This window comes from Microplitis mediator, chromosome 11 (genome assembly GCF_029852145.1).
Source record: "Microplitis mediator isolate UGA2020A chromosome 11, iyMicMedi2.1, whole genome shotgun sequence".
NCBI classification, from domain to species: Eukaryota; Metazoa; Arthropoda; class Insecta; order Hymenoptera; family Braconidae; genus Microplitis; species Microplitis mediator.
In genome coordinates this window covers 9,445,260-9,586,821 of record NC_079979.1, presented here as the reverse complement: position 1 = coordinate 9,586,821, position 141,562 = coordinate 9,445,260, and the positions used below count along the sequence as shown (strand labels likewise).

At 31.2% G+C, this 141,562-nt stretch overlaps 2 protein-coding genes across 2 annotated transcripts; one reads left to right on the top strand and one right to left on the bottom strand.

Annotated features, from left to right (window-relative positions):
• Positions 1-13,591: 13,591 nt before the first annotated feature.
• On the bottom strand, positions 13,592-14,206 carry LOC130676955 (uncharacterized). The gene has a single exon (XM_057483466.1). The coding sequence runs from the start codon at positions 14,204-14,206 to the stop codon at positions 13,592-13,594; it is 615 nt and encodes a 204-aa protein (XP_057339449.1).
• Positions 14,207-20,920: 6,714 nt separating this feature from the next.
• Positions 20,921-111,568, top strand: LOC130677077 (GATA zinc finger domain-containing protein 4-like). The gene is made up of 2 exons (XM_057483663.1): positions 20,921-21,095; positions 110,317-111,568. The coding sequence occupies exons 1-2, from the start codon at positions 21,024-21,026 to the stop codon at positions 111,412-111,414; spliced, it is 1,170 nt and encodes a 389-aa protein (XP_057339646.1). The 5' UTR covers positions 20,921-21,023; the 3' UTR covers positions 111,415-111,568.
• Positions 111,569-141,562: the final 29,994 nt, after the last annotated feature.

The following is a 141,562-nucleotide window of genomic DNA, read 5'->3' as shown; positions in this document are numbered from 1 at the left end:
CTAGAAGCTCAAAACGTCAAGATCTCTTAGAAATTCGATTTTCGTAAATTGGACCGAAACCAATAACTTCCCGAATTTTTGAAAATTTTCAATTTTCTTAGCGGTAAGTCAAAAAAGAAAAGTTTGGTATTTAGCAAATATTTTCAACAGTATTTGAGATATCCAAAATTAGAAAAAAGCTCCTTAAAGAGATGGAAATAATCCTAAAATTAATCCTTTTCCTTTCCTCGAACTGTACCGAAATTATTTCTAATTTCAATACAGAGGTGACAATATTGCTAAAAATGGGTCGTGGTCCTGCATGGACGTCGGTGGAATCAGAAGCATTATTAGAATAAATAATTTTTAATGATTAAATATGATTATTCAAAAACAAAAAAATTTCAGAACTATAGAAATACATGAATAAAGAATAATCTGTTAACAAAAAATTTTCATCCCAATTATCTAATTAACTATGCTTCTTGTTACGTGTGAGCTTACACCTTAATGTTCTTACTGCGTAACCGATCTTACCGTGCCTAGCTCAGCTTCTCTAGAAATTTAATAGGATGTTATAAAGGGTGTGGGTGGCTCAGTGAAGGAATGACTATATGTGAATTTAATGGATATTTGTTTATTGGGCGTCCCCAAAATATGGGAGTACCCAGAAAAGGCCCTGAGAGTCTCCTTTACAAATCTAAAATAGCATAAATTAATCGGATACTAATACAATATTTTCATTCAACAATAGTGGCATTAAACGTATTCTTATAGTGATCTGTAATAAAAGCGGTAAAATAAGAGAGATATAATATTTATGCGCGAGCAGACGACTATTCGAATCAGCTTAACTATGGTAACTAACTCTTCTTCTGCAATTGCATCCTCTGCTTCCAAAATATTACTCCGCCGTTTCCCATGAGAACTCTTTTCGTGCTGCATAAGAAAATATCCCTTCGCAGTCTCCAATGGAACTCTTTTCTCCCCACAGTCAAAACTGCTGACCACGCGAAACGTCTGCTCATCGCATTGTCTTTATAAAATTAAGACTTAATACAACTAATGTAATGCGATATTTATGTGCAGCTGTATAGCGCCTAATGAAACTACAATAAAATGTATTGCTTTCTGAACTAATATATATCTATCTATTATTTGTTCATTAGTAATAGACGGATGGGCGTCAGCTCACCCGTCACACGCTCCCCCGGCTCGAAAAAGAAAACAATTCTCCCGAATGGTAAAAGGGACAATCCTATTCACAGGGTAAGCCGCATGTGAACTATTAAGGGTCCGTACTACCCTATCCGTATGAATTACGACTTTGCGAGAATGGTCACTTTTGTAGAGCATTTGATTCTGAGAAAATCCCGTTTTTGGACAAGATGATACCATAAAATTTCGCTGAGTTATAAAAATAAAAAATAAAAAAATCAAAGTTCCCGTGTCTTTTAAATGGGGAATTTGACTCGCTGTGGTGGAGTACTTAATATTAATATTAAGGGCTCAAACTCTCAGGGAATTTTTTTGGGGGTATTTTCAACAAAATTTCGGGATGGGAGCGACAACAAAAAAAATAGTCACAAAAAAAAGCACACTTATGACTACAGTAAAGAAACTCCGTAGCTTGCGCATATCATAATGTTTCAAAGTGTACTTGGCGCGAGACAATACCGCGTTTTTTCATTTACTTATGAAAAACAGGGTTCTAAGACTTTCGATCCTTCGGCAAAATATCCTCAACACAATATCCTCGAGACAAAATATCCTTGACAAGATATCCTCAGGACAAAATATCTTTAAACAAAACATCCTGAGAAGAATATGAACAAAAAATAAAATATCATAGAAGAAAAGACATCATTATAAATTAATAACTACATAGAAAAAAACAGGCACTGTAGCAGAACAACATCCTGTTGCAGCAACATGATTTTCATGTTACAGCAAAAGACACATCGTATGGGAGCAACAGGATAAAATCGAGTTACAGCAAAAGGATTTTCATGCTACAGTAACGGGACACATACTGTTACAGTAACAGGTCACATCCTGTGGAAGCAACAGGACAAAATCCTGTTTTAGCGACGGGGCTTATCCTGTTATAACAACAGGATTTATCCTGGTGTGGTCCCTATTTTTTCCGTGTAAAACAGTCACAGAATTGCATAAATTAAGTTCTTTATATCCCAAAATATCTAACTTCACAGTGTTTTTTTTTTCAGAAATTTATATATCAAATACCCTGTTTCATGCAGAGATTTGTGTTCTTTTTTACAGGTTATGTGTGTGTAATTATCGAATATAGAAACCCATGCACTTGAAATAGTACAGTATCATCTTTTCAAAGTAAAGTTGACTAATACTTTTTTGAAGGTTTTTGTAATTTAAATAACTGGTATAAGTTAAGAAATGATAAAAAATAAAGGAACTTTTTAAAAAAAGTGCAATAATATTTATCGACAAGGATATTTAGTCCCAGGGATATTGTGTAACGGGGATGTTTTGTATGAGGATATTTTATTTGGGATATATTGTCCGTGGATGAAAACGCCGAGTACCGAAAAACAGTTATATGTTACAGTACTGTTATATGACATTCTGATGCAGTCGGAGCCAGAAAGATCGGCAAAGAAAACTCTCAGGGAACTAGCAACTCAACGAACGCGATCTATATTGCACAAAATTTGAACTTTCTGAGCCGACATGACGAAACAATTATTAAAAACAAATATGTTGCTAATATTTAAAAAGTTTTGGCTATGAACTTGTTGTTAAGATTATCTTACTTGGCAGAAATGAAAATGACAGTTCCTAATAATCACTGTAGGAAATATTTTTCGAAGAGCATTACGGGTCGCTAATTCAAAGTCCGTGTGTATGATTGGGGTGATTTTATTTAATAATGGAAAACATGTGTCCTTTGTCTCACGGAAGAGTGCTTCATATGGCTCAGTGGTTTTCTTTTCCATCAATACATATAATAACGGAATTGTCTACAATTGTAAATGAAAAGAAACTTCAATGTCAAACAGAGATAAACTTTATATCATAATTTTTACTTATAAAGATTCATTTTCAAATCGTATAGACAATAAAGTATTTAATTAAAGCAGATATTTCACGTATATATGAGATAAAAAATTAAGGTAACAAAAATTGACTTCGATGAGAACTCTCTAAATAATCAACATTTCAACTCAAAAATTGATATGAAGCATTTTATATCTCGATGGCGTCTAATACACATGAAAAATTTCAGTTAAATGTTTTGCTCTCTCCTACACGTAAAATTACATATATAACTTGATGTAAAATACTATCTTTAATTTCACGTCAAGTTTACACATTATGTTATGTACGTGAGAACTCAAAAGTTGAACAGACGTCTTTTTTAGACATAATGTACGTCATTGAGATGTCAAAAAGCTTCATTTCGATTTCTGAGCTGAAACTCTGATTTCCTGAAGAAAACGAGATTGAAGGCAAAATATTCTTGAAGGAAGACAATTAATTCTTTCAAATAATTCTCTTGGATCAAGAATATTTCTTTAGAATCAAGTTATTTTTTTTATCAGTGTAGTGATGTTATTATAATTGAAAATCATTAGCCCAAGTTCGATAGACGTTAGTGTCATTTTCTACCTATGTGTTTTGCTGCAGATACTTGTGGCTAGATTCCAATAGCAATTCTAGTGCAAGCCTTACACTAGAAATTCGTAATAAATTAGAACTCAATTCTGAAAGAAGAATATAGTTAAAAATAGTTATGCATGGCTTGCTCAAGATCTGCTCAAGACTCAAAATTGACCTTAAGTTTTGGGCAGATCTTGAACAAGACATGCGTAAGTACCTGCCGTAAGCTACTGGTGCAAGAAATGCACCAGAAACTTTTCAACTACACCGTATCTAAGATATCTTCAATATTCTTGTACAAGGCCTTGAGTAAGTCTTGCACTAGTCTTGATGACGATTTCGTGCTACATGATCTTGTGCAAGACTCATACGTAGAAAAAGCCACTAGTGACTAGGGGTTTTGAGTAATACACTGGCACGAGAATCTTGCCAAAGCATGTATTACTGAGGAGGATACTTACGTAATTGGATTTGAAAGCCTGATAAACCATCAGTTGACGTAGCTTCAAAAATTTAGGAAGAATGTCAAACGTCGAGTCTAAACAAAACTCTTCAGTCTTGCTGTGTAATGAAAACATTTTTTTAATAAAACTTGGGTCATATAAAATGACGGATATTGAACCATCTGTGGAGGTGTCAACAACTCGAACGTCAAATTTTCCTCCCGTGTACTACAGAATATGCACCCAATTTTGGTCTTGTAGGTAGGTACCGAATTCCAGTAGTGTTTTGGGCACTGTCGAAACTCGTTACATCGAATTTGCCTCATCGTGCACCATTTTTGGTCGTAACTTATATCAAGGTCAGGGTATCTGTGGCAAAAGTTTACGGGTGCTGAAAATAGCGACATGGGATTAGGGTTGAAAAATATAAATTTATAAAGCAGCTGGGGCAGCCGTTCGGCACACGCGTGGCTCGGGCGATTACCGAAGTTAAGTAGCATCGAGCATGATCACTACTCAGCTGGGTGACCGTTTAGCCACACGTAGGGTTCGAACAAAGGTCTCTGATCCTTAGGCGTGGAATAAAGATCCAGTGATCGGTAAAATGGGAATTTTATCGATCACTGAAGCTTTGTTACCCAAACCGAAACTGTACTGGCTAGGTTTTCTCTGTGGTTTTCCTAGCCACTGCATCTCCATTGCACAAGGGAGGTTGTAGGGCATCAACGTAATGATGCAGTACAGTATAAGCACAAGTGGGGCCACAGCCGCGAAATGAAGGCAGAGGGAGAAGGAAAGCAGTTTGCGATATAAAAAGGCAAAAAGTGTAAAAAGCCAAAGAGGCTATACACTGCAACAATTAATGAATTTAAAAAAAAAAGTACTACTTATACAGAAAAATGTATTGAACCTTGACTTGACGGAGTCAAAATTATTCCTCAAATTCAAAAGGGCGCGGTTTTTTGCCACTCCCACTAATTCAGCGTGAAAGCTCCTCTGCCGCTCCAAAGAATGATCAGGTGGATGGTTGTGCTCTACTGAGTTGGTGGTAATGTTGCCATCCAGGTCAAACAAACCCTTCACCTTACAAGCATCGAAGTCATTTAATGGTCCACGCTGACGAAGACACTCAATTTCCCTAGTAAAAGAAAAGTAATTTATTGAATGGTAAAGATTCATCGTTCATCATCTGATAATTTTATCCTTCATAATTTTATCATAAATAATATACTTGCTTCTTCATGTGAGGTGATATAATAACCCCTATACCCGCTCAGTACAATCAGTCGCTTACTTTAACTGTTTAATGCATTTTTTATAATTTTTATAAAAAAAAATTTTTTAAAAAAATTATTATTGATGAATAATTATTAGTGAATCCAAATTTTTAGATACAAATTAAACAAAGTACAAAATAATATAGATTTATTGAAAGATCACATCGATCATTGAATCAAGAATTTTTTATCCCTTCATCAATTATTCTAAGAAAAGATATTTCAACTTTAAAAAGATAAAAACAAAGAATACTCACAAAACTGGATTTTTATTTTCCTCTTTATAAATCCCTCGTGAACTGAACGGATAGCCACCAAAAACTTTAGATGATGCCGAAAATTTTTCTTTGAGGGCAATTTTGTCCTCATCAGAAATTTTCCGTGTCATATTAAAAAAAAAAAGGAAATCACCACCAACAGAATTTGGAAAAATATGGCGTAATGAGAAAATAAATAAACAATAAATTAAATCAATAATTATGGTTAAAAAAAATAAAAACTGTAATTGAAACGAAGTGTACTTAGTAGAGATCTCGTAAATGATTAAAGTAAGTTGTTTATAAATAACTATGGAAACGTCTACACAATAAGAAAAAAAAAAAAAACGTTTGAAAGAACTTAATTATAAGCATTAATTATTTAAACGATGTCGATACATCGATGACAGCTCACGGTTGATAAAATAGAAATCGCAAAATATAATGCGTTGTTCTTACCATCAGACAAGAATTAGTCCTTACAAGTAAAGCCTCAGTCGACTTTAACGGAATACTGGATAAAGATTTTTCTCATGCAGTTAATTAAGTATACAAAATAAAATAATTCAATCTTTTCTGAATCATTTGGTCACAAACTTTATACGAAAATGTTAATAATTAGTTATGAAAATATTGATTCAATTTTATCAACATAAAAAAATACTAGCCTAACAACTGCTTTATGTACCGACGTGGTCTGCGCATATCGATAGTGAGGAGAAGTTGCGCGCGTCGCCATGAGTTATTTAAAATTTCAAGCGCGTGAATAATTTTATTTCAAGTAATTATTTCTTTTAATATTATAAATTCAATTAATTAATGAAAAACTTTTATGACAAATGATAAAATTATTAAAATATACTGTAGTAATATTAAAAAAAAAAAACTTAATTTCACAAAAATGATTAATTTCCTAATTATTTAAAATTGAAATTTTAAATAACTCATGGCAACGCGCGCAACTTCTTTAGACTATGTATTATTTTGTGTTCATAAAATTGAATAATTATTTTCATCATAAATAATTAACATTTTCGTATAAAGTTTGTGACTAAACGATTCAGAAAAGATTGAATTATTTTATTTTGTACATTTCATTAACTGCATGAGGAAAATTTTTATCCAGTATTCCGTTAAAGTCGACTGAGGCTTTACTTGCAAAACGTTTTTGTTAATAACAAAAAAAATTACGACATTTTTTGTTAGATTTTTGGACCTTGAGATTCGCCAGATTTTTCTCGATTTTATACAATTGTAAGCTACTCGTTCCTGAATATCGAGCCTTTTGCTCGATAGGTATCTTGAGGCCTGTAGCCTCTGACGTCAGGAGCTACCCCCAGCCTGTGACAAGGCTCACCCCCACTAGAGAAGGGTGAGATGGACATTGAGGCTGACGAAGAAGAGGCATTCCGACGGGGCCCTCCGAGAGGACCCAACGTGACGTCATCTAGCTACTCTGTCCCTTATTATATTACTTATTATTAACTGTCCATATTATACGATTAGTTGTCGGGTTCAATAATGTTTAACTGTTAAATAAATATCTGGTTCTATCTACTAGCAAGTGAAATATATTAAAGTGTCCTTCTTACATATCAGAAGTGGGATTGGAAATCCGTGTGCCAGTATAAAGTGCAGTGTGGTTACAATAAGTTAATAATAAAGTAGTTATTTTACAGAAAATATCATTAGATCACATCCAGGGAAAGTTCAATTCGTTATGGTGAGTGCCATTCCGTGGCACAATGGATCCTGTGTACTACGATGGAAAGCAGCGATTAGTCAACAAATAAGTTCAAATTTCATCTGAATTCATCCTCGCAATATGTGCAACTCCTGCAAGTACAGGAGTTATGACGGGAATAGCCATGATTATTATTGACAAGTACATCATCTGAATCTTCACATCATCACGAAAGCAGCAGCAGGGATTGATGAAAATTGTTGAACTCATCGCTCAAGTAAACTGTCTACAGACAGTACAATGACTACATAAATGTAGTGTGTCATTGAGCAGAAGTTCAGTGTCAAGAGCTGGTGAAACTATTATTGCTCAGGCTGCAATGGGACACCGAGTGTCATTGGGTTTGTTAACTTCACGAGTTTGGTAATGTAGAAAAATATATCTTATTAATGACTTGCATGTTGAGTTAGTGTACTGGGACAGATTATCAAAAACGCAGTAATGTAATACTTGCTAGATATCTAAGTAACGCGTATTACAAAATCGGGAGAATAGTTATGCAATTTGTATTATTGTTAAAATAAATAAATGTCAACGAAAATAAATGAAGTACTACGTTGAAACCGAAGAAAATAATAAACGAATAGAAAAATACATAACCGACCTTCATAAGACATGCCCAGGTATCTAAACGGCCAGGAAGTAAGCCGGGACGTACTGTAACTACAATCGGTGTTGCCGCATTAACATAATTAGATCGGTAGAAATCACCAACATAAGTTTATTAAATATAAATCATCAGTAAGCTTTAACGCGTTGACTCTTCAATATTTAAAAATGAGATGATAAATCATTTTTGAAAATACGAATTCAGTAATATAATCAAATATATTCAGTCAGAATTTATGTATGCGTTATCAATATGAATTTTACAGTAATAAACCTAAGTTACAAACACATTGGTTATTAAAGAATTTCTGAAAATAGTAGGCTTGAGGTAAGCAAAATATGTTGAGAACAATATACAGAAGTTGAAGGTTGAGATCGGGTTTAGTAGTAATATAACAACCCAAAAATGTTAAACTGCACATGTTTAGTATTTGAATTCTTATTGACGCTAGTTGTTTTAAGATTCTGGTAAAAGTTTGTCCTTAAATTCTGCGTTGAAAATAAATGTCACTATTAAAGTAACGAGTAAAACTTATGTTCATAGAGAATTCACATAACGCGGGTTATAGTAAAATATAAAAACTTAGGTACACATAACAGATGGCTTCAAGGCCATAGTACAAAGATTTTTACTAAATTAAGAATTCTCTAATACAATCGTTCGTTCAGTCCGCATCTTACAAGGACCCTTATTTTTATTGCTTTATGACGGTATGAGAGAAAGTTGACTAGAGACCAGATGTTGAAAAAACTGAGGATTATGAAAAACCTAAAACTACAAGTTCTAGTCAGAAATGCATTTGTCCTTTCCAAAGATTTTATGTTATTCATGTAAATATGCCAATATTTTCAATGTTTGACCGTATTAATGGAAGGAAAAATAAATTGAGTATCAATTCTAAGTCTTTTACTAATTGAGTGTTTATACAAATAATCTTCGTGATAAATAAATTATTCTTGAACTGGCTCGAATATTTAACAAACAAACTAGTAATTAAACAATACTTTCGACACAAAATATTAAATTCAACCTTAAACATTGATCGGTACAATCACACCAATCATTAGTTATTAAAATTATAATTTAAATACATTGTTATACTTGTAAGTCAGAAGAATAGATAGTTTGCGAAAACTAACGGAATTAATAACGAGTGGATTGAAATGACTGGGTTAATTGTATCAATCAAATTAGTTTATCGTATTGACCGAAAAATTCGGAAGGAAGATAACTGGTTAATTATAAAGCGCTACAATTCTTCTAGATACTTATAAATTGAAATTAGCCGTAAAGTAAGTATATTTCTGAAGAAAGACGTTAACATTCGGTATCAGTAATAAATGCATAAGTTAAAAATTAAAATTGTCATTAACTTGAAGATACTGCTTTAGAAATTATTATTACAAGTTGTACTGTACAATCTGTTTTATAACAATAGATTGATAAATGGATAAAAATGGAATGGTTGATCGCACATGATAGAATATGTGATGAAACTCCATGTATTGAATATTAATAATTAAGGATTTCATGATCGTTGCGTAAAAATAGTTGTAATTCTTCTGGAATAAATAGTTACTGTAGGCTAGAATTTTATCGAGATTGTACTGCTGTTGGAGTCAGTTAGTAAGGGCTCACTGGGTTAGTCTCTGGAAGGTTGCGTACAATACTTATGGGTTTAGTTATATACCAGTCACATGATGTGTATCATTTTACTGCATAGTTAACTTAGTTCAGCGTTGAATGCATTAAGTACCTTAACAATTGCTTATTGAAAAAAGTTATGTTTGACTTACTATTTTTCTGAGTAAATTGAGAGTATCGTGAATTTAAAGAGTTGAAATTAATTCGGCAGTATTCAACTATTATTGAAGGTGAAGTTGCAATTGTCATACGGACATGCAACAGGCACCAAAGTAAAAGATTTAATCGTTGACTCTTATTCCTACAGAAAACTAAAAATTGATAGTTACTGTACTAACTATAACGTTAAATCTAAATAAAATAAATGTTTAGCGATAACGATGGTTACGATTAACAAAACATTCCCAAAAAATTCCCAGTACGCTGGCTCGTATCAAGTCATTAGAATTCTCGACGATGAGATTCATACGTTGTCGAGGACATTGTTGTTTCAGGTGGAACGTTGATTCGAATTGTCAGTCTCAGTCAAGTTCGAAAACAATTTGGAAGGATTGTCGCAGTCACAATCTTACTTGGTGTGCAATGGCGTAAGATACAGCAAAGGATTATTACTTTGCTTAGAACTACTTCTATGACCAGCCTCAGGGATTGTAAGAGGATCTTACTTCAATTGACAGTAGTTCTAGAAGGTTCGCCTACGCACGGATTTGCGGGTTCATGGGTGATCACCAAGTGCTGATAGCACAGTGATCAGCAACCCAGAAAGAAATTCTGATAATGAGATACTTAAGTCGTTAAGAGCTTTAAGTTGTTTCAGGTAGAATATTCATTCACATCGTGGAAGTTGACAGCTCGACTTTAAGGATGCGCAGATAGGATTGTCACAACAATAATCCTATCTGGTGTGAAATTGCGTGGAATATTGCAAAACAAAGCTAACTTGCGTGAGACTACTGTATTAAACAAAATAGAAGACTGCAGATGGTTTTGGCGCAGTAAACGGCAGTATTCGGAGGCACGCGACGAATGAATTCGTGGGATTATATAGAAGCACCGAGTGGTCAGTAATCTAGAAGATCGATAATCTCAAGGGAGATTGTACCCCAGATAAGGACCAACTACACTAAGGCGGGTACCTTGGCGTGGAAATATCGGACCATACTTGCTCTGATATCAGAATGACTTCGAGAATTGCGAAACATCGCGAGGACGATTTGCGCCGGTTGGCGGTGATTATCGAAGGCTTAAGGCCTACCTAGAACTGCGAAAAGTCGTAAGATACGACCTGCACCGGTTGGTGGTGGTTCTAGAGAGGCTAGGTTGCACTAGAATTGCGAAAAGTCGTGGAGTACGACCCGCACCGGTTGGTGGTGATTCTAGATGCAGAATAAGACGTTGACAGAACTGCGAAGGGTCGTCCATACGATCACACCGGTTGGTGGTGGTTCTGGAAACGGAAAGGGGTCTCTAGGACTGCGTCTCTAGAGGCTGAAGTATCGGAAGAACTGCGAAAAGTCACACTTTGTGTGACCTGCACCGGTTGGTGGTGGTTCTGACGAGAGTAACAAGGCACTCGAACTGCGAAAAGTCGTAAAGTACGACCTGCACCGGTTGGTGGTGGTTCGAGTTGCGAGGCCCGAGGCTGACAGAACTGCGAAGGGTCATGGATCCGACCACACCAATTGATGGTGGTTCTGGAGGCTGGCAGAACTGCGAAGGATCGTGAATACGATCACACCGGTTGGTAGTGGTTCTGAGGGCGGACAGTCATCTCGAGTTGCGAAACGTCGTGAGATACGACCTGCACCGGTTGGTGGTGGCTCGGGTGACTGTAGTTCTGATGATCTGGCAACATGACAACGTTGCCAAGGTCAGCAAGACGAACGCATGGTGCTACTCGGAAAACGTCGAGTAGCCACTTATGACTTAAGCATGTTACATTAAATTAAGACAGTTGGGCTGCACCCACAGCTGTCTATCCGCATGTTATGTTTACTAGGAGCACAAATTATTAATAATTTCTATTGACATAGAGTTTTATTTATATGTTATGAATGCAGATAATGTTTTATCCGGTTTTTACGGAAGAAGTGGCAGCATGATATTGCATGATAAATTACACTGAAATAATACTAATAAGGTATGAATTGATTTTCTAGATTAAAGGTAAAAACGGAGTTGAGGCGCAGTGATGAAAACACTTGGAGCTTCAACTGACTATTTGCCGCGAGGACGCGACCATCATCAGGACGGCCGACTGTAAGCTACTCGTTCCTGAATATCGAGCCTTTTGCTCGATAGGTATCTTGAGGCCTGTAGCCTCTGACGTCAGGAGCTACCCCCAGCCTGTGACAAGGCTCACCCCCACTAGAGAAGGGTGAGATGGACATTGAGGCTGACGAAGAAGAGGCATTCCGACGGGGCCCTCCGAGAGGACCCAACGTGACGTCATCTAGCTACTCTGTCCCTTTCCCTTATTATATTACTTATTATTAACTGTCCATATTATACGATTAGTTGTCGGGTTCAATAATGTTTAACTGTTAAATAAATATCTGGTTCTATCTACTAGCAAGTGAAATATATTAAAGTGTCCTTCTTACACAATTTTTTATTCTTGCATGGCAATTTTGCAACACAAAGCTTCGTAGTAGAGAAGGTAGACTGTTAGGATCAATGTTAATAACTAGAATTATTTTATAATATAAAAATTATAAAACTGCTCCAATTTAATCTTGTTTAAACACAGCGGTATTCATATAGTATGGGCATTTTACTTAATTAATTTTATAATACGGGTCATCAATTTTCTAAAAATCAGTTACTATTTTAAAAGTTCAAACAGTGATTTTTCTTGCATAGACAATGAATGTTCATACTTATTTTGTAATTATTCACGTTTTAATCATAAACGAGAAAATTACTATTTAGAATGATAGTTTTTACTGATTACTTTATCATTATATCACTTGTCGTTTTCAATTCATATAGTTTATTTTTGAATAAACTAATAAGCCGTGCACCAAATAAATAGTTATCTTTGAATTTTTATCTTGAATTAAAATTTTCTTACTCAAGTCAACTTATTTATATGATTTACATGTACCCAGGTAATCAGCCTGGAAAACCTTTAAGACTGTAGGATGTTATTTTTATTCGCAGAGCTCCAAAATCATTATCTCGATGGATTAAAAGTGTGAAATAAACCGAAATTCGTTCATAAGTAAGAAAAAAAAAATTGTATTGCTCCCAAGTGTACGAGGTTTGAATTTCCTCGTCGGCTACAATTTGGTGCACTTTTTTACGAGATAAGTATTTGATAATTATAAAAATTTCCTGGAGAATATCCGGGGATCAGCCTGTTAGACATCCAGGATGTCACGTGTTTTTTTCGGTGGCATTAACTGGATTTGTAGCTACGAGACCATTATAATTAGGGAAACTCGAAAGTTCCTGAAGAATGTCAAAGTACGAATTGGTAAGGTCCTTAGGAGGTCGAGCATTAAAAAACAAACCGCGGTTAACTATCTGAACCCCGACAATTTGAGAATTATTTTTTTTATCACCGCTCACCATCTTATATTTTAGATGAAATGGCATTTTCAGTACACCCACGCAGTGTTCCGACTGTTTGTAATTGGCTTCGGTTATGAATTTTTAATATTTTTATCTCCTACTCTCCATCTGCATATTAATTAGTTAACTTTATTATTTTTATTTTTTATTTCTATTAATCGATTGCGCTTCTTTTTTTTTCTATTAGGGACATTAGCCGTTTTGGGACATTTGCAGGCAGTCGCATTAGGACCGATCCATGTCACTTCGAAGTATTTAATAATTTCTTTTAAATCATCTTGATTATCCGTAAAATATTCAGAATTGATCAATTCTTCATACACGTCATGTACGTCATCTTCAGGAACAAAAGCCAAAGCAATGAGCATACGCATAGCAACAGAATATTCAATATCGTTGTCATATCGTGTCTGCATACCAGTTTACTGTACGTGACGATAAATACATTGGCCATAGTGAAAATGGCAACCTCGGATTTTGGTAGTTGGAAAGCACGCCTTTAATCCATTGATAAATGATTTCTCATAATCAACAATCATCGTTTTTGGTTTCAGATCAGGTTTTAATTCTATTAATTTCTTTAGAACTTCCGTATATAAGCGAGCTGTTTTATTTGGCGCCAAAATATATGCGAGAGGTAAAACTTTACCGTTACGCATCCCATGAATCGTATATAATTGCAAAAATGTAGCTGGTACGCATTTAAAGGTTCCATCAACCATCCATACTTTGCAATTAGATAGAAATCTCAAGTTCGCTTGAGTTGAAAACAGTAAATATCGATTCTTACCACCACTATCGTGGAGTAAAAATTTCTCACCGTTTTGTGTTGTAGAAAAATGATGTGGTATGACAAGATCAACGCGATCAACTGGATTAGTTAGCTGAGGATTATTTTTAGCTCTTTGACGCTGAACTGTACGATTCAAACAACTCTTGTTTGGCAGGTCAACAATCGCAACATCACTAACATTAGCAATACTATCAGAAACGATTACACCAGTAGCTTCATTAGATGATTTGGCCGTCTTTTTCATTTTGTTGACGGCTTTTCGTATTTTAATACTTGCACGATCTGGAGCGTGATTGTGATCATAGCTTTTAATTATTAATCCTACAATATGTATTAAAACAACGATTGATATCACCGGCACACAAAAAAAAATAAGTTCTCTGTACTTTTGACGGGACCGATTTATTCTCATGTATTTTGACCCGCTGAATCCGAATCCGAAGTCCGTTTAACCCGTACACCCTCAGATTTTTAGAAAACTTTAAAAAACCTCAAAAATACACAAAAATCGACCGTTTTTTAAATTTGTAAATTTTTTTAACCCTAACTAAGCATGATTTTTATGTATTTCGGTCCTCCACATACTAACCTGAAGTTTATTTAAAACATTAGCCATTTAAAGTCTGAGTAAATTCCAAAAAACCCCAAAAAATTGCAAAAAAGCAAAAAAATTCTTAGTATTGTGATGAAAAAAATTTTATAGGGCTAAATAAATAATTATTTTCATGTATGTTTATCTGTCACATATAATTCTCGTACATCCATGGCTCAGACATTGCTAAAATTTTAAATGAATGGCGAAAATTCCCAAAAAATCGAAAAAAATAAAATTTGGTATAACAAAAATCATTTTTTAAATCGAAAAAAATAAAAGAAATCATATTGTTCGATCTGTGATATATATATAAAAAATATTTTGGCCTAATACATAAAAAAATTTTAATATGCTTCAAAAAATTTTTTTCATTACAACACTAAGAATTTTTTTGCTTTTTTGCAATTTTTTGGGGTTTTTTGGAATTTACTCAAACTTTAAATGGCTAATGTTTTAAATAAACTTCAGGTTAGTATGTGGAGGACCGAAATACATCAAAATCATGCTTAGTTAGGGTTAAAAAAATTTATAAATTTAAAAAACGGTCGATTTTTGTGTATTTTTGAGGTTTTTTAAAGTTTTCTAAAAATCTGAGGGTGTACGGGTTAAATGGACCTCGGATTCGGATTCAGCGGGTCAAAATACATGGGATTAAATCGGTCCCGTCAAAAGTACAGAGAACTTATTTTTTTTTGTGTGCCGGTGTATTTATACAACAATGTATATATTTTTTTTTATGTGATTTTACTGAAACGACCAGGGTTTTTTTTACTTTTTGTTAAAGGAATCACGGCTTTACTGGTCTTGTTTATTGACTTGTTAGATTAGATTCATCGTATTAATAAATACATGTGGACTAATATTATTAGTACGCACTGTAATAAAATACATTTATCGAATAAAATCAAAGTCTTGAATTTAATATGTTTTAAAAAACGGTTTCGCCCCGAATATACTTGCTGGGCTCATCAGTAAAGTTGATGCAAGTATATTCTACTTTAGACCGTATAAATGTTGTTAATATGGAAAAAATGACAAATTAGAAAAATTTTTTGGAAAAAAATGGAATGAAAAATTGAAAAAAAATCATATTTTGTTTGACGAAGAATTTTTTATATGATGATGTTAAAGCAAGGATTCAAATTTCAGTAAAATCACATAAAATTAAATAATACTAGGCTATATAAATCATATAGAATTTTTCCGAAATATGACAGCAAATTTGGAATCCTTGCTTTAACATCATCATATAAAAAATTCTTCGTCAAACGAAATATGATTTTTTTTCAATTTTTCATTCCAGTTTTTTCCAAAAAATTTTTTTAATTTTTCATTTTTTCCAAATTAACAACATTTATACGGTCTAAAGTAGAATATACTTGCATCAACTTTACTGATGAGCCCAGCAAGTATATTCGGGGCGAAACCGGTTTTTAAAACATATTAAATTCAAGACTTTGATTTTATTCGATAAATGTATTTTATTACAGTGCGTACTAATAATATTAGCCCACATGTATTTATTAATACGATGAATCTAATCTAACAAGTCAATAAACAAGACCAGTAAAGCCGTGATTCCTTCAACAAAAAATGTATATATTGATGTATTTTTCGTAAATACACAGAAAAAAAGGAAATCTTGAACCAAGAAATAAAATGTCTTCGAAATTTTTTTCTTGAACCAAGCGAAATTTCTTACTTTATTGAAGTAAAAAAATTATTTGGATCAAGAAATTATTTTCTTCGCGGAAGACATAATTTTCTTAGTCTGAAACATAAATTCTTTAAACCAAGAAAAAAATTTCTTGGTTCCAAAAATTTTTTTTTTGGTTCGAGAAGATTTTTTTTTTCAATTCAACAAATTTTTTTTTTTGGCTGAAAATTGTTACGTTTTTAAGTAAAGAAAAAATTTGTTGAGCTGAAACGAAAAAGTTTTTGAACCATGAAAAATAATGTTTTAAACCAAGAACAAACTTTCTTGGCCCAAGAAAGTTTGTTCTTGGTTTGAAGCATTATTTTTCTCGGGCCAAGAACGTTTGTTCTTAACTCGAGAAATTTTTTCTTGTCTACAGACTGTTACCTTATCGAGTCAAGAAACAATATCTTGAGCTAAAAAAAAAAATTTTTGTACTAAGAAAAAAAATTTTTTAAACCAAGAAGAAACTTTCTTGGGCCAAGAAATTTTTTTTTTGTCGCAAACAAAAAAGAATTTTTCAGCCAAGAAATTAATTTCTTTAGTTAAGCAAATAAATTTATCGAGTTAAAAAGTTTTATTTAATTTTTTTCATGTTTTTATTGAACAATTTTTTTTCTGTTTAAATATTACAAACAATGCTTTGAAGCAAATAAATACTATATCAGAAGCAAATATAAGGAATAGGCAAGTTTCGCAATAAGTTAAATATTTAAAACGAATTGAGAAAAAACAAATATCGCTTAACATAGGAATCGAACCCAGATCGATTCGGCGTCACGCGAGGGCTTTACCAACTAAGCCATCCCCGCCTTTGCTAGGTTGTGTTTACTTTGCCCACATATACTGAGCCACACTGGCTTATAGTCAGTCACATTTTTAAATCCTAAACACAGAATTAATATCACAAATATTATCGCCAATAATTTAGAAAAATGTTAGTTCTGACATTTGACCAAAATACTGAACGGATCGTATGAATCGTTCATAAATGAATTTCGACATAAAAACAAAAAAGTTTAAAAAAAAAAAAAACAAATTTAATTACAAAAAAAATTGAGAAATTATTCAATATTATGTAATTACATTAATTAATTAATTTATTGTAATAATATAATTTAGTTATTAAATTTTTAATTTATTTAAAATAAAAAGATGGACTCAAAATCCATTTGCTGCGCTAGTGTGAGAAAAAGAGAGAGTGGGGAGTATTCATTCCTTAATGTGCGAAGGAGGGAACACCTATGAGTGAGAATCCAAGAGAAAACTTTCTTGGCTTGAGACTCTAGTAATCTTGGTTTGAGATTTTTCGTGTGATTGGTCAGAGAAAGTACACTATACTCAAACCAAGAGTTTAAATTTCTTAAATCAACTCCCTTTATTTTTAGTTCGAGTTCGTACCGTTTATTGTTTCAAAACATCATAGTTCTTTAGTTAAGTGTGTAACTTTCTCGAACTAAATATTTTTATTTCTTGGTTTAAGTAAGTCACATACTCAGGTTAAGAAAAATTATTATTAAACTAAAAACTGCAAGTTTTTAAAACAAGTAATTCTATTATTGGACCAAGTATGAAATGTGTATTGGCTTAAGAATTTTTTTTCTTAATTGAATTAATTTCATTCCACTCGCTGAAAAATTTCTTGGCTGAAGAAAAATTTTCTTGAGTCAAGATTTTTTTTTTCTGTGTAATATTATATGAACTTAATATGATATATTACCATTACGTTCTTTAGTAGTCGTTTGTATTTTCCCAGAACAATTACTATTTTTATATTTCACACAACGCCAAGTAACACCAACAGAACTTTCGAACACATAATTATATACATATCCTTCATGAACTAATAATTTTTTATTTTTCTGACTCATTACAAATTTAAGAGGCATTTTTTTATTTTTGATTATTAACTTATATAATTTATTTATTTTACTAAACTTAAATATAATTTGTTTTTCTACAATTATAATGGAGTACAACACCTTGCGTGAACACGTTCGGTCTTTGAATGAGTGATTTATCATATAATATATACTATATATTTTTACAATATACGCACTTAAGTCTATAATTACAATATAGGACATAAATCGATTTCCCGAAATTGCGTTCGTAGCTAATTAAAAATTCTTTGTTCATGAGTCATTACATTTTTATATACTAATATTTTTCACTATAGAACGATCGAATGACTAAATTTGTAACGAATGAGTCATTGTGCAGTTAAATATTTTATACGTTGATATTTCTGGTATAGATATTTTGGTACATAATATTTTATCATAAGATATTATGGTACAAGATATTTTTGGATTAGATCTAATTTCTTAGATATTTTGACGTTAGATATTTAGGGTCGAATATTTAGTCGTGACACCCCTTTTCATAGTTGAAACTCTTTTTAATTGCCAAGTATTCATCTGTATCATTCGAATGACATTTAAATTACGCGAGAAAACAGACGATCGTATTTATTTTCATTAAATAAATTAATACTTTAATTATTCTTTCACTAAATATGACTGAATGTCGCTGAATATATGGCTATATTATTTATATCGCGTTACTTATTCCAAAATGGTAGATTTTTGTACTCCCTTTTGGTTTTAGGGAGCTTCTCAAAGCCAAAAAAGTGTGCACAGAAATAAAAAAGATCCATTGACATAAAAAATCTCTACTCGCCTAAAGAAAATTTTGACTTACCCCAAGAAATTTTTTGCAGTGTGAATTGAAAACAAAAATTTCTTTAGAAATAGAAAAAATTACTTGGTGCAAGGAATTATTTCTTGATCCAAAAAATTTTTTCTTGCCTCAAGACAATTTTTGTATTTAATTCATAATGCATAAAATTTCTTGGTGCAAACTAAAATTTTTTTCAGGGAGTAATTATTTTTTTCTGCGTATTTTATAAATTTAGTAGTGGTATTTAGGCAGTCACGTAGTGACTGCAGGTTGCTCGTATATTTTAAATCTATAAAAAATATAATTATGAAAATATAAAAAAATCATATAAAGAATTTATTTTCAAGTTAATCAGCAACATAGAAAAAGAAATATAAAAAGTTAAGATAAAAATTATATTTTTAATGTAATTTTTTAATTTTTTTTTTCCATAGATTGTTGATTAACTTAAAAATGTACTTTTTATATAGTTTTTTTATATTTTCATAGTTATATTTTTTATAGATTTAAAACATATTAATAATATATTTGTTTTATATTACCATATCTATATTTCTTTTATATTTTTAAACAAAAAAAAAATATATTTTTTGTATATTTTTATACATGTATTTTTTATATATTTTTAATACACTTATGCCATAAATTTAAGGAACAGAAAAATTTTATAAATTTTTTATTGATATTTGCAAGGCTGTAACTTTGTGAAGAATAATCGTATCAAAAAAGAAAAAGAGGCATTTTGTAGCTTGAAAAATAATCAAAGAAAAAAAAAATTGCAACTTTTTTTTTTGTGATCAAAATTTTTTTTTGACATTTTTGTATTTTTTTGTCTTTTTCTTGCATTTTCCGAGTAACGAACGCAAAAATTTAAGAAAAGTCGAAAAAAAATCATTTTTTCATCTTGATTATGATTACATAATTAAAGGAACAAAACTTGTTCCTTCAATTGTTTTGCAAAATTTGATCGATCCACCCCGAAAAACGGCTCGATAGATAAATTTAAAAATTTGCAGAGTTATTGGGGCTACATTAAGCTAAAAAAGTCTCTGGCAACATTATTTTTTTTATCGATATTTACAGAGTTGCGGTTGATTTACTAAAAAACTAAAAAAAGTTATTTTTTTTGTACTTACTTCTAATGGATGTTAAAAATAAAAAAAAAAATTTTTTTTTTAAAATGATGAAAGGGTCGCGTAGGGAATTCATTCAAGTTTTTAACGCCGCCCTTTAATTTACTGTGTGATCATTAGTACCTGAAATATCGATGATCGAACCCAAAAGGATCATTTTTCGTTTGAAGGCTGATATCTCAGCGACAAGTTATCGTACGAATCTAAAAAAAATGCAAGTTAAAGCTGATTGAATTTGCTAACCGACCTGTGTATTGGTTTAGCTGAAAAATTTTTTTTGCAGCCGGTGGACTCTCTCAAAGAAAAGAAAAAATTTAGAAAATTTTTGTCTTGCTGTATTTCTCATGTTTGCACAATGGCTGAAGATCTAAAACAATTTTATGACAATGCGTCGAAACTATAGATTTCAAGCTACAAAATGCTTTTTTTTTCTTTTCGATACGATTATTTTTCACAAAGTTACATCCTTACAAAAATCACGAAAAATTTCTAAAATTTTTCTGTTCCTTCAATTTATGGCATGAGTGTATATTTAAATTATATAAAATATATACAAAAATCGGCGAAAAGTTAGCTATTTAAAATATTTTTTATTTTAACATACATTTTTTTTATAAATTTTTTTCATGGGGGATGTCTTAAAAGAAAAGTATAATAAAATAAAAACTATTGCATGTTCATCTTAAGTAGTACAGTATGACTATAACTATATAAGCATTGTAATTTAAATTATATATCTATTCTTGTGACGGTATGAATCTCAATAAACTAAAGAAAAGGAGGAAAAAGTTGTTGTGGAGATGGCAGAACAAAATACTGCGTCCTATAACAAACTCATTCTCGTCACTTTCACCCAGCGCATCGTGCTATTGGAATCATACGAAAGATCAGTACTCTTCTCTTATTTTGTAAACCAAGTTAATATTTTAAGTATATTATTCTCTATAACATTAAAATGATAATTTTAAGTGATATATATATATTCTTCAATATTTTTACTATTGTGATAGGGAGTAACAAATCGTTCGTAAGTATTAACAATTGTGTACATTAGGGTTAATAAGAGTGAATAGCACTTTCAAGGAGAGAAATGTTTTGTAATATTCTTATAACTTAACTATATTTTTGTTTTATTCAACTGATTATATTACCCTTTACAAATAGTTTGTCAAAAAACAATAAAATCTAAAATAAAATTAATCCTTTAGAGTAGCGCGAAAATACCTAGCTGTTTTCAAGCTTGCCAGCTTGAAACTATTGATACGATTACGATCTCAAAAATTTTTAGCTGCCCGGATTAATGAGCTTAAAAACACGATTACTTATATAATCAAAATCTCCAACCACAAAAATGTCAATATTTTTTAGCTCGAAAGATTAAAGAAATGTATCGTTTAATTTAATGCCATCGAAAAACGGTCGAAACTGCTAAATAAATGATAGATTTTTCGTTGTTTTCAAGCATTCAAAATCAGTATCATATCTGCCCGAATCAAAAATTCATTTTCGTTTTGGTCCGCAAAAAAAAGGCCATTCGGCAGCCGAAATGGAAGTAGATTTCTCATTATTTAATTTTTTTCACTGTTTAAATAAGAGTTGATGATGAAATAAATTTTTTTTTTACATTTTCTTCAAAATTCTCGAGATGATAAAACAAAAAAATAAAAAAAAAAATAAGTATAATGCCGAAAATTGAAGTTAACCAAATGAGTTTCAGAAGAATTTTTGATGATAATGCACTATATGTTTTGATTTGACGTTATTTAAAGATACGTATGCATAAATTCAAACTATCGGACCAATGGTATTCCGGACCCTATTCGAAAAATTATGATAGATTATGGTTTTAATGCTCGAGAATTCTACCATAAAGACAAAGGCAATAATTTGCTTTCAATAAAATCTACTAATAAAATATTCTAAGATTAAAAATTGATTGTGATACATCAAAGTGTCATACTCGAAATTAGTACTAATATTTGAAATAAAAAGTCTATTAGAATATCAAGCGACGAGTAGACATAGAGAATATTATCATCATAACTAATGTTAATCTTGCTATTGATATATCATATCATTTATACACTGTCGATAAAACAAAATTGTATATACCCATTGAATTGAGATGTTTGGATTTTATAAATGTTACACTGCGATAATATGAATTTAAGTAGCTCCATGAATGTACTAAGAAGTAGGAGAACTAATACAATAGCAAAATTTCATTAAATGAATGGTAAAATAAGTAATTTCAGTGGTCTAGGCGTATATATGTAGGCATGAAAATTGAAGCTTATTTGAAAAGCTTTCGGATGAATTTGACATAAAGTCGATAAGTTATCACATTCAAAAGGTATTGAACGAAGTGTTACGTTTTGAGAATTACCCCAAACTAATTAAAAATAAAAATAATTTTTAATTATTAAATGTTATTCAGGTTTGGCCTCATTGGAGTATCTATAGACCCCCGGTGGACCCTGGTCGTCGATTATTTTATTGTAATTATTTATTTATTTTAATTCTCGTGATTTAAAATGTATTTTCCGACCCGGTCTCCATTTTATTTATTATAGCAGCAGGTAAATGGATAGGTCATAGTGTAGGTGAAAATATTGGGGTGCCAATTGGCACCCCAAAATAAGGTTGAATTAATTTAGGATTAATTGTAGTTTATTAATTACTTATGAAGCAGAGGTTCGAGCTCCATGAGCTCCCTCCCAAGACTGACTATTTAGTCATTATAAAAATATAATAAAGTCAACAGAGTTGACAAAATGTTGACGCTGCATCTCAGGTTCTCTGTGAGAGAATCGTCGTGGCCCGGGTCTCAAGCATCGTCATCTGTTTTGACTGCCCGCGAGCCACGGCGACTCTCTTATCGTAACTGATTTCCATTACATCGAATTAAATTAATTTATGAAAAATAATTAATTTAATTTAATCAATAAAATATTACGGGAACGTAACACCTCCCGACATAAGCAAGTCGCAGCGTTTCAAACAAATAACGCTACGACTGAAAATGAAATTCATGACTCGATATAATCCAAATAGAATGTGTAATTGACTCTATATAAACTAAAATTCAATGTATGAATGAATATATCTAAAGTAAAGTTGAATGTTTAAATGACTCTATATAAACCAAAGTTCGATCATAAATTTTTTTATGAAGTTATTCGCTTGCAATTTTAACGTAAACCTGAGATGCGCTATTTTTGTGTATAATTATATAATGTTTAAGTAATTAAAATTATTACTATTTTTATGGCTTAAGTCATTTATGTAATCTAAATTCACTTTTTCCAAAGCCTCCCGCCGACATAAGTCGGTTACTATTTCTATTTTGAACACATCGTATGGAATTCAATTAATTTTAACACAATAGTAAAAATGTCATACTTTCATTTAACTGATTTAATTCGGCAGTTGAAGTAATAACTGTGATCGATTGGATAGGCTGACTGATTTCCTAATCTTCATTTTCCGAGATCGAAACCCTGATTCTTGGTTGACTCGGTGACGACCTTCAAAGCGTTGATGTGCGTAGTTGGAATCGACATTCCAGCTGTTTCTGGTAAACAGTGGAAATCTTCAGAATTAATAAAAATTAATAACCCGACGTGTATAAATTTGATATTTATACACGTGAGTAAATTAATTGTAGGTGACTTGACATCAGGCGTAGAACCGGAAGCAACGTTACCGATTACTTTTGAAAATCTATTTTTCACACCATCACGGTGTTCTTCCGTCAGGCTCCGATGGTGATGTTTGATATTCGCCTAATCAACTCTATTACACCACCGGATTGAATCAGTTTCACGAACTCGTATACAAAGACTTAATAGCGTTTCGATGAAAATAAAATTAATACAATACATTAACATTAAACAATCTTTTGATTTCTTTATATTTAATAAGATCAAAAATAAATCAGTAATTTCTAATCCCTTGCGGTCCGAGTTAGCGCCTATTTTCTAATATTCAATATTTGTATTGTCAAATTTAATTTCCGATAATTTACATTTATCTGGAGGTTTTTTCCACCTTACTTTACAGATACTCTTTTTATATATATTCATGATAAGACAAAATCTTAAACCATTTTCAATTGAAATTAACAGGTCAAATATACCTGTTATACAAAACAAAATGTAAAATATATTTCTTATAAAGTCTGAGCCTGAGAACGCAGAACCACCAAATTTATCGCTCACATTATTACAACAATGTTTATAAAACGTCTGTTGCCTATCACTTTGTGGATTGTTTCCTTTTGAAACGACCCACGATGGCGAATCAATTTTTGAGCCCAATGATTGACTGTCATTATTTTCTACTTTACTCTCAACTGAGCAGTGACGTAGTTCTGTATTTTTAATTGTTCTTAAATTCACGAAATCAACGCGGTCATTTTTACACGTATGCCCGATCTCAAAGACTCTACTGGCTTGGATCGGCATAATATTATTTTCCGTGGTTGCGGCAACAACAAGCTCGTCAACCCAGCTGTTTAAAATTTCGGCTCTCAATAAACTTTGAGCAGACCGAACTGAATGAACTCCTGACATAACAAGTACAGGCAGCTCCTTATTGACATGCGCGTGACTCAAATTATTACTTAAACAATTAAAATCAATCATTGGCTTCAAATTATATGACTTTTCATTTAAAATATTTATAAGTGGTACGTTTTCAGGCACAAATTTATTTGAATCTAGTACTGCCTTCTCATAGACAGTTTTGACTCTATTAGATCCTTTTAATCTATTAAAATTGTCGAGATTGATTTCCGACTTTTTTCGGAACTCGCGTATAGCGGCTTCATTCATAACATGAGCCTTCAACTTTAGGGACTCAGGTTCTACTTCAGGTAGAATCCTGCGCCCGCTTGATTCTTGCTTTCGAAATGCAAGTAATCGAGCCCGTAAATAATTTTGTTTTTCGCCCATAACAGTCTCCTTTAAAAGACGGGCTTATAATTTTGAAGATTCCGATTCTACTACCGGTAAATTTCGAGAACTGTTCGATTCTTGTTCTCGAAACGCAAGTAATCGATCCCATAAACGATTTTGTCTTACCATTTGGAGTTCCGTCTCCGAAATCGGAACTTTTAATTGATTATTCATTGCGAATATTTACAATCCCAGCAAACGAAGTCGGATTAAAGTCCAACACGAACTAACCCGATTCAGTGCGATTTTTGAAATCAGTGCTTCGTGTTAAAACGCATTGAATCGGATAGAATAAATTCGAGGCAGAGTTCAACTTACCGACCAAGTCGGTAGTCCAGTCGATGCGCACGAAGAAATGGTCAAAGATCATTTTTTTGGTGGGTAAAGATCGATTTTGAAAAATTTTTTCTTTGAAATACTAGAAAAAATATAAGGAAATAAGTTACCATAAATTTGGAGGTGGATCATTTTTTTTTTTATAAAAAAATTCGATGTAAAATGAAATATCTCTGAAAGTATTGAGACGTTATCGCGACAAACTAGTATCATTGTTTTTGGGATTTAATATCGAACAAAATTAATTTTGGACGAAGTCTCTACGACGAATAGTTGCTGAGATAAAAATTATTAAAGCGCGAAAAACGAAAAGGCGCGTCATTTCGTCCGCGCGCGGATAAACAAAAGAGTGTAACTCGGCAGCAAATCGATATTTTTACAATTTTTTTTTATTCTCTTAGTAAATCGTATATCAACCATAAAAAAATTTGGTAACTTCCAAAAAAATTTTTTCGAATTTTAAATTTAAAAAAAGTAAAAATCAATTTTTGTTAAATAAAAAATAGAAAAAATGAAAAATGAATAAAATGACCTAATGGAAAATTTTGTTTGAACCATTACCCATACAATTACGGGTAATGACAGTTAAAAAAATTTTTTTTTCATAAAAAAACCCGTTTTGAAAATTTTTGAAATTTATCAACAATTAAAAAAAAAATATATTTTTTTTGATACGACAGAAATTCATCTCGCGAAATTCTGAATCGAATGATATATACGAATTTTTAAAATTTTTCCTTTATAATTTTCAATATAAGGAGTTGAAAAAATTTCTTGCTACGGGACAAAAAAAAATTGGACTTCGGATATCTTAGGGAATAGCTAGAAAGAGAAAGTAGGCATAAGACGTAGTGTCTTTTTCTAAGGGATAACGATTACTTTCTCTCTCTAGCAATTCCCGAAGATTCAAGTCCTGATATTGAAAATTATAAAGGAAAAATTTCAAAAAATCGACGAAAATTCGTGTATACCATTTGATTCAGAATTTCGCGAAATTAATTTCTGTCGTATCAAAAACAATATTTTTTTAACTTCCCGCTAAGAAAATTGTAAATTTTCAAAAATTCGGGAAGTTATTGGTTTCGGTCCGATTTACGAAAATCGAATTTCCATCAGATGTCGACGTTTCGAGGTCCTAGGAAGCTATCCTGACTAATTTCACGATGATGTCCGAGTGTGAAAATTATTTACTGATTGAAAATTGAAGTGAAATAGCATTTGGTGGAATCTTTTGACAAATATTTTATTTACAAAATTACTAAAATCCCTATATCACGTGAACGAAGAACTTCAGCCACTTAACTAAGAGGACCTTTTCCGTAGCGAATAAAATTTTCTAAAAAATCGTTATTTGCAGTTTTTCTATAAAGGCCCTAGGGGTATAAGCATGGTGAATTTGCTCCCGAAAGGTATCGGCTTGATAATAAGATATTAAGATCCTGAGAGTTTCAGCTTTTGAAACCAATCGGTCTTTGAGAAAAAGCGAAATATGTAAAAATCAGATAAAATGAATATTCTCAGAGACTATTTTATCGATTGACTTATACTCGGGATATGTTTTGGGGGTCAATAGTAGCTCCTCGGAAAAAAATTGGGAGCTTGATCGGTCGACAACAACCTCGAAAAAAATGACTTTTCAGTTTTAATTTCGATTTTTCACGATGTTACAGTTCTGGTACAATTATGAAATAATTTTTTTTGGATTCCTCATCCAATTTCCTATAGACTTAAGTACTTTTAAAATTTTTAAAAAAGGTACGCCATATAGAAAAACAATAACAACCACTTTTTAATTAATTATGTAGTTTTTTTTGGCAGTAATATTAAAATTATTTTCAAATTGTCGCTTTTAGTCATTGAATATGGTATGTTATCGACTCAGTCTTCTTATGTGCAAAAAGATCCGCATGACCGACGCGCCCACTGGCGTATTTGGTCGTATATACAACAGCTGACAAATGTATGTATGTGTGGACGTACGTACGTATGTATGTATGTAAATATTCATAACTCTTGAACGGATGAACCGATTTTGATCGTTGAGGTGTCATTCGACGCGGCTTGTTAATGTCTTGGGGCCGTAGAAATTTGAACTTAATCGGTAGGGTGCGTTCAGAGATATTTCAAAAATAAAATTTTTTCGAAAATGTTTTATTTGGATAACTTTTAATTTGCTCGATGGATTTATTCCAAAATCTAATCAGCTCTAAAACTCTATAAGCCGCGTCGAATGCCACCTCAACCATCAAAATCGGTTCATTCGTTCAAAAGAAACCGTTGACGAAAGAATTCAAAAAAAATTTTTTCCTTGGTTTTTTTGAAATTTCTCAAAAACGGCTGAATAAATCAATTTCAAAATTCGACCAGCTTTAGAACTTGATAAAACGCGTCGATTGCCACCTCAACCATCAAAATCGGTTAATTCGTTCGCGAGATATCGTGGAAGAAAGAAATGCTAAAAAATGGTTTTTTACAAAACAATGGCATACAAAAGTAATTGCGAGCTCGAAGAGCTCGAAAATATATTCACAATAATGTTTTCGAGCTCAACGAGCTCGAAAACAGCGGGAAGTTTTGGGGCTGGCCCGCAGGGTCAACTGACAGACCGATTTTTTTTTTTATAATTGTTGATAAATTTCAAAAATTGTCAAAACGGGTTTTTTTTATGAAAAAAAATTTTTTTTAACTGTCATCACCCGTAATTGTTTGGGTAATGGTTCAAACCAAATTTTCCATTAGGTCATATTATTAATTTCTCATTTTTTCTATTTTTGATTTAACAAAAAGTGATTTTTACTTTTTTAAAATTTAAAATTCGAAAAAATTTTTTTGGAAGTTACCAAATTTATTTATGGTTGATATATGATTTACTAAGAGAATAAAAAAGAAATTGTAAAAATATCGATTTGCTGCCGAGTTACACTCTTTTGTTTATCCGCGCGCGGACGAAATGACGCGCTTTTTCGTTTTTCGCGCTTTAATAATTTTTATCTCAGCAACTATTCGTCGTAGAGACTTTGTTTAAAATTCAGTTTGTTCGTTATTAAATCCCAAAAACAATGATACTAGTTTGTTTCAATAACTTCTCAATACTTTCAGAGATGTTTCATTTTACATCTAATTTTTTTATAAAAAAAAATGATCCACCTCCAAATTTATGGTAACTTTTTCCTTATATTTTTTTTAGTATTTTAGAGAAAAAATTTTTTAAAATCGATCTTTGCCCACCGAAAAAATGATCTTTGACCATTTTTTTGTGCGCATCGAATGGACTATAAGCCAAACGCATGCAAGTAAAATTTTCCTTTTTGATATTTTATTTATGTTAAGAAATTTATGTCTTTAAGGTTGGTCCGTGGTAAATTGGTAAACATAATTTTATTTTTCTAATAACGTCAGAGACAAAAGTTAAAATTAAATAAGTTTATCAAAAAGAGCATATTATAAACTATTGCAGAAGCTAAAAATAATTCAATTTTAAAATTTCTCTAAAAATTTATAAGAAAATAAAATTCTGAAAGTAAATAAAAAAAGAAATAAACTCATTATTAATAAATTTTTAGAAGTTTTAGAAGTTGGTAACAAAATTTTCTGTAGTTATCCAATACTGACGAGTCGGGTCTGATCGTATTAAAACGGATTGAAAAACGGAGATTTCAAAAACTGCATTGAATTGTGTTAAAGCGGATAGGATGTTGAATCCGACTCAATCCGATCCTGTTTGCTGGGAATATATTTCAATGTCCATTATTATGAGCATAATTATTTATGCACTCATTATATTTAAAATGCAACAATTGAAGCAATCAATAGAAACATATTTATTTCGCGTGAGCCTAAAACCGGCTCGAGATTTTAACATTTAAATTCGATAAATATTATAACAAAGTGTTATCATGAGTCATTACTGAAACTTTTTTTTTCATTGATAACCGGTGGTCAGCAAACATTTCAATTATGTTTAAGTAATTACTTGGGATCAGCTTTGAGACCTGATCATGATATAACGACTACGTCTTGGTTTTACAGAATACCGGGACATACTCTTCGCTAAATCAGCGACGAGAATCTCGACTGATCCCCAAAGAAACTAAAAATGACATGAAAAAAACATAATTCAAAAATTAGCCCACTAAATCCACACAGTATTATTTAGAAATTATTTTATAGTATTAAATCACAATAGCCAAATGGCTCATGAAACACTTTCAAATTTTTCGTAGTGACATTTATACAATATAGAAAAATTTTATAATAATAATTATTATATGCCATGCTATTGCATACAAATACAAAATACATTCACGATGTAAATTAAAAATATCCGTAGCAACACTTTTAATTTTCAAATATAAAAATAATGGATTTTTTAATATTAATATAAACAAAATAATAAAATTCTAAAATTGGAATTTTTATTTAAAACTATAATGTTCTTTGTTATTCGTCCAACAGTCACAAAATAGTTAATGAGTTCAATAAAATAAACAAATGTTTCCGCACAATACTCAAGAAAAATTTTTTAAAGTCCGTAGCAACATTTGTAATTTTTAAATCATTCTTTTGAATTATTTTCAATTATAATATTTATATAGTGATTTGTCCAGCGGTTAAATAGTTAGTTCTAGAATAATAACAAATATTTTCCACATAGAAAATTTAAAATTTAATACAACACTTTTAAAATATTCTCACTTGCAATTACTTGAGTAATGTATTCCAAAATTGAATCGTTAAGCATATTGGATAACATTATTGGCTTCTGCGTGCACTTACATCTTCCGACGGCAATCAGTCACTAATGTGTGAATTAACACGTATTGTTAATAAGAATAATCTTACTTTTGGTGAGATTCCAATGGTTTGTTTGATCCGAAAGAAATTAAAAAATCATCACTGCACTGAATAGTATTCGAATCATCACTGCATTGCATAATATTCGATCTGAATATACTAATGATTCAAATTCACTAATAGATATCTAATAATAGTATTAATATTCAGCAATTGTCTCACTTATCTACACAGTTTTATTACATTTGTAATATAGAATGCCTAGTTGAGATTCACTAATAAACTAATAAAAGTTTAAAGTCAAAAGTACATGTGACATCTCATAATATTTTTTTAATTCACGTTTAACCACAGGTTTACAAATTTCGATGATTTATAAATTTATTTTGATTAACTTTTAATTTTAATTCATTTTTGCTAATAAATGTCATTTCACAAATATTTTTAGTTTTATGAATGAATTTAAATAGAAGTTTTAATTCACCCAGCAAACGGGATCGGATTGAGTCGGATTCAACATCCTATCCGCTTTAACACGATTCGATGCAGTTTTTGAAATCTCCGTTTTTCAATCCGTTTTAATACGATCAGACCCGACACGTTAGTATTGGATAACTACAGAAAATTTTGTTACCAACTTCTAAAACTTCTAAAAAAAAAAATGGTCAAAGATCATTTTTTTCGGTGGGTAAAGATCGATTTTGAAAAAATTTTCTTTTAAAATACTAGAAAAAATATAAGGAAAAAGTTACCATAAATTTGGAGGTGGATCATTTTTTTTTTTTATAAAAAAATTAGATGTAAAATGAAATATCTCTGAAAGTATTGAGACGTTATCGAGACAAACTAGTATCATTGTTTTTGGGATTTAATATCGAACAAAATGAATTTTAGACGAAGTCTCTACGACGAATAGTTGCTGAGATAAAAATTATTAAAGCGCGAAAAACGAAAAGGCGCGTCATTTCGTCCGCGCGCGGATAAACAAAAGAGTGTAACTCGGCAGCAAATCGAAATTTTCACAATTTTTGTTTATTCTCTTAGTAAATCATACATCAACCATAAAAAAATTTGGTAACTTCCAAAAAAATTTTTTCGAATTTTAAATTTAAAAAAAGTAAAAATCACTTTTTGTTAAATAAAAAATAGACAAAATGAAAAATAAATAAAATGACCTAAAGGATAATTTTGTTTAAACCATTACCCAAACAATTACGGGTAACGACAGTTAAAAAAAATTTTTTTTTCATAAAAAAAACCATTTTTAATAATTTTTGAAATTTATCAACAATAAAAAAAAAAAATATATTTTTTTTGATACGACAGAAATTCATCTCGCGAAATTCTGAATCGAATGGTATTTACGAATTTTTGTCGATTTTTTGAAATTTTCCCTTTATAATTTTCAATACAAGGACTTAAATCTTCGGGAATTGCTAGAGAGAGAAAGTAATCGTTATCCCTTAGAAAAAGACACTACGTCTTATGCCTACTTTCTCTTTCTAGCGATTCCCGAAGATATCCGAAGTCCAATTTTTTTTTGTCCCGTAGCAAGAAATTTTTTCAAGTCCTTATATTGAAAATTATAAAGGAAAAATTTTAAATATTCGTATATATCATTCGATTCAGAATTTCGCGAGATGAATTTCTGTCGTATCAAAAAAAAAAAATTTTTTTTTTTAATTGTTGATAAATTTCAAAAATTTTCAAAACGGTTTTTTTTATGAAAAAAAAATTTTTTTTAACTGTCATTACCCGTAATTGTTTGGGTAATGGTTCAAACAAAATTATCCATTAGGTCATATTATTAATTTCTCATTTTTTCTATTTTTTATTTAACAAAAAGTGATTTTTACTTTTTTTAAATTTAAAATTCGAAAAAATTTTTTTGGAAGTTACCAAATTTTTTTATGGTTGATATATGATTTACTAAGAGAATTAAAAAAAATTGTGAAAATTTCGATTTGCTGCCGAGTTACACTCTTTTGTTTATCCGCGCGCGGACGAAATGACGCGCCTTTTCGTTTTTCGCGCTTAAATAATTTTTATCTCAGCAACTATTCGTCGTAGAGACTTCGTCCAAAATTCATTTTGTTCGATATTAAATCCCAAAAACAATGATACTAGTTTGTCTCGATAACTTCTCAATACTTTCAGAGATATTTCATTTTACATCTAATTTTTTTATAAAAAAAAAAATGATCACCTCCAAATTTATGGTAACTTTATTCCTTATATTTTTTCTAGTATTTTGAAAGAAAATTTTTTCAAAATCGATCTTTACCCACCGAAAAAATGATCTTTGAACATTTTTTCGTGCGCATCGACTGGACTACCGACTTGGTCGGTAAGTTGAACTCTGCCTCGAATTTATTCTATCCCATTCAATGCGTTTTAACACGAAATATTGTTTTCTAAAATCGCATTGAATCAGGTTGGTTCGTATTGGACTTCAATCCGACTTCGTTTGCTGGGCACCTCATCAAAATTTAAAATCATTAAGTTCATAAATAATCGTAATTGTTCTTTTGCGAAAATTGTAATTGAAAAATTAACTTTCACTTATCATCGTTGATCATCGCTGGTCACAATGTTTTCAATTTTAATAATCATGAATAATCTAAGACTATCCTGGTCACAGCACCACTGTTACGTTTTGAATAATTCCCAATATTAATTTTTAATTTTTTATCAATTATTTGTATTGTCTATAAACAATTGTCACTGATCCTGGTCACAGCACCACTGTTACAATATGTAACAGTGGTGTATAATTATGACCACTACAATAATTATGACCAAATTACAATGTGCATAATTATAACCACTTACTGTAATTATATATAATATCTATGGAGCATTCCACGCCAAATCAACCACTTTTGAACTCGACCCCTTTAATTTGGCTGAAAATTTTTTCTCTTTTTCTACCCTATCAAAAACGTTTCTGATAATTTTTTCAAATTTTTTCACCCAACCGAAAAAGAGTTATAAATTTTTGAAAAAAATGGCTTTTTTTATTTTAAATAGCTATAACTTTTTCAAAATTCGACTGATTGGGACGTTTTTTTTTTTCAAAATTTTTGTTTTTAAATGTACTTTTTGAAAAAAAATACAAAAAATTATTGCTTCCTATCTTCATTGTTTTTTTGTAGATTTTTAGAAAAAATAAAAAATTTTTCGATGTTTACCATTTTTGAATTTTTGATTTTTTTTTTATATGAAACTTTGACGTTTTCTGCAGATCCTCAAATTTTTTCAGAGTGATGTTTTTTCGATTTATATTTTTTTTTTCCAATTGAAACACAAAATTATTTACAACTAGCCTTATTTTTCATGACAGCATACTCAAAATTTTTGAGAGTGTTCAGAAAATTTTCAAATTTGGAAAAAAAAAATACAAACAATAAATTTAAATGGTAATGTTCGAAATAATTTGAATTTTGTTCGAAAAATCAAGTTTAAAAATAAAAGGACCTTCTGAATATTTTTTTTGTATTTTTTTCTGAAAACTACATTTAAAAACGAAGAAAATGAAAAAAAAACAGTTTTCATTTGGTCCATTTTTGGACAGATGCTGGCAATTCAAAAAAAAATTTTTTTAACCATAAAACAATGAGTGTAGAAGGAATTTTCGAACATTACCATTTAAATTTATTGTTTTTATTTTTTTTTTCCAAATTTGAAAATTTTCTGAGCACTCAAAAATTTTAAGCATGCACAAAAAAAAAACTATCTTTGCTGAATATAAATTTTCTTGAGTCCAGAAAATTTTTGGGTCAAAGAAGGAAGGCCAGAATTTTCTTCGAGCAAGTATTAAATTTACTTGAATTTTAAATCTTACGTCAATAAATCATTTCTTAAGTCAAAACTCTTTTACGATTGAATTAAAATACTTATTTATTAATTCAAGATAATTGATTTTCTCAATTCAAGAAAAATTTTATTTATCCAAGATTTGCTATTTACTTGTATTAAAAGTGAACTTATTTATCCGAAGTTAATACATTTATTAAGATAAATAATTTTTTTTTTAAAACAAGAAGCTTAATTTACTTCATTCAATAACAATATCTTTTGATTGAAGAAAATAAATTCGTTACACCAACAAAATTCTGTTCTTCTGTTGGTAATATAGTTTCTTCAGACAAGCTGTATGAACGACTTGAGCATAGAGTAAATTTTCTTGGCTGAAGAAAATTTTGTTCTTAAGAAATGAATTCTAACTTACTCTCTCTTTCTTGCACTAGCATAGTAAATTGATACCGAGTCCACATTTTTTATCGAAATAAATTAAAATTAAATAATTGAATTATATTATTTATAATAAGTTAACTAATTTATATAATTAAATCAATTTGTAATTTATTATCTAACCGAATTTTTTTTTTTTTAAATTTTAATATTCTTATATCGATATAAGAATATTAAAATTTCGATCGAAATTGTTTTATGAAAAATTCATATAATCTGTTCAGTATTTTGCTAAAATGTAACATTTTTCCAAATTATTATCAAAAATCTTTTTATTTTAAGTTCTGTGTTTAAGATTGAAAAATATGACTGACTGCAAAGACAGTGGGTTAATACATGTAGGCAAAAGAAACGTAACTTGTCAGAGGCTGGGATGGCTTAGTTGGTAAAGCTCTCGCGCGACACCGAATCGATCTGGGTTCGATTCCTGCGTTAAGCGATAATTGTTTTTCTCAATTTGTTACAATATATAACTCATAGAGAAAATGTTCTATCCTCTAATAAAATGCCTCTAATTAAGTATTTATCTGCTTCACATTATTGTTAATAATATTGAAATCGAAAAATAATTTTTTCGATAAAAAATAAAAAGTTTCTTAGCTCAATAAATTTCTTTACTCAACTGAAGAGATTTATTTCTTAACTGAAATTATATTTTTGATTGCGACAAAAAAAATTTATTGGTCCGAGAAAGTTTTCTCATGATTTATAAAGTTATTTTTCTTAGTTTAAAAACATTTTCGTATTAACTCAAGACATTTTTTCTTAACGACAAGTAAATTTTCTTGAAAGAAGAACATTATCTTGAAACAAAATTAAATAATTTTGGAACGAGAAAGTAAATTTTCTTGAGAGGAGAACATTTTCTTGAAACAAAATGAAAACGCTTTAGAGCAAAAAACTAAATTTTCTTGAGAGAAGAAAATTTTCTTGAAACAAAATAAAAACATTTTGGAGCAAGAAATTAAATTTTTTTCAGAGAAGAACATTTTTTTGAAACAAAATAAAAACATTTTAAAGCAAGAAACTAAATTTTCTTGAGAGGAGAACATTTTCTTGAAACAAAACATAAAGATTTTGGAGTAAGAGACTGAATTTTCTTGAGAGAAGAACATTTTCTATAATGAAGATCAAATCAATTAGATCCAGAAATTAAATTTTCTCGAAAAAAGAACATTTCTTTAAAACAAGAGAAACTTCTCAAAACGAAATGCAAATTTATTAAAACAACAAAAAAAAATTTCTTAAAGCAAGATACTTTTCTAAAAACAAGAAACGATTTTTGCTTCATTCAAGAATAAAATTTTGAAGTAAATATTTTACTTGAACCAAGTAAATCTTTTTTTCTGTGTGCTGTCATGAAAAATAAGGCAAGTTGTAAATAATTTTTTTTTTTCAATTGGAAAAAAAAAATATAAATCGAAAAAACATCACTCTTAAAAAATTTGAGGATCTGCAAAAAATGTCAAAGTTTCATATAAAAAAAAAATTAAAAAATTAAAAATGGTAAACATCGAAAAATTTTTGATTTTTTCTAAAAATCTACAAAAAAACAATGAAGATAGGTTGCAATAATTTTTTTGTATTTTTTTTTCAAAAAGAACATTCAAAAACAAAAATTTTGAAAAAAAAAACGTCCCAATCAGTCGAATTTTGAAAAAGTTATAGCTATTTAAAATAAAAAAAGCTATTTTTTTCAAAAATTTATAACTTTTTTTCGGTTGGGTGAAAAAATCTGAAAAAATTATGAGAAACGTTTTTGATAGGGTAGAAAAAGAGAAAAAATTTTCAGCCAAATTAAAGGGGTCGAGTTCAAAAGTGGTTGATTTGGGGTGAAATGCCCCATATATATATAAGTTTATATATGTAGAAATACATATATAAACTTTTGAACTGAATGTATTTCCTGACTCAGCTCGTCGAGCTGAGTTTAGAGGTAGCAAAATTTTTCGAACATTCCATTATGAGGACAAATACAATAGTTAGATTTTTATGAAATCTACTAAAAATTCAAACTGGTGTTATCCTCATTAAATCGTTTTCCTCCCCAATACTTCGTTTAGTCCTCATTCAGTCTTCGACATTTTTCATAGATTTTTTGCATTCACACTTTGGTCCTCAATGCTATAGTGATAATGCACGTAAAAAATTAATGATAATCTTAGACTTAAAACTATTTGAGCTTGATTTTTCATCTCTTCAAAACTAAGAATCAGAGTGACTCATTATTGCGTACTTTTTCACGTAAGAATAATGACGTAACCATGGCGTAAATGTGATGGCATATAGGTGATGTCAAAACTATCAGTCCAAAGGAAAAATTAAAAAAAAATAAAACAATTTTAATATTCAATTTTCGATTTGATTATTTCCGTGCGAATGCAATGCAAATCTACACAGAAAAAAAGGTTGACTTGGCCCAAGATAATTTTTGCATTCATTTTTTTATTCTTGGGCTGAATAATTGGGTTTTTTTAATCCGAGAACATTTTCTTCGACTAATATTATAAAAATGTTGCGTCAAGAATAATTAAATTTTAATTCAAGTTAAATAATCTTGATTCAAGAATAATTATTTTAAATCAAATTTATTTAAAGTAAAAAAAACTATCAAAACAAGATATTTTACTGTCTTGGTTGGTGAGTATAGTAAATTGTCACAATATATATCAACATCTCAAACCAAGAACTTGTTTTGCGTGGCAGAAGAACATTTACTCTCAGTTTGAGAAAACTACATTATCGACTCAAGACAACAGTCTATTGTAATGAGAAAATTTTAATTTTGATTTAAATCAATTATAATCTTAACTTAATAAAAAAACTTTTCTTGAATCATGCAAATATTTACTTCACGGAAGACATAAAATTCTCCCATTGATGGTTTTTTTTCTTGACTTAAAAAAAATGTAGTCTCGATTCAAGAAAATAAATGACTCTACTTGAAAAAATATATCGTTCTATATTTTTGAGTGAATTTAACCTAGTATAAATATTAAATGTTGTGAAGCAGGAAATTATATGTGTATATTTAGAATATCACGATACGGCAGTAGAGGGGATAAGAAATAAACTTCCTCGATTAATGGTTTATGAACAACTTAAGAAAAAATAAAAGGTTTGCTCATGGTAGGAATCGAACCCAGACCGATTCAGCATCACGCGAGAGCTTTACCAGTTATGCTATCCGATCATTCCCTGAACGTTCGTTTACTTTACCTATATCCAGTAAACACACTGTACAATGTAGAGTCTACGCTACCGCCACTTTAGTATAGTACAGTTAGCTTTCCCAAGAGAATTTTTGCGTTGGGCCGTGAACGCAGTTGCTGTTGGTTCAAACGTCTACGCTTACTCGCCGCAACACAACAAAATACTTAAACCAAGATATTTCTTACCATTGAGTCGAGTACTTTTAATTCTTGACTCGAGTCACAAATTATCTCGATTCGAAATATATTACACAGGTCTACAAAAAAAAAAATTTTTGTTTGGTGCCGCTAATTCTAGGTTTCATTTTGGTTAATCAGCCCACAAGATGACGTGCGAAGCTGTGAAAATTATGAAGCTACGTTCAGGTTTGTATCGATCGATATAATAACCTAAAAAACGTATTTTATCATAATTAATGTCATTATAATCAATAAATTTTGTTTTAAATTAATAATATCCATATGCCGTCGATATGCCACCATTTAAATATAGTGGAAACCTAAACATGCAAACCTTCTCAATCATACAATTTATAGATAAATTGAGAAAAATGTAGATAGCCCGAACTGGGAATCGAACCGAGACCAATTCGGTATCGCGCCGAGTGCTCTACCAGTTGAGCTATCCGGCACTATAATGAGAACGTTTTCATCAAGATTTAAAGGTGATAGAAGATAGATACCAAGGTCGCTGGGATGAGCATATGATAGCAGATTACTGTTGGAGTATTACACGGGAATGTCCTGAAGACATCCATCGGAGAAAATCTAAAAAGAGAAGCTTCTAACCTGTGAAATAAAATGTGTAATTAAACGTATTTAACTGTTTTGAGTTAAATGTTCTTTTGTTTTTTAATAAATGAAAAATCTCGAAAACTATACGTAGCATTAAAAAAGGAAGTATCACGTTTTTATTAGGGTACCGAATGTACTTGAAATCAGTTTTACTTTTAGCAGCACCAAAATCATTGTAGACCTGTGTTATTCTTAAACAAAGAATATTTTACTTTTCGGGCAATTGATTATATATTGGGGCAAAATATTTATTTTTCTCACTTTAAGAAAATATTTCTTACTTCAAGAAACATATATTATATCGGTCGAATAAAAAAAAAATCTTATGCCAAGATGACTAAATTTAAGAAAATTTTGTTCTTGAACCAAGAAAATTTTCGTTTTCATTCAAAATTGCAAAAAATATTCTTGCGGCAAGAAAAAATTTCTTACGCCAAGATATCCTTTTTTTCTGTGTAGATACAAGATAACATAAGATGATGAAAAAATCCTGGGCATCTGCTGGGTTCAAACACGGCTCCTCTTGGCTGGCAATCCTGACCGCTGCTCACTGGTCCACTCTCTCAAAATGAACTAGCGAAACTCACTTACTTAATTATAAATTATTTAGTATTAAAATAAAAAATATTTATTAGGAATTATAAAAATTTAGTTTGTTTTAAATATAAACTGTTTGCTGTTGAGTTCTGATGGCAGCAGCATTAAAAATATTCTTTAAATTTGGAACTGTAAAAGTTCTCTATAATTTTTTTTTTTTAAATGAGTTCAAGTTTTGTCAGAGTATCATCATCCTTAATAATTGGATTTAAATAATCCAATTATTGCTGGATATTTAATGTTGGAATGTTATTCATTTTTGAGGTTAGCTCCAAGCTATTGAAATTACTCCAAAGTTATTTATTTTTATACTTTGTATAAATTGTGTCATATAACTATGATTGTTATATAAAAGTTAGATGAAATATTACATGAAGATAATAAATAAATATTATTTATACTTATTGGCACAATAAAAGACTTGAATATACTCATGTGCAGAATGCTGCTGTACTCGCGCGCTTACATATTTTCAGTTCACTGGTTGAAACCAGTGAGCGCGACATTCACTGATTCAACCAGTGAAATTCACTGGTTCAACCAGTGAAATTCACTGTTTCAACCAGTGACTCAAAGTTCACTACTTGAATCAGTGGAATTTCACTGGTTCATTTTAAGAGAGTATGTAAAAAAATCCGTAGATTACGAAAATAATAATAAAAAAGCTCAACTCCCCCGCGTTTTTTAAATAAATAATAAAATTACACTATGGTCGCTGGGACACCGTGTATTTTTATCAAATAACTTATATATTACTGTAAAGCTCTATTAAAATTGGCATTGTATTAAAGGGCGAAAAATTCTGAATTAGAAACCACAAAAATAAACCCTTTGCAGTTTATTATATTCGCGAAAAATATTAATGGAAAAAGAAAGAAACCACTGTGCCCGGGCTCGCGCGCGCCACCAACCTCAGTTATAGTCCAGTCGATGCGCACGAAAAAATGGTCAAAGATCATTTTTTCGGTGGGCAAAGATCGATTTTGAAAATTTTTTTTTTTAAAATACTAGAAAAAATATAAGGAAAAAAAGTTACCATAAATTTGGAGGTTGATCATTTTTTTTTTATAAAAAAATTAGATGTAAAATAAAATATCTCTGAAAGTATTGAGAAGTTATCGAGACAAACTAGTATCATAGTTTTTGGGATTTAATAACGAACAAAATGAATTTCGAACAAAGTCATTACGACGAATAGTTGCTGAGATAAAAATTATTAAAGCGCAAAAAACGAAAAAGCGCGTCATTTCGTCCGCGCACGGATAAACAAAAGAGTGTTTCTCAGCAGCAAATCGATATTTTTACAATTTTTTTTTTCTCTTAGTAAATCATATATCAAGCATAAAAAAAATTTGGTAACTTCCAAAAAAATTTTTTCGAATTTAAAATTTAAAAAAAGTAAAAATCACATTTTGTTAAATAAAAAATAGAAAAAATGAAAAATAAATAAAATGACCTAATGGATAATTTTGTTTGAACCATTACCCAAACAATTACGGGTAATGACAGTTAAAAAGATTTTTTTTTCATAAAAAAACCCGTTTTGAAAATTTTTGAAATTTATTAACAATTAAAACAAAAAAATTTTTTTTCGATACGACAGAACTTTATCTCGCGAAATTCTGAATCGAGTAGTATATTCTAATTTTTGTCGATTTTTTGAAATTTTTGCTTCATAATTTTCAATATAAGGAATTTGAAAAATTTCTTGCTACGAGACTTAGAAAAAAATAGGACTTCGGATATCTTCGGGAATTGCTAGAGAGAGAAAGTAGGCATAAGACGCAGTGTCTTTTTCTAACGGATAACAATTACTTTCTCTAGCAATTCCCGAAGATATCCGAAGTCCAATTTTTTCTTAAGTCCCGTAGCAAGAAATAATTCAAACAAAATTATCCATTAGGTCATTTTATTTATTTTTCATTTTGTCTATTTTTTATTTAACAAAAAGTGATTTTTACTCTCTTTAAATTTAAAATTCGAAAAAATTTTTTTGAAAGTTACCAAATTTTTAAGAATGGTTGATATATGATATACTAAGAGAACAAAAAAATATTTGTAAAAATATCGATTTACTACCGAGTTACATTTTTTTGATTTCCCGCGCGCGGACGAAACGACGCGCTTTTTCGTTTTTCGCGCTTTAATAATTTTTATCTCAGCAACTATTCGTCGTAATGACTTTGTTCGAAATTCATTTTGTTTGTTATTAAATCCCAAAAACAATGATACTAGTTCGTCTCGATAACTTCTCAATACTTTCAGAGATATTTCATTTTACATCTAATTATTTTATAAAAAAAAAATGATCAACCTCCACAATTATGGTAATTTTTTCCTTATATTTTTTCTAGTATTTTAAAAAAAAAATTTTTCAAAATCGATTTTTGCCCACCGAAAAAATGATCTTTGACTATTTTTTCGTGCGCATCGACTGAACTATAACTGAGGTTGGTGGCGCGCGCGAGCCCGGGCACAGTGGTTTTCTTATTTTTTTCATCAATATTTTTCGCGAATATAATAAACTGCAAAGGGTTTATTTTTGTGGTTTCTAATTCAGAATTTTTCGCCCTTTAATACAATGCCAATATTAATAGAGCTTTACAGTAATATACATATAAGTTATTTGATGAAAATCAACGGTGTCTCAGTGACCCTAGTGTAATTTTATTATTTATTTAAATAACGCGGGAGAGTTGAGCTTTTTTATCAGTGTTTTCGTAATCTATTGATTTTTTTTTCCATAAAATAGAATAATAAAATTCTACTAGCAAATGAGTTTCTACAACGGGTAAGAGTAAAGTCAGTGGACTAGAACTTATATAAAATTCTATAAAAAAAATATTTATGGGGCTCGATGATATATCATTACAAACCATTTGTTATGCCTTGGGAATTTTTGAGTATCTTCTTGAATAATAACGACACTCGAATTGTAATTTAAATAAAGTTTCACTTATTTATTGAGAAATAATACAAAAAACTTCACTTTAAATGTATTACAAATATAATGATAGTAAATTGATTTGAATGTCTTACTACTATAATAATAACACCGGCCCACATAAAAAAAAGTGGCCAGTACTTTTGAACGGACCTACCCTGTGGAAAATCTCATAAAAAAAATTGGCTATGAGAAAATGATCAGTATTTGTCCACGAAAAATCTCGAAAATTCTGATACAATTATTTTTTCATAAATGGTACATCGAAAAAATTTTTTTTCTCAAAATTCTCATATAAATTATCAGAATCTATAAGAAACAGAAGCTGTAATATTGTGATTATAAATATTTATAAGTTTTCGAAAAATGTAAAATTTACAATTCAATAGATTTTGAAAATGAATAAGATTGTATGAGACGATTTCTGAAGTAATCATACAAGATTTGATACTGTTTAATCAATGTGAGTACAGTTATTTTCCATATTGTAACGAAAAAATGTATGAGATTGATTAAGTTATAGTTTCTTTAGTATTGATTAAGGTTTATATGCTAAATTATTGAATTTTTTGGCATGAATTCAAAAAGTTTCTATTATGTATACTCAAGAATATTTGTATGAGTATTTACGCGGAAAATCTTAAGCAATCTATTCACGAAAAATCTATGAAATTGAGTCCGTTTATTTATTCATCAAAAATTACTCAAGTAAACATTAATATTAAATATTAAAGTCATGATGGATTACGGGATATACCATAGTACAACCCAAACAGGTACTTATTGGTCTGTCAAATGATAGAGGAGTACTCGAATAAAAGCGTATTGAAATTTGGAATATAACACTTCCGAAATAAATGTCTTACCAGAGACACTACAAATCGTAGGCGCGATCTCGTGGCGAGCACCGAACTACTCTCGCTGCTGCTGCCTAGCACCGGTGACTTTCCCCTTCTCCATATCGATCTTTTCTCCCGAGAAATTTTTTCTCTTGGCTTAAGCAACTTTTGTTATTTTGGTCGGAGAATAAAAAACAACGGGTGAAAAGAATAGTACTTGTTCCAAGAAATTTTATTCTGTTTAACCAAAAAAATGCAATATCGCTACAAAAAAGTAATTTATCTTGCACCAAAAAAAAAAAAAAAATAAGGCAAGAAACATTACTGGGTTTGTAAAAAATCACATAAAAACTTATATTTTCACTCACCTCCGAACAGTTAAAATATTTAAAGTACAAGAAATAGTGATAATATTAGTATTTTTGGTGTAAATTCTTATAAAAAAAAAAAATGAAGTTAAGCAATTATTTTTGAATGAATCTGATAAAATTAATATTTTATGTGAATGGAAATTATTTATAAAATCTCATAAGTACTTTATAATATTTTATAAGTAATAGCCTTCTAACTAAAACTTACAAAAACTCATAAATCACATAGCATTTAAATTAAAATTAAATCTTTTAAGTTTTTACAAGTTAATTCGATTATAGATTTTCTTACTAATTCTCATAAAATTTTTCTGAGAAAAAGGTCTGCATTTGTCCATGTGATTCCTGATTCAGTCTTATAAAATTTCGAAGAAATACATGTTAAATATTTTCTCATAAAATATGACAAATATTTTATGATATTTAATAAGATATTATCTCCTAGGATAACTCTTACTAAAACTTATAAATTCTGGAAATTTCGTATAAAAAAATAATCTTATTGAGATTTTGTAAGTATTATAACATCGGAATTCGCCTGATCAATTCTTATTGAAAATAGATTAGAATAAACTGTAACAATCTTATAGAATTGAAAGTACTTATTCAATCTCATAATCGTTGGCGGAATTCGAGTCACAAAATCTCATAAATTAAAAAATCTTACTCATTCTTTTAAAAATCTAGTACGGAAATCATGATAGGAAAACATCAAAAGCTTTGACTCATAGATTCTCATAAAAATTCATATGAGAATTTTTTTAAATCTCATAGATATTTTCGAAGCTCATAGATTCTCATAAAAAATATTCAATATCTTATCAGAATTTATGAGAGCTTTTTCACAGGGTACCTATGTTTATGTATTTTGACGTGCCGAATCCGAATCTGGAGTCAGTTTTACCCGTACACCCTCAAAATTTTGAGTAAATTGCAGAAAACCATAAAAATCGCCAAAATTCACAGTTTTGGTAAGAAAAAAATTTATGAAACTATAGATCAAGTATGATTTTCATGTACCTTGGTCCCCTGAATCCAAATCTGAAGTTTATTCAACCATAAACCATTAAAAATTCAAGTAATTTGCAAAAAACCCACACTGATAGAAAATTTATATTGACTCAAGAAATATTTTCTTGAGCCAAGAATTTATTTCTGAAGAAAACCAATTGTCTTGCTTTCCAGAAATTCTTGTCTTGATTTAGATTTTCTTGGCTCTATAGATTTTGTATCTTCAATGGATAACTCTCGTGTCTTGACCCGAAACTATATTATCTTCAATCGATACTATCGAATTCTTCAAGCAAGACCACTTGTCTTCAACTAAAAATGTCGTATTATTATTTTAAGAATTTTAAATTTTTGGTTCAAGTAATAATTCCTTGATAGAAGATGTTTTTAAAGTAATGAAAAAAAAAATATTTTTAAAAATAAATTTCTACTTTAACATATCTGAAGTAAATGAATGTAGTCCTAAAAAATCACTTTAAAACTTTTTATTTTTAAAATAAAAAAAAAATTTTTTTTTCAAGCTGAGTAAATTGATATCTTGATTTAAAAATCGTGCCGTTCTCGAAACGAGTCGGTAATGTCTTAAACCTACATTTTGCCTATCTTAATTCAAGACAAGAAATTCTTGAGCGAAATATGTCAGAATTTTGTTTCAAAACGAAAAAGGCTTCATCGAAAAATCAAATTCTCAAACAAAGAATTTTTTTTCTCCCCGAGTCGAAATATTCAACGTAAATTCAACGTTTTTAACGTTTTCAACGTAAATTCAACGTTTTCAACGTAAATTCAACGTTTTGAACTTAAATTGAACATTTTGGACAGTGACCGGCCTATGAGAAAGAAAAGAAATCGGGAAATGAAAGCACCAAGCTTTATCGCAAGGTTTTCCAGACTAATTAGCAAAAAGATGAGTAGTATCCTCAAGGTCTTTCTCCAAAACACAATCTATGATGCTGTCACTTAATCCAAAAACATTAAATTGAAGACTGACACTGCCATAAGATTGCCCGATCAAAAATGATGTTAAATTATTATAATTGAGTATAAATGATTATATACGAGATATATATAATTACATATAATTATACGTGATTACGCTGAGAGAAAAGTCGATAGTCATTTTAACTAAAAAGACTTCAACTATTAAAAATTAGTTATTGGTACTAATGCGTTAGTATAGCTAACTATTCAGTAGTTGCTTAAACTAAAAAAAAATTAATTAAAGCAACTAAAATTTTTCAGTCTCCGAAAATTGTTGTTTTAACTAAAAAAATTTAGTTGATAGTATATGAATTTTAAAATTAATTATAACTTAATTTTTTTAGTGTATGTAAATAAAAATTGTTTTTATTATAACTGCTGTTTTAAAGTTAATATAAAATAGTTGTTATAAATATAAATCTAGTAAATGGAACTAAAATTTTAAAGTTACTGTAATTGAGTTAAATGTAGGCAGGAAATGGATTTTTAATTTTTTTTCAAAACTTAATGATTGAGTAAATAAATGTTTTTAAATCGCCAAAAAGTTTTTATCAAAAACTTTTTCTCAAACATATTTTTTTTTGCAAAATTGTTTTTTTCTAAAAAAATTATTTTTCAAAGAATTTTTTTTTCCAAAAAATTTGTTATCTTAATTTTTTTAGAAAACTTCAGTTGTTAAAAATATTTTGAAAATAGAAATACATATTTATATCAATTATTTAAGATAAATTGGAATACTTAAACCGAACTTTAGTACAAAAATTTTCGATTTAAGCATAAAAATATGTTGATTTGAGAAAAAAAATTTTGATTCAAGATAAAAATTGTAAGATAATTATTTACTTGGTGCAAGAAAATTTTGATGTTCCGAATCGTTAAAAAAAAAAGTGTTCTTGAATCAAGAACATTTTCACTCGATTCGAGTTTACTTTTTTCGATGTACTTATAATTCGCCAAAATATCGGATAATTTTAAAAAACATTTAGGATCAATATTAATAGCTGACAAAAGTTTTTCCTTTAGCTAATAAGGTTCTTCATTTGTACGTTATCAAAACCTAAATGCGTCTTTCAAATTTTAGTTTCTCTACACTGTAAAATATTATTGGACTCGGTGTAGTGTAAATGTCTGTGTAAAAATTGTGGTGTGAAAATTACACTAAGTATTGTATTAAATTTAAGCGGTGTGAATTAGAAATTTTTCTTCCGTCAAGCGTGTATATGTGTAATTTATGTTTAAATTTTGCGTTTAAGGCCAATAATTATAAAAAAATTAAAATGTTCAAAACACGAGTTAATATCTAAATAAAATAGCTTAAACCAAGAGATAAATTTCTTGAGAGAAAACACATGTATGGAGGAGAGGAAAGTCACCGGTACCAGACAGCAGTAGCGGGAGTAGTTCAATGCTAGCCACGAGATCGCGCCCAGCCGCTGTGTAGTGTTCCTCGCAAGATATATATCTCAGAACTGTTAAATTCCAAGGTTAAAAACAATTTCGGCATCAGTACAACTCTGTCATTTGACAAAGTGACAATTACATTTTTGGATTGTATTATAGTTTATCCTATATTACATCAAGACATTAACATATATTATTAATGGTTCAATAAATAATTTATCTTTAAAATTTAACTTGAACTTTCAAAAAAAAAATTAATTCTAATCAAAACTCTATAGAGTCTCTACTTAATAATTAAAACCATGTGAATGGTATATTTGTACGAAAAAAAATTATTTATTTAATGGATTTAACTAAAAAATATTGATTGAATTAACTAAAAAACATTGTAATGATACTTAATATTTTTGTTTGCTTTAATGAAAAAGTTATAGATGAATTAACTACTTAAGTTCAGTTTAAAAAATTAAAAATTCTTAATTGAATACAAGTTTGAAAATCAGTTACATTAACTATTTATATAGTTAATTGAACTAAAAAATATTTAACATAACTACTTAGAGATATTTATAATAACTATCATTGGTGTTGTAGTAACTCCGAAAAAATAGTTAAAGCGCTATTTAACTGTCATTTTATAGTTAGATTTACTGGATTTTTCTCTCAGTGTACACATGGAATTGTATATAATTATATATATGAACCTATATATGGGGCATTCCATGCCAAATCACCGAGGTTTTGACCCGACCCCCTTCGATTTCGCTGAAACTTTTTTATTATTTTTTATCCTATCAAAGACATTTTTCTGAATTTTTTCAGATTTTTTTACCCAACCCAGAAAAAGTTACGAATTTTTGAAAAAAACCGCTCGTTTTTTTTTAATTGCTATAACTTTCTCAGAAATTAATCTTTCAGCACTTTTTTTTTTTTAATTTGTGTTTTTAAATGTAGTTATGAGAAAAAAATACAAAAAATGTTTCGAAAGTTACGATATATGAAATATTTCAGTTTTTTCAATAAAACCGTTATTTTTTCGAAGTTCGACACCTTCGATTCTCAATTTTTTTGTCTCAAAAAAAACTTCAACCAAGACAGTATTCAACCCCGCTATTCCCATTTTGTGCCGACTTTCCTTTATATTTTTTTTTTTTCGATTGAAAATTTCTAAATTTGGCTTATTTTTTATGACTTTGCGCTGAAGTTTTTTTGGAACGTTTTTAAAAGATCAGAAGTTGAATAAAATTAGACAAAAACGACTGTAAAGTGTATTAGGGGCAAGGATTGATTTTTTCGGAAGAAAATTCCCAATTCTTAAATATAGTGAAACCTAAACCTACAATTAACCTTCGCAATAAGACAATTTATAGATAAACTTAGGAAAATATCGATAGCCCGAACTGAGAATTGAATCTAGACCATGTCGGTATCGCGCCGAGTGCTCTACCAGTTGAGATATCCGGTACTATACTATCTTCCGTTCAATTTGATCTAAAATTGTCTATAAGGCTATCGACATTTTTCTAAGTTTATCTATAAATTGTCTTATTGCGAAGGTTAATTGTAGGTTTAGGTTTCTCTATATTTAAAAATTTTATTCAACTTCTGATCTTTTAAAAACATTCCAAAAAAACTTTAGCGCAAAGTCATAAAAAATAAGCCAAATTTAGAAATTTCTGTATTTTCAATCGAAAAAAAAAAAAAAAAAATATGAAGGAAAGTCGGCACAAAATGGGAATAGCGGGGTTGAATACTGTCTTGGTTGAAGTTTTTTTTGAGACAAAAAATTGAGAATCGAAGGTGTCGAACTTCGAAAAAATAACGGTTTTATTGAAAAAACTGAAATATTTCATATATCGTAACTTTTGAAACATTTTTTGTATTTTTTTCTCAAAACTACATTTAAAAACACAAATTTAAAAAAAAAAAGTGCTGAAAGATTAATTTCTGAGAAAGTTATAGCAATTTAAAAAAAAAACGAGCGGTTTTTTTCAAAAATTCGTAACTTTTTCTGGGTTGGGTAAAAAAATCTGAAAAAATTCAGAAAAATGTCTTTGGTAGGATAAAAAATGATAAAAAAGTTTCAGCGAAATCGAAGGGGGTCGGGTCAAAACCTCGGTGATTTGGCATGGAATGTCCCATATATAGGTTCATATATATAATTATATATAATTCCATGTGTAATCACGTATAATTATATGTAATTATATATGATATCTCGTATATAATCATTTATACTCAATTATAATAATTTAAAATCATTTTTGATCGGGCAATCTTATGGCAGAGTCAGTCTTCAATTTAATGTTCTTGGATTAAGTGACAGCATCATAGATTGTGTTTTGGAGAAAAACCTTGAGGATTCTACCCGGGAAAAAATAATCAGACCTGACCATGCCTGTTCATGTATGATCAGGCCTGAAATTAGACCTGATCATGCCTGTTCATGTATGATTAGGCCTGGAATTAGACATGATCAGGCCTGTCCATGCCTGTTCATGTCTGTTCATGTCTGAAGCGTTGAATACACTCAGGCCTGATCATGACTGTTCATGTCTGAAGCGTTAAATACAGTCAGGTCTGATCATGCCTGTTCATACCTGTCCATGCCTGTTCATGCCTGGTCATGTCTGAAGCGTTAAATACGCTCATGCCTGATCATACCTGTCCATGCCTGGTCATGTCTGTTCATGCCTGTTCATGTCTGAAGCGTTAAATACGCTCAGGCCTGATCATACCTGACCATGCCTGTTCATGCCTGGTCATATATGTTCATGTCTGTTCATGGCTGTTCATGTCTGCTCATAGATCTAAAACTTTGTTGACCAAGAATCTATCACGTATAAGATTTTTATTACTTGAAGTTCATACGAAACTTACTTTTCAACTAAATCTCTTAGGTCAGTGGGTAGCGAGTTACACTTTCGAGCGCAAGGTCCACGGCTCAAATCCTGCACACGCCCGAATTTTTTATTTTATTTTTATTTTTATAGCAATAATTATATCCATGTATAATTGAATATAGTTATACATAATTATATATAATTATATAGGACCATTTTTTATATATAATTTTTTTACCCGGATGGGCATGAACGGACATGAACATACCTGATCAGACCTGAACATGCCTGATCAGGCCTGGTCAGGCATGGTCATTTTTTATGTCTGATCAGGCCTGAAGACTCATGCCTGTTCATGTCTGATCAGGTCTGATCATTTTTTCCCGGGATACTTATCTTTTTGATAATTAGTCTGGAAAACCTTGCGATAAAGCTTGGTGCTTTCATTTCCCGATCTCTTTTCTTTCTCATAGGCCGGTCACTGTCCAAAATGTTCAATTTAAGTTCAAAACGTTGAATTTACGTTGAAAACGTTGAATACGTTGAATTTACGTTGAAAACGTTGAATTTACGTTGAATATTTCGACTCGGGTTGTTAGATCTTGAAAAGCTCATAAAAAAATGATTGCATGTAATAGCATTTTCGAGCTGGAAAATATATTCACAGTGATGTTTTCAAGCTCCTTGAGCTCGAAAACAGCGGGAAGTTTTGGGGCTGGCTCTCAGGGCCAACCGACGCCCGGTTTTTTTTTTTACGTTTTATTCAGTTGTTTTTTTTTTTTTCGTTTTTCGGCATTTTTTTTTTTTCTCTTTACCTTACATTTACTGAATAACTAACGCAAAAATAAAAGAAAATCCGAAAAAAATTTATTTTTCCATCTTGGTAATGATTACACAAACTAAGGAACAAAACTTGTTTCTTTCATTGTTTTGTAAAACTTTGAGCAATCGGACCGGACAAACAGTTTAATGGATCAATCTGAAAATTTCCAGGGTTTTTGGGGGTACATCAAGCTGTAAAATTACCTGGCAACATTATTTTTTTTATCAATATTTGCAGAGTAGCGATGAGTCGACTAAAAAACAAGAAAATGGCTACTTTTTAAGGGTTTTTAAAATGGATATTAAGGATAAAAAAAATTTTTTTTTTTTAAAATAAAAAATGCAGCTTGTAGGGAATTTATTCAAATTTCTTAAACTGCCCTTCAAATTACTCTGCGGCCATTATTTGCTGAGATATCAATAATCAAAGACAAAAGGATCCTTTTTCATTTGAAGGCTGATATCTCAGCAGCAAACTGACGTACAGAGAAACGAAAAAAAGCAAGTTGTAGCTGAATAAATTTCCTAAGCGAGCCATGAATTTGTTTTTTCGAAAAAATTTTTCCCGGCCCCGTAGACCTTAAAAACAAAACTAAAAAATTTAGAAAAATTTTGTCTCGACCTTTTTCTTATGATTCCGCAAACACCGTGGCTTGAAAAAATATTTTGCTGGAAGCTCTTTAAACTAGAGATTTCAAGCTTCAATTTATTTTTTTTGTTTTTTTGATATGATCATTTTTCACGAAAATTTTTTTGTTCCTTTAATTGTTTGGATAAGTGTATATGTAATAGAACCAAGTTTTGAAAACACGATTGCGCCTAGAATCCTTATCGGATCCTAATGAAATTTTTTACACTTATTCTATGGGCGATTACCATGGTATAACGGTGGGCCCTGGCTACTTCGTGTCCAGTAGCCACGAACCACAGTTAATAAATATTCGCCGAATTGATTCAATTTAGTTAGTAATTATTTTAATTGTAAATTTAGATCGACGGTTTACTGGTTCTGAAATCGGGGAACTTGATGTCTCTCAAGAGTAGGTCTGCTCGTCCTGACCGGACACGCGGCTGAAAGAAAATTCTCATTCTATATGCCGCTGGTGATAAAAGAAATTTAATTGGTAGAGACTCAATAATATTTTATAATTTTATTTAACCAAGATCCCAAATGTACAAAGAAAGTTTCCCCTTTTATTATATAATTTCATTTATTCAATAAATATGTGCGTCCATCAGTAAATTAATTAATGGTTTCGATGCGCGAAGGCTTATCGGACGTGGTGGGATTGAATTTACTAATAATAAAATTCCGCGCTACGTTGAAGAGAGAGAAAAGGAATTATGATCCGTAGATCTATATAAAATTTGTTTAAACTTATGAGAATCTTGGTCTGCTTGCTGACGATACTGGTCGACGATTCTTCTCGGCTTGGTCCCGGTGATGTTGGTGTCCAATAGATTTCCTCGGGCTCCTGGGATCCGCGTCGGCAGGTTGTCGCACACGAAGAAAAACCACACCACTTACTTTATACACTTTGGTTTTATTTACTTGACCAGATAAACGAACTTTAGGTGTAATATTAAATTTGATGTATTAAAGCAACACCACGTATCTCAATTAACAAGTTAACTTTTAATTCAAATAATTTATGAAAGACTCAAGTGGAAGGTTTTCGTATCACTTCTAATAAGCCAAATAAATTTAGTTTCATATATCAAAAGACAAGTTCTAATAATTAATTACTTGAGCAGAAAGAATTGTGCGTCGGTGCGTTTTCGCTAACCGAACTCAAGTGTCTGTCTCGGGTCAGTTCTCTGGGCCACCAACCTGCGTTGACCCCACCTAATTATGCGCAGGGACTTATTTGCGGTCCCATGCTGCGCGAAATTATCCCCCAAATTCTAACGCAGAGACTAGACTGATGCACTTGACTCTCAGAGCAAGAAGAGAGAGAGGGAGAGAAAATAATTGAAGCGAGAGAGCAACACTCTCACCTCTTACGTTTGCTGCACGGTTACAATGGTTAAGTTCGAAGATGGGCTAAATCGGTCAATTAGTTTAGAAGTTACGGCTGTTTTAACTTTCCACGATTTTTCTAATAAATCAGTTCTTATCCACTTTCAAGCTTATATAATTTTAAAACTAATACTCATAGACCATTTCCGTAAAAAGTATCTGAAAGCTGGACTAATAAGCTTTAATTTATGACCTTGAAATTTATGTTTTGACCAATTCTTCCAATAATTAGATCGTCTTGAAAATTTTAATGGAATCAAAAAATGTTGAAAATATGGTTTTTATTCCACATAACTTATGTAATTCCCATTATAATCCAGTTTCGTCAGTTGTATTAAATTGTGAACAAAATAACCTGTAAATTTCACAGCTATTTAATACTTTTAAAGTATTTCTTATATTATTTATGATGCATCAAATGTAACTCTATGGCATATTATTATCACTGGTCTTGCCATTACGATAGCACTCACAGTTCTTATCGGATCTAAATGAAATTTTCTGCACATATTCTGTATACGATTACCTTGATCAAGTTCCAAGATCGGCTGAATCGGTCGAATAGTTTTGAAGTTATGGCTGCTCGAAATTTTCATGATTTTTCGTAAAAATCAGTTTTTCATCACTCTTAAAGTTTATAGAACTTCAAAACTAATATTCATTAACAATTTCGTAAAAAGTTTCTGGAAGCTTGTTTAAAAATCTTTAATTTATGACCCTTAGCTTTATGTTTTGACTATTTCTTCCAATAATTTGATAACCTTGAAATTTTCAATGAAATCAAAAAATGTTGGAAATATGGTTTTCATTCCACATAACTTAAGCATTTCTCATTATAATCCAATTTCGTCAGTTGTATTCTATTGTGAAGAAAATAACCTGTAAATTTCACAGCTATTTTATATTTTGAAAGTATTTCTTTTATCACTAATGATGTTTCAAACGTACCTGTACGTCCTGTAATTATAACTGGTCTTGCCATTGTAATAGCGATTACAATTATGATCTCATACTAATTAAATTTTCTATACTTCGTTTACGTGGAGGTTAGTTTGGTACTTTACCTATATAATGTTTTGTCAAATCAACTATCTGAAGTTCTCTGTCGAAAATAGTCGTTGTCTTTTTTTACTCTCACTCTTAGAAAACGCGCCGAATTTCATATTATGACTATACACTAACATGAATCGCAAGATATGTATGTATGAAACTTTTTATATAGATTAATTAGAAAATCGACCTTCCATTTCAGCTGCCGAATGGCCTTTTTTTCTTTTTATCATCTTTGTGTCCGTTATTTTTAAATTTTCCTTTCACCTCACTTTTTTTCATGGCTTCATACTGCAACATTTTTTCTTTCAGCTGACATATATTTTCATTACCATACAGTATTGCTTTATTAGTCGAGTCATCAGGAATTCCGTCAATTATATACTGGATTACTGAATGAGTGTCTACATCTGCTTGACTTGCAATATCCAACATCTTATAAATGTATGATTGAAGCGATTCGTCATACTTCTTTTTTTTTTGTGCCAATTCTCGGTGAACTTGATACTCATCAACTGTTTCTTCGAATTTTTTTTTTAATGCTTTCTTTAGTTTTATCCATGTCATTGCACATTTTTCGTACCGAAAGAATAATTTTGTAAAGCCGTGAAGTAATCGTTTAGCGGATGTTACTTTCTGGATATCCACCCACTCTCACGTCTCTGCCATTTCTTCAAAATCATTTAACCATATCTTAACATTCACATGGTCATCACCACTAAACTTTTCCATTGACTCTTTAACATCCTTGATTGTGAGCAATGGTTGGCTATAATTATTTTTACGACCAATAGCTCTTCTGCGTCGCCGAGAAAATTCCGAGTGACTGTTGTCGCTTTCTTCATCGTCATCGATAATTCCGTCGTGATCTTTAGCGTCATCTTCAAGGGTGTCACGCGTTTTGGTCCCAAAACATTTCATCCCCGACAACTCATCCCCGACAAATTATCCGCGTGACTAATCATCCTCGGACAATTAATCCCCGACAATATATCTGTGAGATAAATCATCCCGACGACTGTTCATCTTATGACATCTTAACCATGACAATCTACCTTATATTGATAATTATTTCTAATCATTTTTTATTTTAATCAATATTTGTACTATTATCAAGCACATCAAATCCATGAAAAAAATTATCTATACTTTTTTCCATCAACCGAATATTATGTAACTTTGAGTTAAGTAACCCAATGATTTAATTTGAACAGGAACAATAATAATAATAATAATAAGAATAATTACAATAATAATAACGATATTATCTAAAAGAACATTTAAATGTAGTCAAGTATCGCGGCTTCTGGATATCATGTTGTCTTATATATTCAGTTGTCTTGTATAAGTGCCTTAAGCAATTGTGATACTAATTAGTTAACTATATTGATCGCTAAAAATTAATGTTAATAAGTAATTAAGTGATAATATTTTATTATTAATATAAAGTAAATAATTCTTAACGATCGATTATGTACTATGGTGCTAAATGATGTGGTTATGAGAAAGTGTGTATTAAAATTATATTGATAAAATGTTCATAATTAAAAATATTTATAGTTGGTTTATTGTATTTAATATTTTTATTGAAGTATCAATTGTCCAACAGATTAATTATCGGGTATTATTTGTCTAAGTGTAAGTTGTCATTGTCATGAATCGTCGCGGGAATGAATTGTCGGGGATGAATTGTCGGGGATGAGTTGTCGGGGATGAAATGTTTTGGGACCAAAACGCAGTGAACCATCTTCAAGGTGTTCTTCATCACCTACGGGATTCACTTGCCGTGGATTCACTTGTTACCATTCGGTGGATTGAGCGCTGCATGAAAGCGCTCTATTAACACCAGCTTGTTGCCGCCTATAGGAAGACCCAGCTCTCCGAATCTTTTTTGTAATTCTTCAACATTACAGCCGTTAATGTCAACTTGATCAGCCATGTCGTATTACCACTTAGTTATTTTGCAGCAGATTATCTTAGCAACTTCAATACACAACTTATGAGTTAATTGCTCAAAATGCCTTTAACTGGTCTTAATACTATACACTGGTCACAAGCACTACTGACACAACTGGCGCTTCAACTTATTGTTCACAACTTTTACTCAATACACACGGATCACAATAAAATGGCACACTATATCCCGGCTGAGCCCCCAACATATGTAGGGTATATTAGTTTTATTAATTATGAGGGTGTATATTGTTCATTCTTAATTTTATTTAAATTGAACATAAAGGTGAAATACATAAAATACTTATGCAACCTTCTCAGTCAACTACAACTTACAGAATAAAGACATTATATATTTAGTTAAGAGCCAAGACCCAGCAATCGCTTTTCTCACATTTTTATTTCTTTGGGACACTTAGATCTTTTCTTGCACTGCAATAGAACAACGAATGTTGAGGGTTAACTCATAAACACAAATTTAAAAATCTTAATCCTTATGCACCATAAATCATACTCTTAAATTGATTACTTATGTGTTCTTTAGTGAAAGTTTCTAAAATAAAATACAATAAACCAATACTTAGAATCTATAAGAAAAACATATATACGCGCACTCAAAGTATTCTACGATCCTATATATATATAACTATATAAAGTATGTAAATAGTTAGCGTAGTAGTAGTATTAATTATAGTAGTATATGAATTATATATACAATAATAACTGATTTTAAATGCAGAAGCGAACAAAAAATAAAACCGAATTTTTCACGATTTTTCGATATATCAGCATAAATCTGGAAAAATTGCAGTATTTCTACGGTATTATTAACAAAAAAATTATAATTTTATTATTATTAAATCATCGTATTATTACAGTTTATATCTACCATTTTTTCGGTAAAAGTTCGGCATTTTTATAGTAATTTTACTGTAGTATTCTGGTAACTTTACTGTCTAAATACAGCAAATATACTGCATAACTATAGCTGAAATACTGGCCAGTATAACCATGTTAATACTAAATTATAACGGTAAATTTACAGCATGTGCACAAATGCTGAATATTTATGGCATTTTTACGGCATTCTCAAAACCTCGAGGGTTAATTAATGCAAAGTCGAATTCAATCATACACAGATAAGAAGGATATTTAAGCGCAAGAAATTTTTTCTTGCCGCGAGAATATTTCTGGCAATTTTGAAAGAAAACGAAAATTTTCTTAGTTTAAGAACAAAATTTTTTAAAATTTAGTCATCTTGGCATGAGATTTTTTTTTTTTATTCTGCTGACATAATTGTAACGGGGTCAAATTTGTTTCTTTTAAATTCAAATTTAAATTCGACTCGCGCCAAAACGAGAGCGACCTCCTCCTACAACAACGGCCTATAACCTAACAATCTACTCATCGCCGGGGTCACTGCTGTCGAGTTTTGGGACAGTTTGTTTTTTGTTGACGTTGGCCAGCCTGCGAGTGAGGGGTACGAGGCTCGGCGTTTTGCGAGCGACATTCTCTTGGTTCTTGGTGTTCATCAGCGACGGACGCAATTCCCGCACTGCTATCTATACATCTATAAAATTACATTACAAGATCCAGTGTCAATTATACACATACGCCATTTGCCAAGAGCTCATAAGCCCACTGGTGAGTGGAAGCTTATTTTTCAGTTGAAGTTATTATAAATTTATTTGGAATATTGGAGATTTGATTGGAAGTGGATTTGGGACCTGGTGAAGGAGGATTGTATTCGTGGAGGTTGAAGGACTGAAGGATTGCTGGGAGTTTGTTGGAGAGGAGAGGATCGGCAGAGGTCAAAGGAGAATCGTTGGAGTCTAGTAGTGTTGAGGTGAGTGGAGTTTTGCCTTGTTAAAATCAATTGTTAAAATTTGTTATTTATAAAATTGTTAATAGAGTCACTTATAAAATTGTCACAGTAGTCATTTATAAAATTGTTACAGTCGAGTCACTTATAAAATTGTACAGTAGAGTCATTTATAAATTTTGTCATAGGAGAGTTAGTTATAAATTTTTTTCAAGTCGAGTCTGTCGTAGTTTTATAAATTAGAGTCACATCATTGCATCGGCCATTTGTAAAAATTGTTCACGTCCATATAAAATTTGTAAGACGACCTCGTCTTTAATAAACGCCAGACAAATTAATTTACATAAATCTACAGATTAATCAATTCATAAACATTTCCCCTTACAAGTATAAGTAACGACAAATTTCTCTCTTCTAAACTTTTATTCACTGCGTGGTCCAGTCGGGGTTTACCCTCACCTTGAGGTACTGAAACAGTCAGACAGGTTTCGCAAAACACCTCAAGTTTTGCACATGTGTGGGACACTTATTATATTGAGACCACAATCAAAATTAATATAATAAGCGCACCCATTCCATAATATATGATTCGTGGATTAAGAAATATTTTCTTGAAGTGAGAAAAGTAAATATTTTGCCCCGAAATATAACTAATTGTTCGAAGCGTAATATATTCTTTCTTTAAGAATAATTAATTTTAAATCAAGATGATCTGTGATTCTAGCTAAGAATTAAAAGTACTTAACTCAATAGTAAGAAATATCTCGGCTCAAGTATTTTGTTGTGTTGCGGCAAGTGAACCTAGACATTGGAACCAACAGCAACGGCGCTCACGGCTTAACGCAAAGATTCTCTTGGGAAAGCTAACTGCACTATACTAAAGTGGCGGTAGTGTAGACTCTACATTGTACAGTATGCTTACTGGATATGGGTAAAATAAACGAACGTTTAGGAAATAATCGGATGGCATAGCTGGTAAAGTTCCGCGTGACGCCGAATCGGTCTAGGTTCAATTCCTACCATAAGCAAACTGTTTATTTTTCTCAATTTGTTCATAAACCATCAATCGAGAAAGTTTATTCTTCATCCTCTCTGCTTCCGTATTGTGATATTGAGCAAGATCACGTCAAGTAGACACCCCCCCCCCCATTTTCCAATTGATCATGGAAATCAGGTTTATATATTTTTTCAGGCAGAAGTCACCATCAACAATTAAACTTCAAAACAGTTTTTTGAAATTTTCATTTTAACAACAATTTTTTTTTTACAATTAAAATTTTACGGACTTTCAATTAAAAAATCAATTACAAAAAAATACCGTTAAACATAATTTAATGAAATTTTCAGGATTTATTGTTTAATATTCATATTTTCAAAACAGTAAAACATCTGGAACTTATTTGATTATTAACATATTGTTTATTAAAATTAAATAATCAAATGTAAATTTTAATGACCTCTCCCTCAAATAATGAAAAACATTTTTTTTTGTTAAATTCGCTATTGATTGTAGTTGGATATTTCGCAAAAAAATTTCACCGCTCACAGTTGGTTTAAATAGTATAAATTTTATGAGCGAGCACCGCGCTGGGATGGACCGGTGCGTACTAGCGCCCTGTCGGCTCAGCTTCAACTCCAGTCATTTTTTAATAAATAATAATATTATTCATTAAAAAACAATTTTATTGAACATTTGCTTTCATTAATTAATAATCACATAAAGAAAAAACAATGGGAAACTTTTAATTCTTAGTCAAAATTGACAGTTAACAAAACTGAATTGTTCAAATGAAATTTTACATTTTTTAGTTGCATTCTATTTTTCGTTTGTTATGATTATGAAAATTTTGTTATCTTCAAAGAAAATCTTACAATTTATGGATACTTCATCTAAAGCTGCGAAATGGTGAATCTGACGAGCGTTTTTTATTGTGACACATTATTCAAAACGTAATTTATATATATCTTCATGGGAGTCATTGTTCATCTTGGGATCAAAAACCAAAATTTTTAATTGACAAGTGTGAAATAGTCGAAGGAAAACATAAAAAAGAAATCATTGTAAGTAATTTGACAGGGATGTGGCCCGAATTACTCCGGCATGATTTTCTTGCTAAGTCTCAAGCCTCTTATTTTACAGAACAAAAAGAATCAGTTGAACCTGGTGCATTTATAGTCTGCCTCGATTTTGCAAGTTCTGTTCATCTTTTTTATTCTAAGCTAATTGGATTTTCGAAAAGTAAACTTGGAGCTGATAATATAAAAAAAATTTTATACTTTTCGGATGGAGCAGCTTCGCAATATAAAAATAAATATAACTTCGGGAACTTGGCTAGCCATAAAAACGATTTCAATGTTGAAGCGGGATGGAACTTCTTTGCTACATCTCATGGCAAAGCAGCATGTGATGGCTTGGGAGGAAGCGTAAAAAGAAAAGCTTATCGTGCTAGTCTTCAACGCAGTAATGATAATCACATAATAACTGCTTTATCTTTATGTGAATGGGCAGAAAATTCTTTTAAAAACATAAATTTTGGTTTTTTCTCTGAAGAAAAATATAAATTGCATTTTGAACAATGTGTCACAATAAAAAATGCTCGTCAGTTTCAGCATTTCGCAGTTTTAGATGAAGTTTCCCTAAATTGTAAGATTTTCTCCGAAGATAACAGAATTTATAAGAACAAAAGTTTTAAAATAATAACAGATAAAAAATAGAATGTAACTAAAAAATGTAGTTTCATTTCAACAATTTAGTTTTGTTAACTGTCAATTTTGACTAAGAATAAAGAATTTTCTATTATTTTTTATTTATGTTATAGTTAATAAATAAAAGCAAATGTTAAATAAAATTGTTTTTTAATGAATAATGCGTTTATTTATTAAAGAATGACTAGAGTTGAAGCTGAGTCGACAGTGGGCTAGTAGGCGCCATTCTATCCCAACGCGGCGCGAGCTCATTAAAAAATTTATACTATTTGAACCAACTGCGAGCAGTGAAATTTTTTTGCGAAATATTCAATTACAAGAAACAGCTAATTTAACAAAAAAAAATGTTTTTCATTATCTGAGGGAAAAGTCATTAAAATTTTTATTTGTTTATTTAATTTTAATAAACAATGTGTTTGTTCAGTCACGAGCTTAATCAATTTGAAAAGTTTCGTGTACTTTCGCTACGTAAGGGAGCAGCCGAAATCGCTACTGACTTGAATGTCAGTATAGTGACGGGTCACTCGCTATCTGGGCCCGACACTTGCAATTTCTTGCTCATGACCGTGTCACAATGGCATGAGAACCCGCTACCAGCCGGCCAATGGAATAATTCGTCTCATATCAGCGTGCTCGGCAGCCAATAAGGAAATTGGCTGTTAACTACTTCCTCTTGGCGCGCTTTTAAGTTAATGGGAAAACTCGTCTTATGCACCAATGCTGCCACGTCAGCACTGAGTGGGAACGCCGGCTACGAATTGACCGCTACCGACCACGTGTCGAATTTATACGCGCATTCTTTTACAGTCGCATTCGCTATCGCGTATCTTTTAGTTACATTCGCTATAAAGTATTTTTTTCACAGTTATTTAGTGTACATATTGTTAAATAAAGATCGAATTTATCAGCTGCAATTTTTGTGTTAATTGTTAGTTATTGAATTAACCACACCTACACCAGAATCCTACAGAACATTCGCTCATTTTACAGTGTTGATAAGCAAATAAGTTCCAGATGTTTTACTGTTTTTAAAATATGAATATTAAACCATAAATCCTAAAAATTTTATTAACTCATCATTAACGATTTTTTTGTAATTGATTTTTTAATTAAAGTCCGTAAAATTTTTATTGTAAAAAAATGATGTTATAATGAAAATTAAAAGAAAACTGTTTTGGGATTTAATTGTTAATGGTGACTTTTCTCTGAAAAAATCTACGAACCTGAATTCCATGATCAAGTGGAAAATGGCGGGGTCCACTTGACGTGATCTTGCTCATTCTGAATATACGCATACACTTTTCTGCTTCACTACATTTAATATTTATACTATGTTAAATTCACTCAAAAATATAGGTCGCTATATATTTTCAAGTAGAGTGATTCATTTTCTTGGATCGGAACTACGTTTGTTTTCAGTCGAGAAAAAAAATCATGAACTCAAAATAATTTTTAATATTTGAATTAAATGGGAGAATTTTATGTCTTTGGTCAAGTAAATATTTACATGATTCAAGAAAAGTTATTTTATTAAATTAAGAATATAATTTACCCTGATTAAAACAATCAATTTAAAGGGATTTGCAATGTTGAATGCCCATAAGAAGAGAGATTCAAAAATATTCAAGGTATTCAAAATTATTAAAAAAAGTTTTTTTTGAATCTCTTAAAATCGATTTATTTAATCAAAGTACTTAAATCAAAATTAAAATTTTTCCATTCCAATAGACCGTTGTTTGTGTCAATAATGTTGTTTTCTCAAACTGAGAGTAAAAATTCTTCTGCCACTCAAAAAAAGTTCTTGTCTTGAGATGTTGATATATATTGTGACAATTTACTATCCTCACAAACTAACCCTGTTTAAAAGAAACGATTTGCATTGTTAAATGCCCATAAAAAAGGTGATTCAAAAGTATTCAAAAGCATTGAAAGGTATTTAAAAGTTTTTTTTCTAATCGTTTTCAATCGATTCTTTTAATACGGGAAGAAAGAAAAGCATCTTGTTTCGATAGTTTTTATTACTTGATTAGAAACAAAATAAATTTGATTTGAAATAAATATTTTTAGATCAAGATTACTTAACTTGAATTAATATTTAATTATTCTTGAAACAATGGTTTTATAATATTAGTCGAAGAAAATGTTCTCGACTAAAAAAAACGCAATTACTGAGTCCAAAAATAAAAAAATGAACACAAAAATTGTCTCGGGCCAAGTTTACTTTTTTTCTGTGTACATGCTCATACACGACCGTTCTTTTCCATTCATGCATGATTGAGTATGTCTTTGTATGAATCATTCGTAATCGAGCATAACTTCATATGAATCATGCATGTCCACTACCCAGTGAACACACCCATTCGGCATACATGTCAGAAAGGCATCATTATGTTATCTGAAAAAAGATATCTTTTAGAGGCCAGACAAATGTTATCTTTTTGACAACTTTTTACGGATATCGGTTCATCGAGATCTAAAAGATAACTTCATGATAACTTTCGTAGGGGTGAGTTCCACTAAGCGTTTACAATGCTCAAAACGCCTCAAAATCTTATCTAAATCCACGTGGGCGTGGCGTTGTGAACGTCAAGTGAAACGCACCCTAGATGTCTTAATGAGGCTAAAAAGATATCTTTTTGTTAACATTTCATCATAACCTAAATCTATCAGCTGACGTTTGGTATTCATATATTTTACGTTTAGTTTAGTATAACCTACAAAATAGATATACGTGCAAAGAGTGTTTGATAAAAAATGTCCTTTAGGAAAACATTTAAAGAATTATTTACAAGTCAAAAAAAAAATGGACGTTTACAAAAATTCTTAAATATATCAATAAACAATTCTAGTGTCTAGGAACCTCAGATTATTCAGCCCCAATCGTTACCCTCAATAAAAAGAGTAATCTAATCCATGCTAAGCGTATATCTATGTATTAGTCGAGTGTTATGTCCGGCTTGCCGTATATTTAAAGGGGCCTCTTTGCCGCACTCGCTGCACGTCGTCAACGATTCCTCCAATCAGGGAATTACACTTGACTGTATTCTAAATTCATCTAATTATATATTCTAAATGATTCCCTCCAGATTCGCGAACCGAGGTGATAAAAACAACGAACACCAAGGTGCGGCAGCCAATGACGCTTGAAAAGTTAATGTATCTTCCTTGCTGGCCCGCGTGAGTTGTAAACCATGTTACGTTTAGGCAACCCTCTTTTTCTATTTTCTATTTCTTTACAAACGATTAGTTTCGTTTTCATTAATAAAATTTAAACAGTCAAGTTACTATAAAATCCCACGGGAAGATCGTCTCGATATTGCACTCGAGGAGACGTGGCAAGTTGCTTGTTACCGTTAAAGTTCTATTCAAAGTTGTCTCTTTTTAAATTATATTTTCTTTTCCAAAACCACCACACGGGAAGTACCGCTCGCTTAAACACGAGGAGGCGTGGGTGATTTTTATAATAATTGTTAAGTGAATAAACAGCGATTCTCGTCCGAGTGAATTGCTGGAGTCGGGGATTCATACCGAACTCATATGAGCTAATGACTCAACAAATTCCAAGTGTAAATCTATAAGTTAAGTTAATAGTTAAGTGTAAATCCAAGAGATTCAAGTGACAGAAAAGAATCTTAGTGTTAAGAACAATTTAACATCTTGTGAACTGAGTACGGCGACCCCACAGGGCAAATATTGAATAAACATTCATCATTTGGGGAAAACCTGCATATTAGATTATTTCTCATATTAAGAACCGCATCCCTTCTTCCTGAACAAAATCATCTTTCGATCAGGGACCAACAGAAGCCGTACCCAGGAGTTGCAGTCCGAAGGCCACAAAGACCAACTTACAAGTAAGCAGCGAACAACGAAAGGTAGGTGAAGTTACCAAATTCTTTAATATATTGCATCCAAATTCTGCATCAAGTACACAGAAAGGCCCCTGCAGGGTTTATCGTTCGAGTTCTCACAATAAAAATAAAACCTAGAGCTAATCCTCTAGGAAAATCACCCTGTTTGCCCGATGCCTCCCACTTGAGGCCCACGCGACCATTTCCAATAATTAATTATTATTAATTAATTAAATCCGGACATAACACAAGTAAAATTATTTTTAAATTATTTCGAATTGTTTTGAATCATTTCAAATAATTTTTCTTAATTAGGGTACCAAACTTTGAAGTTAATGGCAAATGTCAATTGGATTATACTAAAAATTATAGTATAGATAATAATAGCGATAATAGTAGTGACAATAATGATCATGGTGATAAACAAGTTGAAGTGAATTTAAAGATTATTATTATTATTATTATTATTATTATTATTATTATTATTATTATTATTATTATTATTATTAATTATTTATTAGTTGTTTATTTTAATATATATAAAGGCTCCCCCATGGAAAAAATTTATATGTTGAATATATTAAAAATATATTACTACATATAAATCATATATAAACGTAATATAACAAATATATACGTCCAATATACTGAAAATATAAACGAATATATGCTACATATAAAAAAAATATAAATAGAATATATATTGAATATATAACTTTTGGCCGATTTTCGTATATATAAAATATATGTTCTATGGCAGAGTGATTAGCTTGCCAAGTCTGGTCGCACCTAAGTATTATAGTCGAATATTAGGGCGCCACTGGAAGATGGACTCGGCCTTCCAGAACCGGATGTTAATTGTAATTTTTGATTCTCAGGGTCGTTTGTAAATTTGTATTCTGTGAGAGAGGAGAGGAATAGTGAACAGGCTTGAAATAAATTTTATTAAAACTTTGCTTTTAATTTCAATTAATTTAAGCACCTTGCTTATTATTTATTTAACCTTTAGTTTAACAATTTATATACTTATGACAACTAAATGCTTATGACAAACTAAATATCCTTATGACAACTAATATTCTTATGACAAACTAATAACCTCGTCCCCTGGACGGTTTTCCTTATGACAAACTAATTTATACCTCGTCCCCTGGACGGAATCTTATGACAACTAATACGTCTCCCGGACGTTTCCACACCCACACACTCCCGTTAAAATACCGTCCCCTGGACGTTAAACCTTAATACAATTAATAAATTTGTCCCCTGGACATTAACTAAACTATTATAAAATCATCCCCTGGATGTATAACTAATCTAATCTTAACATGCCCACCGGACCTAAATCACAGACACAGTTTTCTTTATTCTAATTGACTCTATAACTAAGTGACTCTACTCATTAACTTTCTCACTCAATTTTTCAACACTTCATAATTTCCAATACTCAATATAATTTTCTTCATTCTATAACTTACTGTCCTTTCCAATCAATTAATTTATTTTTTGTTTAATATAATTTATAAATTAATTAATTTTTTTTCACTTATAATTTTTCCTAATTAATTTTCTCTGATTAACTTTTATAATTAATTTGCCAAAATTTTTATACATTTATTATTTCCAATCCCTAAATTTTTCACTAACAATTTTCACAATAAATTTATTTCACTTTAAAATAATCCGTTTCACTTTTTACTCACAATTTAATTTATTCAAACTCTAGTATCTTTTAATTAAATTTTAGATATTTTATTTAACTTAAAATAAATTTAATAATCACGTGCTGACTAGAATTTGTTTTCGGGTTGACTAGAATTTTTGACCGGTGAATTGGCGTCACGCGGTTCCCGATTTTATTGACGTTAGTTGAGTAGTTCGAGTAAATTAATGAATCTTAGAATTAATGCGGCCGACGGAATAAATTCCAGCCTGTATTAATCTTAAGATCAATTAATAAATTAATTTATAACGGCTGGAGAGCCTGGAATAAATTAATAAATCAATCGTTTTAATTACCGGATTATTTACGAGAGAAATTTAGTTTTATTCCGGCTAGGGAGCCTTGAATAACTATAACAGAGTTTAGACAAAATATGGACGACAAATGACGCGACGGGATTTTCGAGAACACGAGGTTGAACGGCTGGAGAGCCTGAACGCGAGATCAACGGAAAGATATTAAGTAACCTATTATAATTAATTTGCCAGATTAATAAAATTAATCAGCGGCTTGAATTAATTATAATTTACCTCCAATTTTATTTCAGCAGTCCTTGGAAATTTCAGGTGATGATTTGCTTCGGGCTGCTTCCAAATTTCACTGTTGTTCGTTGTATTTCCAGGTTTTCCGTTGTCCTTCTTTAATTGTCCTCTTATTCCTCTTTCGCAACTTTATTATTTCTTTTAATTGTATTTGTAATTTATAACCTTGTAATTGTACCTTGTAATTGTTTTGCGTCCGATCCTTTTGGTCGTCTGATCAACTCTAGAACTTAACTGATGATTCCATGTTCCGCAGTCCTTTTTATATTATCATTCCCTCTATTCTGGTTCACTCCCGAAACTTAGACTAGGGGAGTGGCGAATGTTCGGGCCTTAGCGATCGTGCGACACCCGGTGACAAGTCGCAACCCTAACTCGCAACTTACGAGGTCATTGGCCGGTTAACGGCGGGAATAATATTCAAATTCAAATATTTAATTTCTCAAAAATTTATAATTCGCCCTGTTACAGTTCAATATAATGAAGTTATATGTATAATATATTTTGTATGGATAATCATCAAGGCAGTAAAAGTTCAAAGAAATATATACAAAATATATTGGCTTTATATTTAAAATATAATTGATAGAATATATTGTGAATATATGTTAAATATATGCATTTAGTTTATAAGGAAAATATGATAATTAAATATAACCAAAATATATGTGACGTATATTTGAATTATATTAAAAATATAAGTAGGTATATCTAAAAAAATATATGCAGATTATAGTAGGTGTATACACTATAAAAAGAGCAGTGTTAAAAATGGACTCATTTTAACTCCGCTCGGTGTTAAAATAAAATTACACCGGTGTAAGAGGATTAACTTTAATATAATTCAAATATACGTCACATATATTTTGGTTATATTTAATTATCATATTTTCCTTATAAACTAAATATATTTAACATATATTCAGAATATATTCTATCAATTATATTTTAAATATAAAGCCAATATATTTTGTATATATTTCTTTGAACTTTTACTGCCTTGATGATTATCCATACAAAATATATTATACATATAACTTCATTATATTGAACATATATTTTATATATACGAAAATCGGCCAAAAGTTATATATTCCATATATATTCTATTTATATTTTTTTTATATGTAGCATATATTCGTTTAGATTTTTAGTATATTGGACGTATATATTTGTTATATTACGTTTATATATGATTCATATGTAGAAGTATATTTTTAATATATTCAACATATAAATTTTTTCCATGGGGGCTATTACATTTATATATCCTTTGATTGGTGTATCTTATTTAGTTTATTAATGATTCAATGGCAAACCAATCCAATTCATTTATTTTATTGTGATATTTTGCTAGCACCGAGGGGCTAAAAAAAATTTTTTATTATTAATTATCATTAAGTCACCTCAAAATCAAATCTAATTAGAGATAACTTTATTATATCATTGATCCGATATCTTTTAGACATCAGAAAAATTTTATCTTTCTGATACCTTTTCGAAGAGATCTAAAAGATGTCAGTAGGTGGCGCATTAGATATATTTCTGATATCTTTATGTTATCTTTAAGATAAGTTTTAAAGTTATCAGATTCAAAAAATGTTATCTTTATGAGATCTCTATGATAACTTTTTTGCCGACCGGGCATGACCTTAATTTGACGACATACGTAAGTCATAGAAATGTCACGGCATCTTATGTAAATTGGACATCAATCTGACGTTCTATATAACTTTAGTATGATGTAAAAACTTGTGACCTCATATTGATGTAAAGCATGACTCTTGTATGACGTCACTGTCATGACTTATGTATTACGCACACTTGACATAAGATTTAAATCACATTGTTACGTAGAAATTAAGTCATTATTGTACATCATAATGACGTAATTTTAAACTCATACATTTACGTCGGTAGCAAAGTCACGGTTATACGTAATATGGATGTCACTCTGAAATCATCTCTTTACATCAGCGACAAGTAAGTATTTTACGCGATGCTGATGTAATTTTCAAGTCATAGTTTTATATCATCGATTTATTAAAAAAGTTTGGAAAATCCAAAAGTGCACGCCTTATAACGCTTATATAATTTTGAAGTCAAAATAACTTGTATCCCTCAAGGATAGAGTAAATAAAAAAAAAAAAAAAATTTTTTGCTACTATCACGCTACTGTCTATGTCAACATTTGATGTCAAAAAAATGGAAAGAAAGTAAAAAAGAGTTGTGCAAAAAAAAAGCCACCTGGATGCAGCACTGGTAAAAGGCTCATAACAGAATATATCTATAAATATGAGGTTTGCAAAAATATCCGTCAGAGGTAGCATCAGTGGAAAAAAATATACACGGGATTTTGTATACAAAAATGCTATCAGTCATCACTTTTAATTTAATATTAAAAAAACGATAGAAACTACGATAGTGAATATCGAAAGGGTTCATCTTGAGAAAATTCTGAACAAAATAAAAAAAACCGCTCTCGATACGATAATTTTTTTTCGGCAGTTTAAATCTTTAGCGTAAGCGGAAGAAATTAAGTTTTGTGACAGGGCAGCTAGAAGTTCGACTGCTCAAATCGGTCGCGCCATTTTAAGGAGCCCCTAAGTTCACGCACTACCCTTAACAGCACACTTATTCGCTATCTGGTTCGCTAAGGCTCCAAAAGAGGCCCATGGGTCAGTGTGCCAAACATAATAGACGGCAGTTCAGATGAGGTCACGTGAATGACCCCTCCTAGATTTACGGCTATATAAAGGTGGGCAATTGGCAATTTATTCATTTAGCGACTTAGATCTCACTTGAGTTCTCACTTGGCTGGGAGTTGTAGAGAAGGGCTGAGGACGCCTAGCGAGGTCCTTACTTTACATTCTCCGGCTCACCAAGTTGTAATGGGTGTGCTTATTATATTGGTTTAGATTGTGGTCCAATAATAATAAGCGTCCCACACATATGCAAAACTTGAGGCGTTCTGCGAACCTGTCTGACTGTCTCAGTATCTCCCGGTGAGGGTAAACCCCGACTAGACCACGCAGTGAAATAAAAGTTTAAGAGAGAGAAAATTTGCTGAAGCTTATACTTGTAAAGGGAAATGTTTAGAAATAATTAATATGTAGATGATATAAAAATAAATGATTCTGGCATTTATTCAAGTCGGGTCGCCTTACAAAATTTATAGATGACAGATGAACACTAATTAGAATGAATGATGAACTGACTCGACAATTTGACTTCAATAAAATTTTTATTGACTCTACTATTGTAATATTTTAAGTGACTTTATTAACAATTTTATAATGACTCTATTATAACAATTTTATAATGAGTCTATTATAACAATTTTTTAATGACTCTATTATAACAATTTTATACTCAAAGTAAACTCCACTCACTTCAATACTCTTACTCCAACGACTATCCCGTGACCTCCGCCGATCCTCTCCAACAAGACTCCAACAATTCCTCTAGTTCTCTAGCTTCCTCGAACCCAATCCTCCGTCACCAGGTCCCAAGTCCACTTCCAAACCAAATCCTCCAATACTCCACAGTAATTTCATTATGACCAAAATAAGCTTCCACTCATCAGTGGGCTTATAAGCTCTTGGCAAATGGCGTGTGTATGAGTAAATTAACACTGGATGTTGAATGTAGAATTTTTATAGTATATATATATATATATCAGTGCGGGAAGTGCATCCGTCTTTGATGAACGCCAAGAACCAAGAGAACGTCTCTCGAAAATTGCCGAGCCTCGTACCCCTCACTCGCAGGTTGGCCAACGTCTACAAAACAAAACTGCCCCAAAACTCGACAGCAGTGACCTCAGCGATGAGTAGATTGTTCGGTTATCGGCCGTTGTTGTAGGAGGAGGTCGCTCTCGTTTTGGCGCGAGTCGAATTTAAATTTAAATTTAAAAGAATTAAATTTCACTCCGTTACAAAGTACATATCTCTACTGTACTCTTTATACTAGTCAAATCTAGTCGGTTTATTGTCAAGTCCGTTAATTTATTGTCAAGTCAGTTTATTGATCGAAAAAGTCTAGTCAGTATCTGTTATAAAAATCTAGTCAGATGACAAATCGCATTTTATATCTGTATAATAAAAATCAGTGCCATAACGTCGAGTCGTCGCTAATCGTCTTGTCAAAGGGTCAATCAAGGCCACGCTCAGGGTCCTTCGCATTTTAAGGAATCATCGATGTAAGTCTACAAGCAGTTAATTACAAGTTTGCCAAACACAGAGTAATTTTTTTTTAGAATCTTGTAAAATTTTACTTTTTCTTTTAAATTGTTAAATATTACATAAATCTTGGAATTTAAATTATATCTTGTTGATAGAGATGATAAAGATGAATTATTTAAGCTGTTGAATTGTATCACAAGAAATAGTAAACTCGTATAAAATAAATTTTACTAATCGATTATATTACTCATGAGATCAGACCCAGGATCTCTCATTTACGCATTAATAAAATAGTTCTTTTAGTTCTCTTTCTAATATAAATGTATATATTTTCAATAGATAACGTTTGTAAATAATCAGAAAATGATTTAAACCAATAAAATAACATTGTAATAAAAAGAAATATATCACAAAATAAATTCATTACATCATCCCACCTATCCTGTAATTAAGCTGTATACTCAGTGATACTAGGTATTTCAGAACCCAGTGCTCAAGATTACCCGAGTTACTGACGGAGAATTGTCCGAACTTCCTGGTACGGGGAAGCCAGGGCATACCCTTACAGTTTAATTTTGAAAATGATAACACCGGCACACAAGAAAATTTAAGTAGAATATGCATTTGAGCGGACCTACCTACGGATACGTATTTTGGTCCGCTGAATCCGAATTCAAAGTCAGTTTGACCCCTACACCCTCGAAATTTCAAGAAAACTTCAAAAAACCGTAAAAATGATGAAAATCGGCCGTTTTAATGATAAGAAATTTTTTGAAACTAAACTAAGCGTGATCGGAACTTAATTGAGACCACGAGCCGTTTTAAATGTAAAAAAATCACACAAACCCTCCAAAATTCCGAAAAAAGTAATTTTTTTGGTTTCTTTACTCTCGTTTTTGACTTTTGAAGACTTAATTGCTTGTGCCTGTAACCCGGGCACCTCCAGGTTGTGACGGTGGGCAACAGAACCATCTGGCAGAGTCCCTGGGTTAACGGCGTGTGTGCCTTCATGGCAGGTACAAGTGATAAGTACTTTGCTATGCAGGGAGTCAGAGCCCCAGTATCGGCTTCTGGTCAGGGTGAGAAAGCAGGCTCGCAGGCATCGTCATCAAGCGACTGCAGCTCTTCAGAAGTGGGAAACTTGGCTACTGGAGAGTAAAATAATATATAAGAAGGTATTCTAATCGTGCAATGCATGATGGGAAATGTGTCAAGCTGTCACGCCGCCACGAGTGTGTCAGAAGTACTAGTCCATGCCTAAAGTACTTTCATGCTAACTCTTATGAAAATAATAAATAAATAAATAAATTGAAAATAATATAATGGCATTGATAAAAATTATTTTCACCCTCATATAATAATAATTAGTAGTAATTGTTAATTTAATAATCCTAATTCTAATAAATAAACCAAACAATATATTTATATGGTCAAACTGGTTTTTCTCAAGCGCAGTTTATCATTTACCTTCGATTCAAATTTCGCAATCAGTCGGTAGCGCGGGCTGCCTGTCTTCAAATGCCAACTTTTTGGGTCGGGTTCGCTTCCTGCGAATATTCTTTTTTTTTTTTTTACTTTAAAATAATTATATTTAATAATAAATAACAGTATGGTTAATTATTTTTATTGGTAAATAAAAATTATTAAATATGATTATTAAAATTATCTCTTTAATGAAAGGAAATTTTTGCAAAATAATTAAAAAGTTCAACAGTATGTTTATCTAATAATAGAGCAAAAAAGTAACAATAATTTAATAAGTAACATAATTAAGCTAAACTATCGTATCTCTTGATCAACAATATTAAATAGATAAAATAAAAATAATGTAATCTCAATTATTACATTGAGAAAAGGATCACAACATAAGAGTGAAACAAGCTCCTTTATTTGCGGGCGTTTTATGATGAAGTACGCATATACGCACTTCGAGAACTGAAGACAACAAGATTTTGGTTGTCTGGTTGTACTGTGATATCTTTTGCCAGAACGTGTAACCGCAAAGAAATGTGTTTCTGTAGAACTTTATCAGAAATATCGTGGCATTTCGGGAAGTTCAACAAACGATTAACAGCAGCTTCCTTAATACTTTGAATTAAAACCTGGTGGACGTTTTGCAGGTGCAATAATGCTTTTCCATAGGTAATAAAGATTTCTTCGGCGGTCTTCAAAAGTTCATAAACAGCCTCAGTCGGGTGCTTCAAATTACCTCGGTTTAGTGCATCTGTCCACGCCGAACACGCATTTGACAACGGTACAGAAGAACTAGTTGCTGTTTCACAAACTTTGCAACCATTTGCTGAAACAAATACCGCCCAACCAGAAAGGTAATACAGCCCATACCTCTGGATTTCCGACAGAATGCAACCATCAGGAACTTCAATGGTATTCTTTGCTCCATCATCAGCAGTACGGAGTTCATTTTATTTTGTTTTAAGAACTCTAAATAATACGGTTCATCATCATCTTCATATGATGCAGACGAGGGAACTCGTAAATACTGAGCTACAGCAACTAACCTCATTCGGTAACGCAGTTGACGGGGCTTCGGATGAATATCACCACCAGCTCGGACTTGTGACAATAAATTTTCCACAGAGCTAGAAGTTAGGCGTCCCGTAAGGAGATATTGTAATTTGCCAGATAACACTAGTTCTTCACACAAATTTAGAGCTGTAGTTGTTGTAAGAATAATCCCTCGTTAAATAGGTTTCCACTCATTATCAGAAGTAAATTGAAGTTCTCTAATAATCTCAATGAAATTTTGGAGGAATCGTACACGCTCTAAAGACGCTTCATCATTCCCAAGGGAATTACTTTTATGGTGACAAACCATCAATTCGTACCATTGGCTACATAATAAAATAAACCATCCGGTAGTGAAAGCTTCTTGTGGAAGAAGACCAGTTTAAGCTGATAAAATTAACGCATGTCCCATTTCATTGCTGAAAATTTTTTTAGCCAGTCCAACATGCATTTTATCAAACTGCGATGGGTCCAGAATAGCAGCAGTAACACCTGTCACTAATACAGGCCCACCAAGTGATTGTAATTCAACTAATTGTCAAACATGGGAAATATCAACTGTAGACGATGGTAAGTTGTTTGCTTCAACGATAGGCGGGCTCAGAATAAACTTTGTTTTCAACAATTGAGACCAAATGCGTTTTAGCACGTGTGGAACATCTGAAGTCCAATGAAGACGTTCATCAGGATTTGATGGATGTAGGTAAACGAGTATGACAGAGTGTTTAGCTTGCCAAGTCTGGTCGCACCTAAGTATTATAGTCGAATATTAGGGCGCCACTGGAAGATGGACTCGGCCTTCCAGAACCGGATGTTAATGTAATTTTTGATGCTCAGGGTCGTTTGTAAATTTTATATTTTGTGAGAGAGGAGAGGAATAGTGAACAGGCTGAAATAAATTTTATTTTAAACTTCACTTTTAAATTTTAACAATTTCAAGCACCTTGCTTATTATTTATTTAACCTTTAATAACAATTAATATACTTATGACAAACTATATTCTTATGACAAACTAAATATCTTATGACAAACTAATATCCTTATGACAAACTAATTTTCTTATGGCAAACTAACTTATCTCGTCCCCTGGATGGTTTTCCTTATGACAAACTAATTTATACCTCGTCCCCTGGACGGAATCTTATGAGAAAACTAATAGCGTCCCCTGGACGTTTCCACACCCACACACTCCCGTTAAAATACCGTCCCCTGGACGTTAAACCTTAATGCCAATTAATAAATTTGTCCCCTGGACATTAACTAAACTATTATAAAATCATCCCCTGGATGTATACTAAATTTTTCTATCAAATCATCCCCTGGATGTATAACTAATCTACTCTTAACATGTCCACCGGACCTAAATCACAGACACAGTTTTCTTTATTCTAATTGACTCTATAACTAAGTGACTCTACTCATTAACTTTCTCACTCAATTTTTCAACACTTCATAATTTCCATTACTCAATATAAAATTTTTCATTCTATGATTTACTGTCCTTTCCAATTAATTAATTTATTTTTTGTTTAATATAATTTATAAATTAATTAATCTTTTCCACTTTAAAAATTTTCCTAATTAACTTTCTCTGATTAACATTTATAATTAATTTGCCACAAATTTTATACAATTATTATTTTCAATTCCTAATTTTCCACTGACAATTTTCACAATAATTTATTTCACTTTTAAAATAATCCGTTTTACTTTTTACTCACAATTTAATTTATTCAAACTCTAGTATCTTTTAATTAGTTTTTAGATATTTTATTCAACTTAAAATTAATTTAGTAATCACGTGCTGACTAGAATTTGTTTTCGGGTTGACTAGAATTTTGACCGGTGAATTGACGTCACGCGGTTCCCGATTTTATTGGAGTTAATTCGAGTAAATTAATTGAATTAATAAATCTTAGAATTAATGCGGCCGACGGAATAAATTCCAGCCTGTATTAACCTTAAGATCAATTAATAAATTAATTTATAACGGCTGGAGAGCCTGGAATAAATTAATAAATTAATTGTTTTATTTACCGGATTATTTATGCAATGACTTTATTTTTATTCCGGCTAGGGAGCCTTGAATAATTATTACAGAGTTTAGACCGGATATTGACGACAATTGACGCGACGGAACTTTCGAGAACACGAGATTGAACGGCTGGAGAGCCTGAACTATCCGCTTCTTTACGCGAGATCAACGGAAAGATATTAAGTAATATATTATAATTAATTTGCCAGATTAATAAAATTAATCAGCGGCTTGAATTAATTATAATTTACCTCCAAATTTTATTTCAGCAGTCCTTGGAAAATTTTAGATGGTGAAATGCTTCGGCTGCTCTCAATTTTTGGTGTAAATTTGGTTTCCAGATTTTCCGTTGTCCGGCTTCCTTGTCGTATTTCCTCTTCCGCCAACAATGATCAAAATTTTTGGATTGAAATTTGTAAATTTATAATCTTGTAATTGTACCTGTCAATGAACAGTGCGTATAAGTAAATTGTAATTTATAAAAATGGGTTAACAATTGGCTTTAGAGAGCCTAATTAATTTTATTTTAATTAATGTAATCGCCTCGTTCCACGTGAAGCGTGTATAGACGTAATTATTTACCTTGTTTTAATTAGTGTCCTGCCGTTGTCGTCGTCTGAACAAAAACTAGAACTTAACTGATGATTCCATGTTCCGCAGTCCTTTTTATATTATCATTCCCTCTATTCTGGTTCACTCCCGAAACTTAGACTAGGGGAGTGGCGAATGTTCGGGTCTAAGTGATCGTGCGACACCCGGTGACTAGTCGCGTTACTAACTCGAAAATTACGAGGTCGTTGGCCGGTTACCGGCGGGAAACAAAATTCAAATTCAAATATTTAATTTCTCACACAATTATAATTCACCCTGTTACACGAGGAAAATAAATAGCGACTAGATGTAATGCTATTCAATGTCCACATACTTACATTAGTTGGCCCTTCATCCGTTGAAATGCATTTGACGATTATGCCTTGCTGATAAAGCTCTTTTATTATCTCTTGAACGTAATTCCAGAGAAGCTCCGAGGTTACTGATTTTCCTGTCAAAGCATAGCCCACCAATTGCATCCAATGGCTTGTTAACCCACGAACAACGAATGCAATTGCATGGGAAGCCATCGAATCAGCTTCATTCGAATTTCTTGCCAACTGTGGAGTCACTAATCCAATAAAATTCCCAAAAGCACGATCATACTCAACTGCTGGATGAATTGGCATTTGATCTAATGCCAGCACACAATAACGAGCAGTTTCATCTTGCTCTTGTTGAATTTTTGTCCCCAGCCATTCAATGATACTATGGAAAGTTCCAGGAGCAAAATTAAATCCCGATAGGCGATTATAAAAAGTCGGAAAAGCAGGTACAGGAAACCCTTCATTGTCCCTCAAACTTTTATAAGCCTTAGTGCCCATTAATGATCGGTTTCGCAGACTTTTTTTAATGGTATCTTCTGACCAATGTTTGGAGTTCGTCGAAGCATTACCTTTCAAAAATAACAACTGATCAGGATTCAAGAATTTTTCCAAATTATCATCCAATGTTGTTGATTTTTGTGTCATATGAGCAACCTGGAATCGAATTAATTAATACTTAATCAATTATTCGTACTTCAAAAGAAAAGTCATTTCATGATTAACTAATTTGGAATATATAAGTATTCAATTTTTTATATTACCTTATTCTTCGATGTGTTATTCTCTTTCTGAAGCTCACGAAGCTGCTGCTCTAACAATAACTCCCGAGATGATTTTGGGGCATACTCACAACTTGATTGAGTATGTTGTTGGTTCGAAGTTCCCGGTAAAGCTTCATCACCAGAGACTTCAGTATTTTCAATTACTGAGATTTTCAATCCTAGTATATTTACAATTAACTTTAGTAGTGTTTGCCAATGACAAAAGATATTATATTAACATTTTACCGATTAATATTACCCTTATTAAACAAAAGGATCAAAAGTAATTTCACATGTTAAATGCCCACATAAAAAATAGTATTAAAAAAGAGTTGAACAGGATTAAAAAGTATTCAAATTATTTAAAAATGAAATCTTTTTTAATAATTTTCAATCTTTTTGTTTAGGAAGAGTATAAGATGTATAATAGATATAAAGTCCATGTATGCCAGTAACACCATAACACAAAAACAATAATGTTATAATTTTGTAAAATCCCATATAACCACGACTTCATCAAATATTATTATTATTTATTTAAATTAATTGTCAATAAAATATGATTTTATACGTAGAGAGTAGACATGCTACATTTAAAATAAAAGACCACAGAAAAAATCAAGCAGAAGTAAATAATTCTTCTTCAAATATTCACTTACCCCTTCGCAAATGAAACCTACCATATTGAGATTTAACCAGTCGATATTATATAATACATAATATTATGTAACATTAAAAAAATTTTTTTTTCCAGACGCTGATTTGCATGAAAAAATAAACTTCACTTTAATATTTTTTATTTTACAGCATGTGAATAAATGTAATATACAAAATGAATTTAGACTTTATTTTGTCAAGTCAGACACTTCAGACTTACGTTTCTTATAATTTAAGGAACAATTATCATCACCATCATCATCATTAATTCCATCATCAGTCTCAACATGTTTGGGTGGAGATGGTACCAGAATATCGGAAACAACGTTTTTTTCAATCTATATTAAAATCTTTCCACGACAAATCCAGAGACACGGCAGTGTCTCGCGCCAAGTACGCGTTCCAAACATGTACAACATGTGTGTCGCGTCGGTGTGAGACGACCGTGTCTCTATTCTCGAACCATATGTCACTTTAACCTCACTCAAATTTTAAATCTAAATTAATAAATTATTGGGCTTTGTCAGCCTATAATATTAGTTCATTTGTTCATAATTATTATATTCCTATTTAATTTTTACAAATTTAAACTGTTTTTGTTAATTTAATAAAAAATTAAAAATTACAACATTTTAATGCCCCCGTTTTTCGGATCTAACGAAGAAATTACTACGATAAGACGAATTTTCGGCTATTGGCTACCTTCATGTTACACTTGATGATATGAAGTTAGCTTATGCTTACTTTCCAGATTTAAATTCTTCTCCTTCGATTTAATTGGCTACCTTCATGTTACACTTGATGACATGAAGTTAGCTTATGCTTACTTTCCAGCTAAATTCTTCTCCTTCGATTTAATAGCAATTACACGTCAAGTTCTGTTTTTTATTTTTCTGAATACTAGTTGAGTGCAATATACAGTGCAACTTGACAAAAAATCTCACTGCAAATCTTTTGCTGTTTTACGTCAGATGTACATTTTGAGCAAGTTGACGTCAACTTGCAGACCGAGTCGCTTTGGGGAAAGTGAGGACATCATCAAGTTGAAAACTTAGCTTGCCCGAAATTAATACCCTACATTTGACGGCAAAATGACGATAAAAAAGGTAAAGAGCAAGATTTGTGGTAAACTCTCTGTCATTTGCACTGTATTTCACACTAATGATGTAGTTAAAATACTAAACAACAGAAGTTGACGTATATTAACTGTTATATTGAAGAAAAATTTGTTCACCCGGGAAAAAATATTTTTATAAAATTTTATACAATTTTGTAAAATTTTGTAAGATTTTATAAGATTTCACAGCAAAATTTTATAAAATATTACCAGGCCATTTTCTGTATAATAAAATTTTATAAAAACATTTTTTCCCGGGCAGAAATTTTAAAATTCACCCCTGATAGCCACTTTATCCACAAATTAACTTCAAGCTACTGCTGTATTCTAAAGCCAACTTTAAGGAAAGTGTTGGAGAGCAACCAGTTACCTTTAAGTTGACAGTAAATTGTCTGTACCTTGAATTCAATTTGATTACACGTATTACTGCCAGTCAATGACGTTAAGTTGATTGAGTTTCACTTCAAATTAACGGCAAGTTTTTCTATCAAATTACATTCAGATGACGGTGTTAAATTCGCATCAACTTGCACGTAAGTATTCTCCAGCCAAGGCTTGCCAGAAATTTGTCGTTAAGTTAGCCGTAAATGTTTCACTGCCGAACGTGCTAAACAATTATCTTTAAAGTGTGGCTATCAGGGATTCCGCAGCAGTCTAGGATATCACAGTATCAGCTCCGATATTGAAATGATACTTTTGACATCTCGATGACTACAGTATATATAAAAAATATCAGTCTAACTTTTAGCTCTCATATCATACACGTAAAATAACGTGTACAATTGACGTGAAATTATAGCTGTTTTATACCAAGTTTATATGTGATTTTATGTGTGGGAGAGAGCAATAAATTGAAATGACACTTTTTGCGTACTAGACCTCATCGAGATGTCAAATGTTTCACATCAAATTTTGAGTTAGAATGTTGATCATCTAGAAAGCTAGAGATCTAGAGAGATCATTCTTGCCACCGGATTAGTCTAGTTAGATTTCCAAGTGTACGACAATTTTTTGCTAAAGTCGTTATCAGGATATATCCTCATTCCGTTGCAATGACCCTAAAGCCACTTTAGGTAGAAATTGACAGTAATTTGACGTTGAAATTACCTGAAATTTGCTGCCCGAGTTCAACTCGCCCGCAGGGTCAACCGATAGACCGATTTTTTTTCAGTCAATATTGGGAAACTTAGAATTCTGATACGCCAACTGGTGGCTAAAGCTATAACTACTCGAAGTAGGCTAAATTATGAATGTTTACGTGTGTCTATACGTCTAGCAGCTAATATGAGTAATAAATACTTAATTGTCTCTATAATTATTGTGTACCTATGAATTAAAAAATTGTTTTCGTTCAATTAAAAAAAAATTTCGAATTTATAAACATGGAATTTCCATCAAAAACAAGTATATGTAACATATATTGTTTGTATACATCTTTGTTAATTTTGAATATTTATCTGATAATATGTTTAAGATGAATAAAAAAAAAATGTATGTATAATAATTATCATTGTACCTACAATTCATAATAAATATATGTCTTTTTCATAAAAAATTACTTATTTAAAATGTTTATTTAATCCTGTTGACAGCAAATAATTAACAAGATACATATAAAAGTATCGACACCAAAATATAATTTTTATTAAGTAGAAATTTTCATGACCTAAATTTATATTAGATTTTTTATTTATTCTTTTAATTTAATAATTATATTTTTCATAAAAATGTTTAAACATCTGAACTAATTAATTAATAATCTCGTTATACACCCGATCAACTTCTTTATATAATTGGACTTAATCTATAACGTAATTAATTTCAAGTATAGAATTGATGTATTAAAGGTATGACAAAAATGTAGGATTATTTCCTTTATTTATAAATATATTTAGGATGTATTGAAATTCAACCCAATAATGAACTATTGAACTAAAAAAAAAAGTGCATATTTGAATGAATTTATGAATTTAAATTGAGTTATTATTTGATTAGTGTATGAATTGATTTTTATCATGTGCTAGTACATTAATAATTAAGAAAATAATCCATCTTATGGATTCAATTTTTCGATTTACTTAATCACATCATTTATTTTGTCATTATATAAGCCTAAATAATTTATAACTTTTCCTCATTTTTCAATAATTAGTACTGTTTCATACAAGTTTATACTGTAATCATTATTATCCACTCAAACTTATACATTAGTATGTTCTTTATTTTTTTTAATTCCTGCCGCGCTAGAGTTCAAACCAAAAACAATCAAAATCTACATTAACTTTATGGCGATTTCTGGATCCTTAGGCAGGACACAGCTTAAGATCACTTTACTTATGTCATTTAGGGAGGGCCAGTTTTTCAAACCGAGTTTATTTTTATCCGGGTTTTAATTATCATTGCTGGTATATCTATATATTATTAATATATAGATATACTAGGAATATTAATTAAAACCCGGATAAAAATAAACTCGGTTTGAAAAACTGGCCCTTAGTTGACAGAAAGCCTCGCCAGAATTTGACGTCACATTGACCGCCGAAAATTAGTGTCGAATCCTTTGATGGTAATTTGTTATGAATTCGGAAGCAATTCAGCTATCGGAGGTTCTCCCTATACCTTTCCGGCAACACTTTCTGTTAACTTACTTTCCAAAAGCGGGCATACGTTCCCTGATAGCCACACTCTAAATATAATTGCTTAGCATATTCTGCAGTGAAACATTTACGGCTAACTTAACGACAAGTTTCTGGCAAGCCTCGGCTGGACAATTATTGCGTGCAAGTTGATGCAAATTTACTGCCGTCATCTGAATGTAATCTGACAGAAAAACTTGCCATCAATTTGAAGTGGAACTTCCAATCAACTTAACGTCATTGTCTGACAGTAACACTTGTAGTCAAATTGAATTCAAGTTACAGACAATTTACTGTCAACTTAAAGGTAACTGTTTGCTCTCCAACACTTTTTTTTGTTGGCTTTAGAATACGGCATTAGCTTGAAGTTAATTTGTAGATAAGGTGGTTATCAGGGTTAATGACAACTATTCCTAATAGCCACTTTAGCTTGAAATCGACAGTAATTTGACAATTGAAATGACCGAAATTTTATGCCCGAAATCGCTGACAATTTGACAACAAAAGTCAGAAAAAAAATTTGCGGTTAATTTTTCATCAATTTTGAGGTAACTTTTGTCACTAGAAAAAAAACCCTAACAAAAGTTTTCTTTCCTAATAGCCACCATAACCGCAAATTAACTTCAAGCTACGGCCAGAATCTGAAGTCAACTTAACAGCAAAAGTTTAAGAGCAAAAAGTTGCGGTTAAGTTGTCAGTAGATTGTAACTTGAATTCAATTTGACTTCTGACGTTACTGTCAGATAATGACGTTAAGTTGATTGAAAGTTTAACTTCAAATTATTAATCGGCAAACTTCATAGCTAAGACTTGATGTCAAACTAATTGCATAAAGTATGTGAAAAATTAATAAATGTTAACTTGCTATCAGTTTAGAAGCAATTTTAATTTTTTATTTGACTTTTAAAAATGAGTTGCAGATTCGGTTTATGCATTTAGGTATATACATAATATAATGTGGATAGTTGTCATTGACTATCAGATTTAAGTATCGTTGAACAAATAATAAACTGTGTCTTAAGAACAGTTTTATTGTTATTCGTTTATTTGTTTTTTAAAAATATTTCAGACCGATTAATTGTTCTACAAAAAGAAATAAAATCCCACCAAAAACAGATTCTCTGTAAAAAGTTGCGCCAAGTACACGTTCAAAATTAATCTTAGACTACATTGAAAATAATATTCTTACAAAAAAAACTAAAATCGTAAGAACACCAAGTACCTTAAATTTTTTTTAATTTATTAAAAAAAAAAATTGTCACTATAAAAATTAAAAAAAAAAAAACATACTTGAACGTACTTGGTGTGCGTTATGCAAAAAATTAATTATTCGGTCGTGTTATATCTTTTGAATGTTTCACAGTTGAATAATATATTAAACTGCCTTTAACCGCGCTCACCAAGTACTTTCAAGTATTTTTTTTTTTTTTAATTTTTATAGTGACAATTTTTTTTTTTTAATAAATTAAAAAAAATTTAAGGTACTTGGTGTTCTTATGATTTTAGTTTTTTTTGTAAGAATATTATTTTCAATGTAGTCTAAGATTAATTTTGAACGTGTACTTGGCGCAACTTTTTACAGAGAATCTGTTTTTGGTGGGATAGTCCTTTACTAAAGTGTCCCTGTCAACATATTTGAGTAAAATAAAATTTATTGTTGTTAAATAACTATAGATTTCCTTATTAAAAAAAAAAACATTTGAACAGCCCTGGAGAAAATTTTTCGGACTTTTCTCTGAAAAACTCTAAAAAAAGACTTATCTTCAGTTCTAAGAAAAGACTTTTGCAGAGTTTTTCAGAGAAAAGTCCGAAAAATTTTCACCAGGGAGATTAAAGCCACAGAGAAAAAAAAAATTCTTGCTCCAAAAAAATTTTAAGGAAGACAATAGTTATTTTGGAGCAAGAAGAAATTTTCTTGGCTCAAGAAACTTTGACTTCATTTAAGAAATTTTCAATCTTCCTTAATATTTTCTGGAGCCAAGAAAATTTACCCTCCAGTCAAGAAATTTTTTTTTAATGCATGCTAAAGGTATATCTGTAGATAAGGGTCAACTCAAAAATTTCTTAATCTTTCCACATCTCGTTTTTAATTACTTTAAATCTCTTTTTAATCAGGAAATTAAGTACTTCAAAGGTTTTTTCATACCTCGCACAGACGGGAATTGTCTGTGATTGGTTTTAAAATTTTGCAAGCAGATACCCATTGGTTTCTGACATCAGGACACCGAGGAAATCGAAAAATTTTAAAACCTTTTTCAGTACTATTGTGACAGTCTGGAAAGCTGCATCCACCCATATTATCTATAAATCATAAACAATAATTACATACTGTTATTGGTTATTAATTATTATTAAAAATATTAAATATAAATATGAATATCAACTTACTTTATTGTGCTGTTTAATAAAAATTGTCAACAACGAAATGTCATTAAAAACAAATCGACATTTTTAAATAAATGACGATCGCAAAATTTACACTGCCTCGATCAAATGCAATAATTGAACATTTCCATTTTTAAGAATTTGTATATTTGTATAAATCAAATAATATCGATTATTCTTACGTCATTATTTATTTATTTATTGTAACAGACAATATAAAATTTAAAAAATTTATATTTACTAAAAATGAGTAACGTAATTCTTTTCATATTTGCCGCCAAAAAAATTCGCATCAGTATAAAAACTTTGTTTGTAAAAAATTTTTTCATTGTAATGAGAAATAATTAACAATACTGTTATTTATTATTAAATATAATTATTTTAAAATAAAAAAAAAAAAGAAAGAATATTCGCAGGAAGCGAACCCGACCCAAAAAGTTGGCACTTGAAGACAGGCAGCCCGCGCTACCGACTGATTGCGAAATTTGAATCGAAGGTAAATGATAAACTGCGCTTGAGAAAAACCAGTTTGACCATATAAATATATTGTTTGGTTTATTTATTAGAATTAGGATTATTAAATTAACAATTACTACTAATTATTATTATATGAGGGTGAAAATAATTTTTATCAATGCCATTATATTATTTTCAATTTATTTATTTATTTATTATTTTCATAAGAGTTAGCATGAAAGTACTTTAGGCATGGACTAGTACTTCTGACACACTCGTGGCGGCGTGACAGCTTGACACATTTCCCATCATGCATTGCACGATTAGAATACCTTCTTATATATTATCTTACTGGAGAGTAAACTATTACAAGAAGTAATTCCCATCTGTGTAATAAAAGTCCTGATTCATTTCGTTACATTTGTGGAGAATTCAATTTGGAAAGAAATCGAAGATCGTTATCTGATAAGATCAAACAAATTTATGAAGAATGTTTTGGTCTCCAAATTACTAATTTGGATTCAGCATGGGTTCCACATACGATTTGTAGTCGATGTAACATGCTGTGAACCCGGTGGGAAAAAAACAAGAAACAAGACAACTTGAAATTCACAATACCAATGATATGGTCTTCACCAACTGGTTTACAGAATTGTTATTTCTGTATGACAGATACTACCGGGTTCACCTGGAATACAAAAAACCAAAATTGTATACGCCAATGTTTCATCAGCTATTAAGCCACAAAAAATAGAAGTTGTCAAGGAAATTAATACGGTTGAAGAAATGGATGTAGAAGAAGAAGATACGCTAGTTGAAGAAAGTTCGGAAGAAGAATATTCAGAAGATGAAGAGTACTTACCTGGCGGAAAAACAAAAGACCCTGAAACGTTTAGCTAAGAAGAACTTAATGATCTGTTTCGAGACTTAGCTTTACCGAAAGATGGAGCTGAATCACTTGCGTCAAGGTTGAAAGAAAAACATTTGTTGGCTAAAGGTGTATCAGTGACATTCTATCGAAATAGGGAAAAAAAATTCCGGAAATTTTTTATGAACGACGATCAAAATTCGGTGGTATACTGTTCAGATGTTAAAGTTTTAGTTGATGAATTGAAACCGAACACGTATAAGGACGATGAGTGGAGACTTTTTATCGATTCATTGAAACGAAGTCTTATAGCTGTTTTGCTTCATATTGGGAATGAATTTGCACCGATTGCAATAGCTCATTCGACAAAACTGAAAGAAACTTATGAAAATTTACAGATTGTATTGGGAAAAATAAAACATTCAGAGCATAACTGGAAAATTTGTGGAGATCTCAAAATTGCAACACTTCTTTTAGTTCAGCAATCGGGATTCACCATATATCCTTGTTATTTATGTTTGTTTGATAGCAGAGACCGGAAAAATCACTATGTCAAAAAAGAATGGCCATCAAGATCTGCATTGAATCCAGGTTCCCATAACGTTATACGACCACCCTTAATTCAGCCTTCCAAATATTTGCTGCCACCAATACATATCAAGTTGGGACTCATAAAACAGTACGTGAAAGCTCTGAATAAAGATGGTTATTGTTTTGCGTACTTGAGAGGAAAGTTCCCTGCAATAAGTGATACGAAATTGAATGAGGGAATTTTTGATGGACCCCAAATACGATCTTTATTTCAGGATGCAAATTTTGAAGGAACAATGAACGACACAGGAAAAGCAGCTTGGGTAAGCTTCAAAAATGTTTCACAAAACTTTTTGGGAAATAACAGAAGTGAGGATTACAGCACTTTAGTTGACGCATTGCTGGAAAACTACAAAAATTTGGGTTGTTTAATGAATCTCAAATCACACTTTTTAGATTCTCATCTTGACCACTTTCCTGACAATTGTGGAGACTAAAGTGAAGAACAGGGAGAACGTTTTCACCAAGACATCAGTGAAATGGAGAGTAGATACCAAGGAAATTGGAGTGTTAACATGATGGCAGATTTTTGTTGGATGTTAAAAAGAGAAGTACCCGAAGAAAATCGTAAACGAAAGAGGGATCCACTACGAAGATCATTTGAGGATAAAAGAGTGCGATGCAAACGAAGGAAAGTTTAGGATTCGTAAAAATCATTTCTTTCTATCTTTTTATGTCTTGTGTTTTTCACAGATTTCAAGTTATTTGATATATCTACGTTATAGAGTATTTATTTTAGGCATGAAATCATGTTCAATCAATTTTTTTTCTGTTATGAATGGTAATTCTTACAATTTTTTCGAATTTTTCCAGCTTTAGAGGGTGAATAGATTAAAAAAATTAAGATGCGAATTGAAGACATCAAAAGATATAAAATTTCACCTGAATAAAAATCATGCTTAGTTTAGTTCCAAAACATTTTTTTATCATTAAATCTGCCAATTTTCATCATTTTTACGGTTTTTTGGAGTTTTTCCGAAATTTTGAGGGTGTAGGGGTCAAACTGACCTTGAATTCGGATTCAGCGGACCAAAATACGTATCCATAGGTAGGTCCGGTTAAATGCACATTCTACTTAAATTTTCTTGTGTGCCGGTGTAATCAATTCGGAGCGGGGGCACATTTTATATGCTTATCCTGCTATGCCCTTTGGTCGAAACTTTTTTTTTATCACGAAGCAACGATTTACCAAAGGAAAAAAAATTAGAATAATTTTTTGGAGTTAACTCCTGAAGAATCGATTTTCATATAAAGAGCCCGGTATGGAAAAAATATGACGAGTAAAATACGTTCAACGAATGACCTTGTTACGACCGTTCGCGTTACGACTTTCACTTTTCAGGCGTGAGTGTACAGGGTATACAGACTATAACTGTTGCCGCGACATTTGTGTGCGTTAAACGATTATCTGCGTGCGACAAGTAAATTTGAGTGCGACAAGTAAACTTGTCGCACTCAAATTTACTTCTTGTCGCATGCAGATCATCGTTTAACCCACAAATATGTCGCGGCAACAGTTAAATCAGCAAAAAGCTACTTGGGGAATAAAACAGCGAGCACTAAGATAGTACTTATATTGCATTAATGATAAAAAAAACTGTGTTCAATTCGTGCGGTATTGTCGATTACCCACTCGAGCAAATGACCGCACTCACTTCATTCGTGCGCTCAACTTCGCTCTCGTGGGCAATCGACAACTTACCACACTGGTTGTACAATATACTATATATACACTATGCACACTAGGGTGGGTAAAAAAATCTATAATTTTTTTTTTTACAAGTGACACGGAAAAATAGGCTGCTAGACACCTTAAAAAAACTCTCACTAAATATGAGCTCTTAATTTCAATAGGAAGATGGCACTCATCGTAGCTTTTCATTTTTATCTCAGTCCAATAGAAAAAATCTGTCTATCGGTTGACCCTGCGGGCCTGAGCTCAAAAACATTGTTGTGGATACATTTTCGAGCTCTTCGAGCTCGAAAATACTTTAGTGTGCCATTGTTTTAAAAAAAATATGGGCGTCGGTTGACCCTGCGGGCCAGCCCCAAAACTCCCCGCTGTTTTCGAGATCAAGGAGCTTGAAAACATCGCTCTTCAAGCTCGAAAATGCTATTACATGGGATCTTTAGTTTATGAGCTTTTCAAGCTCTAACAAGTTACGTTTTATGCTAGAGTTTGAAAAGTTGAGAATCGAAAATCATTAAGAAGAAGCGGCTTTTAAATTTTTATTATCGATTATGTTCTCTGAAATAAATGTGTTGAGGCAGAAATCAATGTCAGTGATCAAAATCAAGATTTGAATGAGTTTTGACTTAGGTCAGAGCTATAATATATGGAATATCCGAGAAAAACATTAAAGTATGGGTTTTTCTATTTTTTGCTGACCATATGTTTAAAACTAAGGAACAAGTTATATGACATTATCTGATGATCGGAAGAGACTATAAAAAGAAAGAGTTGGTATCATTTCAGACACATTTTAGCACATTATATTTTGATTTATCTGGAAAAAATAACATAAAATGTTATTTTTTAACTTTTCAGCGCTGATATCTTTTGAACTAATCAACCGATTTTGACGTTTAAGGTGGCAATCGACGCGTTTTCTTGAATTCTAGAGCTGATTAAATTTTGATATTTATCGGATGAGTCACTTCAAAGATAATCGAAAAAAACCGTTTTTTATCATTTCTTTCGCCATCGATATCTCTCGAACAAATTAACCGATTGAGATGGTTGAGGTCGCATTCGACGCGGCTTATGAAGTTCTAGAGCTATTTAGATTTTGAAGTCGATCGTTTAAGTCGTTTCTGAGAAATCACTAAAAAACTAAAAACAAAAATTTTTTTTTTTTTCGTAATTCGCCAATATTTTCGAGTCTGCTTGGTCAAATGATCTGAAACTTTCAGGAAAGTTGAGGGCCAACAAGCTCTTTCGATTGCCACCTCAACCATCCAAATCGATTCATAAGTTAAAAAGTTACAAAGAGTTTACACACACACACTCACACACATACATATATACACTCGGACACAATTCTGAAAATAGTCAGAATAGCTTCCTAGGACCTCAAAACGTCGACATCTGATGAAAACTCGACTTTCAAAAATCGGGGTGAAAACAATAACTTCCCAATTTTTCGAAAATCGTCGATTTTCTTAGCGGGAAGTTAAAAAACCGATTTTAGCATTTCTTTCTCCCACGATATCTCAGGAATGAATTGACTGATTTTGATGGTTGCGGCGGCAATCGGCGTATTTTATTGAGTTCTAGAGCTGATAAAATTTTGAAATTATTTGGTTCAGTTGTTTCGAAGATATTCGCAAAAAACTGTTTTTTACCATTTCTTTCTCCCACGATAACTCTTGAACGAATTATCTGATTTTGATGATTGAGGCGGCAATCGACGTGTTTTATTGAGTTCTAGAGCTGATTAGATTTTGAAGTTGATCGTATCAGTCGTTTCTGAGAAATCAATAAAAAACTAAAATAAAAAAAAAATTTTTAATTCTTATTCTTCGTATAACTTGTAAACTACATGACCGATTTACCCCAAAATCTAATCAAGACTAAGTTTTGATGAGCTCTTTCGATCGCCACCAAGTACGTTCAAATCGGTTCATCCGTTCCAAAGATATCGTCGGACAAAAAAAGTTCACACACACACACACACACACACACACACACACACACACACACACACGGATGGACGGACGGACGTCCACCCGGAAATAGTCAGAATAGTTTCCTAGGACCTCAAGACGTTGACATCTGATGAAAACTCGATCTTCGAAAATCGAACCGAAACTAATAACTTCCCTTTTTTGAAAATTTGCAATTTTCTTAGCGGGAAGTTAAAAAATGCATACCTCATCATTAATTGATTGTGCAGAAAAATATTTTGTGAGAATTTCGTAGAAAATTTAATGCTCTACAAAAAAGGTATCTTATATTTTTTCCGTAAACCTCACCACTTGAATGATATTGGAAATTTAAGTTTGATTATTTCAAGAAAAATTTCATTTTCGTTTATAAATTTTATAGCTCGACAATAAATGACTATTATAGAATGCGCAATACAAATTTTCGTAGGACATTAACTGCTCTATTAAAATTGTTTCTAATGTTTTGGCGATTAAATTAAGCCTTCAAAAGATATTCATCATCAAACTTTCATGTGTACTGATTTTAAGAGTTTTTGATTAGATATTCGAAAAATATCAATTAATTTATAAGTTTTGAGAAAATTCACACGAATTTTAGTTTTTATCGACTGAGAAACTTCAAAATATTTTTGTTTTCTTTTATGTGTAAGTATCTTTGTCTACATTTAAAAAATTAAATTTTACATTATTTATCGCTAAGTTAAATATTTATTAATAGAAAAGGCAAAGTTTTCATTATAAATATATTATGATATGTTTTTGTTTTAGAGAAAAAAAATATCCAATTAGTGACAAAAAAATTTTTCTTTCAATTTTTAGCTAAGTTATTCATTTTCAAACATTTTTTGTAGTAAGTAGGGTAATTTTTTCGATGCTCTTTCACAACTTGCAATAAGAAATAAAATACAAAACAAAAATTCTCTAGAGAAGAAATTTTTCCTAGGACAATATCCAGTTATAGTGGAAAAATTTTTAAACCCGTTTTGAGGACTTTATCGAAAAAAACAACATAATCGTGATTTCTAATAATTAAAAATAAAATGTTTAGAATTATTGGAAAAAAATTTTGAAAATAAAAGTCAAATAATAAAAATTTAAATGACAAAAAAAGAATATGTATGAAATTCATAAACTAAATTGAAATTTTTCGATTATCTAATCAAAAACTCTTAAAATCAGTCCACATGAAAGTTTAATGATGAATATCTTTTGAAGGCTTAATTTAATCGCCAAAACATAGGATACCATTTTTATAGAGCAGTTAATTTCCTACAAAAACGTGTATTGCGCATTTCATAATAGTCATTTATTGTCGAGTTATAAAATTCATAAACAAAAATGAAATTTGTCTTAAAATAATCAAACTTAAATCTTCAATATCATTCAAATGGTGAGGTTTACGAAAAAATATAAGATATTTTTTTTGTAGAACATCTAATTTCCTACAAAATTCTTTTGGAACATTTTTCTGTACAGTCAGATAATGATGAGGTATGAATTTTTTTCTATTGGACTGAGAAAAGAATAAAAAACTGCGATGAGCGCCATCTTCTTATTGAAATTAAGAGCTCATATTTGGTGAGAAGTTTTTTAAGGTGTCTAACAACCCATTTTTCCGTGTCACTTGTAAAAAAAAAAAAATAGTTGATTTTTTTGACCCACCGTAAATGCACACAGCACTTAATTTATTTTAGTGTGAATTTTGAGGTGATAAATTTTAATACCCGGCAACACGTGGTAAGATAAATTGCAATTAATTAAACAATTATTTAATTTCGAGTTACTTTAATAATCACTAATATGAACAGTAATAAACATTAACTTTTACTTGAGAATTAATCTGAGATGCAATATGAATAAAATCAATACGATTGTTAAAGATTTGATTTGAAAGCACAAAAAAACAACTTGTAGCATGTAGCGTCGGTGAATTTTCAATAATGGCTTCGTCTTCTTCTTCATCCCTACTTGGATAAGAGGGCGGAGCTTGAGATGAGATTGGGACTGGTAGAGCCACCTGCGCATGATAACGCGTCGACGCAACTCTATTTAACTGGCCTCAGAATAGTGATAAGAAACGCAAACGCAGGAGATTCGAACACACATTTCATCGTCAAAAAACGATTCATTATTTGACGATTTAAAACGATTAATGGCGATTAAAATTTCAACTCATCATTAATCGTTTGTGATTGTCATACTGGTCCAGAAATTGTAATATTATCTCACGATTAAAGACTATTCATGACGATTCGGAATTTTTCATCGTCATGAATTGTCCTCAATCGCAAAACACTATTACAATTTCTAGTTACACATGAGGATTAATAACGATTTATGACGATTAGAAATTTTTAATCGTCATAAATCGTCATTAATGGTAAATAATAATATAATTTCTGATTCTGTATGAGGATTAAAAGCGATTCATGACGATCTAAAGGATTGTAAATTCAATCGTTTTTAATCGTCGTTAATCATCAATTGACGATTCATGACGATTGAAAACGCTTAATAATTTAATTGTTTTCAATCCTCTTTAATCATCAATTGACAATTCATGTCAATTGAAAACGATTGGAAACTTAATCGTTTTTGATCCGCTTTAATAATCAATTAACGATCCATGACGATTTAAAGTGCATTCTTTCCATCTTCTTCACCGAATCTTGATTACACGGTGTTCATTTATCTGTTATTCAGTTGTGAGCTATATTCAAGAATAAAAGTCGTCCAGGAGTTAGTTTTAAATTGATTATAAGAATTTATGCCGAATAGACAAATAAATTAATACGAATTTTTTATTCGATTTTTTTTTTCATTTTCATTTTTTAGTTTTTTTTCTGAATTTTCTAGCATTGTCATCTGATTCTGAGTTATGCTCCAAATTTCAAGTGTCTAGCCCATCGGGAAGTCAGTTTAAAGTCGATTACAAAATACCACCCAAACGGACATACATGAAAGCGCGTTGATAAAAACGTGATGGAATAAACTTTTTCATACTCAAATTAAGATTTTTTTTCAGCTATGCTGGACTTAGAGGTGAAAAAAATAATTTTTTTAGCCACAATTCAAAAATTCATAATTTTAAAACAAAAAAAAACACCTTTCTGAAATTTTCAGGATCTCTTAAGATTGCTTGAAGGTAACGTAGGAAAAAATTTGAGCCCGAAATTTTGTGTCCTCATACGATTTTTGAGAATTTAAACTTCTAAAACTTTTTGATTTCTCAAAATTTTTTTCCGAAATATTTTTTTTTTTTTAATAGCCTTAAGTGTCCCCTTCAATGTAAAACAATGACTATTTCTGTATCTATCATTGTTTTCGAGATATTAGGAAAATAAAGATGAAAAATAGTAAAATTTTTAATTTCGAATAACTTTCGTAAAAAATTTTTCTAATTTTTTTCCTTTGGCAAATCTTTGTTTTATGATAAACGAAAAGTTTTGACCAAATTTCGTCCAAATTGAAGGGGGTTGATGACCCACAGAGAAAGGAATGACCCACAGATATGTAACATTAAATTATATTATTATTATGATTCATGACTGTTGCGTAATCACAACTACATTCAAATTTGAATGTAGTTGAACTTCCGGCAAATAGAGGCAGCACCTACTGGGGCCTAGTGTCTATCAATTAAAAACTTGACTTGCGCATTTCGACGCATGCGCATCGAATTTATCCTGCCTCGTGGCAAGAAGACCGACGCCATTATCTATTCGTTTTATACAATTTCAAGTGTCACCACGTGTTTTGTATAATCTATTCAAATTGCGCTCATCTTGAGTAAATAATTAAAAGTAATCAATTAATTACATTAAGGGTTCATTACTCTATATAAAAATATAATTATTTTTATAACCGCGAGCTCCAGAGCTCATAAAATAATTAATAAATAACATCAAGAAATCCAGTGTTCTACAACCTGTTCCTGACGAGGTTATATCATCGAGAAAGCAACAGGTGCATTTTTTATTAAACATTTACTTGCTATCAGTGCTCAATTAATTTAAAAGACTCAGTTTTGTTATTTATTTAATTAATATTATGCTCAATTTTTTAATTAAACTAAAAGTTATGTTTCGCTCAGTAGCCTCTGCTATCATGCTACCACGTGTTCAACAGATAAATTAAAATCAGTGTAATTTATCATGAGCTCATTAAATTCAATTCAATTAAGTGATCATCACTATTAAAACTCAATAACAAAAATATTTATGTATTCAGTGCTATTAAAAATAGTAATTAATGTGTTCACTTCGCTCAGTAACCTCTGACATCATGTTACTTATTATCATGACATTTTTGCATTCAACTCAGTGTTCAATTAAACTCAACTTGATTATTTTTAATTCATTATTTACTCGAGCTCAACTCAATAATTTGTATTCAATTATTCACGTATTCATGAGCTCAGACAATTAACAGTATTTATAAATTAAATAAACTATTTAATTTGCAACCCAGTGATATTTTGTGCTGTGACAAATAAAAATATTGTTATATTTTTAAATATGCGTATTTTTCAAACATCCCAACCACCAACCAGTCCTGGCATGTCTTTATTTAATTATTATTACAACATTTTATGGTCCTTCGAGCCGGATGGTTGGTTGGTTGTGTCGGCAGCATCATCATTGGGCAGCTGTACTCATATAACCCCATTCAACAGGTCAAGGAGCTCACTATGGGGGATGAAGAGAAGAAGAAGGGTCTTCCAAAGGACCAGGAGCACTCAGAGGTCCCTGAAGGTACCCCCACGGACCAACACCTCTTTCCTGTAATCAACGTGGTCGAAAATCAAGGCCTCAGCGACTCAAGCGCCACCGAGACTGGGATCCACGGCGAAGGAGACCAGTCTAAGCAGAAAGTCAAGCGCTCTCCCAGGAAATCGACGATTTCCCCAGCACTCGAGCTGAAAGTTATCAGCCAGCACTCACGGCTTAGAGTCTTCTCAGACTGGGAATCTCTGGCTGCTATGCTCACCGTTTCCGACGGCTTGGCTCAACTCAAGTCTCGACTTGAGTTACTCGAGGGTGAATGGCACCAGTTCAACCTCACTCACGACTCACTAGCACTCACCTGCACCAAGGAGTTCTTGGAGAGCTCATATGTCAAGGACGGAGTATACGACCTGGTGTACAGGTCGTATATCAACGCCAAGGGCAAACTCATCGCACTCATCAACTCAATACCAGTTCCAGCTGTTGCTCCAACTGTAATACACTCAACCCGGGCTCCAACTCATTTGCCAGCACTCGCAATTCCCAAGTTCGATGGGCGTTACGAGAACTGGCCGGAATTCAGGGACTCATTCACCTCAATGGTGATAAATGCTCAAGAACTTGCTCCAGTTCAACGTCTTCAGTACCTGAAGAGCTGTCTGCAAGGACAAGCCGCACTCAGCCTCGCCAGTGTACAAATGTGCGACGACCAATTTGTACCTGCGTGGAATCAGCTCAAGGAGAGATATGACAACCCTCGCCTACTCATCGGTGCTCAACTGGACAAGCTCCTTAACATGCATGCACTCACTTCACGCTCATCTGAGCAGCTCAATTACCTTCTGAACACCGTTTCAGAGGTAATCAACGCACTCAACGCACTCGGGGTACAATTGAACTCAGATATGAATCCGCTGCTTACGCAGTTGATCATATCTAAACTGGACTCACACAACCGGGAGCTCTGGGAGAACAAAATGGGTGCTTCGACTGAATACCCATCACTCAAAGTGCTCAATGACTTTCTAGTCAGTCGTGCTCGTGCTCAAGAACGGGTGGAGCAGGCATCCAAACCACCACGTTCATCTGGAAAACCAGCGTCATACTCTGCTGCTGCTGTTTCAAAGTCGCACTCATCGGAAACTAAATCTCCAGCCACGAACTCATCTACTGCACTCAAGAAGCCTCCCAAGAAGGTATTCCCTCCTGCACAATATCCCTGTGATTTGTGTAAAGGAGATCACTTTATTGTGAGATGCACTCAATTCTTGGGACTCACAAAGGCTCAACGCACTCAAGTCGTTGTGGAGAAGCGACTTTGTGAAAATTGTTTTGGCCATCATCTACCGGATGCGTGCAATTCACAATTTACCTGCAGGGTGTGTGAACAAAAACATCACACCATGATACACCCGGGACTCAACAGCACTCAAAAACCATCTAGCTCAGCCGCTAAAGGCACTCAATAAAGACGTCTGCTTCCACATGACGACTCGAGCGACGCTCAACTGAACTCAATTGCACTCAACACGTCCGGCATTCATCATACTAGTACTCATCGCCCAGCAATCTTACTCGCAACATGCCTAGTGGACTTGATCACCAAGTTAAGTACTCATCCAGTACGCATATTGCTGGATCCAGGGTCTGAATTATCGTTTGTTTCAGATTCCTTGGTAAATTCACTCAAACTTAAACGCACTCACTCATCTATCCAGATTATTGGTATTGGTGTTGCCAATGCTGGTAGAACTAAAGGTCAAGTCGCACTCAAGCTTTCATCTAGGCATTCAAACGACTCAGTCATCATCAGTGCTCATATACTAGGTGGTCTCACTACTCAACTACCATTTGTTGCACTCAACACACTCAACTGGGACCAATACAAACAACTACAATTGGCAGATCCAGCGTTCATGAGACCAGGACCAATTGATATCATCATTGGTGCCGATCATTATGGTCTTATCATTAAAGATGCACTCATTAAAAGGTCTGAAGGCCTGCCAATCGCTCAAGATACCATCTTCGGATGGATATTACTTGGTCCAGTTACTCAACGCACTCATCGACCATCTATTACTTATCATGCTGCTGTCGAGCAGTCAACTCAACAACTTCAAGACCTGCTATCACGCTTCTGGACTCAAGAAGAAATTCCAGTCAGCAAAATCAAGGAACTCAACCCAGATGAGGAGGCGTGTGAAGCGCATTTTCAACAAACTCATCGACGAGACAGTTCAGGACGATACATAGTTCGACTGCCAATCAAATCGTCACCTCAACAGCTGGGGAATTCGTACTCAGCAGCATACCGCTGTCTTATTCATCTCAAACGTCGTTTAGATCATGACGATCGTTTGAAATCACTCTACCTTGATTTTCTGAAGGAATACGAAGAACTCAACCACATGGTGGAATCAACTCAATCAACAACAGGTGAACCAGACTACTATCTCCCTCATCATGGAATCTTACGGGAAAGCAGCATCACAACCAAGCTGCGAGTAGTTTTCAACGGTTCCAAAACCACCAGCTCAGGTCTTTCACTCAACGATGTGCTTCACACCGGTCCAAAACTGCAACTAGACATCTTCGACGTACTCATAGGAGTTCGCACTCATAAGCTCATCTTCATAACAGATATCACGAAGATGTTTAGACAGATTTTGGTCGACGAACGCGATCAATCACTTCAACAAATACTCTGGTTCAACCAACAAGGCCAAATAACTCCATATAAACTCACCACGGTCACCTACGGGACCAGACCAGCTCCATATTTGGCCGTTCGTGCTCTACTTCAATTGGTTGAAGACGAAGGACATCGATTTCCTCTTGCGATCATTCCACTCACCCACGGAAGATATGTTGACGATATCTTTGGTGGTGCCGATGACTTGAACTCATTACAACAAGTTGCTGATCAACTTGAAGCACTCTGCAAGGCGGGCGGATTCCCTCTTGCTAAATGGGCAAGCAATCATCCAAAATTACAACAACTCAATCATGTGGAAGCGATCAAAAATCATAAATTCGAGGATCCAGACTCCAGCACCAAGATTCTGGGCATGTACTGGTCCTCACACTCAGATCAGTTCTATTTTACGTACTCACCACCATGCTCAACTCCAAAATTTACAAAAAGGATCATTTTATCAGAGATTGCTCAAATCTTTGATCCTCTTGGATTTCTCGCACCACTCATCATCCGAGCCAAGGTATTCATGCAGGAGCTTTGGCTCGAAAAGCTCAGCTGGGACACTCCATTGGCAGCCAATCAACGGCATAAATGGAGAAACTTCAAAAATGAACTCAAATTTATCTCTGAAATCAAAATTCCAAGATGGATCCACTCATCCACGTGCTCAACCACCGAAATCCATGGATTTTCGGACGCCTCTCAATTGGCAATGGCAGCTGCCGTGTTCATCAAAGTCCACACACCTGCTCATGGAGTCAAAGTTACGCTGCTCTGCTCCAAAACCAAGGTAGCTCCGTTAAAACGACTAACGATACCAAGGTTAGAACTCACCGCAGCTCACATGTTGGCAAAACTCACACAACACTGCCAGAGCACTCTCAATCTCACTCAATCGCCAATATACTTGTGGACGGACTCAACAATTACACTCACGTGGATTAAATCTCACCCGTCTCGCTGGAAGGAGTTTGTTCGGAATAGGGTGTCACATATTCAAGATCTACTTCCAGATGGCCACTGGAATTTCATTCCGGGCACACAAAATCCAGCAGACTGCGCAACACGAGGGTTGACACCTACTCAACTCCGTGATCATCAACTATGGTGGACTGGCCCACCATGGTTGCTCAAGAGTTCATCGTCCTGGCCTAAATGTCCATCAATCGATGATACAGGAGCTCAAGCAGAAGAACGGCCTGGACTGGCCCTGTTCTCATCGAATTCATCGCTGAAATCAAATTGGCCTATCATGGAACGGCCAATACCACTCCTACGCATGTTACGAGCTACTGCAATCTGCTTTAGACTTCGTGACATGATCAAGAAATCACCGAACTCATCACTCAAGACTCCAATTACTTCTGACGAAGTAATTTCTGCACTCAACTTCTGTATCAAAGAAACTCAACGCATTCATTTTTCAAACGAGATCAACATGCACTCCAAACACGCACCATGGCCTAATGGTCATCTATTTGCTCGATTGGTTGCATTCATTGACACCGACGGCATCATTCGAGTAGGTGGACGGTTGGAAAATTCTCCAAATCAAGACCAAAGCAAGCATCCTGCTATTCTACCACGGAATGCGGCACTCACTAAACTCATCATCTCTGATGCTCATCAGCGTACCATGCATGGTGGTACTCAACTTACTCTGGCATTTATACGACAAAAGTACTGGATCATTGGCGGTAGACAACCAGTACGCTCAATTATACTCAAATGTATAAGATGCGCACGACATCGTGCTGATAGAGCTCAACAACTCATGGGTCAGCTACCAGTATCACGAGTTACTCCATCATCTGCATTCACTCACACTGGAGTTGACTATGCTGGCCCAATAACACTCAAAAATTGGAGACGCAGAGGAGCAAAAACATACAAAGGCTGGATTTGTGTTTTTGTCTGCCTTTCTACGTCCGCAGTACATCTAGAGGTAGTCAGCGACTACAGCTCTAGTGGGTTCATCGCAGCACTCCGCAGATTTATCAGCCGACGAGGAATCTGCACAGCACTCTACAGCGATTGTGGAACGACGTTCAAAGGCGCTGAAACTGATCTCAACCGTCTGTTCACTCAAGGAACTCAAGAGTCAAGAGAAATACTGGATCACATCACTGTGAACAGTATTGCCTGGCATTTCAATCCACCAGCAGCTCCACACATGGGTGGAAAGTGGGAAGCTGCTGTCAAATCACTCAAACATCACCTTACTCGATCAGTGGGAGAGTCTTCATTTACGTTTGAAGAATTTACGACTCTTCTTACGCAAATTGAAGCTATATTGAATTCAAGACCATTGGAGCCACTCACGGAAGATCCAGATGACATGAATGCACTCACTCCTGGTCACTTTTTAATTGGACGAGCACTCAACATGATTCCTGAACCAGCACTCATCGATACAAATAGTTCTCGATTGTCCAGATGGCAATTTCTACAACAACGTGTTCAACAGTTCTGGAATCATTGGTCGACAAGTTATCTTCAAAGACAACTGGCAATCACCAAGTGGCAACGTCCAACTCATCAAATTCAAGTTGGGTCACTTGTATTACTCACCGACGAAAGGTTTCCACCAACCAGGTGGCCTCTCGCTCGTATTATCGCACTTCACCCTGGCAAAGATGGATTGACCAGGGTTGCTACGCTTAAAACAGTGAACTCAACACTCACTCGTCCAATCACGAAGCTAGCACTCCTACCAATTGAACCAGAACCTCAAGAAGATGACGAAGAATAACTTCACTGGTTCAATGACATGCTCACCAAAAGATCAAGTACTCAAGAACTCATCAATCATCAACTCTGTTGCTGATGGCGGGCGGAATGTTGCGTAATCACAACTACATTCAAATTTGAATGTAGTTGAACTTCCGGCAAATAGAGGCAGCACCTACTGGGGCCTAGTGTCTATCAATTAAAAACTTGACTTGCGCATTTCGACGCATGCGCATCGAATTTATCCTGCCTCGTGGCAAGAAGACCGACGCCATTATCTATTCGTTTTATACAATTTCAAGTGTCACCACGTGTTTTGTATAATCTATTCAAATTGCGCTCATCTTGAGTAAATAATTAAAAGTAATCAATTAATTACATTAAGGGTTCATTACTCTATATAAAAATATAATTATTTTTATAACCGCGAGCTCCAGAGCTCATAAAATAATTAATAAATAACATCAAGAAATCCAGTGTTCTACAACCTGTTCCTGACGAGGTTATATCATCGAGAAAGCAACAGGTGCATTTTTTATTAAACATTTACTTGCTATCAGTGCTCAATTAATTTAAAAGACTCAGTTTTGTTATTTATTTAATTAATATTATGCTCAATTTTTTAATTAAACTAAAAGTTATGTTTCGCTCAGTAGCCTCTGCTATCATGCTACCACGTGTTCAACAGATAAATTAAAATCAGTGTAATTTATCATGAGCTCATTAAATTCAATTCAATTAAGTGATCATCACTATTAAAACTCAATAACAAAAATATTTATGTATTCAGTGCTATTAAAAATAGTAATTAATGTGTTCACTTCGCTCAGTAACCTCTGACATCATGTTACTTATTATCATGACATTTTTGCATTCAACTCAGTGTTCAATTAAACTCAACTTGATTATTTTTAATTCATTATTTACTCGAGCTCAACTCAATAATTTGTATTCAATTATTCACGTATTCATGAGCTCAGACAATTAACAGTATTTATAAATTAAATAAACTATTTAATTTGCAACCCAGTGATATTTTGTGCTGTGACAAATAAAAATATTGTTATATTTTTAAATATGCGTATTTTTCAAACATCCCAACCACCAACCAGTCCTGGCATGTCTTTATTTAATTATTATTACAACAATGACGATAATTAAATTTATTATCAAAATTATGTAAGTTATACTTTTAATATATAATTAATTTCAATTTAGAAAATTAAAAAATTCAATTTTTAATTAATGCAATAAATTTCGTTGTGATACGGAAATTAGTTAACACTATAACTGTTGCAATTTCATGCAACTTATGAATGAAATACCTACCAGAAACAGATTCTCTGTATAAAATCACGCAAAGTACACGTTTAAAATTTCTTACAATTAAGAAAAGATTCTTTTTACAAAAAAAATAAATCAAATCGAAAAAATACCAAGTACCTAATATAATTCAAAATCATGAAAAACATTTTTATAGAATTGAAAAAAAAATTGAAAAAAAAATTTCAATGTACTTGGTGTGCATTACTAAATTTATTCAATCAAAATAAATTTCAAGAATTGATTTTGAATATAAATTATTTTCTAATAAAATTGAATTTGTTTTTTTCCAGTTTATAGGCACACCAAGTACATTGAAATTTTTTTTTTCAATTTTTTTTTCAATTCTATACAAATGTTTTTCATGATTTTGAATTATATTAGGTACTTGGTATTTTTTCGATTTGATTTATTTTTTTTGTGAAAAGAATCTTTTCTTAATTGTAAGAAATTTTAAACGTGTACTTGGCGCGATTTTATACAGAGAATCTGTTTTTGGTAGGATTTTTTTTATTTGTCATGTTGATTGTTAATGATTTTAATATACACTATTAGAAATCGATTTATAATTTAAGACAAGTGAGCCTATATTGTTTATATTATAATCTTGTAGAAACAATAAAATTGTTTGTTAACAATCGTAGTAATTTTGTACTGCTAAATATCATAACCTGATTAATTAATTTTTATAAGACAAAAAGCTGCAGTTATATAACGACAGTTCCCTTTAAAGCTAACGTCAAATATATCCGTCAACGTCGGACTTTTCTGTTAGTAATTTAAAACATCAAATGGCTTAGTAGTTTGACCACTCAGCACCTTCCGCCGATTACAACTAGCATATGGTGCTAACTACTTACCCTCCCGCCCCTCTCTGACCCAATGGAATGCATTTTTTTCAGAATCTCAATGGATTCAAACTAAAAAAGGGTCTACTTATGATTTTTATGAGTGTTATTTAGGTTTTAGATATCGGGTGACAGGAAACATTCCAAAACCACTCAAACTAGCTTTATATTTTTCAGAATGCAATATAATGATTTGTTTATCTATTTATTCCAACTTTCTTATAATCTAAATAGATAATCTAATAAGTATGTAATACATTGATTTATTATTTTAATTATCGAGTACTTATTGATAAGATGCAATAAATGTTGTAAGATCTCAATATGTAAATTTCAAATGGAAGTTAAATGCACACCAATTTATGTTTTTCAAGTTCACTAATTAATTAATAGGTAGAGGCACTTGAAGCCACTGAGGACATAACATAAGGAAACTTCCCTTATAGCACAGCATGGAGACTTCTGAAGTCTTCATGTAGTACAGTTTGCTTTGACAAAAGTTTACTTGGAAAAGTCTCCTTGAATTTTTGGTCAAATGTTCGTCAACTTCGGACTTTTCCGTTTTTGACGACAGCTTATGTACAACCTGCTATACAATTTGACTTAAATTTACTACTCGAATTAGAATGCAAATTTACTTCAAAAGTTAACTAGAAAAAAATTATCTTCAATTTTCAGGCAAACTTTTACATCAATTTATTGTTGACAAATTCAGGCAATTTCAATGTCAAATTACTGTCAATTTCAAGCTAAAGTGGTTATTAGGGAAGTACCCTGATAGCTACCATAACCGCAAGTAAACTTTAAGCCACTGCCGTGTTCTGAAGCCAACTTCAAGGAAAATGTTGGAGAGCAAACAGTTACCGTTAAAATGACAGTAAATTGTCTGTAACTTGAATTCAACTTGACTACAAGTGTTACCGTCTGACAATGACATTTGCATTTTAATTCGGGTAGTAAATTGACGTCTAATTGTTTAGCAAGTTGTATGCAAATCGTCGTCAAAAACAGAAAAAACCGAAGTTGACGGATATTTGAAGAAAAATTCAAGGAAATTTTTGCTAAAACAAACTGTGCTATTAGGTAGGTTTGGTCAAAGACATCCAATGACAACACTCTAATAGCACAGTTTGCTTTCGCAAAAATTTACTTACAAAAGTTTCGTTGAATTTTTAGCCAATTTCCGTCAACCGGACTTTTCCATATTTGACGACAATTTGTATGCAACTTGCTATTGAATTTGACGTAAATTTACTGCCCGAATAAGAATGCAAATTCGCTTCAAAGGTTGACTAGAAAAAAGTTGTCGTCAATTTTCAAGCAAATTTTATGTTCATTTATTGTTAATTTGACTTGAAAAATTGTTAAATATTTTTTTATCCTCAAATTGTAAACAATTTTATGTATAAATATTAGACTGATTCAAAAAAATCGACTAATTTTTTTATTCTTCATTATATCGAAAATATTGTTGAAAATGACAAAAAAAATATACTGTGAAAGTTTGAGCTCTTAATATTAATATAAACAACTGCCGCATCGCGATTTTCTATTTCCCGTTTATATAACATGGGAAAATTTATTTTTTAAGGTTTGGAATTTTGTAGCTCTCGGTTGGACCAATACTTTTGAATGTTCAAGACATATTCTCATGGGAAATTTGACTCTCTACAAAATAGGACTTTTATAATTTTTCGATATTTTTATTTTTTCGAGAATAATTCGAAATTAAAATTAGATTGACGATGAATTTTTACATTTTTTAAATTTTTTGACGCAACCATCAACTTTATCTGAAAATTTTAGAGGACATTTTTCGTAGAGCATTTTATTTCCTACAACTTATCTTGAAGAAAATTTTCGATATTTTTCATAGGTCGTAAGTAATGCGCAATTAACTGAAAATTTAAGATAATTAATTTAAATCAACAAAACTTAGATTATTCAAGAAAATTTTCAGATAATTGCAAATAACATACGACTTATGAGAAATATCGAAAATTGTCTTTAAATAAGTTGTAGAAAATAAAATGCTCTACAAAAAATGCCCTCTAAAATTCTCGGATAAAGTTGATGGTTGCGTAAAAAAATTTAAAAAATGTAAAAATTTTTCGTCAATCTAACTTTAACTTCGAATTACTTTTGAAGAAATAAAAATATCGAAAAATTATAAGAGACCTTTTTTGTAGAGCGTCAAATTTCCCATAAGATTATGTCTTGAACATTCAAAAGTATTGATCCCACCGTGAGCTACAAAATTCCAAACCTTAGAAAATAAATTTACCCATGTTATTTAAACGGGAAATAGAAAATTGCGATGCGGCAGGTGTTAATATTAATATTAAGAGCTCAAACTTTCACAGTATTTTTTTTTTGGTCATTTCCAACAATATTTTCGATATAATGAAGAAAAAAAAAATTAGTCGATTTTTTTGAATCAGTCTAATAAATATGCTTACCATCTGAAATGGTAAGAACGAACATCACAAACTTTTTTTTTGTAGTAAAAATTAACCTTTAAATTGAGAAAAAATTAACCGCAAATTTTTCGTTTTAACTTTTGTTGTCAAAATGTCGGCAAATTCAGGCAGAAAATTTCAGGCAATTTCACTATCAAATTACCGTCAATTTCAAGCTTAAGTGACTATTGGGGCATCTGTATCTGTCATCGCGCTAAATATTATACGATTTTGATACCACCTAGCGGATGTAACTAAATAGAACTTAAGAAAATAGTAAAAAAATTTTTTAGCAACCCACAAATAGTATTTCTCTGGTATAGGTATATATCTATATATGTATGCAAAATCAGGAAACATTTAAAAAATACAAGTAAACTTTGAATGCGAAATGAATAAAAAAAATTCATCTTAGACATTAACAAGGATTTATTTATATCATTGAAATCTAAAACGTTCTTACATTCTATTGATCGTCATCTCCTGGTATGATATCGATAATTTAATTTTATATCAGAATTTCTATATAACTCAATGAAACTATAGTAAAAAATACAGACTGAAGCACCGCTGGTGGCGCAAAAATGAATCATTGCTATAAAAAAATTTCAATGTTTTACTGAATCATGGCATTTCTTACAACTTTTTATTCTCTGGCAGTGCCCTTTTTGCATGAAAAAATTTATGAAAGTGTCTAAATTGGGGGTGCTATAGTATATGCTGGCCTAATTTCATTATTTGAATAAGTTCTCATAACTAAAATGAATAAAGTTTTATAATTTTAAGACGAACAATCAATCATCTTTCGAATAGAGAAGGAATTTTCTGAAAATTTATTATTTTAAAAACGTTTTTAAAAATGAGAGCTAAAATGAGCCAAAAACCACTATGTCTACGGTTTAGATACACGGTAGGCTTGCGCCATGACACTTCACACATGTACATGTGTTTGAACGTGTACTTGGCGCGAGACACTACCGTGTCTCCTGATTAAGAAAATGATTTCGTAATATAATTATATTCTATTTAATATGCGTCCTTTATACACCCGAAAGGTTATATGCGCAAAAACAACTCGGCTTAAGATGGAATCGCAAATTCACTCGATTTCGATCACTCTTTGATCGAACTGAATAGATATTTGAGATCATTATATGATTTGTAATTAACTTAATAGTACCGCTACACGATAATCGATTATTAGCCTAGTATTCAAGTTAACCCCGGAAAGAATGTTCAGACATGATCATGCCTGTTCATGCATGATTATGTCTGCAGCATTTAATACTTCAGGCCTGATTATGAATGACCATGCCTGTTCATATCTGATCCAGCCTGATGTATGGGATTAAATTTAAAAAACTTAGTTATGATTATATATAACTATTTTAGGTATAATTATATATAGCTAATGTAGTTATAATTATATATAACTAATATATATAATTCGATAGAACTATATATAATAATTAATAAATTCGATATACAATTTTATTGGACTAAGAATCTATTATGTTTTATGTATAAGATATAAGATTTCGTTCAGTAAGAATCTATCACGTATAAGATTTTTATTACTCGAAGTTCATACAAAACTCACTTTTCAAGTCAATCTCTTAGGTCAACGAGTAGCGGGTCAAACTTCTGAGCGTGAGGTCCACAGTTTAAATCCTCCACACGCCGGAGTTTTTGACTTCCCGCTAAGAAAATTAGAAATTTTCAAAAATTCGGGAAGTTATTAGTTTCGGTCCGATTTTCGAAAATCGAATTTCTAAGAGATCTCGAAGTTTTGAGGTTCTAGGAAGCTATTCTGACTAATTTCAAGATGATGTTTGAGTGTATGTATGTATGGATGTACGTACGTACGTATGTAAAGATCTGTAAATTTTAAACGGATGAACCGATTTTGATCGTCAAGGTAGCATTCGACGCGGCTTGTAATATCTAGAAGCTGTAAAGAATTGAGCTTGATCGGTAAGGTGCGTTTGGAGATATTCCAAAAATAAAATCTAACTTGTAATGTGCTCGATGGATTGATTTCGAAATCAACTGGGCTCTAAAACGTTATAAGGCGCGTCGAATGCCACGTCAACCATCAAAATCGGTTCATTCGTTCAAGAGAAACCGTTGTCGAAAGATATAAAAAAAAATGTTTCTTTTAGTTTTTTCGAATTATCTCAGAAACAACCAGATGAATCAATTCCAAAATCTGATCAGCTTTAGAACTTAATAAAACGCGTCAATTGCCACCTCAATCGTCTCAATCGGTCAATTCGGTTGAGAGATATCGTTGAAGAAAAAACGGTAAAAAACGTTTTTTTTCGAAAACCACGGCATACAGTATTTTCGTTGAGTAGTATCCCTCGCGGACTCGGGATTACTCCGAAATCATGGTGAAATTTCGGTGAAATCATAGTGGAAAGATAGTGAACCCATAGTGAAATGACAGTGAAATCACTGTAACTTTGTGCCATTTGCTTACTGTGTGATAATTATCATCCGATGGTAATTTTATGATGATTCCACCATCGATTCATAGTAGAATCACAATAGCATAACAGTCAATTTACAGTAGTATAGCTGTAAGTTGACAGTAGTATTACTGTGTATTTATAGTGATTTCACTATCAGTTTATGCTGGATCTGCAGTGCTTCAGTCATGCTTTCTCAGTAATAATACCGTGATCATACAGTGATTTCACAGCAGTCTTACTATAGATTCTTCGTGAAATCACAATAATATCGCTGTGAATTGACAGTAATATTACTGTGATTTCTTAATCATTTAATCCTGGATCTGCTTAGTTTTTAACGAGATTTAGGGGCAATATTGAGATCCTATATTTATTGATTCAAAGATAATAATAATAAAATTAATAATAATATTATAATAGCAACAATAATCCTAATCTTGGTTTTTCAATAAATAATTTTTCTTGTTTAAAAAAATTATTTAGTATCCCTTTGTACGTCTTCATGTAATTCCTCTGGAGGATTAACTGCTATTTTTTTACCCTCGGTAAAGAAGGAATTTTATTTTTTTTTAACGCATGATGGGACTCGAACTGCCGACCTTTCGATTGAGAGTAGCTTAAGTCATGTACTTTAGCCCGCTCGGCCACCACACGCATTCGGAACTAAATATTTAATCTGTTACTTCATGCTATTCAATACTATATATACTCAAGATTAAGCTATAAGAAAAATTATTTTATTAAATACTATAAAATTAAAAGAATTCGATATTTATCAAAAAAAATTTTTGCCTTCATTTGTAAATCATCAAGTTTTCTTAATTGAGGAATATTTTATTTTAAATTATGATAAATAATAAATATTTACTATTGAAATATTAATCTAAATGATGTTCTCTTTATTTTTTGCAGTAGTTTAAATTCAATTTATACAGTTTTAAAAAAAAAGTTATTCAATTTTTTTATTTATTTATTTTTTTTCATAATTCTGAAGAATTTTACCGTCTTAAGCTTTTATAAAATTAACTAAATTAGATAATTACAAATAAAGTTTCGCTCGGAAATTCCTAAAATAGCCAAATTTATAATAAATAAAATACATATGTGCCCAAATATTTGCTAAACTTACAAATAATTATAGGAGCATTTATGAAATAATTGATATTATTTTTTTTTTAATTCCATTTCTATCGATTAATGACATTAAAAATTCAAATTTTGATTTTGAAATTGGATTAATGATAGATATACCGTATCAGATCACTATCAAAGTAGAGTGAAATCATGGAGAAAACACTAATAATTTGCTGTGAAAATATCATAGAGTCACAGTGCTAATACTACTAGGTTGTCATGGGATCACGGTAAATTCATGGTTAAACCACTATGAACTGACTGTGAAACTATTGTAAAGTCACAGAGTTAACACTATCAGATTACTATGGAATCACAGTGAATTCGTAGTGAAATCACGATAAACTGACTGTGAACCCATGATAAAGCCTCAGTGTTACCATTGTTGGGTTACCATAAATTGATAGCTGATCGACAGTAAAATTATCATGAAAGTATGGTAATTTAATTCTAAACCTACAAAAGAATCACAAGTGAAATCACTATGGAACTACCATAAAATAACTGTAAAATTACTATATAACCAGAGTGACGAAATGGCACAAAACGACTGTGAATTCACTATGAAATTACCATCAATACACAGTAAACTTACGGTAAAATTGATTTCACTGTGATTTCATTGTGATTTCACAGTGACCCTGAATCCGCGAGGGATTAATCGTCGTTATCAAAATAATACCGATACGCGATAATTGATAATCAGCCGAGTATCTTTATCAAGATTACGAGCTATCGGCGCCATTTACGCGGACCGTAGAGTTTTTCGAACTGAGGCCCAGAGTCGTGGTGTTCAGGTGTTTTATGAACCTCGCTTTAACAATTGATGGGAAATTAGGAATCATCTTCATTGGTGGAAAGTGACGACAACTTATTATTCATTTGTTGAACATTGCACTATTCTTTGGCGCATGAAAGGTATAAAAACTGACGCTTCATTTTTCATGCGTTCTTAAAAAGTGAAATTTGATAATAATTATTTATAACACAATTATTGCAATGATATATATATATATATATATATATATATATATTGTGACGTTACATTGCCGAAGGGATGGAGTTGAAGGTTGGAGTACGTGTGAGTCGGTGTGATAGTGAGAGAAAAAGTGAGTAAGTGTGTCGAGTTGAGTTTAGTAAATAATGAGTTGAGGATATGGAGTATAAATGTGTATGGTAAGATGAGTGTGTGATAGAGTACGTGTATGGTACGGAGTATGTTTTAGAGTGTCTGTGTGATGGAGCGTGGATTTAACGGGGGATGTCTAGCTGTGTCGCGGATAGTGGCCAAGATAACGTGCCTCCCGACCAGTGATGACGACTAGGCCCAGGCTTAGCCCTCGGGGTTGACGTGGTGATCACGGAGGTGCGACTGAGATGTCGCCGCCCCTTCGTGGTGGTACCCGAAGTTAGCTGGGGTACGTGTACGGTTATTGGGGGGATGGCAGGCCTCGTTTGCGATGCTCGAGGAAGCCAACAATTCGCTAACTTCGGATATCACGGGGAGTGACATTACGGGAAGGCCCGTGAGTCCACGGCTTGTATGTTTGTGAAGGTAAGAATGGATGGAGAAGCGAGAATGTAGGATTGAAAGAGATGGAGTAGAGTAAGCGAGTTAGAGTGGGAGATTATCGTGAAACAGTTGTGCGAGTACCGTTGAGGAGTAAAGTTGAGACCTGGTGTCGCTCGTGTACGAGTCGACCCAGTAGTCGAGTTTGGAGTCTTAGAGTGAGCGGTGGTGAGTCGGAGAGTCGCCATGGTGGACCTCGACCGCAACCGCTAGACTTTTCGTCGTTTTGGAGCCTGTAGCTCTGTATATGGTGCTCCTGGAGCCGTTTTGTCGTAGTAATTAATTGTCGTGAATTACCGCATTATTTATATTTTATTTTATATCTTATCTAGTAGTGTATTAAGTTTGTGATTCGTCGTCGTCTAGAGGTTCCCGATGTCTTGCCCAGGTATTTATTTGTGTGATGTACCGAGAGTATTGGACCGCGGGTCTTTTGGGCCCTCCGCGTCGCCCTCGTGTCATCTTTATTGTATTTTATTTAGTTTTGACTGGTTATTTTACGTCTTTTTTTTTATTAGTTAATTAATCGGCTTCTTTCGCATTGAAAGAACCGCGACCCTCTCTCCACAACCTAGCATATTGAGCGCACCAGGACATGCCGCTACCACCGGTCATGTCTCTCATCTCCAAAGGGTATAGTTTTTAGGTTTTAATTTACGTGTACGTTTAGACCGGTTGCCGATACCGGGGAAATAAAAGTCGGCTGGCGCCCGTCAGGATCTGGAGGAGATGAGAGGGGTGATTGGTGGGCGAAGTGTAACGTAGCCCGATTTTGAGTAATTTGAGTTTTGAGTTTTGGAGTAAATTTATCGAGTAAAAAGTTTTGAGTAATTATTGGGTTTAATTGAGTTTTAAGAAATATTACGTTACAATATATATATATATATATATTGGACATAAGACTAGTAAACAAAATTATTTATTTTCCAAATCAAAATTCATAAATTGTTACGATAATTGTTTAGATTTTAAATGAATTAACTCATTCAAATTTGTTATGAGCTGTGAAAAGAACTCATTAAAAACTTTCCTGTTTTGTAACCTCTGTCTATAAATTTAGAAAAAACTTAGTAATAAGACGATATGAAAACTAAGGATTCTTGCTAAATTCAAAAGATATTGTTTTCACAACGGTTTACGAAAATCATGTTTACATCACGTGTAAACGTTTGAAGGTCGTTAGGAGCTATTCTTACTATTTTCAGAGTCGTGTGTGTGTGTTTTCGTATATGCTTGTCTGTGTGCATTTGAAATTCGAAATAAAATGGAAAATATCTCGAAAAGTATGAATTTATATTTCACTAACCGGTAACGTTACTTTTTTCGAATAATTTCGAAGCTCAGAATTTAAAAAGAGTAGAAAAAGCTTGATTTTGATAGCTTAAAAATATCAAAAATTTCAACATTCAGATAGCAAGCATGACCGTTTCTTTAACTCTATTCTTCGGAAAATTTATTTTCATTTGGAAAAGCTCGAAAATACCATCTTTTCTCCAAAAGCTTGAAAATAGTGGGATGTTTCGGGATTCGTCTAACATGTAAACTATTTTTCAAATAGTTTATTATTTTCTCAAGTTCCCGTTTTAGCCTGATTGACACTTTTATAAATCTATTTATCATTTTTGTTTATAAAATAACTTAAATTTTTTTACAGAACATTATTCCACGACTATTTACATCGAGTTTTAGTTGTAAAAACCGAAACACCGGCTTTTACGCGGATGTTGAATCAAATTGTCAGCTATATTATACTTGTGACGACCATGGAAATAAATTCTTGTATAATTGCCCACAAGACACCGTCTTCAATCAAGAAACGCTTGTTTGTGATCATACGTATCGGGTTGATTGTAAGAAGTTTGTGAAGTCGATTTCACAAATCGTTCAAACCCAAAAAACTCAAGAAAATGGAGATGAAGATTCAGTCAAATCTAATAAGAGTCGAAATACCGATAAATTTTCCAAGTTCATACGATTTACACCACAGCCATCACTTTTCCTTTCATCTTTTCAAGAAAATAATAAAAAATTATCAGCGTTTGGCGGAAATTCATCTACTTCTTTTAAAGATCACTTAGATTCCAATAACTATCACAATTCTGTTAATAATGCAAGGAGTTTACGATTCAACCAAAAAAATTCGGTGTCTTCAACATCAGATACATTTTTTACACTCACTCGAAGTTCTAAAATACCACGGCTTTTACCATCCAAAAAGCAAGATTCTGAGAACTTTTTTTCCGATTATGAAAATTTAAAAAATACTAATTTTCAAAAAAGCAACAAAGTAGATATTAATAAGTTTAAGGAACCTCTTGAAGCAACTAAACCGTCAATTGATGGCCGCAGTCTTTACTCGGCAACTTTGACGACAATACAAAATGATAAAGACAATCATAATAATAATAATAATAATATTAATGATAATAATTCAAGCAAAGATCGCTTGGTTATTTCAACCACCCCAACAATCACAGCAAAAACGGATTTCCCTATTCCTAACTTAGGAGGATCACTTTTTTATAGATCAATGGATTTCAATGATGATCCATATTATCCACGTTATGCAGCAAGTACAGAACAATACACATTTGGAACATTTGATCAAACTCCTCTTTCATTTGCGACGCAGAGAATAGGAACATCTACTTTAAAATTCAGATTACTAGACGCACTGCCCGATTTGAGTTCTGTTGAAGATTTAGTTGATCGTCGTAAGCATCATTTCATTCCTAAATTTCTAAAAATTTAATGAAATAATCAATTTATGTCAAAAAGAAAAAAAATCTCATCGCAAATCTAACTTTTATAAATAATATGTCACAAATAATAAAGTAAAAGTAATAAAATAAAATTAAATAGTAAGTAAACATTAAAGCTGTTGATTTTTTACTGCGAATAGTCTAAGTTTATAAAAAGGCCATTCGGCAGCCGAAATGGTAGTAGATTTCTCATTATATGATTATTTTCACCTTACAAATAAAAGTTGATTGCAAAATAAAATTTTTTTGGACATTTTTAACCCGTCAGCAATCCCGTTATGAGCTCACGCTCGATTTTAAACATGAATAACTTCTTTTTTTCAAATGGTACGAATAGTTGAAATTTTTTCTATCTTTGAATAGTTTTATCTATTTTCAGATTCCGCTTGAACGAAATTTGTTTGATTGTCATAGAAATTATGAAAAAATTTTTTTTTTGTGCTCCTCAAAAAATGTGAGCATTTTCCTCATCACGGGCGTAAAGGCGTAAGCAAAAAAATTCTATGTTCGGTTACTCTCGTGACTGCTCATATACCTTCGGCAGTCTGCGAAGTTATTTGGTTGAATTCATTAAAGTTTAAATTACGTTCATTAATCGTAAATAAATTACAATTATCATTTATTTATTTTTCATTATTCTTATAATACATAGAGTAATTAATTTATGAAAAATATTTTCTTGCTTAAAATTTGAAAAAATTTGTTTGGTGCCTAGGCGTTAAGCGTGAGCTAAACTCTCATCGCGGGCGTAAAGTATACTGAAAAGCTGACGGGAGTGCTGACGAGTTAAAACAAAAAAATCAAAAAATTTTAAGTTCAATGCCAAAAATTGAAGTTAACTGAATAAGCTTCAGAAGAATTTTGGATGATAATGCACTACATGTTTTGATTTGAAGTTATTTAAAGATACCTATAGATGTATTGAAACTATCAGACCAATGGTATTTCGGATCCTATTCGAAGAATTATGATAGATTATGGTTATATTCCTTGAGAATTTAACCATAGGGAAAAAGGCACTAATAAAATTATCTAAGATTAAAATGTGATTGTGATATATCGGAATGTCGTACTTGAAATAAGTACTCATATTTGAAATAAAAAGCCTATTAGAATATCGAACGTCATGTAGATATAGAGAATATTATCACCATAACTAATGTTAATCTTGTTCTTGATATACCATATTATTTATACACTGTCGATAAAACAAAATTGTATATACCCACTGAATTGAGATGTTTGGATTTTATAAGTGTTACACTGCGATAATATGAATTTAAGTAGCTCCATGAATGTACTAAGAAGTAGGAGAACTAATGCAATAGCAAAATTTCATTAAATGAATGGTAAAAAAAGTAATTTCAGTGGTCTAGTCATATATATAGGCATGAAAATTATAGCTCATTTCAAGAGCTTTCAGATGAATTTTATAGAAAGTCGATAAGTTGTCACATTCAAAAGATATTGAAGAAAAAATAAGTAAAATATGAATTGTGGACATTTTGAAAATTTTGAAATGCTATAAATTCTTAACTAATCGACTGATTGAGCTCATTCTCGAACTTGGTCGAGGTAGTCACCCACAAAATACGCATACTAAGTTTCAAGGCGATCGGTTTGAAACTGTAGCTATAATTAAAGTGAAAACCTGCATAAAAATAGTTTTTGTAATATTTTAAAACTGTTCAAAACCATTTATCTATTAGAAAAAATGGTTAAATCAATGAGCTGTATAGTCAAAATTGAAGGCAATCGAACGAGCTTTTACATAGAATAAACAAAAATAAGCTATCTTTTTTTGATAAAAAGTTACATCCAGTTAAATCAGTGAACACATTTTTTTTGAAAATTTTACAAAATTTTAATTAACCATAACTTCTAAACTTATTGGCCGAATTGGCTCATCTTCGAACTCATCCAAGGTAATCATCTATAGAATGTATACTAAGTTTTATTAAGATAAGTGTAGAATTGTGGACGCTATCGTTGGAGAACGAAGCGTTGTATCGTATATATACAGGGTGTCCCAAAAGTATTGCCCGAAACTTAAAATCTAGATAGAGTACAAAATTCCGAGACGAAAAGTCCTCTATGATTTTTTCACCTGACGAACATGTAAATTGTTATAAATTGAACAAGATAGCCAATCAAAATAAAGCATTAGCGCGAACGAGTAGAGTGGGATGAACAGTCGGGGGAAAGCATTACTAGCGTAAGCGCTCGGCTGACGTTCAGCTGCTTCACGATGCGTGATGCACATGAATGACAAATACATTTATTTATGTTTTTTATTTTTCAGAAAAATACAGTCGCACAGAAAAAATTTTTCTTTTCTTATCAGCTGCCTGACAGATAGTCGACTGTCAACGAATGGGAGGTCAGCAGAAGATTTTTTTTTAAAACTCAAGTCCGGAAAATGGAAATAAACTTTTTATGTTTGTTATCAACTGGCTGACAGTCAGTCGACTGCCAGCAGTCGGGAGGACGACTGAGGATTTTTTATTTTAATCTATTCTCGCAAAAATAAAAACAAACTTATTATTTTTCTTATTAAGTGGCTGATCGTCAGTCGACTGCCAGCAGTTGAGAGACAGCGGAAGATTTTTTTTAAAAATCAAGTCCGGAAAATGGAAATAAACTTTTTATGTTTGTTATCAACTGGCTGACAGTCAGTCGACTGCCAGCAGTCGGGAGGACGACTGAGGATTTTTTATTTTAATCTATTCTCGCAAAAATAAAAACAAACTTATTATTTTTCTTATCAAGTGGCTGATCGTCAGTCAACTGCCAGCAGTTGAGAGACAGCGGAAGATTTTTTTTAAAAATCAAGTCCGGAAAAATAAAAACAAACTTTTTATTTGTCTAATCAACTGGCTGACAGTCAGTCGACTGCCAGCAGTTGGGAGACCGCGAATGATTTTTCTCTTACAAATGTAGTCTTGCAAAAATAAAAACTTCCATTTTTTTTATGTTGAAAAAATTTGGTGGCCCTGAAAAGAGCCGTTTTGTTTATATCGAACAATGGCTATCACTTGAGCAGCTGCTCGAACGTTCTGCCTCCAACTTAAATGGATAGACGACAGCGTTTTATTAAGTCTGCCCTGACTTTCTCTATCATGTCAGGAGTAATAGTTAGGTACACCACCTGAATTCTCGCCATCGTCTTGAACTGATCCTCTGGTTCTGTCGCGTAAACGACTCCTGTTATGTAACCCCACATGCAAAAATCCAGAGGTGTTAAGTCTGGTGATCTTGGAGGCCACCGAAAGGGACCGTTTCTCCCGATCCAAGAATTGGGATACATTGCATTCAGGTGCTCTGTCACCTTCGCTGCTGTATGCGTCGGTGCACATTCATGCTGGAACTATTGAGGACGTTTATTCGGTGGTAGCCGTTCCAGAGCTTCCGGCAGTACTTCTCGCAGAAGCGTCAAATAATTGTCACGCTAATTAATATGTTACTCAATAAATGATCTATCACAATAATTATTATTTCCATAAATTACCCTACTTACGTTCATAGCGTCCGGTAAAGGATGAAGAATCACGAGTTCAACAATGTCACCCCACATATTAATTTTCCACTTATTTTAGAAATTTCGGTCTCGACTGAAATGAGGATTTTCCAAAGCGTAATGATGCGTATTGTGTTGATTAAAGCACCTTTCACGAGTGAAGAGTGATTCGTCGGTCCACAATCCGCGCTTTAAAAAATCAGGATCTTTCGCATTCATCTCCAAAATTCAGTTGCAGAACGCTATCCGCTACTCGAAATCACCAGGTCCCAATTTTTGAATTTGAGTTACGTGTGTGACGTCACGACGTCGTATTCTTGCTGTCAATGAATTTATTAAAAATCGTACATGCTATGCCATCTGGCTATGCATAAATTAATTAATTAGCAAATGACTTCTAGCCATTATTACGGCTGATGATTTTTAAATTTGAAAATTCAAATTATTGATTATGAAATATTGTTATTTAATAAATATAAATAAATATGATAATAAAATATCAAATGATGAAAAATAAATGTTTATAAAATTTGAATATAAATTCAAATTTATATATTTTATAATTAATAATAAAAATTGAAATTTATTGATAAATAAATAAGTAAAGAAATAATGAAATAATGAAATGATAAAAATTTATGAATGTGAAATATGAAATAATGAAAAGAAATAATGATATGAAAATGAAATTATATGAATGAATAAATAATGAAAATAATGAAATAAATATGAAATGAAAATTTTGAAATTATCATCATAAAAAAAAAATATGAAATGAATTTTGAAATATCTTTAAGAGATAAAGATATTTATTGTTAAAAGAAAAAGAAATAAAATTAATTATTAATGATATGTTTATTAATAAAGAAATGAAATAAGAAATGAATAAGAAATGAAAATTATGAAATGTTATAATAAAATATAATTAAATAATAATTATTAATAAACAAGTTATTAATAATTAAAAATGAAATGAATTATAAAATGCAATAAAGAGAAAAATAAGAATCAATAAATATTGATTTATGAATTCGACTCCAATGCTTTATGCGTGTTGCTAACTGCATTGGAAGTCATGAAAAATATATATATATAAATAATAATTATAAAAAATATTGATTCAATTATGACCAATGAAATAATTGGTATAATTAAATAATTATTGGAAGGGATGTTACTACCTGGTAACAGCTCTTCTGGAAATCGAAAAAGATTTCAGTTTCCTAAGTGAGCTCATTCGTCATTGACGAAATTTTAATTATTTAAAGGCAAAGTCCTTAATTTTATTAAATCATTAATAATGGTGATTTAATTGTTTATAAACTGAATTATTAAAATATAATTCAGAAGTTTTTTTAAAATAATTGTTGAATTATTCAAAAGTAGTAATTCATTTAATAAATAAATAATTTTGATAAACATTCCATCGATTATCAAATCTAATTTGAATTATTTAAATATAATTTATTTAATAAATAAAATTCAATATTGATAAAATTACATCAATTATCAAGGGTTGAGAAGGAAGAATAATAAATAATAAATCAAATAAATAATTGTTGATAATTATAATAATCATCAAATAGATCAAGGTAACAATTTAATTAAATAAATAATTAATAATAAATTTAAATAATAAATTGATTGTTTAAATAAATTAAATAACAAGTGAAATCGAGAGCTAAATCATTTTATAAAGCGTTAAAAATTGTAAACCGCATTTAATTGTCTAAATCAAATTTAATTTTGTTTTGTAATAATTTTTAAATAATTGTTTTGATTTAAATAAATTTGGAAGTTGTTTTAATTTTGCTTTTATTATTTTACTAAATTAATTAAATTTTATTTTACTTAATTTTTAATAATTTTAATTATCTCTTAGACAACGAACTGTAAGTATTTTTATTTTAATTTTATTTATAATAAACAGTCATCCTTATAGCTCCGTCCCAGTTATTTCGCTCGGCGAAGGCTAAACAGGAGCACAACTCTTAATATGTGTTATTTTGACGTAACATATATTAAAAATTTTTGGGGGCTCGTCCGGGATACATAAGGATGCTGTTGATTATTAATAAAAATAATAAAAATTAAAATCAATAATGATGAAATTAGTTAATTTACAAAAAGAAAAAGAAATATTTAAAAATAAAATTTAAATTTAAATCAATTTAAATTAAATTAAATAATTGAAATAATTTTATTTCAAAGGAAAAATGATTTCCTATGTCAAATAGAATAGTTACTCGGAAATTTGCAGAAGAAAATAATATAGATATCAATCTGGATCCTTCCGGAGAAAATCCAGATTCATCCACTGAAAAACAAAAAAATCCTTATCGTCCTAGTGGAAGACGTTCACTCAAAGATACCTCGATTTCACTTAGTTATTCAAATTTTGTTCAAAATAATAATTTACATAGTACTAACCAACTAACTAATGAAAGTATTGAAGAAAATCCTAATGAAAATAATTCTGAATCTAATCATCATTCTAATATTGAAAATTCTATTGAATCGTTTGAAAAATCACCCTCAAATTTACAAGAAAATAAAGAAGTAAATACACATGACAATCAAACAAATGATTCTGCACAACATTCTGAAGTTAATTCTACAAATGAACACCCACACAATGCACCTTTAAATGATGAGCGTATTTTAAATAATAATAACGATAATAATAACGATAACCATAACAATAACAATATTAATCAAATCAATAACGAACAACCGGTAGCAATGGCTCTTTCAACAAATCAATATATTTCTTTACGTGACGCGTTAGAATTTGTACCCGAATATGATGGTGAAAATATGACACTTACAGAATTTATAACTGCTTGTAATGAAGCTTTTAGTTCTTTACCGAGAGATGCTGAACTTAATTTGGTTAAATTATTGCGAAAAAAATTAAAAGGCGATTTAAGAAAATCTATAAACTGTGCAACAGTAAATACAAAACAAGAATTTTATGACTTTTTAAGGGGAAAAGCAGCCCCAAATAAAACAGAAATGCAATTATTGGGTGAATTGGGTCGCGTTTATCAAAAAGACAGGGAATCTGTTTTAAAATATTCTAATCGAATTTGTAATATTGCAGCACAATTAGTTGAAGTACACAAGAGAACACATACACAAGTAGAAAACGATGCTTATATACTACAAGTTGAGCGAAGAGCCGTAGAAAGTTTTTTAAATGGTCTTAATCCTGAAATCGAAAGTAAAATTCGAACCTTAAATAATAATTTTCAAAATACACTTAATGAAGCTATTAAAATCGAACAAAAAATTAAATTTCGAAAAGAATTAAGTGAATTTGAAAATATAAAACGAAGGGGAATTGAAAAACCCGTGTTTCTTTGCGACGAAGTCAATCGCGAACACAATAATTCTCAAAAACCACATCAATCTAATTACCAACAAAAACAAGATTTTTACTCTCAAAATAATCAATTTGATAATAATAAAAATTTTAATCACCAATCAAACTTAAGACAAACTGTAATTTGTCAGTTTTGCGATAAAGCAGGTCATACTGCTGATAAACGTTTTAAATTATTAAATTCTAGAGAAAGTCAAAATGTTGAAAGATGTCAAATTTGTAATAGATCTGGTCATATTGCTAAAATTTGTAGATTCAAACACGAATTTTTAAATAACAGTTCTAAAAACTTTAATAAATGTTTAACTTGTGGTAGCCATGAACATTCAAGTAATAATTGTCCTAAACAAATTATTAGTTGCGATTATTGTAAAAAAATAGGTCACAAAATTAGAGATTGTTGGAAGAAAATAAATGATGAAGAAAAACAAATAAGAGAAAATCATCCTTCAACCTCTAATTCACATTTTGGTATTTTTGATAGAATTCCACTTAAAACTATTAGCGATAAAAAAGAAACTCGCGTTGAACAAATTAATTTAAATAAAAATAATAAAAGTCCAAAAATTTTATTAGGATATAGCGTAAATCCTAATGTCGGACGAATTTCAGTAATGCTAGACACAGGTAGCGGTCCTAATATTTTAAAAGAAAGCTTTTGTCCAAAAGGGGCAATTCTAGATAAAACTAAAACTATAAAATTACTTGGAATTAACGAAATTCCAGTTGAAGCATTGGGTGAAGTCGAATTAGATTTTCTTGATTTAGAAATTAAATTTTTAATAGTTCCTGACGATTTTCCAATCGAGCAATCGGGAATATTGGGTTCAAATTTCTTTGACGAAGCGAAAGTCCAAATTTGCTATAAAGATCGCGTTATTAAAATAAATAATAAACAATATTTTTTCTATGATACTGATGAATCAATAAATCAATCATTTAATTGTGAAAAATTAGTGCAAAATAATAAAATAAATTTTCAAGATAAAATTTATCCTGTAACAACTGAAGAAAATCTAGAAGAAAAAAATGAAATGAAGAAAGAAGAAATAAAAGAAGAAGAGAAAGAAGAAACAAAAAACGAAAAAGAAGTGCATAAAGTAAAAATAGAAACTAATGAAGAAACAGATGAAGAAATAATAATGAAAATTGAAAATGAAGAAGAATCTGATTTTGATGATGATATGCATCAAATAATGGCTATGGGATTTCAGAATTTTAATATTTATGGAAGTGATACCGACTACGATTCAGACGATGAAACAGAAGAAGAAGAAGAAAATAAAATAAAGGTAAAAATAAATGAAGAAACTACCAAAACTTTTAACAAAAATAAAAAAAATAATAATCAACCTGAAAATGAGGAAAATTTAAAAGAAAAATCTGAAAATATAAATACAATCAAACAAGATAACAATCAAGAAAAGCATTCAAAAGTAAATTCCAATTACAGTATTGAAAATAAAGACTACAATTTACATGAGTCGATCAATAAATATAATAAAGAAATTATATATGCTCAGCGAGTATTAGTTATCAACAATGCTCGTGAGAACGAAGGAAAAAATCAAGAGGATGCCACAGGACACTCTTCACATGATACTGATGCTATAAATAAAAATATATTACGTTTTTAAAAAACAAAAGAGGTGCTAAATGTAAAACATTTAAAAAAAACCGAACAAGAATCTCTTTATGATTTAATAAAAAATAATACTGAAAGATTTCGTCTTCCAGGTGAATATTTACCAGCAACAGATAGAGTGGAACATGAAATTTTGACTACAGATGAAAGACCTGTTAATATTAAAAATTACAGAATTCCTTATGCTTTAAAGGAAGAAATCAATCGACAAATTAAAGAATTATTGGAAAATAATATTATTATGGAATCAAGGTCACCATACAACAGTCCAGTCTGGATAGTTCCAAAGAAACCGGACTCTGAAGGAAGGAAACAATGGAGAATGGTAATCGATTATCGAGCGTTAAATGAAAAGACGATTAAAAATGCATATCCACTACCAAATATAACTGATATAATTGATAGTTTGGGTGGAGTTGAATATTATTCTGTTCTAGATTTATCATCGGGTTTTCATCAAATTAAAATGAAGGAAAAAGATCAACATAAAACTGCTTTTTCTACTATTTTAGGTCATTTTGAATTTTTAAGATTGGTTTTTGGCCTAGCAAATGGCCCAGCAACATTTCAAGCATTAATGGAAGATGTTTTTTCAGGATTAATTGGTGTTATATTATATGTTTTTATGGATGATATAATTTTATTTGCAAGAACTTTACAGGAACACATCGAAAGATTAAAAATTGTTTTTCAGAGATTAAAAGAAGCAAATTTAAAATTAAAACCAGATAAATGCAAATTCCTCAAACGAGAAGTTTGTTATTTAGGTCATTTAATTAGTAAAAATTCTATCAGACCTGATCTAAGTAAAATTGAAGCTGCAAAGAAATATCCAGTTCCTACTACTCAGAAAAAAGTTCGTCAATTTTTGGGTTTTACTACCTATTATAGAAGATTTATTAAAGATTTTGCAAAAATAGCTAAACCATTGACAAAATTACTTCAAAAAGATGTCAAGTTTTTATGGAATAAAGAAACTCAAGAAGCTTTTGAAATATTAAGAAACAAATTATGTGAACCACCTGTATTAAATACACCTGATTTTACAATGCCATTTATTATTACCACTGATGCATCGGGTTATGCAATCGGAGCAGTTTTATCACAAGGACAAATCGGAGAAGATACTGCATGAGCATACGCTTCAAGAGTATTGAGAGACGCTGAAATAAGATACGAAACATATGAAAAAGAAGCATTAGCTATTGTTTTTGGTGTAAAAATATTTAGACCATATGTTTATGGTAAAGAATTTACTCTCGTTACAGATCATAAACCATTAGTTTGGTTTCAAAAGGCAAAAGATGTAAACACAAGAGTCTTAAAATGGAGATTAAAATTAGGAGAATATAATTTTAAAGTTATTTACAAACCAGGTAAAATAAATTATGTTGCTGATGCTTTGTCAAGAAATCCAATCGAAACAGAAGAATTTCAACAAATCAAAGTAACAACAAGAGCTGCAGCAAAGAAACAAGAAATAAAAACCACACCACAACCAACGACTAAAACAACTAATGAAATTAATAAAAATAAAAATTTAAACAAAAACAAAAATGAAATACAAAAAAAAGTAAGTGATAAAAATAACGATTCAACCGACGAAGAAATTACAAATCAACCAAGAATTATTAAGCGCAAGAAAAAAGTGAAACAAATCAAGAAAAGGAAAGAAATAAAAGATCAAGAATTAAATCAAGAAAGTGTGAGCAGTTCTTTAAGCTCAGATGAAAATATTGAAAATATAATAAATGAACAAAACAATAATAAAAATGATTCATCAGATCATAGTGATTCTGATATTAAAGAAATTTTAGAAGCGGGAAATATTCGTAACATAGTTGATATTAAAGATTATTTTCATTTCAGAAAAGATAATTTAGCTTATTTTATTAGCACTAATGGTGAACCATGCGATAATGGTGCAATTAAATTAAAAGAAATAAATAAATTACCGACATTTAAAAATTTAGAGTTAGGAAAAGTAGTTGAAAAGAAAATTAAAAATAAATATTATTTTGCTTTGCCTATTCGTGAAAAAGAAAAAGAATCAATTGTAATTTTAATTGAAAATTTAAAATTAATTTTTGAAAATTTAAAAGAAACTTTAGAAAAATTCAAATTAAAAACAGTAAGTTTTGCAAAAAGTGAAAACATTGAAAATTTACCGTGGAATAATGTCATAACAGAATTAAAAAATGTTTTTGACGGAACTGATATTAAAGTAATAATCTGTTTGGGCACAATTATTTATGTTCCTATCGAAAAAAGAGATGAAATTTTTTATGAAATGCATAAATCACCAATCGGGGGTCATAAAGGGGTAACTAAAACTTATCAAAGAATTAAAAAAGATTATTATTGGGAAAATTTGAAAAATGATATTCAACGTAGAATTCAACAATGTTTAGATTGTCAATTAAAAAAATTAGTTCGTATAAAACACAGGGAACCTATGGTTATTACTGATACTCCAGCTGCTTGTTTCTGGAAAATTTCTATGGATATTGTCGGGGCAAAACAAAAAACTAAAAGGGGAAATGAATATATTTTAACTATTCAAGATTTATTTTCTAAATTTTGTATCGCAGAAGCATTATCTAACACTTTAGCTACAACAATTTCAACTGCTTTTGTCAAAAGATTTATTTGTTATTTTGGACCGCCAAAAATTATTCTTACAGACCAAGATCGTAACTTTTTAAGTGCTATTTTAAAATGCGTAGCAAAAAGATTCGGTATTAAAAAACTTAAAACTACAGCTTATCATCCACAATCAAACGGTTCATTAGAACGATCACATCACACATTAAACGAATACCTTAAACACTACTCATCCATTGATGAAGAGTGGGACGAATGGATTGAGTTAGCAACATTTTCATACAATACAAGTTATCATGAAGGAATTAAAAATACACCTTATGCTATTGTCTTTGGACAACAGTCTAGATTACCTTCTAGCGAACCAATAAGAGAATGTGAGCAATTACCTACAATGCAAGGTTATTTCATTGATTTAATCACAAGATTACATGGGATAAGACTATTAGCTTATCAAAATTTAGTTGACGCTAAACACAAATCTAAAAAATATTACGATAAACATTGTAATCCACAAAATTTAAAAGTAGGTCAATATGTATTTTTACAAAGTGGACCAAATCCAGGTAAAACAAAAGATCATTACTCTGGACCACACAAAATTCTTGAAATTTTGGGTAAAGAAAACGTAAAAATTCAAACAGAAAAAAGAATTCAAATAGTTCACATGAATCGATTGAGATATTCATTTATAAATCCAGAAATCACACCAATTAAAAAAACACGTAAACAAAAGAAAAATAGCAATGAAGAAAATTCTAATTAATTTATGTTTACAGATGATTTTCAATATCACTTTTGTGATTTATTTTATTTTATTATGGTCATCATCAGCGAGTGGAATTATTGGGTATGATTGCGGGAAATTTTCATCAAATTCAACAACAATTTCAATTACAGAGGTGGGAGATTGTGATATTCATCCTAAAGAAATAAATATAACAGAACCGTTTATTCAATTATTACAATTAAAAGAATATTCGTTAACAAAAGTCATTCAATGTAAAATCGAAGTAGATCGAAATATTTATCATTGCGGGGCTTATTCTCATATGTCAGTAGTACATAGCGGGCGTATGGAATATATTGAAGAAATTTCGAAAGAAAGATGTTTAGATATTCATAAATCGGGATCATATAGATTCGGTACATTATTTGTAACCGGTTTAAAAATTAATAGCACAACTACGCGTGGTGCAACACTCGCAGGGTCAATCGGTAATGATGGAACGTGTAATAAAGGAAGTTATTCGGATTTTTATGGAAGTTGGAGCGATATTGTCGTTCAAGGGGTTTTAAAAATTACAATACAAGAATATTTCGCGGAAGTTAAATATGAAAATGATAAAATTTATTTAAAATCGGGTTTAACATGTACTTTATCTGATTTATCTTGTTTGGATTTAGAGGGAGGTTATACTTTTTGGGACTATATTCCATCACATAAATGTGATTTTCAAAATTTCGGGGTTTTATACACGGGTAAAGTAAATAAAACATCTGAGAAAAATTCAGATAAGCATGAAATTATTTATTCCTTAGAATCAAATGGAATAACATTTGCATTAACTACCACAAATGTTGAAATTATTTGTGGCTATAAAATAATCAGAACTGAACATCCTAAATTATTTATCTTTGAAACATCAAAGAATGATTTAATGTTAAATAATGAAATATCAATAGAAAATTTAGATCTATTTGCGTACGTTAATTCTAAGTTTGTATATGTAGAAAAATTTATACAAAAACAAATTAAACAATTATATTATGATGTGTTAATTCATCGTTGTATGCTAGAACGTAATACTTTAAAAAATTTGTTATCAATTGCGTCAAGTAAACCAGACGAGTTTGCTTATAATTATATGAAAGGACCAGGTTATATGGCTATAATGTCAGGTGAATCGATAAACATTGTAAAGTGCATACCTGTTGAAGTATCAGTTTACCCAAGAAGTGAGTGTTATAACGAATTACCAGTGAAAAGAGGAAATGACAGTTACTTTTTAATTCCAAAAACAAGAATTTTAGTAAGAAAAGGTACTCAGATTGATTGCAATCCACTTTTCCACCTTTATTTTTAATAGATGGATCATGGTACAAATTTACACCTAATCCAGTTGAAGTTTTACCACCAAATAAAATTCAACCATTAACTAAACCAACATGGAAATATACTTCTCCAAAATTTTTAGCTACAAGTGGAATTTATTCTGAACAAGATCTCGACAAATTAAGACATAGAATTATGTCTCCAGTAGAAAAACCAGCAATTTTAAGCAATATTGCTAGAGGAATGGATGGTTTGCATTTTGCAAATCAAGGTGAATCAATATTAAATTTATTTGACACTAATGCATTACAAAAATTAGCTGATTCAGCATGGAAAAAAACATGGGGAAAATTTTTAATTTTTGGATCTGCAAGTGCGGGAATATTTAGTATAATTATGGTTATACGACTAATAAAATTTTCATTTGACACATTACTTCATGCTTTTCAAATTCAAAAAACTCATGGATGCTCTTTTTATTTGTGTTTTTCATTTTGGGATGCCTGTACTAATTACATTTTAATAAGAGCACAAGAAAATAACATCAAGAATATTCATAAAAGTATTAATAATAATAATAATAATAATAATACAAATTCAAACAATGATGAAAATGTTGAATTAGTTATAATTCGACAACCAACCCAAAATCAAGAAATTCAAACAACAATTGAAAATACCGAACCATCAGCACCATCAACAGATAAAAAAATTTATCCAAGTTTACCAACAAATGAAGAAGAAAATGATGAAGCAAGAACTATTCAAAAAACAACTAGCATGTTCCGTTTATCCTCATAAAATAATTTTAAACTCAATTCTAAAATTACTAACAACTTGTGACTAACAAATTTTAAAATTTTTAAATATTTTTATTTTATAATTTTAGTGATGATACTTAAAATTAAAAGTGTTATTACAGATGAAAATTCCTGCCGGAGTACTTAAGCAGATGAAAGAAGATGAAGAATTAGATGCATTGTACGGAATTCCACATACCAGAATTCCTGGAAGAAATTTAAAATTCTACGCAAGTTTGATAACATCATATTGTACCATGCCGAGAGAAATAGTAAAAGAGTTTTATCACAATGATTTTGACAACGCATCTATGTGCGAAAATTGTTTAAAAGACTGTCCAATGATTTTTACTAAAAGATTTAAATATTGCAATCAAAACTGGCATCGGTTATATCCGTATAAAATTTCGGGAAATTGCATCAAATGCGGTGAAGTGTTAATATATCAAAAACCGGGATATATTTGTGAAGATTGTGCAAATACTTGGGTAAACTATCGAGACATTTTAGAAAATAAATATTTCATTGATATTTATGTGTAATTTAGTGTTAAGAAAGATTTAATTTTATTGTCATAAATATTGTTATTAAATAAATATACATATATATATATATATATATATATATATATATATATATATATATATATATATATATATATATAACAGAAAAAAAGGAAATAAAAAAAAAGAGAAGAAAAAATATAAAAAACGAAAAAAAAATTTTCATAAATAAATAATAATAGGAAAAATAACAATTAAGTATTGACAAAAAAAAGTATACTTATAAATATTAATCAATATTTCAATTTATTATTAAAAAATAAATTCAAACAATATAAAAAAAAAAAAAAAAAAAAACATAAGAAATTAAATATAATAAATTTTATAAGTAATTCTTAATAGAAAAGTATATATATATTTATTTATCGATTATTCTCAAGGTAGCTTTCTGTAATTGGATAAATAATCGATGCATTACCATCTTTGCGCTGGTAATGTTCTTAGCGCGGGAGGGTAGCGACGCGCGCAGTCGTCGCGAAATTTAAATTTTTACATATATCTATATCTATATATATAATATATATATATTCATACATATTCTTTATATAAATCATATGCAATATATATATATATATATTCAACATATTAAAGTGATTAAAAACTATATGAATAATCAATAATTATAAATAAAAGTAATAGAAATAGATTACATAATTAAAAAAAAAAAGAGAAAACTAAACAAAAAATAATGAGCTATAAAAAAAATTATTCATATATATATACATATATATCTAAAAATTTATAAATATTTTTATTATTACTAAAAAAAAAATATTCCATTAAATGTTATTTCAATATTTAATACATGTTAAATTTTTATGTCATTGGAATGCATGCTAAAACCAATGCATAAATCACGTTATCGCGAAAGGGACTCATATGACACCCCTTCCGCATATAAATTCTTTTTAAAAATTTTGAGTAGGGATGTTACTGACTGGTAACAGCCCAAGTAAATTGCAAAAGATACTTCATTAAATATCTAACAGTCAGAACTAAAATACGCGTTTAGTTGCTATAAAAAAAAAAGTATATATGTTATGATAAACATATACATAAGTTAAACAAAAAAAATAATAGTAATAATAATAAATAACCGCAAATCTGAATTTTTATTTATAATAATTCACCAATAACTAAAACATAATAAGTAAATAAATCTATTCAAAAAAAAAAAAAAAAAAAAAAAAAAAAACGAAAAAAAAAAGGTAATAATAATTATATTTATGTATAATAAAATAAAAAATGGGTTTCATTGTTGCTTTTAACAAGTAATTTTATGTACATTTTTTTTTTTTAATAAATCAAGGTATAATGGCAGAAAATCGAAGAAATGGACCTAACTACGTCAAATTGGACAAGATCAGAAACATTGATCCCGATGAAGTTCCGATGATTTTCAATGAAATTGGAAGATTTGTGTGTGTTAAGAGAAAAGGAAGTGTAAATCGTGTTCTTATTAAAAATAAGGGACAAGCTAATAAAGAGAAAATTTGCATCGCGTGTTTTGTGGAGTTAGTAATTAATGATGAGGATCAAGAATATAAAAAATATGAGGGAATTGTCCAACTTCACAAAATAAGTTTGGATGAAAAGTTAAACTGCGACCATTGTCAGGAAATATTGCTTGAAGTTCAACCAGCTAAAAATTGCGATCTCTGCAAGCAAATATTCTTGTGGAGAGAAGAGGAACTGTTTGATAAAGTCTTTTTGTATATCGACGAACCATGGGGTGAAAATAATTAAAAAATTTTATTATTACTATTTTCATTAAAAAAAAAAAAATAAAAGAGGAGGTAAATGAACAATCATTTAATATTTTTTTTATATAATCTATTATATACCATTTCTATGATAAAATTTATGTACTGTAAAAAAAAAAAAAAAAATTATATTTTATTATGCAATAAACAATGTATTAATTAAAACTATAAACAAAAAACAAAAAAATAAAAATGAACATATCCTTATCCAAATAAAAAAAAAGAGGTTAAATATTAAAAAAAAAAAAAAAAAAAATAGGAATTTTTCAGTTCTGATTATTTACGAAATAAAAAGAGAGTAAGTATAAAACAATGAAAAACTTATTTTTATAAAAGAAAAATAATAATAATAATGATAATAAGCAAACTAATAAAACCATATAAAATAAGGAAAATTATAAAACTAAACAAAAAGTAAGTATGAAATAAAACTAAATTATGAAAAAATATATATTCTTTATTCTAAAAAAAAAAAATTTCTTAATAAAAAAAAAAGAGCGAATATTAAAAAAAAATAATAATAAAATAGACATAAATATGAAATATAAAAAAAAAATTACTGAAAAAAGAATAAATAAATAATTAATAATAATCACAAAAATGATAAAATAACATATGTATATTTTAATTATGAATGTTAACAACAATTAATATATACATACAAATATATGAATAAGAAAATATATATACATTTTTTTTTTAATTTTGTCATATATTAAAATATATGACAAATAACTAACAGTGGGAGTGTGACGTCACGACGTCGTATTCTTGCTGTCAATGAATTTATTAAAAATCGTACATGCTATGCCATCTGGCTATGCATAAATTAATTAATTAGCAAATGACTTCTAGCCATTATTACGGCTGATGATTTTTAAATTTGAAAATTCAAATTATTGATTATGAAATATTGTTATTTAATAAATATAAATAAATATGATAATAAAATATCAAATGATGAAAAATAAATGTTTATAAAATTTGAATATAAATTCAAATTTATATATTTTATAATTAATAATAAAAATTGAAATTTATTGATAAATAAATAAGTAAAGAAATAATGAAATAATGAAATGATAAAAATTTATGAATGTGAAATATGAAATAATGAAAAGAAATAATGATATGAAAATGAAATTATATGAATGAATAAATAATGAAAATAATGAAATAAATATGAAATGAAAATTTTGAAATTATTATCATAAAAAAAAAATATGAAATGAATTTTGAAATATCTTTAAGAGATAAAGATATTTATTGTTAAAAGAAAAAGAAATAAAATTAATTATTAATGATATGTTTATTAATAAAGAAATGAAATAAGAAATGAATAAGAAATGAAAATTATGAAATGTTATAATAAAATATAATTAAATAATAATTATTAATAAACAAGTTATTAATAATTAAAAATGAAATGAATTATAAAATGCAATAAAGAGAAAAATAAGAATCAATAAATATTGATTTATGAATTCGACTCCAATGCTTTATGCGTGTTGCTAACTGCATTGGAAGTCATGAAAAATATATATATATAAATAATAATTATAAAAAATATTGATTCAATTATGACCAATGAAATAATTGGTATAATTAAATAATTATTGGAAGGGATGTTACTACCTGGTAACAGCTCTTCTGGAAATCGAAAAAGATTTCAGTTTCCTAAGTGAGCTCATTCGTCATTGACGAAATTTTAATTATTTAAAGGCAAAGTCCTTAATTTTATTAAATCATTAATAATGGTGATTTAATTGTTTATAAACTGAATTATTAAAATATAATTCAGAAGTTTTTTTAAAATAATTGTTGAATTATTCAAAAGTAGTAATTCATTTAATAAATAAATAATTTTGATAAACATTCCATCGATTATCAAATCTAATTTGAATTATTTAAATATAATTTATTTAATAAATAAAATTCAATATTGATAAAATTACATCAATTATCAAGGGTTGAGAAGGAAGAATAATAAATAATAAATCAAATAAATAATTGTTGATAATTATAATAATCATCAAATAGATCAAGGTAACAATTTAATTAAATAAATAATTAATAATAAATTTAAATAATAAATTGATTGTTTAAATAAATTAAATAACAAGTGAAATCGAGAGCTAAATCATTTTATAAAGCGTTAAAAATTGTAAACCGCATTTAATTGTCTAAATCAAATTTAATTTTGTTTTGTAATAATTTTTAAATAATTGTTTTGATTTAAATAAATTTGGAAGTTGTTTTAATTTTGCTTTTATTATTTTACTAAATTAATTAAATTTTATTTTACTTAATTTTTAATAATTTTAATTATCTCTTAGACAACGAACTGTAAGTATTTTTATTTTAATTTTATTTATAATAAACAGTCATCCTTATAGCTCCGTCCCAGTTATTTCGCTCGGCGAAGGCTAAACAGGAGCACAACTCTTAATATGTGTTATTTTGACGTAACACGTGGAATGGATGCAATTCTCTTGTTTGAGTTATAAAATCAATTGACGTACGAGAATACTGCAACTGACGCTCAAGTTTGCGGACACTAGTGTTAGAATCATCTAGCGCTGCCTCAACTACACGATCTTCGTTACGGACCATACGTACATCGCAAGGACGACCTACACGCTCAACGCGGGCTGGTAAAATATTCCCAGTTTCCCGAAGACGATGAACAGAACGAATAATTACGTGATGATTTGGATGACGAGCACGATTCGCGTAACGCTCAGCATACACACGACTAGCATCATTGGCGTTACGGCCACACTCGCCGTAGATAATAATCATGTCCGCACAATCCAAAGCAGAATAGTGATTTTTTCGAGGCATAGAAAAACCTATTGTGTCGTTAGGGAAGATTCAATAAAGACTAACGTTCGCTAATAGTTTGCACCAATAAATTTTAAAAACAATTGAAAACGATGAAAAGAGACAAACAATATTTAGTGGCACAAGAAAGAGACATCAAGTGCCTTGGACACATCATCGAATTTCCACGAAAAAAAATTAAATAATTGTATATTGTAGAATGCAAAAAATAGTGAGGAGTAAGAGAGATAAAAGTAAATATTCGATATTGTTTAAAGAAATACTCGCTAAATTTATATTGACTGATAAAATTGGCGATCGTATTCTGAAGAAATAGCTATCAGCATGATGATCTTAGAAGTTGATAATAGAGTGAATGGAATAACAATCTGTCTACGAATTTGTTCGAGATAAAAATAAATAAAGAATTCGAATGTCACATTAGTTTTTGATGATTTATGTGAGACTAGATTTAACAAGTAAACTCCTCAGTTGTCCTCTTAACTGCTGGCAGTCGACTGACTGTCAGCCAGTTGATAAGAAAAATGAAAAGTTTATTATTATTTTTCCGGACTTGATTTTAAAAACAATCTTCCACTGCCTCTCAACTGCTGGCAGTCAACTGACTGTCAGTCAGTTCATAAGAAAGATAATTAATTAATTAATGTAACGGGATCGTTGAGTCCACCTCCGTTTGACGGGAGGCCGTTTCCTCACCTTTTTGGGCATACACCCGCTGCGTAATTCCCCATCGTCTACCCGGACGACACTCCTAGCCGAAAAGACGACCAAGAGTGGACATTCACCGGGGGTATAATCAAACATCCCCATTGCGTGTGGTATCTAACCACATCTGTAGTAGGGGCAGGATCCTGCGAGAGATGTCTAGCCCCCACCCTGCGGCCCTTGGCGCCAGGGTTTTCCCGAGGGGGAAGGGTGAGGGGCCTCGTGACGTCAGAGAGAAGACCCTAGTGGTGGGGATGTTACTTAAATAGGTATAGTGAAAAATTATGTTTACGTGATAGTAATAGAACCTTAACGAGTTATAAGAATGATAATAATAATAATTAATAACAATAGATAATAATAATCCTAATAATTAATAATAATAGATAATAATAATAATAATAATAAAAATAATATTTAAAGTTGAGGTGATTAAATGAAAAGATAAAGTTTATTTTTTTTTAATTTTTATTAATTAATTTTCTTCATACCCCAAGCATACTTATGAAAACATTTTTTTAAAATCTTATTTTACGTTTTACTTATAATTTTTTTTTTAAATATGGTGTCTTCACCATCCATAGTATAATCATTATGATAATAATGTATGGTCGACCGCTGCATTTGCTGTAGGTCTATTTGTTTTATAACTTCTTGAACTAATTCTTCGTGAAAATGAATTAATACCCAGAAAAATGAAAATCCTTGGTCGCTGATACTGGCATCCATCGTTATAAATTTTTTGTTATATTTGTATAACTCGTTGTAATGCTTCTCCGTAAAGTTTATTATAGTACTGGTATTTGGGACATCTCTAGTATTTTGAATAAGATGTTTCAAAATATATTTCGATGCGTTATTTATCGTAGATTTGGTGTATTGTTTGATAGGTAATTCCTGTATATAATTTAACCACTGATTGACTCGTTGGCAGTAAGATTTGAGAGCAGCAGTTGCTCTAAGGAAAAAAATACGTATGTCTCGGTGTAATAGAATAATGCAACGTTCATTTCTAAACTCCAAAAACTGGATTTTCAAATCCTCACACTCAATTATAACAAATTTACAATAAAAATTTGATGATTTTTCTTCATAAAGATAATCTCCAATAATATGTGTTGATTCACAAAGTTTTTTCCACTCGTTCAAATTTAGTTGTATAATACTTCGGGGTTGCGTACCAATTACTTGTATAACAGGGTGAAACTCGTTTTCATAAAATTTAAAGCCACAGCATAGTTGCTTGGTTTTCGATTTATTTAAGAAAATAAAGGCCGCTACGGCCTAGTATGACCTATTCTTTTAAATAACGGAGATTTTCATTACATAAAGGGTGGGGGCAGAATTATTAAAAATAAGGCAGCTAATGGTGGCAAGTATAAAGACAGATATTTTATGATTTTCAGAGGTATTACGTATTATACGTTTGTAGCTCTTAGCTTCTGTTTTTATCTAAAAAAAAAAAAGCAAAGATTTATTTAAACATGAACAATATGAATCTATCACTGTCACGTACAAGTTTGAGGAAATTTTTTCTAGAGCGTAAACGCCTTAACATTAGTAGGAAAAAAATTTCAAAAGTGTCTTATCAAAGTGCAATAGAAAAAATTACCAGTTTAAAAAGTAACAATAAGTACTATAGAAATAAGTGTGTGTTATGTGTTAAAGGTTTTAATGATTATCATGTACGTCAGTGGAGGTTTTCAGCTTTCGTAGATGAGGAGTTGAATTATTTTAAAATGTGCGTTTTTATGCCTAGAGTGTGTATACCCAGCGGGTTACCAAAAGAAAACTATGAACACAGTTCGTGGAAAATCAAGTATCACCCTCCGTCACTTAGAAGTATAGCATGTGCTAGCATTCTTACGTATGCTGATGCATTGCCAGATTGTATCAACTTAGAACATCTTACAAGGACAATGATGTTTAGTCCTACCACTAAAGTGTTATCTATCAACCGATCATTAAATCTCGACAAGCCAGTGGAAGAAAAACTAATGTTTGAGAATACCGTGGGAACAGTAGACCACTGGACTGTAAAGAGCTACTATCTTCCTTTTTTCCCTGTTACTTTCTATTGCAGAGGTAAAGAGATAACCACACTGATTTAAAATTTTAAAGTCATAAAAAAAAGTCTGTGTGAGGGGGGTGGAATGTTGTGAGTACTACAGGACTGAAAATGGAGAAGGGATGAAAAGGAAGAGTCCCTGGTACAAGACCAAGTAGAATAGAAAAGTGGTCAGTACATTTTTATACTTACAAGTGTGAGGTTTAAAACAAAAAACAAAAAAAATGTGTCCAATATACCCAGTTGTTGATTACGGTTTCATGCATCCATCACTAAATGATGGATTTGCTGAAGAGATGATAGCCACTATGGAAGAGTACGAAATGATAGCAGCTGCGGAAGAAATTGAAAAACAGGACAAAATCAAGGAGCTCCCGGTCGACGTTGAGAACATAAGGGGAATAGAGTTTGAAGGTGTATATCCAAATACACAGGAAACAGTCCAAAAATTAATGGACCTTTCGGAGGTAGATGCTAAAAGGGCTGAGCTACTGTTGGAAGAGTTCGTAGAGACTCAAGGCGTGGATGCATATCAATATGCAGGTAAGATATTTTGTGACACTTTTTCTTTATATTTATAACTATTTAAAAAAAAAATCTCATTGTTTTTTCTGTCCTGATTTCAGAGCATGCGGCACAAAACTTGCTGCACCATGAAAAAAAAAAGGAGTTGCTGGCAAATTTTATTAACAGCAATCCGTCAAATTCGCACTTCTTCGGTAATTAATTAAATTTTTATTGTAATAAACTTGTGAAAAAAAAAACTAATTAAAAAAAAATTGTTTGTTTTCTAGGTTCTTTATCACCACCTCCAACGAAGGCCCAAAAACGCAGAGCTAAAAGCGTTTCTGCTGAACCAGAGTGCAGTGAAGAAGAGGGAAAGAAGAAAAAGAGGAAATATACCCGCAAGAATAAAAAAAATTCAAAGTCAAGTAAAATAAAAAAAAATAATAAAAAAAGTTTGTGAATGAAATTAAAAAAAAAATTGTAAGTAGTTATTTCGATGACATTGATAAAAAAAAATGTATTTTCTTTCGAACACCTCTCCCTTCATTTTAAGTTAAAAAATAAGTATTTTCAGTTAAAATTAAGTATTTTTAATATAAATTAAAATAATATTTCATAAGTGAAGTATTTAAATATAATTGTTGAATTAAAAAAAAAGTTGAAAAAAGAAAAAAAAAAAAAATTAAAAAAAAAAGTTGAAAAATTGAAAAAATTAACATTTTTTAACAATTTAGGGATGTAAATCTCTTTCTCTCTTTCAATTTTTTCACACATTCTATTTAAGTAAAATATATAAATATATATCTATTTCAAAACTTAGAATTTAAAATTTAATTTTTGAAACTACTTTTATAAAATTAATAATAACAATACTTAAAGTTCAGCAGCAAAAGAATTTAAAGGAAAATTATTATTATTATTATTATTATCATTATTATTATTATTATTATTATTATTATTATTATTATTATTATTATTATTATTATTATTATTATTATTATTATTATTATTATTAATTTTTATATATTTTTTATGTTGTTATGAAAAAAAAACAACGTAAGATATATTTGAGACTTTGAAATTCAAAATATATTTTTATTTTTTCTTCTCATTTGCTCCAACCCTAATCATTGTCACAGAAAGACTCTGCAGGAGGGACTCTCCTAAAAAATATTTTTGTTTGGTAAATAAGTTAACTTGACTGGTAAAATCACTAAATCACTAGAAATCACATGTGCATCGTTTCTTGATTTTTAAATTTGAAAAAATACAAAATAAAATGTTCACGTTTTTTATGTAAAGAAGTGTCATCTGATAATGAAAACATTTAGAATGTTTCAAGTTACTTGAAATCAACTATACAAGTTTTAAACTAATGAATGTCACTAAGAATACTGCCTTATAGAGTAGAGGGGGGATTTTGTTCTAAAATACCCAATAAGTTATATTTGAAGAAAAATAGCTAGCAAATGGTGTAGAAGAAGAAAGAAAGAAAAGGGCCTCTTCTTTTTTGCATCGATGATATGTATTTAATATTTAATTTTCCTTGAGAGAGTCAGTCAGTTTAAAACATTTACCGAAAATGGACCCTCTAAGCATTCCTGAAATCAATGATGACTATGAGCAGCAGTTACTCGCGTTAAATGGAATACCATCTAATTTAGTGCACTTACGTGATATAGACTTTTCTGTGCAAAACGAGTCTCACAATCATTTAAATATCGAAAATGAAGATATTGAGATTCTACGGGAATTCGGTATTGCACCAGCATCTAATCAAGATCTCTTGATAGATGACGATTTCGACGAAGGTTTATTTGACGGTATGTTATTAATACTATTTTGTTATTTCTTTTGTTTTTAAATAAGCTAATAGAAATCAAATTTAATAAATATTATCATTTTTCTACAGACATTAATCAAATTGGAGGAGAATTCATTCAAAATAATGATAATATCGATAATGATGTGGTCACAAATGGTGAGCAACAGCAACAACTAAATATTGTGGCCAACATAGGCGATGCTGAAAATATATCACCTCTCATTGAAATTTTTAATGGGCAACAGCATCTGCGGAAATACCGCTTAAATACCCATGCAATGGATTTTCGTATAATACCTGTACCTCAGGATGGCAATGCTGTACAGTGGGTAGTTACAGCATTTCGAGAAGTCTACGACAAAATCATCACAGCAGGTGGAGCAGGAAATAGTCGTTTCTGCTAAAGTTTTCGTTTTGATGGGCTACAGGGTAATGATGCATACCAAAGTATGCGTCCGATTGCTGGCTACGAATTTGATGATTTATGGAATCTTGTCAATAAAATTTCTCAGAGTGCCGAGGGATTCAATGTCGTCAACTCATTTCATATTAAATTACATGTCATCGAAGCTCCAGTGGGTCAAAGTCATGGTAGTGAATGCGATAAAAAAAGACCACCAGGTGTCCTAAGGATGTGTAACAATGACAATCTCTGTTTACCGAGGGCACTTGTTACTGCTTTAGCATGTGAGAGAAAATTAAAAGCAAAAGCGGCAACCGGAAAACTACATGAGGTGTGGAATCAGGCCCGAGACTGGAGAAGAAAGTACCAGCGTGATAGCGCACTAGAGTTTGCTGCACAAGTTGGAGTTAGAATACCTGAGAATGGTTGTGGGATAGAAGAACTTAAGCTGTTTCAAAATTAATTCACACCACAAAAGATAGAAATGGTACTCTACGGTCTAAAATCGTGTCCCTCGAATAAACGACACGAAAAAAATTATGATGGTGCCGGAGTTGTCGAAGCTTCGGGGTTTGAATTAACTTATACTTTGAATATTTTATATTATGATGAAGAAAATCATTACCAATAAATCAGGACAATGACAGCATTCCAGTCGGTGCCATATTATTGCAAACCGTGTAGAGAATATTATGATGTCCCGTTTAGACACACTTGTAGAAATCAATGCAAACAATGCCGAACCAATACTATCTGTGCGGATAAAGATGTCAAAATGTGTAATGTATGCAACAGACTATTTTTTGGTAAAATTTGTTTTGAGAACCATATACGCCCGGGATTATATGGAGCAGGATCATTATCTACAGTATGCGATAACATCCAATTATGTACTTCGTGTAACTATGCGACATATCCTAAAAAACATCCACATCAATGTGGAAAAAGTAAATGTCTTTTTTGTAATGAACTATGTGAGCCCGGTCATTTTTGTTATATTTCTAAAGCATCGTGCCAAAAAGTTAATAAGACTAAATATGTACTACATGTTTTTTATGACTTTGAGACTCGTCAAGACGACAATGTGCCAGGCGATAGTTCGGTTAATATTCATGTTCCTACATTATGTGTTTCGCAAGTAAACTGTAATAAATGTTGTGACACAAGTGCAGATGAACAATGTATTAATTGTGTAGTGCGTGAACGTATTTTTGAGCGTCCTGAATGTGTAAAAAGTTTTGTTGACTATATACAAGTGTTGAGTAGTTTAAAAAACTGTACGAAAATAGTTTGTATTGCTCATAATGCTAAAGGGTTTGATGCGCAATTTATTCTCTGTGAGGCTATCAAAAATAAATATAAAGATATTGAAACTATTATTAATGGTACAAACATTACTTTGCTGGAGTAAAATAAAAAAAAATCAAATTTATTGATAGTTTAAATTATATTCATATGCCACCAGCAGCTTTACTGAAAGCATTTGGTTTGAAGGACATAGAAAAAGGCTATTTCCTTCATTTTTTTTAATAAAAATCTGTCTATCGGTTGACCCTGCAGGCCAGCCCTAAAACTTCCCGCTGTTTTCGAGCTCCTTGAGCTCCTTGAGCTCGAAAACTTTGTCGTGAATACATTTTCGAGGTCTTAGAGCTCGAAAATACTTTTGCATGTCGTTCTTTTTGAAAAAAATAGTTTTTTACCATTTTTTCTCCAACGATATCTCTCAAACGAATAAACCGATTGAGACGGTTGAGGTGGCAATCGAAGCGTTTTATCAAGTTTTAAAGCTGATCGAATTTTAAATTCGATTTATCGAGTCGTTTTTGAGATATTTCAAAAAAAAAAAATTTTTTATTTAATTCTTTCGACAACGGTTTCTCTTGAACGAATGATCCGATTTTGATGGTTGAGGTGGCATTCGACGTGGCTTATAAAGCTCTAGAGTCCAGTCCATTTTGAAATCAATCCATCGAACAGATTAAAAGTTGTCCGAAAAAAACACTTATGAAAAAATTTTATTTTTGGAATATCTCTGAACGAGCCCTACCGATCAAGCTCAATTTTCATACAGCTTTAAGATATTGACAAGCCGCGTCGAATGACACCTTAAAGTTCAAAACCGGTTCATCCGTTCAAAAGATACAGGTATTTACATACGCACGTACATACATAGATACATACATACGCTCAGACATCATCGTGGAATTGGTCAGAATAGCTTTCCAGGACCTCAAAACGTCGACATCTGATGAAAATTCGATTTTCGTAAGTCGGACCGAAACCGATAACTTCCCGAATTTTTGAAAATTTACAATTTTCTTAGCGGGAAGTTAAAAAAATTAACCGAAATTACATAGGCTGTATACCAGTTAAAAAATTTTATGGTCCTGATACTATGAGTACTACAGAGCGTGAAACATTTATGCAGTGGTATGAAAAACGGGTAAATGAAAATATCTATTTCAATTTTACTGAAGAAATCAAATTTTATTGTCAACAAGATGTCACTATTTTGAGACTTGCTTGTATAAAATTTCGTTATTTAATTTTAGAACGCGGTAATGTTTGCCTTTTGCGGTATGTACAACGGTGTCACGCTTAAATAACCGCAGACAAAATAACCACGACAAAATAACCGTGACAAAATAACCGACGACAAAATAACCAAATGACGAAATAACCGAATGACAAAACAACCGGCGACATAACACACAAAAACCGTGATAAAAGGGCGGTTATTTTGTCGTTCGGTTATTAACTGTTACGCAACCATGTACAACGATAGCTTCTACATGTATGTTATTTTACCGTAGCAATTTTTTACGAGAAAATCAAATAGGTATCGTACCACGCACAGGGTATCGCATGGGAGATAATCAGTCTCGTATTGCAATTGAATGGCTATCATGGGTTGAGCATACTGACAAAATACAAATTAAGCATGCATTGAGGAATAGAGAAGTAATAACATCAAATAATGTTAAGTTAGATGGATACAGAGCAGATGAAAATGGTAAAAAATATGCTTATCTATTTCACGAATGCTACTGGCATGGGTGTCCAGAACGTTTTAAAAATAATCGTGATATAAGATACAATAAAAATAAGGATAAACTAATATTTGATACTCCAGACTCACGATATCAAAGAACATTAGTAAAAAATTTTAAAATTCGCCAAGCTGGTTATGGATTAATAGAAAAATGGGAATGTGATTTTATTAGTGAAAAAAAAATAATCCCCGTATAAATGCATTTCTCAGCACTGCAAAATTTTTCTCAATTAATCCTTTAAATCCTCGTGATGCTTTTTTTGGTGATAGAACAGGTAATGTTAAAACTTATTATGACGTTAAACAAAATAAATCGGGTGCGGACATTGAAAAAATTAAGTATGTGGATGTATGTTCATTATATCCTTGGGTATTAAAAAATGGTGTTTTTCCCGTAGGACATCCTACAGTATACGTATGAACCGCATGTAAACCTATATGTCCTAATAATAATATTGAGAATCTCCAAGGTTTAATAAAATGTCGAATATTGCCACCAAGAAACCTGTATCACCCCGTCTTACCTCTAAGAGCGCATGGAAAATTATTTTTTCCCTTGTGTAAGACATGCTGTGAGGAACAAATTCAAGTGGATTGCCCTCATGAAGCTGAGGCTGATCGTGAACTGTATGGCACTTGGGTCAGCTTTGAGCTTCGTAAAGCAGTAGAAAAAGGATATCATATTAAGGGAATAGATGAAATCCGGGCGTATTATACAATTAAATATAACCCTCATGATAAAAATAATGAAAACTCTCTATTTGTAGAGTATATAAATACTTTTTTAAAAATCAAACAAGAAGCGTCAGGATGGCCCAGTCAGTGTACAGATAATAAATCAAAAGATGAATATATTTCGGGGTATGAGAAGAGAGAAGGAGTGAAATTAGACCCATGTAAAATATAGGAAAATCCAGGTTTACGGTCAGTAGCAAAGTTATTTTTAAATTATTTCTGGGGAAAATTCGGACCACGGGAAAATATGTCAAAAAAATCTATTGTAAATACATATGAGAAGTTTATAGATCTAGTTTTTAACCCTGCAGTAGAAATAACCGAGCTTGTACCTGTCAATGAAGATACAATTTTTGTGACCTGGGATAACAACATTGAGAGCTATCCCCCTTCAAATCGCGCAAATGTAGTTGTTGCCGCCTTCACCATTGCACAAGCTAGACTTAAATTGTATAGTTATTTGGAAGTTCAAAATGAAAATGTATTGTATTATGATACAGATTCTGTTATTTATGTAGTGATGGCTCTAATGAATTACCAACCGGAGATATTCTTGGCGATCTTACCGATGAGTTAGAAGCATATGGTGAGGGAAGTTATATATCGTCTTTTGTCTCAGGAGGTCCAAAATTTTACGCGTATATTGTTAAAAAGCCAGATGGTTCAACAGCTGACTGTTGTAAACTTGAAGGTGTCAAGTTAAATGCTTCTACAGCAGAATTGATTAATTATCAAACAGTGCGGTCATTAGTTGAAGATGAGTTACAACCTTTTACAGTTAAATATACGGGTATACGTAGAAATCAATATCATCAAGTTTTAACAAAGAAAGAATCAAAAGTTATTAGAGCTACAGGCCCAAAACGTCGCAGAGTAGGCGAAGCTGATAGCCTTCCTTACGGTTATAAAGGGTTAAAAGATAATTAGAAGAGTTCGAAGAAAATTAAGCAAACGATAAATGAATAAAACAAAGTAAAGAAATTAAAAAAGTAGGGAAACTTTACTAAATTTTTTTTTTTGTTAAGTTATTGTACTATATGAATTATTTGAAAACATTTTGTATGAGATGAAATTTTTTTTGTAGTGTGAATTATTTATACATTTTTTCAATATATTTTGTAAGATATAAATTTTTTTTTGTAAATTGTGAGTGAATTATAAATGTCTAAAAATTTTTTAATTTAATAATTATTCAATAAAAAATTATAATGCCATGATGAACTCTAATTCTTATTTTATTTATATATTTCCTCGCAATCAAGAATATGTTTCAGATATCAATATGGATTCAAGGTGGAAACATCCTTTTACTTCGATGATTTGTGGACCAACGCGGTGTGGAAAAACATTCTTTGTTAAAAGATTCTTAAAAGAAATTAAAGAAATTTGTGATACAGAGCTTAGTAAAGTAATATTCTATTATGCAGAATGGCAACAGGCTTATAGCGAATATGATAAATCGTTTGTAGAGTTCCGTGAAGGCTTACCTCAGTCTGGTACGTATGGTGATTTTGATGATAATTTGCCAAAGTTAGTTGTCATAGATGATTTAATGCGTGAGTCATTTAGCGGCTCTATTGTCGATTTATTTACAAAAGGTAGTCATCATAAAAATCTGAGTGTTATGTTTCTGTCTCAAAATTTATTTCATCAAGGGCAATGTCAA

Coding starts and splice junctions, on each gene's coding strand:
- LOC130677077 (XM_057483663.1), top strand. CDS start 21,024: ATGATAATTTTAAGTGATATATATATATTCTTCAATATTTTTACTATT. Junction 21,096..110,316: donor TAGGGAGTAACAAATCGTTC/GTAAGTATTAAC, acceptor ATTTTTTTACAG/AACATTATTCCACGACTATT.
- LOC130676955 (XM_057483466.1), bottom strand. CDS start 14,206: ATGAAAAAGACGGCCAAATCATCTAATGAAGCTACTGGTGTAATCGTT.